General features: G+C 38.6%; 1 protein-coding gene across 3 annotated transcripts; it reads right to left on the bottom strand.

Annotated features, from left to right (window-relative positions):
* Nucleotides 1-27081: 27081 nt before the first annotated feature.
* cplx2 (complexin 2) lies at nucleotides 27082-116009 on the bottom strand. 3 transcript variants are annotated; one of them, XM_047354215.1, is made up of 4 exons: nucleotides 115737-116009; nucleotides 114828-114945; nucleotides 40963-41138; nucleotides 27082-31253 (listed from the first exon to the last, which is right to left on the bottom strand). In XM_047354215.1, the coding sequence occupies exons 2-4, from the start codon at nucleotides 114856-114858 to the stop codon at nucleotides 31059-31061; spliced, it is 402 nt and encodes a 133-aa protein (XP_047210171.1). In that variant the 5' UTR covers nucleotides 114859-114945; nucleotides 115737-116009; the 3' UTR covers nucleotides 27082-31058. The 3 variants fall into 3 exon arrangements, with proteins under 3 accessions (XP_047210171.1, XP_047210170.1, XP_047210172.1); XM_047354214.1 differs by having other exon boundaries at nucleotides 115696-116007; XM_047354216.1 differs by lacking the exon at nucleotides 115737-116009 and adding an exon at nucleotides 115263-115283.
* Nucleotides 116010-144179: the final 28170 nt, after the last annotated feature.

Genomic DNA, 144179 nt, shown 5'->3' with positions numbered 1-144179 from the left:
GCATAGACATGGCTGGCTGGGCATGGTTAAAAACGCACCGTAAAGAACAGGCGTGGCCAAGCTAATGGTCATGGACAGGCTTGGCATGACAAGTAGTACTTTCCAGCAAGGAGTAAACAGACAGAAGAGTAAATATAGGGCATGGCACAGGTGGAAACGTTGACACTGATGGCCATGGAGCAGGTGAAGCTGATTATGGTCTGACATTAGCAGGAAGTGGTACCTAAAATATGACTGGAATTAAACAGAAATCCAAGGACACAATCCAACCAAAGGAAACTCTTGCAAAAGAAACAGAACATAATCACACAGTATGAGTAAGAAACCTAAAGGAATAAACTAAAGCACCACCTGGAAAACATCATCAAGAGAAACCCTAAACACAACTCACCAAAAGCTCCTTATTTGTATTTCTTTATTGTCTGATCCCAATATAAATGAAGTCTTATTGTTTCCAGAGCTGGTATCTGTTTGAGATTTAACAGACCATCACATCCCAAACCAAAAGTGCAGAAAAAGTGCACATCCAAAATGTGTGTAATATATGTTTGAAGGCTGAGATACTTTATAAATGTCTTTATCAAAGCCTACCCCAGGTTTTCTCTAAGAACTTTAACTGAGATGTCCCCTAAAGGCCAGAGTTCACATTGTCTAAGTTCAGCATGACATCGGATCCAGTTGTCAGCAAAGAGACATTAACGTGCTGGGTCTCTCTGTCCAGGTCCCTGTGTGACCCACGTAGAAGAGGCAAGATGTAGCAAGAGCGATGCTTTTATTTGGACAGTGACGTCACAGGAAGTCCGAAGTTACCCTGTTTCCTGGCTGTGCCGGACGTAGGTCAATGCAATTTATTTTGAAAGTTCCAGAAAAGTTTGTACCGCATCTTTCATGTTGTTTCCATGGCTGTGGGTCCCAACACTTAGTAGTTTAGTTACATCTTGAACACTTTGATCAAGATTACCAATTTGTTAGTAATTCCTTTCAGAAATTATTAATAGTCATTCATAACCAACCCTATTATTGCACAATAGGAGGTTGTACTGAGTTAGCTATTTAGAGTACCACTAAAGCATTTACAATGAAATCAAAGAAAGCACAATGATCTAATCAACTATTTAAAAGGAATTTCATAAGAAATGTTGAGACATGTCTGCGGATCATTCAGGCTGTGAGAGTTTGAGTTAACAGAATGGCTGAGTGAAGTACAGCAGGGTTGCTAGGCTTTATTCTTTTGAGTTTTCAGCCTCTGTCTCTCATTGAACATGCTTGACTTATAAATGTCTGCAGTCAGAAAACTCAGAATTCAGGTGAAGGCCTGCCCTGTTTCACTCATAGTATCAATACTTATAGTTGTGTTTTAGGGACGACAGCCACAGCCTCACTGTTAGTAACATTTCATATCAGGATCAATTTATCTCTTCAATCTTGGCCATTGTAATGAAAACAATTTAAGGCCATCTTTGGTTTTCTCAGTTTGTACAGTCGACTTCCAAACATGAGTAATGCACTTTTAAGACTGGAATTTGCTTTGGCTTTCAACCAGAACCACAAAAGGCAATAATGTAACACCACACTGCAGGAGCATGGCAGCAGAAAATGCTCTTAAAGGCCATTCCATAATTAATAAAAATGAAACAAGAGCAGTGCAGGTTGGACTCTTTCAGGTGCTGCCCCATTGTCAACACTCTGTAGTGGTGTTCATGGACAAAATCACAACAAAAGCTCATGAGGGGATGAGGGTGAATGTTTTGGGAAGCTGAGGGTTTTATTTTTTCTTTATGAAGATGATGTGGTTCTGTTGATATCTACCAGGACTTTCAGTCACTGGAGCAGTTTGCAGCAGAATGTAAAACAGCTACGATGAGAGTCAGCTCCACTAGTCTGAGGCCATGGTTCTCAACCAGAAAAAGGTGGACTTCTCTCTCCGAGTTGGATGTCAACCTCTGCCTCAAGTGGAGCTGATCAAAGATAATGTTTTGTTAAAAGGTGACGGTACGATGGATTAGGAGATGGATAAGCAGAATGGGGCCTCATCTGCAGCAAGGTACGCGTTGTGGCATCTAAAAAGAATGCCTCCTGGGAGCTTACCTTTGGAGGACATGTCTCGTTGGGAGGCAACCTGGAAGCAGACCCAGATTTTGCTGAAGGAATATCCATTCTGGCCTAGAAACCCCTGGAGATCCCAATGAACGGACTGGAGAGGATTGCCAGATAGAGGAATGTATGGGTTGCAGTTACTCTTGTTAGCTGATCCCCTATATGTGGAAGACCTTGAATTGATGGATGGATGATACATTTTCTCTGTATTTCATTATGAGAACTACTGGCTGAATATCTTTATTTTTGAACAATGTGTATAGATTATGACATGTTTTAGGAGGATGTTCACAAATCTATTTCTTTAAATATAGTGTGAGTTTTTTTTAAATGAATGCTGTCTTCTGATCATGTCCTTTACATATGCAGGAGACTAGGGTCATCAAAGGAGAAGATCAGCCATAAATAAATTAGTCATCAAGACAACTCTGCACTTCCACATCAAATGTTGCACAGTTAATTGGGTACCTTAAAGCCAAGGAGCAGACACTGTTAGCTGAAAGCTGTCTCTCAGAAAAAACAGCATAATTGAAATGCAAAACAGTAACCCCATGAGGACAATCTCTGAACCTGAATATTTCCCTGATATATTTATTAACCTTTATCAACTCAACAGATGAGGAACATGAACTTTTTCTGTGACCTTTTGGTGTCATTTGTTAACAGTGGAGCAGGAAGTAGGGAGCGTGAGGGCTTGCAAACAGTTTTCAATTTGTCTTACTTTCTGAGAAGGTCAGGAGTTGAATGTCAGAAAGTTTAAAACTTTTATGGTTCTTGAGATTCAGCTTTGGTAAATGACACAAAAATTATTCCCTGCACTGTCACTGTGTTTCACTCTTTAAATAAAAGGATGTTAGTAAGGCTGCATTCATGGCCAAAATCTATTCTCTCACAAGTCATCTCACCTATTAAAAGCAGAACTGGACAACAAAGCAGCTGCCGCTGATTTTAGGATTACACCCAGACTTCTGTTGTTGAGATTATGATGCCAAAACAGCTTCTGTTAGTCTGATAAAATAAGTTATAGTCTAGTAGCACAGCAAAATAACTGTCTGTTTCTCATTTTAACAGAGATATGCTTCTAATGGCAATAAAATGCATCAGTGCACCTTTTGGAATAACTGAAAATAACCAAAAACAGTGTAGAGACATGACATCACTGCTATAAACGAATCACCACAAACTCACAAGATCTTTCACTAGAGCAGCTGCTGTCCATGCTTCATTAAACAAAGTTTGCAATTATTGAATTGGAAAAATTACTTGTGAAAGCACAGAGAAAGAACTATGATTTAAAGTCCTTTGTTTCAAAGTAAAAATAACTTAAACCAAGGGTAAGTGGTTCTGTACCTTAGTGGAGACAATTCCTTACTGCAACATCCTTGAATTTAAATTAACTGCTCATTACCAGACTCCTGCACAATTTGGTGACCAGATAATTTAACCATTTGATTCACGTGTTTTGGAGGAGAAACAAAACACCTTCTTGTTAGTTGTTCCTCTGTCACCACATGCTTGCTCAGTATGAGAGATTGCTGAGAGAGATTGCAAAGCCAACAACTCAATGCAACTGGCTTGTCTACAGTTAGCATTATATGATCAACTTTATTACATTGTATTACAACTTGGCCTGAAGTTGACTGCATGTAAGGAGATCTGACTAATGATTCTACAAAATTCAACTGAAATTGGAGCTACTTCTTTTGTAAAGTTCCTTGAGATATTTGTGGTGAACTGACACTATATAATATGTTGAAGATTTTAATCTGTTAAGGCCAATAAAATTTTCCATAATGTATTCTCTAATCTTTGAGTCTTTCTGGTTTGTTTGCTCATTCAGTACCTTGCAAGAGTATGCATACCCTTTGAACTTTGTGACATTTTGTTACAACAACAAACTTCAGTGTATTTAAATGTCAATTAATTTGATAGTTCAACATAAAAATAGTACATAATTGGTAAATGATAGAGAAAGGATACACAGTAGTCAACATTTTATTTACAAATAACATCTGAAAAGTGTGGAATACATTTGTAGTCATTCTCCATGAGTCAATATTTTGTAAATACTCTGTAGAACCAGAATATCAGCATCATGAAGACCAAGGAACACCCCACACCAATCAGGGATAAGGATGTAGCAAAGTTTAAAGCAGGGTTAGCTTATAAAGCTTATATATATATATATATATATATATATATATATATAGTCAGTCAGTCATTTTCTACCGCTTATTCCATAGTGGGTCGCGGGGGACCTGGTGCCTATCTCTAGCAGTCTATGGGCGAGAGGCGGGGTACACCCTGGACAGGTCGCCAGTTCATCGCAGGGCAACACACAAACAACCATGCACACACTCATTCATACACCTAAGGGCAATTTAGAGCTTCCAATTAACCTAACAGGCATGTCTTTGGACTGTGGGAGGAAGCCGGAGTACCCAGTGAGAACCCACGCATGCATGGGGAGAACATGCCAACTCCATGCAGAAAGACCCCAAGCATATATATATATATATATATATATATATATATATATATATGACAGGGTCAAAATAATAATAATCTATTTTTACCCTTCACTTTATTTTTTAAAGTGATTATAACTAAACGATCAATAACTTTTATTTTATTTCATTTTAATACATTTTTAGTCCAAACAAGCTGAACAGAGAATACACATCAACCAGATAAATACATTTCACTTTTTCTCCGCAGTGACAAAAAACACTGACTGTGGTCTCAGTAACACATGTGTACTGTCAAAGTCGTGCTGATTTCTCAAATATTTGTAATTTCTTAAAAGAAAAATAGCTGGTAAATCTAATTATATTTCTCTGTTATGGAATAAAATTATTATTTTGTTATTATTATGTTTTTTAATGAAAAAAAGTCATATTATATCATATATTCTATTTTCTTTTTTGTTAGAGGTACAAAACCTCATCCAGCACCCTGTGGGACACTACAGCAATGGAAGAGGTATTTTAAGCATTTTCCTCTCAATCACATCTCTGTCCGTATGTTTGGAGCAACTGTGCTTCACGGGGAATCGATTAAATTATGCATGGGAACAAATTGATACTCTGAGCTAAAGGTGGTCCTTGTCATTAATTCCTCTGCTCTTCATTAGCCTGTTATGATTCAAATGAATAATTGAAAGGTCTACATCGTAACTTGAACCAAAAATGGCTTCTGTGCGTACTCTGAGCCCTTCTATTTTAGCTCTTATACATTGCTCTGAGTATAGCAAGCTGAAAATAATAGAGGTTTTGATGGTGGATTTGCAAATTATCTCTTTCATATCTGTCACATGACCTGGGCTTGGATGCGTTTTCTTTTGTAATAACCATCACCGCCATCATCACAGGTTTTGCTTTAAAGAGAGAGAACCTGGATTTTATTTTTACCTTTCTTTCTTTAACAAATTTCTGAGAAGGTGAAGGTCAAATAATTAACATTTTCTCTAGCAACTGCACGACATGCATTACAGTCTCTAAGCTTGCACCTCAGAAATCATTTCTGTAGACATTTCCCTCTGTCTGTGCTTCAAAATGTCACAAAAGAATCCCAAAACATTGCTTTTGTATACATTTACAATTGTGTTGTTTAGGTGATACTACACACAACTTTGAGACTTTTCACACAGTGTATGTAATTCAAGTAAATTAATTTACATTGTCAATTCACAACACATATCGCCTCATGGCCCAAAAAAAAGTCAAACCAATTATACAGGCAGATTCCAAATCACGTACATACATTCCAAACTGATCCTAGTTATCAAACAATGCAGTCAAATTCAGTGTATTATTCAAGTAGGTTAAACCACTGTCGCTACATACTTGTTCAGGTGGAGTGAATGCTGCAAGTCAGTGAGTTGTTGCAACAGAATGGGTTTATTTAGATAGAAAATGTTCTAACTAATTTGAAATACAAACTGAACTTGACTGCAGAGTCTGAGAAGAACATTGGGGTGGTTAGGTTGGGGCAAGGAATATTGCTGAAGATTAATTTGAAGTGATAAGAGAATATTGTTCTTACTGCTAAGGAGTTGGTAGAAGTTATTGGGCAGTGGGTTGTGAAATGGGTACATGGAGAAGAGACTGAGGATTCTGGGAAAGTCTTTGTAGCTGTGGAAGATGCCAACAGAGTGTTGCAGAAAGAGGCTTGAGATGCGGAAGAATCCTGAACAAAGTGGGCAGGGAGGTGGCGACTGAGCACCAGGGAATTGTAGAGAACGACTGTGCAACAGGTTTTCCAGGGAGAATCTGTAACAGATGTTATGACTCGAGGAGTCTGGGGTTGGTGTGGAAGCCAACATGAACTTCAACCACAATGGCTAATCATCAGGCCAGGTCCGGTTATTCAACAGCTCCTTAAATCCCCAGCAGCTTGGTAATGGTGATTGCAAGTCAGGTGTGCGAACCGCAGGAACCCAGCTATGTCCTCCAGTAAAGATCCTATGTTCAAAAAAAGTCTCACACAAATACAAACTCATACCCTCAAAGCAGGATCATGACAGAACTTGTCTAGGAAAGAGACAATTTATTTGTCATTTTACATATAATAAAACATATAATGAAACATAATGTTTCTTTGGTCTGAAGGATTTTATAAATAGTATCTTCCTTTAGATGTTAGGAGATCAGACAGTTCTTGGGCTTGGAAAGCATGTATCATAAGCAGCATAAACAGTAGGGGTAGTTGCCTAAGAAATCAGTGCCACTCCTTGTTCAGCAATGTATTTTTGCTGGCATTAACATGGTAACCTAGTGTTGTATTGTCCAATTGATGAAGTTATTGGAACAACAGAATTCATTGACTTTGTGGTGTGACCCAATACGTTTGGCAATATAGAGTATTACCAAACAGGTAATCAAAAATAACAGCATCACAGTCTCTTACTTACAGAAATATAGGCTACATGAATGCTTACAGCTGTAAGTAATCAATCATGTATCTATGTGATGAACATTAGTAGAAAAGAGCAGTAATGTAATTGTTTCCTGAAGGTCAGATCTAACTTGTGGTGAGCTTTGTTTTCCAAGCCCTCCGGATTCTGTGCCTTCCCTTTCTGTCATCTTAGGCTATGTTCACAATGCAGGTCTTGATGCTTCATTCCGATTTCTTTCTGAAATCGGATTTATTTGAGTGGTCATTCAAACTGCTGAATAAATACGACTGCCATCAGACTTCAGTCTCACGACCCCAAAGGGACCCGCTTGCGCTGATGGAGAATGTAGACATCACACAGGTGGATGCAGGTGTCTGTGTGTTATTATTAAACTGTTGAGCAATGGGAGGCAGCAACATTATGACCACATCACGACAAGACAAAGAAAGGTAATAAAAAAGAGAGCACAACTCCTAACAATGGCCGTTTGTGGAGCAGTGACTGCTTCTTCTGTAGAGTAGTCTGTGTGAATGCGTAGTTGGAGTCAGGACAGTGATGCAAAACATGGATGAAATGCGACATGATCATTTTGACTGCGGAAGCTTTGAAAACTATCAGATACATATCCAGTTTAGTACCACATATAAAAATGGCATAATTCTTTTGGAGGTGAAAAGGATTGGAATTGGGCAGTTCCGACTGCCATGAAAAAGTCAGATATGTGTCACATATGGGCAAAAAAGTTGGATTTGGACCACATTTGCCTGCTTGGTGAACAAAGTCTCAGTCAGTTTGACTGCTGGCCAATCTAAATCTTCCTTCATAACAAGCCATCTACTATCCTCCATCTCCACAACATTACACCTAGAAAGCAATCTGAACAAAATCTGTATAATATAAGACAGGATAGATTATTTCCTTATTGTTGTCTGGGTCAAATTCTGACCCTGCTATAAGAAGGTCAAAGCTGAAATCCAAACTCATTGGACCAGGCAACATTCTTCCAATTTGGTATTGTCCAATTTTTGCCGCTCTGTGCAAGTTTTAGCCTTATTTTTCTGTTCCTAAATTACATGAATGGCTTTCAGTGCTATCGCATTTTAAAGAGCCTTCACAATTGCTTTATATTTAAAAGCTGGTTTTCTAAATTAATCATTGTCTTTGTACCAAGCACAATGACATTCCATCAAAGTTGCTTCTCTAATATATATTTAAAATCCATCTTATAGTATTCAGTCCCCTTTCAAATTTGAAAGGTGTGTACAAACAAATATCTTTATTGTTGTTCCACTTGTTTATATCAACATGATTTTGTGATGAGGATTAGGGTATCTGATAATAAAATTTAAAATGCAAACAACAAAATCTTGTTTTTATCTGTTCAGGATCTACAGGGGTTGGACAATGAAACTGAAACACCTGTCATTTTAGTGTGGGAGGTTTCATGGCTAAATTGGACCAGCCTGGTAGCCAGTCTTCATTGATTGCACATTGCACCAGTAAGAGCAGAGTGTGAAGGTTCAATTAGCGGGGTAAGAGCACAGTTTTGCTCAAAATATTGAAATGCACACAACATTATGGGTGACATACCAGAGTTCAAAAGAGAACAAATTGTTGGTGCACGTCTTGCTGGCGCATCTGTGACCAAGACAACAAGTCTTTGTGATGTATCAAGAGACACGGTATCCAGGGTAATGTCAGCATACCACCAAGAAGGACGAACCACATCCAACAGGATTAACGGTGGATGCAAGAGGAAGCTGTCTGAAAGGGATGTTCGGGTGCTAACCCAGATTGTATCCAAAAAACATAAAACCACGGCTGCCCAAATCACGGCAGAATTAAATGTGCACCTCAACTCTCCTGTTTCCACCAGAACTGTCCGTCGGGAGCTCCACAGGGTCAATATACACGGCCGGGCTGCTATAGCCAAACCTTTGGTCACTCATGCCAATGCCAAACGTCGGTTTCAATGGTGAAAGGAGCACAAATCTTGGGCTGTGGACAATGTGAAACATGTATTGTTTTCTGATGAGTCCACCTTTACTGTTTTCCCCACATCTGGGAGAGTTACGGTGTGGAGAAGCCCCAAAGAAGCGTACCACCCAGACTGTTGCATGCCCAGAGTGAAGCATGGGGGTGGATCCGTGATGGTTTGGGCTGCCATATCATGGGATTCCCCTGGCCCAATACTTGTGCTAGATGGGTGCGTCACTGCCAAGGACTACCGAACCAATCTTGAGGACCATGTGCATCCAATGGTTCAAACATTGTATCCGGAAGGTGGTGCCATGTATCAGGATGACAATGCACCAATACACACAGCAAGACTGGTGAAAGATTGGTTTGATGAACATGGAAGTGAAGTTGAACATCTCCCATGGCCTGCACAGTCACCAGATCTAAATATTATTGAGCCACTTTGGGGTGTTTTGGAGGAGCGAGTCAGGAAACGTTTTCCTCCACCAGTATCACGTAGTGACCTGGCCACTATCCTGCAAGAAGAATGGCTTAAAATCCCTCTGACCACTGTGCAGGACTTGTATATGTCATTCCCAAGACGAATTGATGCTGTATTGGCCACAAAAGGAGGCCCTACACCATACTAATAAATTATTGTGGTCTAAAACCAGGTGTTTCAGTTTCATTGTCCAACCCCTGTATATCTCAGCCATTTTCAAAAATGTGATGTCCAGCAGATCTGCCTCACAGATGTCAGACTGCAAAAAGGGGCCAATCAATGAGAGAGAAGCAGTGGGTGTTAGTAAGGAGGTAGCAAGCTTCACTGCGTCACCCCATCAATTTGGATTTCCAGTCTTTACCACACCCACTGCATATTGCCACAACAGCTGATTGCACGGTCACAAGGCTTTCTGGATGTTTAATTTCAGAGCAATGTGTATAGATTGTTACTTCACAGACAACAAGGTACATCTTTAGTCCCACTCCAGTGGTCTTGTAAATAATTTATTTACTATCTTCCCTGTGGGAGCTAAGCTATATGTAGGGCAACATGTCTACCTGCATCATGAAACCTTCCTTCTGTTTTACTGTGGTAATGAAGTGCATTCGGCTTCATAATGTTAGATACTAACCAGCTAGATTTCAGCTCCCGTAGTCATGACTTTTGTGTGAGTCCTTCTTATTTTTAAAGACACTTGTTCCCAAAAAAAAAAAAAAAAAACAACAACAAATGGTTAACCTGGTTTAAAAAAAATTATAGGAAGTTTTTTTTTAATGGTCTGTCACATTATCTATCTGCATATAAGGTTGTAAACATAAGAAACATGGATGTCCAACCCAAAACCAGATAATTTAGTATTTTATATTAGTTACTGAACAGTGAGAGAATATGATCTTCATGTCTTCATGATATGAAGACATGAAGGAAAGAAATAAAAGAAAATAGATTTTGTAGGCTGAAGCTGGGGACACCTACCCAAAAACCCCCATTATCAACCATTTTTTAATACCAACTTTGCAAATAGGACAGCCCTTAGTCTTCTCCTATAACATTTCACAAAGTTGGACCATACACTGAGAGGGATCTTTGACCTTTACTCTTTGCACAATCTTTCTTGATCGTAATAAGTCATCGGTCCTCTTTTGTTCTATTGCCTTCAGCTGACCCCTCAGATTAGATTTACCTCTAGGGACTGAAATGGCCTGTTAGAGGGTTAATCTTGTGTTTAGGAGCCATTTCTGTCTAGTTTTAGCCATTTGTTTAGGATCATTATCCTGACGAAAGACCCAGTGAAGACTCATTTTCAGTATTCTGGCAGATGCCATCAGATCTTGGTGAGACTTGATGACCTCAAGATGCCTATTTTTACTGCGGTTCTCCTACAGTTAGCTTTGGAGACTGTTTTACTTCCCATATCACCCTCCTCTAGCAGCAAGATAAGCTACTCTAAGAATTATTGCTCTGACTGTATGTGCAGGTTTAGATAGTAGCTGATGCACTGATTTGCTGGAAATCAACACACATCTACCTAATTTAAACGGCATGCTCTTTTGTCTTTGCCATTTGCAGAGTGGCTAGGAGAAATGAATCTTTGGATCACATATTTATATCTTATGGCAAAAATAATTCATAAATAACTATTTGACACTTCCTTAACATCCTGATTAATTTAAAAGTGAAATATTTGTAGCAACCAACAATTGTTTAAAATAAAAACAGTTATTTATTGTAGACTTAATTTTCTGACAGAATAAATGTAGCGAGAATTAAAGTTGGATTTTTTAATTTTTTTCAGTGTAAGATTGTTATGTTCATGTAAAAGGTGTATTAATAGCTACGTTTTTTTGAACAAATCTTTACCAGAGGGGGCAATAATTATGGAGGTTGCTGTATGTTGCGCTTAAGAGTGAATGAAGTGTGGGTTTGGGGAATTTGCTTAGAGCTAATAAGATGCTAGCGGGTAGCAGCTAATTAGCTGAATGCTAGCTGTTGTTTGCTGCACTGTGATATTTAAATGCTGATGTTTATTATATTGTGAAGTGTTCTAAGAGTAAACTCTGTGCTTTATAACCGGTTGGTTAAATAAAGCCTAGTTCTTAAACCTTTGTTTAAATTTGTGTTTATTTGAATATTGCAATACTAAGTTTTGACATTTTGCTTTTTACTTTATTTACAGTTTAACCGGCATGTCAGTGTGAAAGCACTCGGCAATAAATAACAACAACAACAACAACGGCTATCTTATGTTCTTTGTAACAATTTTATCTGAGGTGAAAATTGGGATTTTTAGTTAGCAATTACATATCGTTAATAATTCCTGTCACAGTTCAAGAAGCAATGTTAGGAGAGCCGTTAAATTACCTTTTGTTGCGTTGTCTTAAAAAAAAATACAAAGGCAACAAACAAAGGCAAATCTATTCAATGAGAAGCCTCTGATGATGTTCTGCAGAATCAAACCATAAAGTCCCTCGTGTATCATGAGCCATGGGTGTTTATATTTTCTTTTGTGTGTTTTCTGATTATTTATGTGTTTATTTACGCTAGTATTATTTTTAGGTTCATCTCCTGTTGTTCATTATTGTCATTAGAGTCTGTCTATGAGTTCATTCATTGTGTGGAGGTTAGATATTTCTTGTCTTCTTTTTTGGTTTGTTGTCTAATATTAGTGTTAGGTAAATCCTTCAATGTCTGGTTAAACTCCCTCCATGTTATCTGTGTTAATTAATTCCCCGGCTCAGTAGTCTCCCACACCTATTCAGCATTCTACTGATGACACTCACATGGTTCCTTTGTCATTGATCACTTCTCCTCTATATAAGCACCCTGGTGTCCATTGTTAAATGCTGGTTCCTTCTTTTACGCTACCTGTGCTTCATGCCCTGCTCTTCTTGTGGTTTTGTGAAGTCCTTCGCTGCAATGAAGCTTCCATTCTTCTTTTTCCAACCTCACACATGAGATAATGTGTAGGCCTCCTCTTTGTTATGGTTTGATAATTCCTTGATCTGTTTGTGACAGAAGCAAACATATTTGGCAGCTTTCACACATCAATGGGGACAGAGAATGAGAGATCGTGAGGGTCCATGTTAGAAAAATTAATGAGATCTCCCAAGTATACCGTCACAGCTGGACTCGGACTGCTTCAGTGCACTCACTGGGGATCTGGCACTATAAATCTTATTTGCGCATTTTTGGATAACTATGGCACACGATATGCTTTAATATAGAGGAATTCCACCAAAAGCCCTGCAAAACTGCAATCCAAATACTTCTCCTGTAATTGTCATTGTGTAAGGATTAATAGTAAATTATATTCTCTATATATATTAAGTTCTGTATTATTCAGCATGACGGATTCTACCTGCGGTGAACTCCACCATAAAAGTCATTGCTGGAGGTGACTGCAGTTCCAGCTAAAAGACAAGAACATGTATGCCTTCTACATCAATGTTTCAGGGTCTGTCCATTCAGCTGGTCCCCACAGAGCAAAATGCACTTCTGATTTTGCTTCAGGCAACCAGCACATGGATCACAAGATGTGAAGAAGTAACCATGTTTACTGCTCTCTACTGTCAATGATCATTTAACAAGATCTCATGAAGAAATAAATAAAAACAAAATACAAATATGGTTATTAAATATTTAAGATCTGGATTTCTGCAAAAAAAAAAAAAACAACAACAGAAAACCGTTAAAATATTTGGAGAGCTCTGTAAGGTTTTCAGGGACATTATGTTACTTCCCTGAATGCAGGATAAATTTGTCCCTCTGCAAACTTTAATGTATTTTATTGGAATGTTGTTTCAGAGCAGCTCAAAGAACCACCTTCTTGTGAAGAGGAAGGAAAATGGTACGTGGTTTTCCCAAAGTTTCAAAATCTGAAAAAATGTGCTGTAGATTTGTATAACCCTCTTTACTCTAACAACCCTAAATAACAATCGTGTGTAGAGTTTTTCTGTTTTTTAACCCTATTTAATCTCAGTAGAGGTTTGTTTGACACTTTTTAATTTTTTTCTGGTTCAGTTCAATGTGTCTGGTAATTTTTAAACATTTGTATGCCTATGTATATGTACAGAGGAAAATTTGCGGACATTTGTGTGGTAAACATGTTGGTCTCAAATGATAGATCAGTGCAAAACACATCCTTACATGAATAACTCATATGGGATGGATATACTTATGATGGGATTAAAAATAGTGTTCTGCATCAAGTAATTTGCTGCACACATGCACATCTGTCTTATTGTCTTCAAGTCGTAAGCAGGATCAACACCTTGTTTAAAGAAATGCAAATGTTATGTGGGGATGTCTGATAAGATCCAGTACTCTCTTGCATGCATGTCTCTTATTTTCTTTTAACAGCATATTAAGAATATAATCAGCGTAGACACAAAACTAGAACATTACCAGTATGTGTTCAGATACTCTACACTCATTAAACAACTGCATTTCTGGTTTGTAACATTTAAGTGTATAGATGCATTACTAAACTGTAATAAAACAGAATAAATTTAATTTCTCAAGTGTCATTAATTACACTCAATGTTTAAACTCTCAAGATTAATCAGGATAATCAAGAATAAACTGAATATTTCAGAGGCCCATGAAAAGGTAATAGGAAATTATGCACGCACCAAATAAAAGTTAAATGAGCATACTGATTAAATGTATGAGGACTTCCTTCATGAGGGCAAGAAGTGCTCCAAGAACTGGCAAACATTTTCTAAATGTATTTTACTTTGTGCTGAGATATCTGATCCACTGCTATTAATTCAATTCAGTTTATTTATTATAGCGCCAATTCACAACACATGTTGTCTCAAGGCACTTCACAAAAGTCAGGTACATACATTCCAATTAATCCTAACAATTGAACAGTGCAGTCAGATTCAGTTATTTATTCAAATTGGATAAAAAAGTTTTTCTATCTAAGGAAACCCAGCAGATTGCATCCAGTCAGTGACTTGCAGCATTCACTCCTCCTGAATGAGCATGTAGAGACAGTGGACAGTCACTGGCGATGACTTTGCAGCAATCCTTCATACTGAGCATGCATGTAGCGACAGTGGAGAGGAAAAACTCCCTTTTAACAGGGAGAAACCTCCAGCAAAACCAGGCTCAATGTGAGCGGCCATCTGCCACGACCGACTGGGGGTTTGAGAGAACTGAGCAGAGACACACAAAGAATACAGAAGCACTGATCCAGGAGTACTTTCTATGGGAAGGAAAAGTAAATGTTAGTGGATGTAGTCATTTCATCTAGAAAGAAAGAACAGATAAACTTTAAGCCAGTTTTCAAGGTTAGAGTCTGAAAGAGAGCACATATAATTAGTTACAGTAAAAGCTCAGTCAATTGCTATATATAGGAAAGAGAAAGGGTCAAACACTGAAAGACAGGGCCAAGTGTACCATCTGTAGAAGGTGAGCATTAAGTTGTTGCCAGCAGAAGCTTGGACAATACCCCTCTCCAGAAAGGTGTCACAGGTAAACACAGAGTCAGGCCAGGTGTAGCTTCTAGGAAGAGAAAAGAGAGAGAACATAAAGTTAAAAACTGAAATAACAGCAAATAATGCAGAATTGGAGAGTAGTGTGAGAATGTAGCAAAGAGGGTGAAAGTGGTCATTATGTCCTCCAGCAGCCTAAGCCTATAGAAGCATAACTACAGAGATAGTTTCAGTTTATTTATTTATATAGTGCTTATTTACAACAATGTCATCTCAAGGCACCCCACAAAGGGTTCGGAACGGCGCGGGGCCGCCTGGGAGGCCAGACCAAACCACCGAGTGCCAGAGCCCGGCCACCCCAGAGCGGGCCACGTGTAGGGGCACTAAGTAAAATAATATACTGATAAAGTTTGCCCATCTAGAGCCCACTGATGGCCATTGTTATACTAAAAACCACAAGGATCGGGATACCTCTCTCTGTCTGACTGATTATAACCACTGGAAAAGAGGTCATACAGGTAGCAGAAATGGAGGGTGTGTTTGCACCTCAACCATAACTGAGCCGGTTTAGGCTAAACCTCACTCCCCCTTACTCCATCCAACAGGGAGGGAGGAAGGCGGAGGTAAAAAATAAGGAAGATAGCTCAGGATAACCTAAGCCACTCTAACTATAAGCTTTATCAAAAAGGAAAGTTTAAGCCTAGCCTTAAAAGTAGACAGGGTGTCTTCCTCACGGACTAAAACTGGGAGCTGGTTCCACAGGAGAGGAGCCTGATAACTAAAGAATCTGCCTCCCATTCTACTTCTAGAGACTCTAGGAACCACCAGTAAACCTGCAGTCTGAGAACGAAGTGCCCTGTTAGGAACGTATGGAACAATCAGATCTCTGATGTATGATGGAGCTAGATCATTAAGGGCTTTATATGTGAGGAGGATAATTTTAAATTCTATTCTGGATTTAATAGGGAGCCAATGAAGGGAAGCTAAAATAGGAGAAATATGATCTCTCTTTTTAATTTTCATTAGAACTCTTGCTGCAGCATTTTGAATCAGCTGAAGGCTTTTTAACTGCATTTTGTGGACATCCTGATAGTAAAAAATTACAGTAGCCCAGCCTTGAAGTAACAAATGCATGGACTAGTTTTTCAGGGTCACTCCTGGACAGGATATTTCTAATTTTGACAATGATCTGGAGATGAAAGAAGGAAATCCTAGAAACCTGTTTAATATGGGATTTAAATGACATGTCCTGGTCAAAAATAACACCAAGGTTTTTTACTTTATTACCGGAGGTCAATTTAATGCCATCCAGGTTAAGTGATTTAAATACTCCAGTTCAAAGATGACAACGTCTGTCTTGTCTGAATTTAGAAGCAGAAAATTCAAAGTCATCCAAGTTTTTATGTCTTCAAGACATGCTTGTAGTCTATCTAACTGGTTAGGCTCACCAGGATTTATGGATAAGTAAAGCTGAGTATCATCAGCGTAACAGTGAAAATTTATCCTATGCTGCCTGATAATTTGACCTATTGGAAGCATATATATAGTAAAGAGAATTGGTCCAAGTACTGAACCCTGTGGTACTCCACAGTTAACTCTGGAGTTTAAAGATTATTTATCATTTACATGAACAAACTGGAATCTGTCAGACAAATAAGATTTAAACCAGCCTATCGCTGTTCCCCTGATCCCTACAGCATATTCCAGCCTTTCTAAGAGAATATTATGGTCGACTGTATCAAATGCAGCACTGAGATCTAACAGAACCAGTACAGACACAAGTCCATTATCTGAGGCCATAAGAATATCATTAGTGACATTCAGCAGAGCTGTTTCAGTGCTGTGATGAGCTCTGAAACCTGACAGAAACTCTTCAAACAGGTCATTGCTGTGTAAATGCTCACACATTGGATTAGCAACTATTTTCTCAAGAATTTTAGATAAGAATGGAAGATTGGATATAGGTCTGTAATTTAAGTCATCTTGATCAAGGGACGGCTTCTTAAGCAAAGGTTTAATTACAACTACCTTAAAAGCCTGTGGTACATATAAATTTACTAAGGATAGGTTAATCATACCTAATATGGGGCTGGTAATCAGAACACTTCCTTAAATAATTTGGTTGGGATTGGGTCTAACATACAAGTTGAAGGTTTAGTTGAAGGTTTAGATGAAGCTATTAAGCATACAGCTGTTTCTGTTACTCTTTTTTAGTTGTGAGTATTATGTAATTAAAGGGTTTAAAACTGACAATTGTCTGTGTTTTTTGGTCATTACAAATGTTTCTGTCTAATGCTGGACGGAAGCGTATTACCTTCCAGATCTTTGGGAAAATCCTCTGTGACTCCACAACACCTCTCATTTGCAAAACAAGACTCAAACAGCGCAGGTCTAGACATGATGACTAGCAGCTCCCAGAAACAAGATGCAATTTAATCAACTTCACAGAAACAGCGCGCTGGAAGCTGTGTGTCAGGTCACAATCAGAAGCTGAGACCTCAGGAGTTTAATCTGAACTTTCAAAGAAATCCAATTAAAAGCAGGGACTAAAGAGACTAACTGGACATGAAAATACCCTATGTAACACTTCTGTACAATAAAAACTATGGTGTTTTCTTAGTATGGCACTTGGGGAAATAAGGGCTATTTGCAGCTGCTATTATCAAAGCTTTTGTGTGGAGGAAATGTGGATTTCTCTCTTGGCACAAAGACTCTTTATGTGCTCAGTTTGTTTTTCTCAGGTCATATTTGGCTGCTTTTTCTCTGGAGGAACGGGAAAGGTAAGTGTAACAGATAGGTGCTATGGACTAAGAACATTTCTGTTTTATATTGTGTGTTGTTGTGAACAGAGAGCAAATTAAACCCTCACTACGGTTCACTTTATGACTTGAAATATGGATGTGCAGGCATTTTCGGCTCTGTGCTGGAGTAACACAAAAATAAAGCTTGGCCTAAGGAATTGTAGGGGAGAGAGAGACAGAGAGAGAGAGAGATTTAAATTGCAAGTCGCTGCCCATGGAAACTTGGAATTCACTAATTTGCTTGCAATTACCTTTTAACCAACAGAACATTATATAGAAGCATTAATACTCAAAGACTGTGCACATTTACATTCTAATTTCCTTACATTGCCATTTGTTTGATGTTGCACAAGGAAGCTGTGTGTTTAAAACTTTCAAAACTGTCTAAATGCATAGTCTGTGCAAATTTCTGAATACGATGAAACTTACACAATAGTCTAAAATAATTATTTTAAATTGTTCCTGACATTTACTAAATAGAAAAAAATGGTAATCCTTATTGACCTAAAACACAAAATGTTTAGTCAGATTTAATGTCACAGTGAGAAAAAAAGGTTGTGTATCTTTTTATAATGTGTATGTAAATATCTGATTTTAACTGTATGCATGCATTTTAAAAACTAATTATGCAGTATATCATAGATTTTTAGACACTGTATAGGTCTTACACGTCAAGAAAGGCCCATCAGTTCTCTTCAATTCAAATTATAATGTGAAAGAGTCTCATTTGCTTAAAAAGTACATTCCTCCTCTGCATATATTTTTGTCCATCTCTAGATATTGCAACACAGAGTGGCTGATCTTCAAAAGGTTTTCGTGTATAAAAACATGTGCAAACTGGATTATGTGCGCAAAGCTGATCCACAAACTAGGTGCAGATCGAACTGCGTGTGTAAAAGAAGAGCAGCAGCGTGCGCAAACGTTTTAGCGTGTTTGCCTTCATGAATATGCCAAATATATGCTAATATACATGAATATATGCAAACTGTTCATGATGACAGCCAGTAACACACACAAAATTCTCATTTGAATAGGGAAGTCTGCACCACTTTTGCATCTGTTTTCCTTTGCGCACGCAATCTTTCTAGATCATCTGCAACACGCCCACTTATTACAAGTGCAATTTTCTTTTTGCACAAGCAATTTAGAGCTCCTTATTTGTAATCTGTCAAGATCAGGCCCAGAATGTTTTAAATCAAATTTGAGGCAGTTAGACAGCCTGCGACCTTTGAATTTTTCTAAACTAGATCAAACAACCACAGCTCAGGCCACGATTAAAGGGCATGTGGGTGGATTAACAGCTGCAGCAGCAGAGATGGGCTAAGGAGTCCCATATGTTTCAGCTAACAGGGTCATAATAAAAGCCAGTGCTCTTATTAAATTTTTTGAGCTTTTGCTTCATGGTAAACCTCATTCTATCCATAGGTTGATTTAATTTATACCACTCACCGCCAAAGGCTGCTTCAGAATCAAAATTCAGACATCAGGCTCGGAGCATAATTGTCTGTTATATCAAATTTCCATACATGGGTGCCAGTTCAATTTTGCACCTCAGCAGTGCTTAATGCAAAAAGAGCACCTTCTAGGGACGCACAGCTTAGATTCAGCTGAATGAATTCCTTTTATATGTAATGCATAATGTTTGAAGAGGGAAAAACAGATCTGTAACATTAAGCCTGAAGTGTTTTTTAACATATGACACTGAGCAAAAGTGTTTGAAAGGGCAGTCAAAGAAATACTAAGGTAAATGTGTCATTAAGAAACCAGAAATACATTAGCAGTAGGGCATTTTTTCTCAGGTTGTAGTTAGACCACTTTTAAAATTAAAATAGCTTTGAATGACTTTTTATAACTGTCATGATATGACATCCTGGGACTTGGTTTGTGTTTTTGTGTTAACTGTGTTTAGGTTTATGTTTTCCTTTATTGTTTATTAGTTCCACCTGTCCCCTCTGCCTCCCTGCCAGCTTGTCACACCTGTTCTTAGTTTCTGTGATTACCTGCCTTTGTTTTCTCCCTGTATATTAGTTGGTCTGTGTTCTTTGTTCCCCGCTGGTTTCTCCATCACTGTTCCTCGTCACTACCCTTGTTGATGTTCAGTTTTGCTATCTTGGAGAACTGAGTACTCATGTAGGTTTTTGGCTCTGAACTCGGTCATGTACCTGCAGTGATTTTTGTGACGCTTTTGACGGTTTTGGAATAAAACCTCAAGATTAACTCATCATGCGGCTGCCAAGCTCTTTTCTGCACTTTGGTCCGATTCAAACACTTAACGTGATAATAACATGCCCTATAAATACTGAAAGACGTTGCAGAGTGGCTAAAGATGCTTACAGCTAAATAAAAATAGGAACAAAGCACAATATTTTACTTGTGTACTATTTAATCAAATGTACGCTAAAACCACTTTAATATATTTCATCAGGATGTGATAGACCAACCCTACATAATCATGTAGTGGAAGAAAATACATTTTCTGCAAATGAAAATCTGAAAAGTGTGACATGCAGTTTTATTCAGCCCCTTTACCCTGATATTCTTAACTAAAACATAATGCAACCAACTGCCTTAAGAAGACAACCTGTGTGTAATTTAATCTCATTATAAATGTAATTGTTCTGTGAAGGCCTCAGAGGTTTGTCGGAGAACATTAGACAACAAACCACATCACAAAGACTAAGAACCACAGCAGACAGGTCAGGGAGAAAGTAAAGCAGTTTAAAGCCAGCTTAGATTATAATACAACATGGAAATGTTTGAACATCTCACTGAGCACTGTTCAAAACGTTGTGCACAGTTGTGCACTCCACAAAACTGGTCTTTTTGGAAGAGTTTTAAGGAGAAATACATAGGAGTTCTGGCTTGAAGTCTGCATAAGTCTTGTTGGAAAAACGGAAAACAAGTGAAATAAGGAGATCTGCCACAATTAAAGTTAAGCCCAACACACAACACGCAATGTATGGCGGGAAAACTAACAACCTGAACAAACCACTATGAAGCATGCTGGTGTAAGCATCATTATGTAGAACTCTTTTCTTTTACAAGGGCAGAGAGGTTTGTCAGAGTTGATGGGAAGATGGAAGGAGCCAAAGACAAGGCACAGTTTATTTTTATAGCATATTTCAGCAACAAAACAATGCTGGACAAATACCTGTTAGAAGTTACAAAAAACTTAAGACTTCAAGTAATGTTTACCATCCAACAGGACAGCAACTCCAAACATACAGCCAAAACTACAATGGAATGGTTTAAATAAAAGCAAATTTATATGTTAGAATGGCATATCCAAGTCTGAACCTAAACCCAAAGGGGAATCGTTGGCAATACTTCAAGATGTTTCCAGATGCTCTCCATCCAATCTGACTGAGTTTGGACTATTTTGCAAAGATGAATGGGCAACAATTTCAGTCTCTCGATGAGCCAAAAGACTTGCAGCTGTAATATTAGTGAAAGGTGGTTGTATGTATTGATTAAAGGGAGCTGAATAAAAATGCAGGCCATACTTTTTGGATTTTTACTTGTATACATTGAAAACCATGTGCATTTTTCCTTTAACTTCACAGTTACATGCACTACATTGCCTAGTATATAAAATCCCAATAAAATACATTTAAGATAGTTGTTTTAACTTGACGTTATGTGAAAAAAGCCAACAAGTATAAAACTGTTTGCACTGTCAGAAAAATTCAGTTTTATAGTTGGGAGATGGATTTTCTCTGAACGCATTATTTAAGCATTTCTTATCTAAAACATGAGCTGCCATAGTATTGAGGTTCTTCCTATTATTTCTCTGCATGTGTGAAAAACAAGTCAAAGCAACAGTTTCAAAAATCTTAATGCTTTTTGCTCTCACCTACACTACACCTAGTTTCCAAGTGACAACCACAACAGTGGCTGGCTGACAGCTTCACACAATGAAGGGTGTTTAACGCATGGTTGTATTTATAGACTGAACAAACGTTTTGTTGACACCCTTAAAAACCTCACCGTGGTTCCTACAATATTCATACCTTCAGTCTATAATGGTTTATTTGCAAAGAGATGAAGCTGATAAGAGCCAAATTATAAAGTGTAGATGTGTGCCAAATTCTTGGCATCATCATGTACCGGCTAGCAGCTAAAACCCAAAGGAGAAATGCTCACTAATTGAGGTCAGGAGTTCTCCTTACTGGACATTTAAACTCTGTTTTTAGCCCATTTTGTCTGCATTTTCTAACATGGCGAAATGGAGGACCATCCCCTTGGAGTGCTGTGCTTAAATTAAATGCCTTATAATATGTCAGACCTCTTGTCACCAAGGTGGATGGAAAAACAGCTCCCATGCCTATTGGTGATGTGGGTGAGCAAAGTCTCAGTGCTGCTTTATTCATTAAATAGACCTATAATAGCTTCATCTGAGCAGCTGCAGCAGCTGCTGCTGAGATTTCAAGTCAATGGACTTGTCAATCAGAGTCTCTCTGGGATGCAGCGATACCTTTTCAGGTCCTGTAGATTCAGAGCTGGTGGGTGGAGAAAGAAGCATTTTAAGTGTCACAGCAGTCAAGCAGCTGTCTGATGGAGTTGACATGATTCAGATTACCTCACAAAACTTCATTTAAATAACAACAAATGCAAATAAGAGCAGAATGTGTTGATAGAGGCTTGGTGCACACAGTACAAACATACAAATAAGCATGTCTTTAACTGTTTGTCAGCCTCTGTGTATTGGTCTTCTAGCAAAGGTATACAGCACTGATGGTCTTCTTGTTCACCTTAATGTACAGTTCAGCCACACCATCAGTACTACCGTGGGGGAAAAATATGTATTCAGTTAATTATTTTTTGCAAGTTTTCCCACTTGTAAACAAATGACCAGTCCGGTATTTTAATCAAAAATGTATACAAAAATACATAAAAGTTAGAAAATAGATTGTTGGTCACAGTGTGACGTACACATTTGTTCACCAAACACATATTTCTGTGTTGCCACTTGGCAGCTCAAAGCTTCGGCTCCCTCCACTGATTTTCAGTACGATTCAGGTCTGCAGACTGGGAAGGTTACTCCTTGTGGTCCTGAGGCACTGTTATGCTCAAAGAGCCGTTCATGACCCATCTTCTATAGGAAGGAAAGTTCTTATGCAAGGTCTTTTAGTATAGGATTGTCCTTTGGCCCTTCAGTGTGGTGAAGTTGTCCTGCCCCCTTATCAGAAATACAGTCCCAAGCATAATGTTATATCGTCTATTCAACCCCTCAATGCTTGATTAATGGGATCGTTTTGCTTATCTTTATCTTCAAACATGGTGAGTTGAGTTTATGCCAAAGTGGTCAAACTTTCTGTGGTCTTATCAGGCCACACTACGTTTTAATGTTCCTTCTTTAACTCGTTTAGATGTTCAGTGGCAAACCTGAACTGAACATGTACCTTCTACAGGTTGTAAAGTTAATTTATTTCAGTAAATCAATTCAGAAAGTGAAACTCATACTTTAAATAGATTCAGTATACATTGAGTGATATATTTCAATTGTTTGTTTCTGGTAATTTTGATGATTATGACATACAGCTAAGGAAATTACTGTTGTTTCGCAGCAGAAGATCTTGGGTTTGATTCCTGCTCAGGGTCTTCCTACGTGGAGTTTGCATTTTCTTATTAGTTTCTTTTTCTGTTACTTTTCAGTTATACTGTATTCGGTCTTTGTTTCCTAGTCCTCCCAGTCTGGTTCTCTTTATCTTAATTTTCCAGCCCCTCTTTATAGGTTAGCTTTTGTTATTGTTTACTTTTATTCTTGTCCTCGCTTCCTCTGCCTCATTCACAGTTTGTTCTTTCAGTATTGGTTTTTAGTTTCTTTTAGGGTCGGCTCACTATCTTGTCTTTAGTCCTTTTCCTCATTTAGTTCTATTAGGTTCACCTGCTCCCTCTGCCTTCCTGCCTCCTTGTCTCACCTGTTCTTAGTTCCTTTGATTACCTGCCTTTGTTCTCCCTCAGTATATTAGTTGGTTCTGTTTCTTTGTCCTTTGCTGGTTCCTCCGATCACATTACCTGATTTGCTCAGTGTTTGCTACGTTCCTACAGTACAACGCAGAAGTTTCGATTGTACTCATGCCTTAGCATCTGCGGTAAGTTCTGCTATGTTTTGCTTGTTCATGACTTGTGAATAAAACGTAAGATCACAATGAAGATGCTGCTGCCAAGCTCTTGCCTGCGCTTCAGTCCACCCCAAAACCACAACGTGACAGCATCTTTGATGGATGGAAAGATTATATTCATTCATTCATTCATTCATCTTCTATACCACTTATTCCATAGCGGGTCACGGGGGAGCTGGTGCCTATCTCCAGCAGTTTACGGGCGAGAGGCAGGTCAAGAATCCATCGCAGGGCAACACAGAGACATACAGGACAAACAACCATGCACACACCCATTCACACCTAAGGGCAATTTAGAGAGACCAGTTAACGTAACAGTCATGTTTTTGGACTGTGGGAAAAGCCGGAGTACCTGGTGAGAACCCACGCATGCACAGGGAGAACATGCAAACTCAATGCAGAAAGACCCCCGGCCGGGAGTCAAACCCAGGACCTTCTTGCTGCAAAGCAACAGTGCTACCAACTGCACCACCTAGAATCTGGAATCCATCAGAAGGATGGATAATACTTTTACTAAATTACTGTGTCTATAATATAAAGGTGTGGATGTGTAAAAATTTCATAATTTAGTTTTGAAAAGCCAAAAGACATTGTTTTTCGTTCCCAACAATGTGGCTGCAGCTCATCCCTAATGCTGCCTGAAAATGGTTAATATTGCCCCAATAGTTAAATCACTGACACCATTTTTGTAAAATAATTATAGATTATAATAGATTATAAAGTAATAGATTTTATCTTTATCCTTTTCTCCTAAAAAAAATGCCATTAGGATGATTGTAGATTATTTCACTAACAAACTATTTAAAACTGAAGATCAAAAGTGAAGCTTCAAAATATTTAAAATCTAATTTATTCAGTTTGTCTTCACTGCCAAAATCTGATCAATAAATTATGTTATCTAAACACAAGATTTTAACACAAAAAGAGAAATTACATTTTTTTACATAAAAAAGAAAATTAAAACTAACAATTGCGGTGATTGTAATCAGCTTTATTAATTATTAAAATAATGAAAAACGATAAATTGAACTCTGGTTGGTGCATACCAGCTGTGGTATATAACTGAGAGCCAGTGCCCAGCGGAGAGCGATTAATTGACAGTGACTGTTTCATGTCTACAGGACAGCAATAGAGCTATGACTCCTGCAGCCAGAGTGCTCTTAAGAGAACACAAAGGCAGCTTGGTCTGAAAAGGCTACCTCAAAGCATGAATACTAATGGAATTGATTTATACCTCCATTTCCTGCTGGTGTACTTAAGGAGGCAGTGCTCTTGTATGTTCAACAGCCTGAAGTGAAGAAAAAGGCAGCGACGCAGGCAAACCATCAAACATATGGTAGTCCTACTGCAAAAAGAACAGCCGGGTCTGTAGCCTTTAACATTGTCCAGTAGAGGTGGATTAGGTGAATATCAGAGCAACTCAATGGTGAAAAAGTAGCCACAGAAAACCTTGCTGTTGTCAATTAGTGTCAAAATGTAAGATGTATGATTGAAGGCTGGTTGCAAAGCCAACACAAATCTACATCTGGAGTATATTGCTTTTAGGAGGTCATGAAAATTCTGAAGTCAGTCATAACTCAGATGAAAATCAATATCAAGCTAGTGGTATTGAGTCATGATGTATCATGATCTATATTTTTGTTCCTGTTGCCTGTTTTAGTGCTACTGAACTAGAATCTGTAACATTTTTAGAAGCATTGGACTGTTTCCAAATGTCTGGATTATGGAGTAGTTGACACTTTCGCTTTATTGCAAGAAAGCAGCTAGTGATGCCGCTAAGGAGTTATCATTGGGAGCAAAGCCTAACCTTATAAACTCCCTGGCCCTGCCCACCATCCAGTCGCACAGTCAGGACCAAACGTGTTCATACCCCTGGCAGATTTAGGTTTAAAGCAATATAATATTTTGGAGTGGCCCAGCCAGAGTGCTGACTTCATTCTTATATATAATATATGGAGGGAGTTCAATGGCAAAGAGACCTTTGTGCCTCAAAGACTCGGAACTCCTCACTAAAGAAACCTTGTCCAAATAGTTGAACATCCATACTATACCTCCAACTGTATTAACTGTGAGAATTATAAAATAAAATGATCCCTCCCCACAATTTGTAATACAAAGAAGTCTAATCTTTTAATCTGACATTTAAAAACAAGAACAGTAAATCAATTTAGCTTGAATCCCTTGATAAATCTTATTTATAGTGAGTATTGAATGTATATTATTTATAAAGTGCTGTCCTTGACTTTTAATAAGCTGATATTGAATCAAAATGGGTCAAGATTTCCTTGCAAAAATTTAGTTTGGTCCAAGACAGAGAACAACACAAAGCCTACATTTTAATGCGCAGAGAAATAATTTTACTATATATGTATATGATTGACTGGGTTGTCATGTTTGAAACACAATATTAACAAGGAATTTTCACTGTAGAAATAAACCACATGGAAGATAAACTCCAATTTGCATTAATATGAACATTTCTATGACAGTTTAAAAATAGCACAAAGCTAACAGTCTTTGAAAAAGCCTAATTTATAATTAAAGCTTTATTAGGCATCAATTGAAAAATGTCAAAGCATGCCAGTTGATTGATTCTACTTTAATTAGCTTCTTTCAGTGTAGCAATAAAACATTTTTAAAAGTCGTGATTCCTAGTTCTTTTATGGATAGATTTGCATAATGTAGAATTTTGGGATATTCTCATATCACTGATGCACTAACAACAAACAAGCCTATATGGCAGAGCTGACAATGGCATCATTTTGATAAAATCACAAGTCAGGTCTCTCTTCAGTCATAATTTCAACAACACAGCATATTCCGTTTACAGCCCTTTTCACTTTTATTGATGTTAAAATTGCCCTGCGATGGACTGGCGACGTGTCCAGGGTGTACCCAGCCTCTCGCCCATAGACTGCGGGAGATAGGCACCAGCTTCCCCGTGACCCACTATGGAATAAGCGGTAGAAAATGACTGACTGACTGACTGATGTTAAAATCCCAGTTAAAAGAAAAAAATAAAGCCATTTTTAAATGAAAGACATGATTGACCGACAGAAACATTAGCATGTGATTTACACTAAAGGTCTTTGCATACTGATCGTCATGCAATGGGATGGTCCAAAACTGTAAGGTTAAGTCTTAGTCTCACAAATTAAGTGTGATCTTTCACCAGAATCCAGAAATACAGGCCTCTACCTGTCAGAACCCTGCAGTATATTGCAGTTTGAATGCAGAAACACAAGACTATGAAAAATTATATGAAATCACTTTATTTTCAGTGTGCGGTGATTCCATCTTTGCAGGAAAGTTACATATTGAAATATTTCTCTAAAATAGCATGCAGTGAGATTAACAGGTGGAGCTTTGAAACAGAGAGGACACAACGTTTATATCCACAACCTTGCCTAAATCGCACACCGAAAGCATGCATACATTTTTGTCAACACATAAGGAGGATACAGAGAGGAAGGGGGCGGAAGAAGGATTAGGAGATGTTGCAGTACAATGTAATGCACCAAATAAACATTTTTTTCTTTTTTCTTAAAACACCAGCCACCAGAGAACAGACACAGGACTGACAACAGACAAGAAAAAAACTGCACCAGAAATAGCATCTCCTCAACACATACAGAACAGAGAAGAGACAGATCCAAGAAGAGAGAAACAGCAGACAGTTACATTCAAGTCACATCAAAGGATTATTCTTCTAGAAGCCATGTTATTTATATTCAGGCAGTTTTTAAAACCTATTAATGGGTGTATGATTGACACAAATAAGTGACTTCCAATTGTTGTCCATTTTTGATACAACATGCACTACATAGCAAAATATTTCCCAATGACTTGGGCAGTTTGTTTGGGCAGTAGAAGAGCAATACATTTTCTATTTATAGGATGATAATGATAAATGTATTTATGATTGTATTTGATGGTATATTAGTTACAAATAGTGACTGAATTTCATAGCATGAGTCTGATAATTAATTTTGAATGCAAATCATGAATGCATCATTTACAAGGGCAGTATTTGTAGCTTTCTGAAATGTTCTAAGACCAAACATGTTCAGAAGTTAAAGGTCACTGCAGCCTAAGTTGCTAGAAGCAAGGAAACAAGGTTGCTAGCCAAGAAACTGTTCATTTAAAGGCAGTGGTTGCAGTTTCTAACATAATCTGGGACTGAAGATATTCTAAATTAAAGGTCGCTGTGATGCAAATTACCTTATTAGCAATGAAACTACCATCTTAAAGGCAGTAATTGTAGCTTTCTAAAACATTTTGAACAAAACAATAAAAGGTTCTCACCTGTGATTAAAGTAGCTTGCTTGCAAATAGAGTAACCATTTAGGGTGTTCTCACGTTGCTTCTTGGCAGCTACCTAAAGTATTATTGGGCAAAACGTTAAAAAATCAAGGTTAACTGAATGATTATTTGCTTGACGGCAATGACACTATGTTGCAAGCTATAAGGCTGCTTAATTCAGGGAAGTAAATTAAGTTTCTAAAATATTCTTGAGTTAAACATTTAAAAATCAAATGTAACTGTACAGTAACTCTAGTAATAAACTAGACTGCCAGCTATGAAACTGGTCAATGTATAGTCCTAGATACTAAAATATTATCAGGTTTAAACACAAAAAATAAATGTAACTAATTTACCTTAGATGTTGCTGCTCGACAGTTTTGCAGGAAACCATAATATTATTTAGCTGAACATTTTCAAAAATAATAATAGCTGTTGACTAGTTAAGTTGATAGCAGTGAAACTACTAATGTTTTTTAATAGTGATGCTAATTTAACAACAGCTGTAGTTAACTTCTACTAATCAAACATCAAGCTATAATACCTGAGAATATACTAAAACAAAAATGAAAACTCTTGTACTAAATCTGCTATCAACATCAATATTCTTTGGTATAATTAAATAACTGCTCTTATAGCTGAGATATGAAGCATGGAAACAACTATGAGATGGTTGACTGCAAACATACTCTTTCAACAGCGGCTGGCAATTTACAAATGCATTGAATTCACAAGATGTTAAATAAATGTGCTCATTACAGCAATGTTGTGTGGTATACTGTATTTTACATAACAACTGAATCACATTTAGAAGGAACAGGAATACACACATTGTGGCAAAATGTGTAGTTTTGAAAACCTCAGTTACGACTACACCTACTGTGTGCAAGTGGACCACAAAATATTTATTAAAAAATGTACCACAACATTTAAATTACTGTTCTCAGAAGCACATTGATGATTACGTAGATTTGATTTTGGACTTTCCTGTACATGGCAGCTGAAATTACCCTTTAATTAGCATTGGCACTCATGTCATCACTTTCACTGTAGATTAGATTGAATCTTTTATTTTTGATTGTTATAAAAGCACAGATAGATTTAAGGTGTACATTGTGATGTAAAAGTCTGAAAGGCAAAGAAGGCATTGACTGTGGCCTACTAGAATTTTATCTGTAATTAAGTGGATTACCAGCATAAATCTGGTGGAATGTCGGAAATATCTGGAATGTTTAACAAGACACTCTGGAATGAAGAGAAATTAAAAACAAATGCAAACAAAAATAAATCACTTTTAATCTTCAAGTCTACATTTGTGCAGCTTTTTACCAGAACAGAATATATGATGCAATGTTAAAAAAATGTATGATCATGAAGCTTTTAGGCAAAGTTTTGTGAATAATTTCCCATTGTGCTAGCGTACCCCATTAGATTACACTGTTTGTGTATGCCAGTTTATGTGTGATTAAAATACTTTAATGACATGAAGCAAATTGTCCCACCTTCCCTCTTTTTGCTGTTTTAATTGAACATATGGGACCTACAAAAGTTTCACTGTTACTACATCATGTCGACACACGTGTGCCTTTAACATCGACTAACACATTTAGGGGTAACTTTAAAACACAAAACAATGAAGATTGTCTGTTATTGCTGATTTTGGAACTATATTCCCACTTGTTAAACCAACAGACACAGGACAACTTCATTTTGAACAATATATTGCACTATTGTCACTGTCTGTTCACATATAGTGTGTACACAACGTAGTTGTGTTTGTAAAATTTTTTTTTTTTTTTCTTTTACAATGAAAAACACAGATATAGAACACTCAGCTTCAAATTAACCAGCCAGGTTAAACTTAAACACATACTGATTCAAAAGAAGATTAAATAACACTCGCAAACACAGATTTTCCTAAGTGACAATAATAACCAGTGAATTTCTTGAATTTATAGAATTTTACTCTCCTGCTTTAAGACAAGTTTTACATATGGAGAAAAACTGTCTCCCTGGAAGAACATTTTGTACTATAAGTCAGTAATCTCTTAATGTACAATGAAGTTGAATGAAATGTTTTACTTAAATAAGTCTTGAAGGACCATTTATTGCCTGAAATACCAGCATCTTCTCTTTCATCAGTACACATGAAATGGAATCCATTTATGCACCATATATACATCACCTCATAGGTATCCCCTGCATGCATACGAAATAAACAAATCGAAATATGTCATTACAAATAAATTCCTTCACTTCCTGGTTTACACGTTTCCAATATAGTGCTTATATTACACATTCACTGTGCACCAACGAGAACATGATGATCAAATTAAAGGTGAACGCCCACAATGGAGAACCAATAAAAATGCATGTATCTATATACACTGTATGTATCAAAGATCAGCAGGAATGTAAAAGGATAAAGGACATTTTAATTAAATTTAAAATGATTTGGATAATTCCCAAAAGTTAAAAATATGGCTTATACTCTTAGTTATCTTGTTAAATGTCGTATTTCACTCATATATAGTATTCTTTTATATCAATGAGGCTATTTACAAACAGAAAAGCGGTTGTTGGCGATGTTTGGACTTTTTCTGAGCAATGGGTTGAAAAGATGTTGTCAGATTACCTGAAAATAAAGAGATCTGTGTAGGTGTTTTTGTCATTTGTAAGACAGGATAATAGATTATCATGTCAGAAACTCTGTTCATGATATTTAAAGTATGAATCACTGTCTAAGATTGGCTAGATTAGCTCAAAGACAGAATCATGGCACGCTGCGTAATTCCAGGACACTTGGTATTTGGTTTAATGGGATGGGATGTGTGTGGACAAGAGTGTGACGGCAGGTGGGAGTAGGACATGCTGGTACAGCATTAATTAGGATGTTATAAGAGGTTAGCCGTATTTCTAAACAAAACCCTGTTACTTTTTATTGAACATATCCATCAGAGGGGCTGGGATGAATTTCATGACCGTATCCACGATGCTCTCCTCTTCCTCCTCATCACCACAGCCAGTGGGGACGGCCTTTTTAGGACGGGTAAGGCTGCCCTCTGAGGCTTGCTCCATAGCAGCTGCTGCCTCGGCTTCCTTCTCCTCCTTCTTCTTGATGCCATACTGCAGGAACAAGTGTGGAAACAAACAGTAGGTCAGATTTGAAAAGTATGTTTACATTTTGATTTAGAGAACTGCTTTCTGTTCACATTTGTTGCTTTACAAAAATAAAACAATGTAAAAAAAAAAAGAAACAAAACAGAAGATTAATGTAGACCCTGGGTCCTTTATCCTTTTGCCAATTTGTTCTCCCATTTCATGCCTGCACATTGTCCTTTCCTCTATTCCGACTTCTATTTTGTGGGGGGTTAATAAAGAGTTTCGTACCAATGTACTTAACTGTGTATCAGTTTAAGTATTTTAAAGAATACTTACTAAAGAATACCTATTTCTATATAATTGGTGTTGATGTTTATGTCATGGTTGGACTACTTTGCCCTTTAATGCAGTAAATACAATGTTTACAGTTCACCATGCACTAAAATGTATCAACAGCATTTGGGAGTAGCAGTTTTTATTGTTGGTGTATCTCTCCTGAAATTTGCTGTGCTTATGGGAGTGACTGTTGATGTTATAGATGATATAAGACTTTTTTAATTTGTGTTCGTGATGTCTGCTGCAAATCTAATTTCCTTCAGGTCATCAAAAAAAAAGGTGGTTATGAAAAATGACCAAAACTGTAAAGGTACAAAATGGCAAAAGGGCCAAATGAAAAAAAAAAGTTTTATGGAGCTGTTCCAATGTAATTTCCTAGATGGATGACTTTTCGTTGCTTTATTGTCTGCAAGTGAAATAAAAATCCATCCATCCATCCATCCATGTTTTGCTTATGTGGAAATAACAGGTCCAGGGGTGAAAACATAGACATCCCTCTCTCCAGTGATTCTCGCCTGCTCAATCTGGGGAACCCCTGGCCAGAAGGGTCATAAACGCTTCCAGTGGGTTCTTAGTCTGCTCATGGAGCCTCCTCTCAGCAGAATGTGCCTGGAAAACCTCCAAAGGAAGGCACATACAGGTCCTTCTCAAACAATTAGCATATTGTGATAAAGTTCATTATTTTCTATAATGTAATGATGAAAATTTAACATTCATATATTTTAGATTCGTTGCACACTAACTGAAATATTTCAGGTCTTTTATTGTCTTAATACGGATGATTTTGGCATACAGCTCATGAAAACCCAAAATTCCTATCTCACAAAATTAGCATATTTCATCCGACCAATATAAGAAAAGTGTTTTTAATACAAAAAACGTCAACCTTCAAATAATCATGTACAGTTATGCACTCAATACTTGGTCGGGAATCCTTTTGCAGAAATGACTGCTTCAATGCGGCGTGGCATGGAGGCAATCAGCCTGTGGCACTGCTGAGGTCTTATGGAGGCCCAGGATGCTTCGATAGCGGCCTTTAGCTCATCCAGAGTGTTGGGTCTTGAGTCTCTCAACGTTCTCTTCACAATATCCCACAGATTCTCTATGGGGTTCAGGTCAGGAGAGTTGGCAGGCCAATTAAGCACAGTGATACCATGGTCAGTAAACCATTTACCAGTGGTTTTGGCACTGTGAGCAGGTGCCAGGTCGTGCTGAAAAATGAAATCTTCATCTCCATAAAGCTTTTCAGCAGATGGAAGCATGAAGTGCTCCAAAATCTCCTGATAGCTAGCTGCATTGACCCTGCCCTTGATAAAACACAGTGGACCAACACCAGCAGCTGACACGGCAACCCAGACCATCACTGACTGTGGGTACTTGACACTGGACTTCTGGCATTTTGGCATTTCCTTCTCCCCAGTCTTCCTCCAGACTCTGGCACCTTGATTTCCGAATGACATGCAGAATTTGCTTTCATCCGAAAAAAGTACTTTGGACCACTGACCAACAGTCCAGTGCTGCTTTTCTGTAGCCCAGGTCTGGGGAATGCGGCACCTGTAGCCCATTTCCTGCACACGCCTGTGCACGGTGGCTCTGGATGTTTCTACTCCAGACTCAGTCCACTGCTTCCGCAGGTCCCCCAAGGTCTGGAATTGGCCCTTCTCCACAATCTTCCTCAGGGTCCGGTCACCTCTTCTCGTTGTGCAGCGTTTTCTGCCACACTTTTTCCTTCCCACAGACTTCCCACTGAGGTGCCTTGATACAGCACTCTGGGAACAGCCTATTCGTTCAGAAATTTCTTTCTGTGTCTTACCCTCTTGCTTGAGCGTGTCAATAGTGGCCTTCTGGACAGCAGTCAGGTCGGCAGTCTTACCCATGATTGGGGTTTTGAGTGATGAACCAGGCTGGGAGTTTTAAAGGCCTCAGGAATCTTTTGCAGGTGTTTAGAGTTAACTCGTTGATTCAGATGATTAGGTTCATAGCTCGTTTAGAGACCCTTTTAATGATATGCTAATTTTGTGAGATAGGAATTTTGGGTTTTCATGAGCTGTATGCCAAAATCATCCGTATTAAGACAATAAAAGACCTGAAATATTTCAGTTAGTGTGCAATGAATCTAAAATATATGAATGTTAAATTTTCATCATTACATTATGGAAAATAATGAACTTTATCACAATATGCTAATATTTTGAGAAGGACCTGTAGAAGACAAATTTTTCAGAGGGAAAAGACTCTCTTCTTTTGATTTACCATAGGTGAAAGCCAGAACGTAGATGAACCGACACATCAAGAGTACTGCTTTCTGGGTCAGCCTCTTCTACACCCCAACAGACTAGAGAACTGCTTGTATTACAACAAATGAGAACCCAATATGTCTATTCATTTCCCACTTCATCTGAAAGTTAAAAACACTGCCTTCAAATTCATATATATGAGGAAATCACGAAAAGGCAACCACACTGCTGACCCGGCAGTTTAAAGAACCAACTTTAATCAGCCATGACTGCCTCACTTTATTGATATGCCTTAATCTTCAGTGGTTTGAGATCTCCAGTTGATCATAACATTAAAATAAACCAGAGGTGTTAAGAAAATCAATACAGCCGAACAAGAGAGAAAAGGTTGAAGGGCACAGGAAGGTCAGCAAGAGGAGTAATGCTTAATGTAGAGGCAGAATAAAGAAACAACATCCAGCCTTCTCCATGATCTCTTTGCTTCTTTGCCCCCCCAGACATTTATAGGATTCTGGAGCCATAAATATTTTAGAGGAATGATATTACTAAATTATCAGCATTTAGACTGAACAGAGGCAGTCAAAATGTTTGTTTGCATTTTTGATTTAGGTTACAAGGATGTCTAAATGAGAGGATATGAAGATGCTAAATGATCTTCCTGCCAAGCTAAAGACTTGTCAGAGGAGGAGTCTCTGCCTAGAATCTACAGTATGATTTGCTTGGTCCATCTACCCTCACTGGCCACTTGTTAGGCACACCTATTGAGTTGCTTTTTGCAAATGCATATATGCATCTATAGGCGATGCCTAAAATGCTGACCTTTGACTAGGGCATGGTTGTGGGTGCCAGGTAGGCTGGTCTGGCAGTGCTGATCTGCTGGGATTTTCATGCTTAACCATCTTTCAGGTTTACACAGAATAGTAAAAACATACAGCAGATCTAGTCAGTGGAAATTGGGCCTTGTTGATGTCAGAGATCAGAAGGGTGGGCTGGCTGGTTTGATATGATAAAAAGGCAAGACAACCTCAAATAACCAATCTTTACAATCAAGTCATGAGGAATACCATCTCTGAAGGCAATATACATAGAACTTTGAAGCACGTGCTACAGCAACAGCAGACGACACTAGGTTCCCCCACAAGCAACTAATGAGATGGTATATTCTGATTGTAGGGTCAAAATCAGGTATAAACATGAAAGCATGAATGCATCCTGCCATGCATTGCAACCGTCCATGATACTGTTGGTGGTGTGATGGTGTGTGGGATATCCTTTGGCATGCTTTGGGCCTCTTGGAACCAACTGATCATCATTTAAATGCCTCAGTCTACCTAAGCATTGTTGCTGACCATGCCCATCATTTATGACCACAGTTTACCCATTTTCTGATGGCTACTTCCAGCAGGATAATGCACCATGAGTTTACTGTATTACAATGGCCTCCAAATTCACCAGATCTCTATCCAATAAAGCACTGTTGGGATGTGATGAATTGAAAGATTTGCATCATAGAAGTGCATCTGACAAATTTGGATTAACTGCATGATGTGTTCATGTTAATATGAATATAAATCTCTGTGGACTGCCCCATTCTAATGCCCGAAATGAGCTTCCTTGGTTATAATCAGCTTCATCCTCTAGGGAAAGCACAGAGTTAAGTCATTGTTTTTCTGTATTAGGGAGTCAATTGAGGGGGTTAGGGCTCATTTTGCAGGCTTTCAGGGCATGCCGCACTGACAGGAGTATGCCCCTGCAACAGATGCAGAATTTGCTGAAGGTATCAGCAAATTCAGTAAGTTAGGGAATGCCTTGGGATCCACCAGGAAGAGTGTAAGATTGTTGCTGTGAAGAGAAAGTCCTTCATTTTCATCATGGCCCTCTTTTCTCCTTGAGCAGATGTTGGTTAAGTCAGGTGATTGGATGCATAATTTATCATATACAATGAAATATTGTACAAACAAGATGCCTAAACACACAAAAAGGCAGTTGACCGAGGAGTAATAGAGGGAAACATGTTCAGGAACCAGTTATGGTTTTTATAGCTACAAGAGGGAACCAGCATCTTTCTGGGTCTCTCTGCCAAGGCATGGTAGTTCAATTAAGGTACATCTAAGTTGGACTAAACTTGTTCTTTAAGTCAACACAATTTCTCTCATGTGATCTTTAGCAAATATTGGTTTTCTTGTAAGAAAATATTAAATAATAGAAGTCTTTGCCATATGGCCAATGGCAAGTTCAGAAAATATTAATGAAATATTACTTACTTTTAAAAGAACAGTTTTCATTTTATATTCTTCATGAAAGAGCTAACTAATGCCTGCAGATATAAGGATTTATGTAAAAGAATTATTATAATAAAAAGCTAAAAACCTGAGAGAAGCTTCTTACATCCCCACAAAGGCCAGTCTGCTCTGATTGACATCAGGTACTAGCAATGCAAATTAACTTATAATAAACAAATACAATTAAATGAAATAATACACCTATCAAGAACACTAGACCGTATAATAATGCAACAGTTTAATCAACTAACATGGATCATGTCTGAGCTTTTAAATATAGCATTTGTTTTTCATTGTCTTTTTTAATATGCCTAATTAATGATTGGATCTTAGAGATGAATTAAATGACAAAGTCATAAGTTTTAAATATAGAATTTGATTGTCTTATAGCAAGTTTGAGAAAACATTCATCCAAAACTGTACTCAACAGTAGCGGTCACATTTGAAGTTAACAGATGGAGATGATAAGAGCAGAAATTCAACAAAACAGTTTAAAAAAATAGCAATAAAATCAAATCATCCCTTTAGGCCAAATGCTTTGACCAAAAGTTGTAAGAATAAGAATCAACATATAACTTGGGAACTGTTTCCAACAATTGAAAGACCACTGATGCGATTGTGTATTAAAATATCTCTGCTGGAGGTCTTGTCTGTGCTTTTCCCTCATGCTGCTTCAACTCGGCCTTCTCCAATCTGTCTTCTTCAGACTCTCTCTTGCTCTCAGGCTTATTCCAAAGCAACAAAAGTTTTGCATTAGTTGAAGTGAAGAACGTCATGCTTAGTCAGCCCCACTCCACTCACTAAAATCAAACACTTCCCAAAGATATGCTGTCGAATCACACTTTCACTCCCATCTTTTTTCCCCTTCCACTGTTTACGCATTGCAGTTCCGAGCAGATTTCCAAACTCTTTAAAGAGTGTTCCTGTCAAACATTTAATGCATTATTAGCAGCTTCAAGAGTAATATTTTACTAGAAGCTGGATCAGGGTAATTAAATATTAATCATGAATGTATCAAAGACAAGAACATCTTAGCAGTATGAAATATCATCAGTAAAATACAGAAAAATCAATCCATTTAAATCTTAAAGGGGCTAATTTTGGTTTTATGCATAGATTACCTAATTTGAGCTAATAATCTTAGTTAGACTGCAGAGGAATGCATAAAGCTTAGGAGATGGACTGTTCTTTATTTGCCAAAGAGCTCCACTGGATTTTGTTTTGGCATCTTTCGGCTACCAATATAAATCCCCATAATCATGCTTTCATTCACAGCTCTAAGTAAGAATATGAAAGTACAAGTCGTCTATTGCTGTGTTCAATAGAAATGGTTTCATCTGAATGCTAATATTTTCTATGATGGACCAGATTTAAGCAGATCATAATTGTAAAGTGAAAGGAAGAGGGTACATGGTTTTCAGATTCCCTTTTTCACAAATGTAAATGTGAAATGTATGCTGTGCATCTGCTTTCAACCCTACAACAAAACAATTTTTCAGTGTTTACCCAGAAACATACACAAATGAAAATATTTGCAAAATAGCTCAAGCTTAGTCAGATTGGATGGAAAAATACTACACATCAGTTTTCATGTCTTCCTACCAACTCTAAGACAGATTTAGGTCTGGACTTTGACTGGGCCACTCTTACATCTGATTATGCTTTGATTTAAACCATTCCATTGTAGCTCTGGATGATAATTTTAGTTTGTTATGCTCGAAGGTGAACCTCTGCCAGAATCAGACAGTATGTCCTGTCCCAGCTAAGGGAATGCATGCTGCTGGCACCACCTTGTTTCACCCTGGGGATGGTGCAGTTATGTTGATATGCATTGTTACTTTTCTGCCAAATCAAGTGTTTGCATAAAGTCAGAAAAGATTAACTTTAGTCTCATCTGACCCGACCTTATTCTTCTATATGTTTGCCATGTCCACTACATGGCTTGTAGACAACAAGACAGTGTTTTTACTTTCCTATAATGATGAAATTCTTTGTGTCAATGAAGGTCAATGAAGGTTATTTTAATGAAGTGGAAACTAATAGCTGTATTGTTAACAGGTTTTCCTACCTGAGATATGGATTCGTTGCAGCTGCTCCAGTGTTACCATGGGTAAAGTTCTCCTTCCCTGGCCAGACATTTTAGGCAGATTTCCATATTTTGGTAGATTTGGTTGAAGCTGTGCCATACCTTTTTCTTTTTCGGAAAAATGGTGGAACATCCAGCAGATGTTCATTGCTTAGGATATTTTACAACCTAACCCTCCTTTAAATTTTCAAAGACTTGATCCCTGACCTGTGTTCTGTTTTTCTTGGTTTCTAAAGTGAAGCCTTCACAGAACAACTGAATTTATACTGAGATCATATTACACACAGGAGGACTATTTATTATTTAAGTGACTGTTATAGGCAGTTGGTTGAAATAGATTTTATATAGGTGTATCATAAGCTTAAAATTAAATGCAGGCACTATTTTCAGATTATTATTTGTGACAAATTTTGAAAACATGCATCCTTTTTCTTCAATTTCACTGTACTTTGTATTCATCTGTCATATAAACATAAATAAAATACACTGATGTTTGTGGATGTAATGTGAAAAAAATGTTAAATGTAAAAGGACTATGAATACACTTTCTAAAAGACACTGTAGCTCATATGGTGAATAATTTTATTTAATATTTACATCCAAACAAATGTGTTTTATGATATATTTTAAGAGTAAGGCAGATAAATGATTTCTCTCACCCAGCTGTTGCATTTTTACATTTATTCCACCAAGGGTGGTGTCTTTCTAATGGACTGAAAGATCCAGCATAGCTCCCAGGAAACAATCTTGTAAGCCGCAACAACCTGAACGAATTGTATTTATTATTTTTGACTGGACATCAGGTCTACACAGCGTAACTGTGAGGGAACTGCCAAATGTACTGCAGACAGGTAAAATCAACTAATATTGTTACTTTGTCTCAGTGGGAGATGGAATGGCAAACATATTTTTCTTTTCTGCCAAGAAAAAGTAATCTACAGGTCCTTCTCAAAAAATTAGCATATTGTGATAAAGTTCATTATTTTCCATAATGTCATGATGAAAATTTAACATTCATATATTTTAGAATCATTGCACACTAACTGAAATATTTCAGGTCTTTGATTGTCTTAATACAGATGATTTTGGCATACAGCTCATGAAAACCTAAAATTCCTATCTCACAAAATTAGCATATCATTAAAAGGGTCTCTAAACGAGCTATGAACCTAATCATCTGAATCAACGAGTTAACTCTAAACACCTGCAAAAGATTCCTGAGGCCTTTAAAACTCCCAGCCTGGATCATCACTCAAAACCCCAATCATGGGTAAGACTGCCGACCTGACTGCTGTCCAGAAGGCCACTATTGACACCCTCAAGCAAGAGGGTAAGACACAGAAAGAAATTTCTGAACGAATAGGCTGTTCCCAGAGTGCTGTATCAAGGCACCTCAGTTGGAAGTCTGTGGGAAGGAAAAAGTGTGGCAGAAAACGCTGCACAACGAGAAGAGGTGACCGGACCCTGAGGAAGATTGTGGAGAAGGGCCGATTCCAGACCTTGGGGGACCTGCGGAACCAGTGGACTGAGTCTGGAGTAGAAACATCCAGAGCCACCGTGCACAGGCGTGTGCAGGAAATGAGCTACAGGTGCCGCATTCCCCAGACCTGGGCTACAGAGAAGCAGCACTGGACTGTTGCTCAGTGGTCCAAAGTACTTTTTTCGGATGAAAGCAAATTCTGCATGTCATTCGGAAATCAAGGTGTCAGAGTCTGGAGGAAGACTGGGGAGAAGGAAATGCCAAAATGCCAGAAGTCCAGTGTCAAGTACCCACAGTCAGTGATGGTCTGGGGTGCCGTGTCAGCTGCTGGTGTTGGTCCACTGTGTTTTATCAAGAGCAGGGTCAATGCAGCTAGCTATCAGGAGATTTTGGAGCACTTCATGCTTCCATCTGCTGAAAAGCTTTATGGAGATGAAGATTTCATTTTTCAGCACGACCTGGCACCTGCTCACAGTGCCAAAACCACTGGTAAATGGTTTACTGACCATGGTATCACTGTGCTCAATTGGCCTGCCAACTCTCCTGACCTGAACCCCATAGAGAATCTGTGGGATATTGTGAAGAGAACGTTGAGAGACTCAAGACCCAACACTCTGGATGAGCTAAAGGCCGCTATCGAAGCATCCTGGGCCTCCATAAGACCTCAGCAGTGCCACAGGCTGATTGCCTCCATGCCACGCCGCATTGAAGCAGTCATTTCTGCAAAAGGATTCCCGACCAAGTATTGAGTGCATAACTGTACATGATTATTTGAAGGTTGATGTTTTTTGTATTAAAAACACTTTTCTTTTGAAATATGCTAATTTTGTGAGATAGGAATTTTGGGTTTTCATGAGCTGTATGCCAAAATCATCCGTATTAAGACAATAAAAGACCTGAAATATTTCAGTTAGTGTGCAATGAATCTAAAATATATGACTGTTAAATTTTCATCATGATATTATAGAAAATAATGAACTTTATCACAATATGCTAATGTTTTGAGAAGGACCTGTATATCTATGTTTGCTGCCTCAAGTGCAGACTCAGGGTTACAAAAGTCTGTATCTGTTAATTTTGACCAGAACCTGAGCGAATAATTTGAATTAATTTAACATGGGGTTTAATGACAAACTGCATGGAAAGGACAAAGGCAGAAAGTGTTAGCAGATTTTTTTTTATAAAAGAAAGGGTGCTTCCAGGGCTTCTGTTTAATTACTTACTTATTTTGTTTTAGGTTGTGATTTCAAACTTATTATGTGGCCAAGAATATATGTAAAACAGACTTGCATTACTGGAAGTATTTTCTTACCTTGTCCCTGATGCCCTGTCGGAGGTTTTCTCTCTCTGCTTCCATTTTTGCATATTTTGCCTTCCTTTCCTCTTCTTGTTGCCTCAATGCTTCTTGCCTCTCCTCCTCTTTTTTCTGAGCATCAGGGTCTTTCTCCTCCTCTCCACCAAGCATTTTGCCCATGTCTTTAGTGGCCCCTGATGATTGAGGTAACAGAAAAGAGATGGTCATTTCAATAAAAGAAATAGAGATAAATTATTTAATGAATGACACTGAGATTCACAAATAAGTGCACAAAATTGCTTTTACCTCTTTCTGTTGCTATACAATTTATAAGAACATTAGCACATCCAAGAATTGGATAACTGAATAGAAATTGTTTTGTATTTCAAATTTCAAACTGGTCAGAGAGCAGCACTGTCTCCCCTTGACAGAACGAAAGACAAAAGGCAGCAATAGATGGAACAAGTGTCATGATCACGACCCGGAGATAAGACGTTGTAATTTATTATTAACAGTTTTCGTGATTGCATTGTTGTCCTTCATCATCTCAGAAATTCATCAAAACGGTAATTTACATTCTCATGCAAAGCATACACTTTGACCACGGATCAAGGTTTCAGAACAACAAAATTCAAGTGCTGTTCAAAGGACAATAAAAAAGAGCCACTGCAGCTCAGTTTGTTGCCAATCTATGAATATAATACATATAAAAGTACTTGTTAATTTTTTCACATTTTTAAATGATGTGTATTTTATTGGGATTTTATGTGACTGACCAACACAAAGTAGTGAATAACTGTAAAGTGGCAAGTAAAGGACACATGGTTTTTGGACTTTTACAAATAAAAATCTGAAAAATATGAAATGCTCTTTTGTAATCCGTTTGCATATTGCTCTCTTTACTCTGATACCTTTTAAGTAAAATGTGCAGAGTTTACGTTGTTCAATAATGTCAGAGCTCGTCTCACACCTTTCTATTTTATCCTAATACCATCGCCTTACTGGGCTGGTATTCACAGGACAACCCTTAACAGACCGAAATATTATTTGATAAAATATTAACATTAAATATTAAATAATATTTTCAGATTCATAGTCACAACAACACTAACACCAAACATATGGCTAGAGCTACAAATGAATGGTTTCGTTTAAAGCACAGTTGTGTTCAAATGGCCCAGTCAAGATCCAGACCTAAATCTAATTAAGAATCTGTGGCAACTTGAAAATTGGTGTTCACAGATGCTATTTCTGCAATCTTAGTGAGCTTTAGCTATTTTGCAAAGATGAATTGGAAAAAAAGTCCAGATGTTCAAAGTTGGTAAACGTAGATTCCAAAAAAGGTGGCACAACAATGTGTTGACTCACAGGTTCAATACAAGTACATGCCACACTTTTTAAATTAGTTTTTTTAATGTGTCATGTATGCTTTACTTTCACTTCGCTATGATGTGCCACTTTATGTTGATCCCTAAAATAAACTGAAGTTTGTTGTCGTAACATGATAAAATGTAAAAAGCTTCAAGGGGAATGAATACTTTTGCAAGGCAGTGTTTCAGCTGTCTCGTATTCCTTAGGATCTTTTAAATGAAATTATTTTTTATCACATAAATCCAAAACTTAAATTTAAATGTGAAGTTCTTTGTTGATGATGCAATCACATCATTAGAGAGAACTCAGATAAAAGAGATGCCAGAAAGCATGGCAATGAAGTCATTACTCAATGAGTTTAGGCTTATTAAAACATCTGCAGGCAGTTTTAAAGCTGTGTCATGCACTGATCTATCTTCACTACCACTGGTGTGTTTCTGACAAATATCTTCTATTTGCTACAGGCACCAGTATTGTTTTTTTTTTTTTTGCCTGAGCTCCCCTTGAAATTATTTTCATGCTCGATGACCATTATAACGAATGACTGAGGTTGCATGTCTTTTATGTAAAGATGAGGATAGTTAGGGTATGAAGTATAGTAGAACAATCATGCTCATTGAAACATTCATCTGTCTAATTCCCACACTCTTACACCTTTATTCTACTTGAATTTTGTAGAAATTAAGTGCCAAGAAATGTTCCTTCTTCTGTCTGTAATGGGAAAGATACATATCTTTTCTCCTACATTTAACAACAATGTCTTGGTAGAAGTGGACAGCAGGCAGTGGTTAAGTTCAGATAATCAGATTCATTTTTGCTAGCCAACAAAGCTTACAGGCAGTTTAAAAATGTTCCCACTTAAAATAACTCAAACTTCTAAAGTTTTACAACAATTTGAGCTAATGTGGAGCTCAACACCATCTCACTTTATATCAGGCACTACATGGAGGCAGCGAGCTGTCTAATCCCAAAATATTAAAATCAGTCATACCAGAAGCAACAATGAAATAAACTTTTAAATACAGAATGAGCCACAGTATAAAGAGGAAAAGGTATTGTTGTGAAAGTTTGGGGAAAGAGAGACATGAAGGCTCTCTTGAGAAAATCCAAACAACCAAACGGGGCAGATCGTCTAATTACACTGCGCTGCCTTTGAATTAAAGAAGCTATTACTGGTTTTAGTGGAAGCTGATTAGAACAGTGGTGTTTCCGTCACTTAATACAGCCTCTAAAAAACTAGCCCTAACCCTAATGTTTTTTTCAAAGATTAACCAAATACATTTTTGCTACCAGACTTAATTTTTAAAAGACAGTATGAGGATCACTCAGCTTATACAAGTCCCTTGGGCCTAGGATATTCCCAATGCTGCTTCAAACTTTAAATCCCCAAATTAGCTTTATAATATTTTTCAATGTTCTACACTAAAATAAATGATTCCTGTAAAAGGAGAGTTTCTGCATGTGAAATAAACAGATCTTAATTGAGTGGAATCAGCCACACACTTCAGGTGAATGTCGAACAAAATATAATAAATCTGTATCATGACCATATGATCTTGCTTTATTAGAACACCTTAAATATATCTTTCATTTAATCATTTCAAAAGTAACCCTGACAAAACCACTTAAAAACTGGTAAACTGCTGCCAGGATAAGTTGAGCAATAATCAAGTTCGCAAGTTCACAAAAACAAAAATGTTCCAGCAAAATTGAAGCATTGAGAAATTAAGTTTAAATGATCTGTTATTAAATTCTGTAGGTTTTTAATTGCTTTTATTTTAGATTATACACATTCTGGGGTCTCATTGGGTGAACAGGCAAAGTTTTAAACTGGAAATATCAAGTGAGAAGGCTACAAAGACTCATCTGAAGAGTCAGCCTGCATGCTGAGCTCATTGCCTTTACTTGAGACTCTGCCCATGTGCTCTTACTCTTGAGATATTGGCTATTCTTTCCAGCTCAATGACTGGAAACAAGGCAGTTCTATAAGAGTGGTCAGATGAATCCTGAACCCTTGTCTCTGCGCTCAATTCCAACCCACAGAAAAAAAGAGATTATAATGAGAACTGGGCCTTTCTAAGTACACTGGGCAAATTTGAAATCCATCCTACTCTCATATTGACCTCAGTCCAGCTCTCTTCTTGTCTTTATTAGGGCCTTTGTCTCCACCCCAGTCTCTGCATGTCTCAGATGTAGAGACTTGCAAGCTCTCTGGAGGAAGAACTCAAAGACAGAGACATCTGGCGTTGCATGGAAATTGATGAGACAGTTATAACCTTGAGGTTCCCTGCTGACATCTTGAGCTTGCCACATTGTACCAGGACAAGCTCCGGTCATTCATGAGTGGACTACTAATTAATTTTTCTTAAAAAACATTTCTTTAGTCGGTCTGATCCAGCATATCTTAGTCTGTTAATAATGTATTATTCGAAAACTTTAAACCAGTGAAAATGTGATTTTAAATGCAGGTGTACCGTGTTCAGTCCCACAGATATTGGCTTATATTAACAGCACATCCATACAGCAAATCATATGCACCATTCACAGAGAGATCATTCATTTCCTTTTAATATTATATTCATTCATTTATTTGTGTCAATCTTACAATAAGCAAAAGTTCCTAATTAATATTGATTACAAGGATCTGCAGGATCTACAAATGTTGTGAAGTAATTTTGTTCGACAATAAATTCTTACTGAAAAACAAAATTAGGTGCAGGCCCTTTGTATGGAAATTCTGAAATTTGCAAAAAGCCAACACATTTAAAATGTACAGCATAGGTCATATGTGTTGCCATTACAAGTGTAGCTGTGATGCTACAGGCAGTTGGTGAAGCAGTTAAATCAGTTAGTAAAGAACAAACTATGCCTTGTACAGACATTAGAAAACCCTACAAGCATCTAAAAGGGATCCCATTGTGGGTTTGCATGAGGCTGGGTGGTTTTATTGTACAGTGGCCTGGGATATGGAGCAAAATGATGGCCAATTTTTAGACCTGAATACTTCTGGTGGCACAAAACAGTTGATCACCATGTTGCGCACCAAAACATATTGGACCTTTCATAGAACAGCGCATAATTATGTACAGTGGGGAAAATAAATATGAAATACAACAATGTTTTTCTAAGTAAATGTATTTCTAATGAGGGTATTGAAATGAAATTTCCCATGCATGTCGGTATGACCCCAATATTCAAAATGTACAGAGTGGTCACAACAAATTAGTCTGTAAATGACGTTTTGTGCAATAAAGTGGAATGCCACAGGGAATAAGTATTTAACAATCTCACTAAAGGTGATCACTAAATAGAAATGCCTTTTTGGTAATGACAGCTTTGGAATGTGTCTGGATATATGCATTGTTCAGGTTTGGTTTTGATCCTTTCTTTTACACAGGTTATCTTCAAATCTTGAAGGTTCTGAGGGCCTGTTCTCTGCAGTCTGTTATTCATTTTGTTTCCCATTGAAGGTTAATTAGATTCAAGTCGGGTGATTGACTGGACCATTCTAGACACTTCTTTTTATTTCGCTAAAAAGCAATTAAAAGTTTCCTTCTTTCATCTTCAAAATCAAGAATGACCTGGTACATTTTTCTTTCATCCTTCATCCAATTAAATGAAGTCTACATATACTATATCCTATAAAAACAGACCAACACTATGGTGTTCTCACCACCAAAGTTAACTATTGGATTTGGGTGATGTAGAGTCTCTTGTCGCCTCCAAACATGGTGTGGGCAAATCAAAAGAGTTACATTCAGACCCCTCTAACAAAACTATATGCTTCCAGTAGTTCAAACATTAAACTATTTTTAAAATGCTTTGTTTTCATCGGTGGAGCCTTGGTTTGTGAGTGTTGATGTTGTTATTTATTGTTTTCATGGAAAACCCTACCTATTCATTGCAGTTTTTTAAAGATTTCTGAGAGTGGTCCTTTCATCAATCATTTGTAGTGAAATTATGTTCTTTCTAAATCTGGATTACGGCCTCAAATGTGCTCTATGAAACATTCAGGAGTTAAGACATACTTCTCAAATGCTTCCATTAGTATGCTTTGAAACAATGGGGTTGCAAAGGTCTTGTGAGACCTTTGTCTATTTATTGCTCATCATGAGATGCTTCTTGTGTGATACCTTAATAATGAGACAACTTTCAACAGGGTATCAATTAGGACTACAGTAGCCGATATTAATATTTATAATAATATTAATTAGCACTGACTAGGGGCAGGTTTGTTTTCTAAATACTGGCAGAATTCAGGTATTTTCTGTTTGCTGTCTTTTTGTACCTACCTTTCTTGATGTGCTTACTATTTATTCCTTCTGTCACTCTACTTAGTTACATACCTGTATAATAATCAATGAATCAGTTTCAATTTCTTTGCATTTATTGCATTACTTTAGTTGTTGCCAGCATCTGGTGTAAATGTAATGTTAATATCCCTATTAGAAAAATATTGATGTATTCATTATTTCTTTTACTTCATGTAAAAATGTGGAAAAGTTGCTTATGTATTGTTTAGTTAAAATCACACTAGCATTTCTCAGCGCATTTGATTATGTCAGTTTTCTGCTGCTGTCATTATCTTGTTATTCTCTAGTTAATCACACACTTTTTATGCAAACAAAAAGTTACATTATTAAAATGTTTCTGACCAATCAGACACAGCCAAAGCCATCCCCGCTTCTGGTTAACACCCAAAGGACTTAATTCTTAAACATTATGTTTCTCTGTGTGTTGTTGGAAGACAAAGGGGATCAAATGAAAAGGAATAAAACTTTGTCCCAGACAGCTTGAGAAGATTTACCAAATCTTGCATGAGCAGCAAACTTCACAAAGACTCTGCGGGAGATTTTTTTGTGTAACCTAGGGTATCGGAGATGGTTTTGAAATGAAATCGAGTCTTCTCTGCACCTGCATATTGAAATATGACAGGGCACATGAAGTTACAGTTATTCACGCCTGTATCTTTTCTGCCCTTTCAATATGCATGCAACAGATGCTAAATTTATAATACACACTGGGATATAGAATTGCATTACACTGTAGATATTATGCAGCATTTTCACTCCCTAATATAGACAAGGACATGAAGGCTAAATTAAACCATAGCCAATTTAAGGATAGCCTTTTTTATTAAAAAATAATCACAGTAATGCTTGCATTAAAGTTTTAATTGAACTCTTTGTTTTGCCCACAATTAGGTGAGTTGCAATTTATTAACATGTATCTTAGATGTATGCCTTCTATATGTTGCTCCTATTTAAAAATGTTCTTGTTGGTTATTGTTCCTTTTCATGTTTTCTGTCTTTACCATATGTTGCTGTTTTTTTTTTTTTCAGATTTGTCTCTCTCAAACCTCCACAAGACTGATCTTAATGCTCAAGGCTAATTAGCTCGTCTGATTGTGACAAACTTGCTGTGCAGAAGTCTGTGACAGTCGTCATTCCCAAAAGCCTTGGAGTCATCAGAAGCTGCCTGCTGTGGAGTCTGTGAATTGGGAAAGCTCCAGAGCAAGAGATGAGAGCCTCAGCTTCAGTAAGTAAAAAACACAGAAACAAGATTTAAAGCACTTAATTAGAGGACATAATGAGGAACAAACTCATGTATAGGCTTATTTGCTTTAAATGGCAGTAGATGGTTGCCTAAAAATAAATGGTCAGATATAATTGGATACAGGTAATATGAACACAGTCAAATACAGAAATATTTCATCTAATCTATCATGTTAAAGCTGGTAATTATTCCTAAATGTTGATTTTTTAGCTTAAAGAACAGCAAAAACCAAATATTTATCTCCAAGGCCACAAAACTTTATTCTCTTCATCCACCTTAGAAGTGATGTGCCAGAAATTCAGGTAACGTTGAATTGAGTTATCAGATAATCAGATGAAAATACATAAAATAATGAGTGTAAAAATAACAAATGACTTCCTGTTTTGCTTATGTTCATAACTGTGAACAAATTCAAATATTCTTGTTCTACATATTTTATTACAATCTATCATGTTTTTACCAAATGAAAGATGATGGATGGATCTCAATTCTCAACCAGAACTCACATACAACTGTTAATGGACTCAGCTGAAATAACAGCTGATATTGTCTTTCTTTGCAGCTGGTTAGATTGTTCAGTACTGCTTGTATAGAAAGAGGATTGTGATGCAAGCTCAATCAATCAGGATGTCATCCAAGAGTTTATTTTTTTGTAATGTAGTTGTAGATGTGAAACTCAAGTAATAAATAGATTTCAAGTGTTTATTTTTTGTTAATTTGGGGGAGGGGGGCAGCACTGACTCACTCAACTTTCCATAAGCTTGGATACAGCACAGCCTTTTTAGCAATTACCTTATTTGTGACTTACCTTTATTGAGGATGGTGTCAGTGGCTACCTGCTTAACAGGTTGGGTCAGCAGTCTTAACTAACCTTGTTTCAGCCATACCTCAACATTTCTGTATTGAAATTTAGTTTTCCAAGAAACAAAAGTTTGGGTTTGCATTAGCTATGAGCCAAAACAACAACAACAAAAAATACAAACTAAAGCTGTATTTTTAATAGATGAGTTTCAATTTCTGAATTGAGTTAATGAAAAACTAACCTTTTAGACCATATTCAAAAATATTAAGATGCATGTTGCCAATCTCATCTACATGGTGTTTGACGTCTTAAACAAGACTCAGATTTTTACTACACTTCACTTTTAGACCACATATAGCCCAGTCATTGCCTAGACATTTATAGACAGCTTAAATATGTTGATGGATTTGCAACACCAACACAAAATGCCCATTAGGTTGTCATGTGAAGCACTGAAAAAAGCTTCTGATTCACAATCATTTTGGATCACAATATAAAGTGTTTAAAAACAGGTTTGCATGTTTCAAAGCTAAATGCTTTCCAGAAATCTAAGTTCATTCTAAGGTAGTTCTTAAATAAATACCAAACACACCAGCAGGGATTACTGTATCAAACATGTTTCAATGTCAGAGCAGCAAACACACAGAGCAGTGTGTGCTAACTCACTTCAGCTTTGAAGCAGCTTTCTAGGTCAGCTTAGGCCTCGGGACTAATTTTGAAATTGGAAGAGGGTTAGCTGGAAGAAGTATGGAAACTAAAAGACCCCCCCCCCCCCCCCCCCCCAATAAATGTTTTTATGTAGTTCCCACTTAGAAGTTATGGATCAAGAAGTGGATTAAAGTGAGCATTTACATAAAGACCACATTTTAAGTTAGAGAGCATGTGAAAACATGAGAAGATAGCATTACATGTGTGTGAATGAGCCTCAGCAGAATGAGAACAAAATGTGCAGCTCCTGAATCCCTGCATGGCTCTGTGCATGGATGGCTTTGCTACTATCTTGTTCCTCTGCTATTACAGCATGATCAAGTGCATGTCCTCCAGGTGCACCTGGGCTCTGAGACCATTTCTGCTGTGTGTGACTATCTGTGTGTGTGAATATATGTGTGAGTTATAGTTGCATGCTTTGAGCTGAAACTGCACAAAGAGTCCTCTGTGGAGGAGTAAGCATCTGGGAACAGACAGAGAGGAAAGAAAGAGCAGGCTAAGTAAGAGAGTGGTGACAAGTTTTTTTTTTTTTTTTCCCAGAGTGAAAACTGTTTAAAAAAATACAACTGCAATGTGATAGAAAAAAATAAACATGAACAAAAATGTTTTCGATTAAAACTGTAAAATTGTAAATTAACAAAAAATAGGAAAAATCATTCCTGAGAAAGATAAGAAGGAATGTATGGATTTAAATTAGAAGATGAAACAACAAAGGAGAATAAAAAAAAGAACGATTTAGGCAGAGGAAAAGAAAGACACAAGATAAAAAGACAACCATTAAAGTAAAAGAGAGGTAACTAAAGACCAAGCTGAAAAACAAGTGATAGTAAGAGAGGGGAAACAGCAGGACCAGCTCAAGGACTCTGTGTTCCTGCTCTCCCATCTGTCACCAGTCCTCAGTAGGCACATGGCTGCAGAGCGGCAGGTCCCTATTTCAGCCCCCCAGGCCCACACTGACATGCAAGCCATCATCATTGACCTCCTGCCCCAAGCCATGCAGAAAGGTGGTCTCAAACGGAGAGACCACCAAGCGAACCATACAGGAAGTATTGCTCTACTAAGCGGGAGTACCCTCAGTCATCTCCTCTTCTTTTACTTTTTCTGGCATGAACGTTCTTTAAAACAGCTAACATATGCACAGAAAAGGTCCAAGGATTGCTATTTTATATAAACCTTTAGCAAGTTTACAATGCCCCATTGGCATATCTGGTACAGATGTTTAAAACATCCTTAAATAAACTCGTTTTTATTGCTGTAGCATAAGCTTGCACTGAAAATTTTGAGAAAATCCAGCTTTTAATTTGATGACATTTTTTAGTTGGGACAAAATGACAAAAATGGATAGAAATAACTATTTTTCACAAAATCATCAGTGCCCCACCTATTGGAAGCCATGCACAGCACTTTCTTCCTGGAACATTTCACATGGGTGCAGCATACAGAGGGATCTTTGATCATTCACCCTTGTACAACCTCTCTAGATTGTTTAGAATCATTGGTCTCCTCTTATGCTCTCTTCAGATCAGCTCGCAGCCCTACAGCATCATGGATCCTCTGCCGTACTTAAAAGTGAGCATTATGTGCTTGTCCACAGTTGCCTGGTGAAAGTCATTGCCACATGTGCACTTTTCAGTGTTTAGATCACCTCAGGTGCTGAGGTTTGCTCAAGTGTAGGTGTTGTTAAAGTGAAAAACAAAACCAAAACACAGAAACATTGACAACGTATTAAAGTTGGAAAAGAAGTCAGGGATGCATCGTGATCTCTTCAAAGATCAGTGGTTGTTTTTAACTCCTACACAAGGTTTCCTTTGTGGCACACCTTAAAAAGATCTTTTGTTAAAGCAGCACTGACTCACTCTTCACACTGAGCTGTTCATGCTCACCCTGACTGTTTACTGGTTGGGCTTTTTGGAACACAGCTGTCCTTGGAAAATCCAACAAAGGATTGGGTGAGAAAGAGAATAAATTCAAATATTTTTAGAGTAGAATATTGCCTCACTTTTCTGATGGACAGAGTTTGATCATGAAAGGATTATTTCATTATCATTGCTTACTCAGGTTAATCTCCTGTGTGCCCTTATGCAGGATTTTTTATATATTTAATAACCTATGGACAAGACATTACAACAAAGAAAACGTATTCAATATGCATACATCTGAACAGCGAAAATCTAGAGGGACAAAAATAAATGCTAAGATAATGTTCAGTGTTTCATTGAGAGTAAGCTCAATAAACGTATATTAAAAGGGAATATTAAAAAAGCAATTTACTTTGATCAGTTTTTGCACATTTTGAATAGTCTATTTCCTTTTTTCTGAAACAAATTTGTTGTAAATATGAATCTGAGAATATTATTTAATATTTAATATTAATATTTTATCAAATAATATTTCGGTCTGTTAAGGATTGTCCTGTGAATACCAGCCCCATTAAGGCGATGGTATTAGGACAAAATAGAAAGGTGTGAGACGAGCTCTGACATTATTGAACAGCATAAACTCTGCACATACAGGTCCTTCTCAAAATATTAGCATATTGTGATAAAGTTCATTATTTTCCATAATGTCATGATGAAAATTTAACATTCATATAATTTAGATTCATTGCACACTAACTGAAATATTTCAGGTCTTTTATTGTCTTAATACGGATGATTTTGGCATACAGCTCATGAAAACCCAAAATTCCTATCTCACAAAATTAGCATATCATTAAAAGGGTCTCTAAACGAGCTATGAACCTAATCATCTGAATCAACGAGTTAACTCTAAACACCTGCAAAAGATTCCTGAGGCCTTTAAAACTCCCAGCCTGGTTTATCACTCAAAACCCCAATCATGGGTAAGACTGCCGACCTGACTGCTGTCCAGAAGGCCACTATTGACACCCTCAAGCAAGAGGGTAAGACACAGAAAGAAATTTCTGAACGAATAGGCTGTTCCCAGAGTGCTGTATCAAGGCACCTCAGTGGGAAGTCTGTGGGAAGGAAAAAGTGTGGCAGAAAACGCTGCACAACGAGAAGAGGTGACCGGACCCTGAGGACGATTGTGGAGAAGGGCCGATTCCAGACCTTGGGGGACCTGCGGAAGCAGTGGACTGAGTCTGGAGTAGAAACATCCAGAGCCACCGTGCACAGGCGTGTGCAGGAAATAGGCTACAGGTGCCGCATTCCCCAGGTCAAGCCACTTTTGAACCAGAAACAGCGGCAGAAGCGCCTGACCTGGGCTACAGAGAAGCAGCACTGGACTGTTGCTCAGTGGTCTAAAGTACTTTTTTCAGATGAAAGCAAATTCTGCATGTCATTCGGAAATCAAGGTGCCAGAGTCTGGAGGAAGACTGGGGAGAAGGAAATGCCAAAATGCCAGAAGTTCAGTGTCAAGTACAGTCAGTGATGGTCTGGGGTGCCGTGTCAGCTGCTGGTGTTTGTCCACTGTGTTTTATCAAGGGCAGGGTCAATGCAGCTAGCTATCAGGAGATTTTGGAGCACTTCATGCTTCCATCTGCTGAAAAGCTCTATGGAGATGAAGATTTCATTTTTCAGCACGACCTGGCACCTGCTCACAGTGCCAAAACCACTGGTAAATGGTTAACTGACCATGGTATCACTGTGCTCAATTGGCCTGCTAACTCTCCTGACCTGAAACCCATAGAGAATCTGTGGGATATTGTGAAGAGAACGTTGAGAGACTCAAGACCCAACACTCTGGATGAGCTAAAAGCCGCTATCGAAGCATCCTGGGCCTCCATAAGACCTCAGCAGTGCCACAGGCTGATTGCCTCCATGCCACGCCGCATTGAAGCAGTCATTTCTGCAAAAGGATTCCCGACCAAGTATTGAGTGCATAACTGTACATGATTATTTGAAGGTTGACGTTTTTTGTATTAAAAACACTTCTTTTATTGGTCGGATGAAATATGCTAATTTTGTGAGATAGGAATTTTGGGTTTTCATGAGCTGTATGCCAAAATCATCCGTATTAAGACAATAAAAGACCTGAAATATTTCAGTTAGTGTGCAATGAATCTAAAATATATGAATGTTAAATTTTCATCATGACATTATGGAAAATAATGAACTTTATCACAATATGCTAATATTTTGAGAAGGACCTGTATATGGAATGAATTCACACAATTTCTTAAAATACAAGAATTTATTAACAAAAATAAGTAAACTCAAAGTCAAACATATTTCAATCAACAAACTCTTTACTAAGCTAAAACAATCCAACTAAACTACCAAGCAGAATGAAAGAATAATGAAGACTAATGGACTATGTACAATATCAACAAGTTGATTAAAGATGATTGGAAATCATGACCAAAAAGAGTGATGCAAAATTACCATGCAATGTTTATGTTTGAGAACCAAGGATTATCTTGAAGAATCTGGAAGTGAAGTTAAGTTAGTCTTGTAACCAACTTAGGCAATAATCAGCAAACGTTTAGACAACCACTCACAATGCAAGATCAGATAAAATATTATTTTAATAAAATAATGTTTTAAATAATGATCTACTGAATAAAATCAACCTTCTGGATGACCATTTCATATCGGTGTCTAATTAGCTGCCTTTAGTTATTGAAATAATATTCGAAGAAAGATTATAAAAGGGGTATTTTGGAAAAGAGCCAAATCTTTCTGGAGAAATGGGGCTTAATGGTGTTTACTTAGTAATCAAATCTAGTAAATGATGTTCAGGGACGATTATTCACTAGCTTGAAAACCAACCACCTTTCTGTTTAATAGTCTTAGTGCTACCATGTGTCCTTACCGGCTAGCCGTTGAGCTAACAAAGAAGCGGATAGCTTAGCACCAGAATCAACACATACCTTTAAAATACCAGGGTTAATAAAAGGGTTAAAATGCATAAGCGCGGACGGTGCGGTATGAGCAATGTTCTGGTTAAAACCACCCTTTATATAAAGTTTATCTTAACTTTAAAACATACAAAGAACACAGAACCGGCGCGTGCCGTTGCTAGCCTACTAGCACTAAAGATAGCCAGGTTCCACAAAACAAAACTTCATAACATGAAAACGTTTAGATCATTTCATCCTAAACCTATCTGTTAATCTGCCCAAACCTAACCTCTGACCTATGGCGAGGGAATGTTGTCCAAGGGCGATGAAGTTCGAAGAAAGTATCCAGTCAACAAGCGGTTGGCTTGGTAGCTAACCTCTGCGTTCGCCGGGGCTTTTCTCGAACACCGTTTGCGTCTGCGGGGCTTCGGAGAGACAGTCAGCAATGCTTGTACCTTAATTATCCCCGTTCATGAATGAAAATACCGGATACACAGACAGTATTTCATTCTACTTAACTTTGCATATGATCGATGATTGTATGGCTTTGGATCCAGTTGAATTTATGTCTTTTGCCAGCAAAAGACATCAGCGCGCTTTGTTCCCTCCTATCCCGATGGTCATCGGTGTGGAGGAGAGCGATATGTGGGAAGGGTGGGGGTCTTATATGGGCAGTGGCATCACTGGGAAGTCCTCTGCTACCCCCCTTCCCCTTCGGAGTTGTGCTTTATTTTGGGTAATGGCGCCACAGGAAGTCCGCAGTTATCCCCTTTCCTGGCTGTGCTGGAAGAAGGTTAATGTACTTTATTTTGAAAAGTTCCAGAAAAGTATGTACCGGAGTTTTAATGTGGAAATCCATGGCTGTAGGTCCCAACAGATTCATAGAACAGATTGCACCAATACATGGAGATCCAAACACGCCCTTGAAGTCCATCAGATCCGACTAATCTTCATGTGAAGTCTGATTTGCACATGGAAGTAGCTTGAGGAATTTGAGTGTTTTTGCAAGCGTATTTCCATTTATTTGCATATTTGTGTACATATCAAAAATTGTATTATACATCACTTTATTTAATTTAAACACGTAAATAAAACAGCGGGTTGAAATCTTTACTAAAGAAATTTGTCTTAAAACTGTTGCCATACATAATTTCCATGATAACAGAAAATAACAGCAACACTTATTATGAAAAATGAGAAAAACATTGATACAGTAATATAAAAACATCCTTTTGTGTAGACTTCTCTGTAGAGTTAATTTCAAATAGAATATATATATAGAATATATATATATATATAGAATATATATATATATATATATATATATATACAGAATATATATATATAAATATATAGAATGTATATAATGTTTTCCTGGGCATCATGATAATTTATGGTATAGACTTAAGTTTTTTAGCCTCAACTGACTACCTTACACATTGAATTAGTTAGAATTTGTAATAAAGTATGGGGTCAAAAATGGCAAACACTATTAACATGAACAGTATTAAGGTCGTCATGTTTTTTTGTCATCTTTTTTCTTCATTTATCTCACATGTGCAAAAAAATGTTATTCCAACAACATTGTTAGGAGGATCTTAGACTGTGCTTAAACACTGAATCTGTCTTAGGATATCAGTCGATTTGAATGCGGTTTACCAATTCTGCTAAGCAGAGGGGTCAGATATCTAGCTAGAACTATGCCAAAAGCTTTTTGATGGCTAATGAAAGCATGTGGGCAAGGGGAATATCAGTGGAGGTGTATTTAGTAGAGGCAAGAATTTTAAACTTGTGCGAAATAGAGAAACTTCTTGTGTTAAAAATTCATAATTTTTTATGTAGTTTCCACAATGATGTGTGTATATAAACCTGCAATTATTTCCTGTTTAAACTCATCCTAATTCTTAATTTAGGATGATAATTCAGAATTTGTATTTGCAAATTGTTTGAAAAAAAAAAAAATGAAATTAAGTAAATAAATCTAATCTGTTGTGAAGGGTCAAGTAATACTAATATAAACACTTATGCTGAAAAGAGAACAAATCAAAATCAGTGGTTCCATCTGGAAAACTAGACAACATTGGGTTTCTTTTCTGCAAGCTCACTGGAAACTATTGCGAATACACTGATGATATGTGAGGAGTTTTTTTCCTTCCTCCCCTCCCTGTTGTAAAGCTCAACATATCTCTGTGACATGGGGGAAAAGGTGGCTCAAGGTGCATCTTTTGTTTAGATAATCACCAGTGGACCACCATTGTCAAAGGAGGACAGCCTCACAGAGACTGACTTCATTGAAGAATGAGCGGGACAGACGACATTTATCAGGTCTGAGGTCGGCACCAAGGACAAGCTTAACCATCTATCCACGTAAACACACAGACACACACATTCCGAGTCAATGCAATGAAGACTGTAATGTTCCTCGGGTATTTGTTTCAATTTGCAGGAAACGTCAACAAGCATGATAAGCAGATACTGTTAGGAAAGTCTTTGCAGGTAGGTTAAGCAGTATAAACATTTCTGAAACCCTTTTCATTTTGATACTTAATGTTCAACATCATAGGAGCGTAAAGAAAAATGTAAGTTTTTTTAGCTTCTTCTACTTCATCATTACAAAAGACAAAACATTGACATCTATGTTACCTGTCCAAAATATAAAATAAAACCAAAGATCATTCTGTCAGAAAAAAAATTTGGATCCCCATACACTCATTTGAAAACGTTTCTTCACCATTGATGTGACATTACCCCTATAAACCTGAACTCATAAGAAATAGAAGAAATACATCTGTGCTAAAAAAGGTACCAACACTTTGGTGCATAAAGCTACATTTATTCTTGACAAATTGAACAGGATATTACCTATTTTATTTTTATTTTTAATGATTATATTTAATATCCATATGTCTAAATATGTAAAAACAACACACACAGGCTGTTGTAGGGTCATTTTCACATATGGGTATGCATATAATTGTATTAAGGATAAATTACACACAAAGGTTTTATTTCTAATTTCTTGTTTTCCGATTTACACATTTATTCAACCACTTTCAATAAGCATTAGTACTTTTTCTCTGCTGCCATAAACCAAGTAGTCCACTATGGTTGGTGTGAGGAATTAGCATTACACCAAAGGATGCTTTAACGTTTTGCAAATCTTCAGATCATCTTCAAAAATATAAGATGATCAGTTAGCACTATGTCCCAATTTGAATTCCGTACTCGTCGTCTTCCGCTTATCCGGGACCAGGTCGCGGGGGCAGCAGACTCAGCAGAGACGCCCAGACGTCCCTCTCCCAAGACACCTCCTCCAGCTCCTCCGGGAGGAGCCCAAGGCGTTCCCAGGCCAGCCGAGAGAAATAGTCCCTCCAGCGTGTCCTGGGCCGTCCCCTGGGCCTCCTCCCGGTGGGACGTGCCACCTCAACTGGCTCCTCTCGATGTGGAGGGGCAGCGGCTCTACTCCGAGCCCCTCCCGGATGGTCGAGCTCCTCACCCTATCTCCAAGGGAGTGCCCGGCCACCCTACGGAGGAAGCTCATTTCAGCCGCTTGCATCCGGGATCTCGTTCTTTCGGTCATGACCCAAAGTTCATGGCTTTTCGGCTCAGCTGTCTCTTCAACACAACGGACTGGCACAGTGCCCCCATTACTGCGGCGCAGCCGCACCGATCCGTCTGTCGATCTCCCGCTCCATTTTTCTCCCACTTGTGAACAAGACCCTGAGATACTTAAACTCCTCCACTTGAGGCAGGAACTCCCCTCCAACCTGAAGAGGACAGGCCAACCTTTTCCGGTCGAGTACCATGGCCTTGGAGGAGCTGATCTTCATCCCAGCCAATTCACACTCGGCTGCGAACCGCCCCAGCGCATGCAGTAGGTCTTGGCTAGAGGGGGCCAGCAGGACCACGTCATCTGCAAAAAGAAGAGACGAAATCCACTGGTCCCCAAACCAGACCCCCTCCGGCCCTTGGCTGCGTCTAGAAATCCTGTCCATAAAAGTTATGAACAGAACCGGTGACAAAGGGCTGCCCTGCCGGAGTCCAACATGCACCGGGAACAGGTCCGACTTAGTGCCGGCAATGCGGACCAAACTCCTGCTCTGCTCGTACAGGGACCAGATGGCCCCTAATGAAGGGCCCCCGATTCCATACTCCTGGAGCACCGCCCACAGGGCATCACGAGGGACACAGTCGAATGCCTTCTCCAGGTCCACAAAACACACGTGAACCGGTTGGGCAAACTCCCATGAACCCTTGAGCACCCTGCAGAGGGTATAGAGCTGGTCCAGTGTTCCACGGCCAGGACGAAAACCACGCTGCTCCTCCTGAAGCCGAGGTTCGACTATCGGCCGGACTCTCCTCTCCAATACCCTGGCGTAGGCCTTTCCAGGGAGGCTGAGGAGTGTGATACCCCTGTAGTTGGAACACACCCTCCGGTCCCCCTTCTTATGAAAGGGGACCACCACCCAAGTCTGCCAGTCCAGAGGCACTGTCCCCGACCGCCACGCAATGTTGAAGAGGCGTGTCAACCATGACAGCCCAATAACATCCAGAGATTTGAGGTACTCAGGGCGGATCTCATCCACCCCCGAAGCCTTGCCACCGCGGAGATTTTTAACCACCTCGGTGACTTCAGCCTGGGTGATGAAAGAGTCCAACCCCGAGTCCCCAGCCTCTGTTTCCGTGATGGCAGGATTGAGGAGATCCTCGAAGTACTCCTTCCACCGCCCGATAATGTCCTCAGTCGAGGTCAGCAGCCTCCCACCCCCACTATAAACAGTGTTGGCAAAGCACTGCTTCCCCCTCCTGAGGTGCCGGACGGTTTGCCACAATTGCTTCGAGGCCAACCAGTAGTCCTTCTCCATGGCCTCACCGAACTCCTCCCAGGCCCGGGTTTTTGCCTCTGCCACAGCCCGGGCCGCAGCACGCTTGACCTCACGGTACCCGTCAGCCACCTCAGGAGTCCCACAAGCCAACCACAGCCGATAGGACTCCTTCTTCAGCTTGACAGCATCCCTTACTGCCGGTGTCCACCACCGGGTTCTGGGATTCCCGCCGCGACAGGCACCGCAGACCTTACGGCCGCAGCTACAGGCAGCAGCATCGACAATAGATGCGGAGAACATGGTCCACTCGGACTCTATGTCTCCAACATCCCCCGGGATCTGGTCAAAGCTCTCCCGGAGGTGGGAGTTGAATACATCCCTGGCCGAGGGCTCCGCCAGGCGTTCCCAGCAGACCCTCACTATGCACTTGGGCCTGCCAAGTCTGTCCGGCTTTCTCCTCCTCCAGCAGATCCAACTCACCACCAGGTGGTGATCAGTGGACAGCTCAGCTCCTCTCTTCACCCGAGTGTCCATAACATGCGGCCAAAGGTCTGATGATACGACAACAAAGTCGATCATCGACCTCCTGCCTAGGGTGTCCTGGTGCCAAGTGCACTGATGGACACCCTTATGTTTGAACATGGTGTTCATTATGGACAATCCGTGACTAGCACAGAAGTCCAATAACCAAACACCGATTTTGAATTCCAATTTGAATTCCAACAAAGTATAATGTTTCTCTTCCAGGCAACTGTTTATGCATCACTGATTGTAATTAATTCAGGCATAGTGAATCAGACGACCTTTTATATTTAGATGTTAAATATTATTCACATACTTGTGAAGACTTTTATTTCTTCTCCAGCTTCTTTGTTCCCATACAGTGACCATTACAGGGTCATCAGTGTTTGAGTTACATATTTGGTCTAATTAAAAAGCTCAACTCATTAGGCAATACAAGGAAAGACTACATTAGCTACCAATAAAAGAAAATAATAGAATAAATAGAACTGCAAGTTTCAATAATCAATATTATGGGTTATGTGATGGTATTTCATTAGTTCAAAGTTTCTAGTTCTGATTAAAATGCTGTTGCTGGTTACAAATCTAGCTAATATATCTGATTTATGATTCTTCTTTAACAGAAAGTTTAAAATTCTCGACGTAGATGACTATCACAAAACATGAGATCCTAGACTTCTATTGTTTCCGTAAGGAGGAATAAGGAATCGGAGCAATTAATTTGTATAGCGAGGTGTCCCTAGATCATGACATAAACTTACATTACGGGAGTTTTTTGACATTCAGCCATCCAGATGGTTTATTAACTGGAAAGGTGACAGACGACAGCATTGATGTAAGGATTCTTATTACACAGATTAGTTCTGACACTTTTGTGTCTAGAGAAATAGATTGGCAAAATCTATTGTTTTATTAATTAATATAACAATATTCAAGAGTTGTCTTCAGACATTTGAATTGAATGCTTAAAACCAGCCATCACAGAAGGTGAATAATCTCTGAGGCAATTAATCTGGCATCAGTCTAAAGAAACATAACTTAACCAATCCTGTATGTTTAACCTGGTAATAAGTATTTTACTACAAGATTTACTGACATTTATATGTGATCATTTGCGTGTTTTAATCTTAATATTACATTGTGCTGGTTCATTGAGACTTTTGTATTAACTGGATATTTTAGTGCAATAAATACTTGTTATTTGTAGCCTGAAATAGCATCTGTTCAATTTGCAACACAAACAGCTGCTGTCGACCAACTACCTGGATGAGCATTAATGCTGTGACAAGACACTTCAGTCTTTAAGCCTTCGCTATTTAATAGAATGCCACAATAATTTAAATCAAAACGGGTTCAACAAAGATCATGAAACTGAAACACCTGTCATTTTAGTGTGGGAGGTTTCATGGCTAAATTGGACCAGCCTGGTAGCCAGTCTTCATTGATTGCACATTGCACCAGTAAGAGCAGAGTGTGAAGGTTCAATTAGCAGGGTAAGAGCACAGTTTTGCTCAAAATATTGAAATGCACACATTATGGGTGACATACCAGAGTTCAAAAGAGGACAAATTGTTGGTGCACGTCTTGCTGGCGCATCTTTGACCAAGACAGCAAGTCTTTGTGATGTATCAAGAGCCACGGTATCCAGGGTAATGTCAGCATACCACCAAGAAGGACGAACCACATCCAACAGGATTAACTGTGGACGCAAGAGGAAGCTGTCTGAAAGGGATGTTCGGGTGCTAACCCGGATTGTATCCAAAAAACATAAAACCACGGCTGCCCAAATCACGGCAGAATTAAATGTGCACCTAAACTCTCCTGTTTCCACCAGAACTGTCCGTCGGGAGCTCCACAGGGTCAATATACACGGCTGGGCTGCTATAGCCAAACCTTTGGTCACTCATTCCAATGCCGAACGTCGGTTTCAATGGTGCAAGGAGCGCAAATCTTGGGCTGTGGATAATGTGAAACATGTATTGTTCTCTGATGAGTCCACCTTTACTGCATCAGGATGACAATACACCAATACACACAGCAAGACTGGTGAAAGATTGGTTTGATGAACATGAAAGTGAATTTGAACATCTCCCATGGCCTGCACAGTAACCAGATCTAAATATTATCGAGCCACTTTGGGGTGTTTTGGAGGAGCGAGTCAGGAAACGTTTTCCTCCTAGTGACCTGGCCACTATCCTGCAAGAAGAATGGCTTAAAATCCCTCTGACCACTGTGCAGGACTTGTATATGTCATTCCCAAGACGGATTGATGCTGTATTGGCCTCAAAAGGAGGCCCTACACCATACTAATAAAATATTGTGGTCTAAAAACAGGTGTTTCAGTTTCATTGTCCAACCCCTGTATATTTTCCTTTTATTATCATTGTTAGGTAGTCATTTTTATTCCCTTTGTGTAGAATGGTGCTTGTTAGTTAGATGAAGGTTTTTGGACCAGAATAATGGTATATCTGGATTATTTGGCTTCAATAAATCTTCATATATATAATTAAGCGAAGCGTTTGTGTTTATTTCGTGCAAGAGTGATTTATCTGTCAAAACAAGGTCGAAGTTCCCCCACCTTTGGTGAAGCGGTTGAATAAACAGTGACAGTTTGTGGTTTGGTTAATAATTTGTAATTATTATGTCATGATGTAGGGTTGTTTGGTTTTTGGTTTCTTCTTATGTTTTTCACAGTTAAGGTTTTGACTCGTTCTTTTGTTATTATTCTTCTTAGATTTTGAATCATGCTTCTGTTATTTTCCTGGTCATGCTTTAGTTTTGTCATCTTGTTTATGTTTTGTCAAGTTTGGTTTTCGGATCTGGTTATGCTTTAGCTTCATGTTTTTCTAGTTTGTTTATTAGAGTCTCTGTTTTTGCCGCAGCCACGTTTTGTTCTGTCTGTCAATTAAGTTTATTCGGTTCACCTGTCCAAGTTAATCTGTCCCCTTGCTCCACCTGGTTTTCACTCGATATATTCACACGTGCTCTGTTTGTCTTCGGGGAAACATCTCTCATGCTCATGTCTAGTTCTCTAACCAAGTCTTGTCTTTTTGATCATGCCATGCCTGTCTTGCCTGCCCATTTGTTTTGTTCCTTCCTCCTTCTGTGAGTGAGTTTTTGTAATTAAACCTTTTTTTTAACTTACCATATCGCTGCCTGCTCGTCTGCATTCTGAGGTCCAATATCAAGTAAACCGTGACATATTAAAGAGCTTTGAGCCCATAATCACAACACCAGAGGACATCTCTGATTTCTATTCATAAGTAATGATTTTTGTTTAAGAAATGAATTTTTTCAAATTATGATTTTAAATTAGAATTCTTGATGAATATTAATTAATCAATAATCATAATCTTTAATGTTGGCTTAAGGGTTCAAAAAAGTCTATAATGTGGTATAAGGGTTCAAAAAAGTCTATAATGTTTCTAACAGAAAAGCAGCAGTTCAGAAATTGCAAAAAAAAGGTGATGGTCTGCATTCACTGCAAAACAAAACAAAAAAGATGAAAAATAATGTTCCATCAGTTTGAGATTAAAAAATGTCATTGTTGTGTCTGGAATTAAAAGGCTAAAAACCTACAAACCCTGTTCCCCAGCTCCTGACAGAAACAGCTCTTTGCTTTAAATAACACCGCACCAACTCTTAAACATGGTGGTGGCGGTATCATGCTGTGAGGCTGTTGGTGCAGGTAGTACTGGTTCATTTCACATTTCATGCCCAGCCTATATCTTATTGTTAAATCATGAACATTTATCTTAATTGAGGAAAGAGAGGCCTGCAGAGGTTTATACGTTTTTCTGGATTTATTGTGACCTCCTGGATGAGTGGCTGATGCATTCTTGAATTACACTGCCTGAATAATGGCTCTCACTTTCCAGTCTGTTAGATGTTAATAAATTTGCTTGTCATCTGTTTCTGAATTTCCTTAGATTGGAACATGATATGCAGCTTCTTGAGATCTTTTAGCCTACTTTATGTTGTCAGGCAGGTTCTGTTTAAGTCTGGCAGGCCTGAATTTGAACTAAGCTTTCCATAAAATGTGGTTAACTAAAGTTAACTCAAGATTTAAAAAGTGGAGGAATTATATTTTACCATGGAGTCAGGTTGGTTTAGATTTTTTCCAGTTATTAAGTAAATTTTTTATTTGAAAAGTGCTCTTTAAAGTTACTCAGGTTATCTTTGTCTGATATCTAAATTTGGTTGATCATATAACTATACATATTGAAGGAAAGAAATTCTAGCTTTTCTGTAAAATCTAACAAGCAGAAGTTATGCTATATAACAGAGGAAAGGTAAGCCTCTTTAAAGTGTTATGCTACCTTTAATCCATAAAATAATCTGTGGGTGAGAAACGATTTGTAAAGAGACCTTTTTTAAGGTTATTCAATTGAAGCTTTATTGTAATTTTGACTGTCAGTTAGTATAATCAGTGGAGGTCATGGTTTCTCATTCTCTCAGTAATTAGGCCTATTCAAAGCCTAATTATTTCTGGTTTGTTGTGCACTGCTGCTGTTTGCTTTGTTCTGTCAGGTAGGAGACCTGAAAGCAATTATGTTTGTGTCAAATGTGACAAAAAATTGTTTAACTATTTATGGAGCTGAATAATTGATTGGGATAAATCTTTCAGAGACAATATCAAATTATCTGTCAAAATGATACATGCGTCAGAGTAATATATTTTAACGATGGCCTCATCACAAATCCAGATGCCATTAAATGCAGCTTCAGGGAGAGATTCAGGGAGCCCCTGCAAGTTATTTTCTGGTGTGTTATTTTTACATCTTGTTCACACTTCTAACATACCTAAGATGTGACTTCTGACACATCTGAATTCATATCAGAACTAATTACCAGGTTCCTCTGCCTTCTTTGTATGCAGATGAGCACAAAACTAAATAAGTTCTTCAAATAAAGCAGTGAATAACAATTCAACCTGGAAATACTCACAAAGGAGGGAAACGAGATTATGATTAGCAGATTTATTTATAAAAATATCTGTTTGGCGCTCGGACCCTGGAGGAAGACGAATGCTCTGAGGATGAAGAGAGCTAGTAAGAGCATTTTAGAATTAGGATTAGGTATGTCTTCCCCCCCGGGGAACCCAATCCTGGTGGTGGAGTGGCCTAAAGAAGTTTGGAGGAATTGGAGGAGGAGGGTCGAAGCTTAACAACAAGCGATTTCCGAGTTGAAGGTATTTAAATATAATGTCATGGGAGTTGATTGGACGAGGAGAAGAGCGGACCCGTCTCTGATTGGAGCGCCATGGCGGAGTCATCAGTTGGAGCGGAGGCGATGAAGGTGCGTCTTCCATGTTGAATTTTCATTAAAACTCCATATCAGTATTTTGTTTTTACAGCCAAATGGTAAACTAAAGTTCAACTAAAGTTCAACTAAGGTTCATTATGTATATGAATATTCTTTATTATACACTGATGATACTCAGCTTTACTTATCCATAAATCCTGATTAGCCCAACCAGTTAGATAGACTACAAGCATGTTTTGAAGACATAAAAACTTGGATAACTTTAAATTTTCTGCTTCTAAATTCAGACAAGACAGAAGTTGTCGTCTTTGGACCGGAGTCTTTAAAAAAGAAACTGCTTAGTCAATCACTTAACCTGAATGGCATTAAATTGACCTCCAGTAATAAAGTAAAAAATCTTGGTGTTATTTTTGACCAGGACATGTCATTTACATCCCATATTAAACAGGTTTCTAGGATTTCCTTGTTTCACCTCCGGAACATTGCCAAAATTAGAAATATCCTGTCCAGGAGTGACGCTGAAAAACTAGTCCATGCATTTGTTACTTCAAGGCTGGACTATTTTAATTCTTTACAATCAGGATGCCCACAAAATGCAGTTAAAAGCCTTCAGCTGATTCAAAATGTTGCAGCAAGAGTTCTGATGAAACTTAAAAAGATAGATCATATTTCTCCTATTTTAGCTTCCCTTCATTGGCTCCCTGTTAAATCCAAAATGGAATTTAAAATTCTCCTCCTCACATATAAAGCCCTTAATGATTTAGCTCCATCATACATCAGAGATCTGATTGTTCCATATGTTCCTAACAGAGCACTTCGTTCTCAGACTGCAGGTTTACTGGTGGTTCCTAGAGTCTCTAGAAGTAGAATGGGAGGCAGATCCTTTAGTTATCAGGCTCCTCTCCTTTGGAACCAGCTCCCAGTTTTAGACCGTGAGGCAGACACCCTGTCTACTTTTAAGGCTAGGCTTAAAACTTTCCTTTTTGATAAAGCTTATAGTTAGAGTGGCTTAGGTTATCCTGAGCTATCTCTGTAGTTATGCTGCTATAGGCTTAGGCTGCTGGAGGACATAATGACCGCTTTCAACCTCTTCACTACATTCTCACACTACTCTCCAATTTTGCATTATTTGCTGTTATTTCAGCTTTTAACTTTATGTTCTCTCTCTTTTCTCTTCCTAGAAGCTACACCTGGTCTGACTCTGTGTCTACCTGTGACACCTTTCTGGAGAGGGGAATTGTCCGAGCTTCTGCTGTCAACAACTTAATGCTCACCTTCTACAGATGATCCATATAGCCCTGTCTTTCAGTGTTTAACCCTTTCTCTCTCCTAGATATATCAATTGACTGAGCTTTTACTGTGACTAACTATGTGCTCTCTTTCAGACTCTAACCTTGAAAACTGGCTCAGAGTTTATCTGTTCTTTCTTTCTAGATGAAATGACTAAAGGAGCTACATCCATTAACATTTACTTTTCCTTCCCATAGAAAGTACTCCTAGATCAGTGCTTCTTTGTTCTCTTTGTGTCTCTGCTCTGTTCTCTCAAACCCCCAGTCGGTCGTGGCAGATGGCCGCTCACACTGAGCCTGGTTCTGCTGGAGGTTTCTTCCTGTTAGAAGGGAGTTTTTCCTCTCCACCGTCGCTACATGCATGCTCAGTATGAGGGATTGCTGCAAAGTCAACACCAGTGACTGTCCACTGTCTCTACATGCTCATCCGGGAGGAGGGAATGCTGCAAGTCACTGACTGGATGCAATCTGCTGGGTTTGCTTAGACAGAAAAACTTTTTATCCAATTTGAATAAATAACAATCTGACTGCACTGTTCAATGGTTAGGATTAATTGGAATGTATGTACCTGACTTTTGTGAAGTGCCTTGAGACGAAATGTTTTGGGAATTGGCACTATATAAATAAACTGAACTGAATTGACTATATAGAACTAGCTGTTTCAAATAATATGCAAAGCATTTTGTTTGCATATATGTATGCAGTCACAATCTATTGGAATTTCATTTGATAAACAAATAACAACGTAGTGCTTACTTGAACTTGGGATATATTCGCCATCATGTGAACATTTTTTCCTTAAAGTTAATGTGTCAAAAGCAGGGGTGAAAGTGAGCCGGTACGGTGGTACTGCATACCACTAAAACATTCAGCGCCGGTACGCAGTACTGGGAGGAGGGAAGAACGGCTGTCTGATATGAAGCCGCTACCAATAGGCAGTCTAAAATACGACTTAATCAGTTATCAAATATAGCTATTTTCTCCTCATTCCAAATAGTTTCTGAACTGTTCTGCTATGCTGGAGCCTCAATGCTCTTGCTTTGCTTCTCTCCCCTCGGAGCTCAAGGCTTTTGTGAACGGCCAGCCTTTAAAACGAGCACCGCTACGTTTAATGTCTGCCTGCTCGCTGCTAAATACCTGCGTTAAAAGCAAAGGGAGAGTAACTAATTATGTGTCATGTTATTTTTCTGAATTACAAGAACACAGAACAGCTCGAAAACACCGCTTACAACCAGAGATTTCACATACACAACACGAGAGTGCATGCGCACTTACCACCAACACAGATCGGTTGCCAAGATCGGTGCTTTCGATTTAATGGACTGGGAGATTTTACACAGGTGGTGCACAGACATAAAAAAACGCTGCTTGCATTAGGATAGGACGAACAATAAATCACTTAGCATCTACAGACTTTTAACTAAAAACCGCAAAAACAACCGAACTCAAATTTTTTATTTAAATGAAATCAAAACTTGACCACAATGCAGAGAACAGTAACTTCTTAGTTAAAAAAAAAACTGAAGATGAGAAGGTATGCATCAGAAAATGGTTTATCATTGTTTCATACATGGCAATTCTTTAACAATTGATATATATATATATATCTGCCAAGAACTTAAAACTACTTTCACCCCTGGTTAAACGCCAGAAAAATGGGGGAAGCATAAGGCTTTGAGGTTGTTTGACAAGAACCAAAAATGTGAGAGCTAGACTGGTTCAGAGCTTCTTCAAAACTGTAGGTCTTGTAGCATTTTCCTGGTTTGCAGAGGTCAGTGTTAGAAACCATAATGTGCTAAAAGAAGGCAACACCTGATGAGCTGTAGCAGTGTTTAAGGTTTTATGCTCGCCAGATAAAGAGCTTCAGAAGGACCTCTCTCCTGTATTCCTCTCCTGAGCTTAGGGAGAGAATCATGCAGATGGAGGAGGATTATGAGACGGCAGTAAGGCGGTTTTACTGCCGTCCACCTTCACCCACGCCAAGCCACCAGAGCGCTGAAGCTGATCCATCTAAGCCAGGTCTCCAGAATGGGGCTCCAGCTCAGTCCACGTCAGGTCTCCAGGGAGCTGGTACTGAGCAGCCCGCGTCAGGTCTTCAGAGCGCTGCTGCAGTCCAGCCCGCATCATGTCTCCAGAGCGCCACTATTATGCCGCCCAAATCTGCCTCAACCTCCTCCGCATGCCGCAGAGGACGTCGGAAGAGGGACGCCTCGGCTCAACTCATCGGGGGTCCCGGCGACGCCTCGGCTCAAGTCACTGAGGGTCTCGGTGACACCTCAGCTCCTGCGCACGCCTCTGAGGGTCTCGGCAATGCCTCAGCTCATGCCACTGAGGCTCTCGGTGATGCCTCAGCCTCTGCTCACAACATTGAGGGTCTTGGCCACGCCTCAGCCTCTGCGTATGCCACTCAGGATCTCGCCGATGCCTCAGCTTCTGCGCACACCACTGAGGGTCTCAGCGATGCCTCTGCTCACGTCACTGAAGGACTCGGCTTCTGCTCACGCCACTGAGGGTCTCGGCGACACCTCTGCTCACGCCACTGAGGGTCTCGGCGACGCCTCAACTTCTGCTCACGCCACTGAGGGTCTCGGCGACGCCTCAGCTGCTGCACCTAGTCTGCAGGCCTTCCAGGGGTTCAGTGGGGAACTGGTCCCCATCCTGGTTCCTGAACCCTGTGACGAAGGGTTCGAGGAGGAAGTGGCGCCAGATCCTGTCTCTGAGGGGTTCAAGGAGCAGCTTGTCCTCGTTCTGGCCTCTGAACCCAGAGACAAGGGGTTCGAGGAGGAAGCGCCGCCGGATCCTGTCTCTGAGGGGTTAAAGGTGCAGCTTGTCCTCGTTCCAGCCTCTGAGGGTTCACCAGGCTCTGCTTCAGCCTCTGAGGGTTCGCCAGGCTCTGCTTCAGCCTCTGAGGGTTCGCCAGGCTCTGCTTCAGCTTCTGAGGGTTCGCCAGGTCATGTTCCAGAGGAGCCCGTGGGCAGACTGCCTTCACGTCCTGGTCCTGAGCACCTCCTAGGTTTCCTCTGGGGGGTGTTCATGGAACTGAAGCCTGACTTCTGGGCGCCGCCTGGCTCCAAGCCTCCAGAGTTTTGAGAGGGGTTCGAGGATGGACTGCCTGCCATCCAAGTTCCAGAGTTTCGAGAGGGGTTCGAGGACGAACCACCTCCTCTGCCTGTGCCAGAGGGGTCCGTGGGTGGACTACCTATGACCATAGCTCCAGGGCCCACTGACTGTGCTCCTGAACCGACTGACTGTGTTGCAGGCCTGACTGATGTTTTGCCTGACTATGAGGCGCCAAACTCCACGCCTGACTATGGGGCGCCAAACTCCACGCCTGATTATGGGGCGCCAGACTCCACGCCTGACTCTAAACTCCGAGGTTCCTCTACTCAGCGTGGCCGACCTCCTGATCAACCTGCAGGTTCTCGCTGCCGTCACCGGTCACCCGGGTCTCTGCCGGTCTCCAGGTCTTCATCGCCGTCGCCGGCTGATCAGGCCTCTGAGTAGGAGGTCCTGGACTCCTCCTGAACTTTGTGACTGCTCGGGATGACCTCCTGGTCGCCCGCCTGAACTCTGTGGGACAACATCTTGGTCGCCCGCCTGAACTCTGTGCCTGCTCAGGACGACCTCTTGGTCGCCTGCCTGACCTCTGTGTTTTTGTTTTTGTTTCAAAAAACGTATTAACCAATTCATACAATGAACTGAATTTGACTGCATTGTTTGATAACTTGGACCAATTAGAATGTACAGGTCCTTCTCAAAATATTAGCATATTGTGATACAGTTCATTATTTTCCATAATGTCATGATGAAAATTTAACATTCCTATATTTTAGATTCATTGCACACTAACTGAAATATTTCAGGTCTTTTATTGTCTTAATACGGATGATTTTGGCATACAGCTCATGAAAACCCAAAATTCCTATCTCACAAAATTAGCATATTTCATCCGACCAATAAAAGAAAAGTGTTTTTAATACAAAAAACATCAACCTTCAAATAATCATGTACAGTTATGCACTCAATACTTGGTCGGGAATCCTTTTGCATAAATGACTGCTTCAATGCGGCGTGGCATGGAGGAAATCAGCCTGTGGCACTGCTGAGGTCTTATGGAGGCCCAGGATGCTTCGATAGCGGCCTTTAGCTCATCCAGAGTGTTGGGTCTTGAGTCTCTCAACGTTCTCTTCACAATATCCCAAAGATTCTCTATGGGGTTCAGGTCAGGAGAGTTGGCAGGCCAATTGAGCGCAGTGATACCATGTTCAGTAAACCATTTACCAGTGGTTTTGGCACTGTGAGCAGGTGGCAGGTCTTGCTGAAAAATGAAATCTTCCTCTCTATAAAGCTTTTCAGCAGATGGAAGCATGAAGTGCTCCAAAATCTCCTGATAGCTAGCTGCATTGACCCTGCCCTTGATAAAACACAGTGGACCAACACCAGCAGCTGACATGGCACCCCAGACCATCACTGACTGTGGGTACTTAACACTGGACTTCTGGCATTTTGGCATTTCCTTCTCCCCAGTCTTCCTCCAGACTCTGGCACCTTGATTTCCGAATGACATGCAGAATTTGCTTTCATCCGAAAAAAGTACTTTGGACCACTGAGCAACAGTCCAGTGCTGCTTCTCTGTAGCCCAGGTCAGGCGCTTCTGTTGCTGTTTCTGGTTCAAAAGTGGCTTGACCTGGGGAATGCGGCACCTATAGCCCATTTCCTGCACACGCCTGTGCACGGTGGCTCTGGATGTTTCTACTCCAGACTCAGTCCACTGCTTCCGCAGGTCCCCCAAGGTCTGGAATCGGCCCTTCTCCACAATCTTCCTCAGGGTCCGGTCACCTCTTCTCGTTGTGCAGCGTTTTCTGCCACACTTTTTCCTTCCCACAGACTTCCCACTGAGGTGCCTTGATACAGCACTCTGGGAACAGCCTATTTGTTCAGAAATTTCTTTCTGTGTCTTACCCTCTTGCTTGAGGGTGTCAATAGTGGCCTTCTGGACAGCAGTCAGGTCGGCAGTCTTACCTATGAACCAGGCTGGGAGTTTTAAAGGCCTCAGGAATTTTTTGCAGGTGTTTAGAGTTAACTCGTTGATTCAGATGATTAGGTCCATAGCTCGTTTAGAGACCCTTTTAATGATATGCTAATTTTGTGAGATAGGAATTTTGGGTTTTCATGAGCTGTATGCCAAAATCATCCATATTAAGACAATAAAAGACCTGGAATATTTCAGTTAGTGTGCAATGAATCTAAAATATATGAATGTAAAATTTTCATCATGACATTATGGAAAATGATGAACTTTATCACAATATGCTAATATTTTGAGAAGGACCTGTATGTACTTGACTTGGAATCTGCATGATTCGATTGAATTGACTTTGTGAAGTGCCTTTAGATGACATGTGTTGTGAAGTTGTTCTAAATAAATAAATTGAATTCAATTAAATTGAATACATTTAAAAGGTACTGTGAGATAGATACATACTAGGAGTATCTATTTGTCCTATATTTGCATTTTCTATAACATGCTCGTGCACAGGTCTAGCGACGCTAATGCAGCTCCTTTATCAGCTCTGCAAAAAATTCACCACCAGCTATTCAGCTGACAGGCTCCTTGATTCTATAGGCAACAACAACTTATAACATGATTTTCGTTTTATGTATTTTCAGTTTGAGCCTCCTGAAAAGCAATGTTCCAAACACAGGATGATTAAATTAACAGAGAGCTGTATGTGAAGGCTAAGCGGAATGTATTGGATTATGGATTCCTTAAAAAATACAGCCATATACAGCACAGAAATTAGGAAAGAGAGCTGAGCATTTAAGAACATAAGCCACAAGCAATCTAATGTCACCAAGCTATGGAAAGAGGGGACATTAAGCCTAAAGATGATGTTATTTAATTGCAAAGTTCTTGAAGTGAGTCAACAACTTTATTTGGTTGCAGGCTTGTTTATTTTTTTAGATGAAGAACTGGGACACCACGAAAATCCAATTCTCTGTTGCAAGTCTGACAGGCTACAGATAAATTATATAAAATTCAATCTGAAATGCAAATAGAGTCTAAACCTTATCCCCAATGGCACTGTGACCTTCAACAAAAGTTAACTTTTTAAAGGCTTGAACTCAGAATGAACTGTGATGCTTTTGCCGCTCCATGAAACAAAACTTAAAAGTGATTTTTATGGTCAGCATTTTGCACCCAAATCAAACCCTAAGACCCATGGTCCAGGTCCCCTCTCAAAGTTATGCTTTTTAGCTCTAATTTCACCTTCTGGTTCTGTGTTAATACCAGGAGACATGATTCAGTCCTCTCTGCCTCCTGATGACTTTGGAGAGACTCAACGTGCAAATTAGCCTGACAGATTTGTGGCTTCCCACAATGCATAATCACCCTCGCCTCATCCCCTGCCACTCTCAGAGTCTATTTATTGATAACATGGGGGAGATCTGATACCAATGATAACTAACACCATTATTGAAACAGGAGATCATGCTGACTGCCATGCTGTCACTCTTGGTCTGCAGCTATGGTACTGTTGAAGCATGTGAAATATGAAAATGCAATTTATACCAGTCCCTTCTGCCCATGCAGAAGAAAGATGACATGCAGCATAAAACTGTGGTCCTCTGTATGGCCCAGATTGCTGTGATCTGAATGTTTGGAAAAACCCAAATAACAAAGCTTCTTTCATTAAATTAATTTCTAGCAAATTCTGTTAGAATAAAATCTGAGGAGATAGGGACAGTGTATAAAAGTGACTGAAACTTTAAAGCTTAAAATCACAGGTGCAAAATGAGTTTCAGCTATTATTACAGAACAGGCAGCAAACTTTCATGTGCCGTTCTGTTATTGATTCGCTCACCATTATCTCATCATGAAATAAGATAATGGCTGGTAATAAAATACAACTCAGATGTATCACAGAGAAAGTCTCTGAATAATTGCAGTCTCACTCAGAATCTTCAGCTTCATAAAAAAATGCGATACCTGGTTATGAAACAATCTCTGTTCTTTTGTAAATAGGAGACATATTTATTCACAGATAATAATTTTACCTATTTAGCTGCATTGTTGGCAGCTTGCTAACCACAGATTGTTTATTTTGAAAACATGAAAAAGAACAAACATTTTGATAGGACTTCATTAAAAATATGATTAGACATTAGTTATCTTTATCTTGTGTACACAGCAGTAAAGCTAGCCGGTATGCAATCTACAGTCACCAGCTCTGACAGGTGATGCAATACAATACATTCATGCACATGTTTTTACTGTGAAACCACTATGTATACGTACAAGATTCAAGATGTATAATAAAGTGGCCATTAGGTGTTAGTCAGTACAAATCATAATGTCAAATCAAAACTGAACCACAACATTGTGAGTAGACTGTTTCAGTTTGGCCACAGACACTGGTACCATTTATCTATTCATAGCAGTCTCTGGTAAATAAGGTCAGTGAGTCAGTCATTTTCTACCGCTTCTTCCATAGTGGGTCATGGGGAAGCTGGTGCCTATCTCCAGCAGTGTAAGGGCAGGAGGCAGGGTACACCCTGGACAGGTTGCCAGTCCACCGCAGGGCAACACAGAGACACACAGGACAAACAACCATGCACACACTCATTCACACCTAAGGGCAATTGAGGGAGACCAATTAACCAATTTATTTTGGATTTTGGAAAAAACTCCCATTTTTTGATAAAAAGTTTTTGCGCTACAATGAGGTGTTTTATTGACTGTATCCAAATCACTGTATTTCACAAAACTGCAATGGAAACACTTTTTTTGCATGAGTCACGTGATCAACAACCGGATGTTACTACTGGCGAAAAAGACAAAGAAGACGACAGGAAGTAGTGGGAGGATGATGTTATCGAGAGAACAAACTTATTCATGTGTGTGTGATTTTACTTGCATTTCTTGTTTAATGGAAACACCACAATTACAAAATTGTGTTTTTTCAACATTAGCAGAACATCGACAACGTTTGCCGCACATTTGTAATGGAAACGCATCTACTGGTAAAAGTCCTTAGGTATTTTTAAACACTCTGCTCTTTTTATGTAAATAGCACAAAATCAGATGAAATTAAATCTTATTTAGTGACATTTATCACATTCAGCAGAGGCAGACTTTCTGTTTTTAGTCAGTAAAGTATGCTTAACTTAGCAGCTGTTTGAGTGTTTTCGGTTTGTCTCAGAGCCATCTGGAAACTTCTCACTAGAAAATAGTAAAGAAAAGTAAACACACATTGACAAAATCTCTTTAGAATTGATTGATTCAAGTTCTTTGAATGAAGCACCTCAATCAATTTCAGCTTTTAAATTATGAAATAGGCTTTTAAAAAGGACTTTGCATAAATGAAAGAGGTCTGACCTTGACAAGATGGACTGTTTTATGCTGGCCTAATCTTGTGATTCTTACAATTAATTCAGAGAGTAACAGACAACCAATGCACAGTGCCTATGTAACAGGAATTGCTGAAATTTTTAATGTGATATAAGTAGTGGAAAGAAAATAGAGCATCATACTTTCCATACTTAAACTACATTTTTAACTCCAACCTCTCTCCATAAAGGCAACTCCCACTTCTCTCACCATGTCAGTGATAAGTGGGTGTAGTTGAGAGGAACCCAGATGAAAAGAAGCAGAATCAGGAGCTTTTCTCACCAAGTCTTTGATTTCACTTCTCAGACGTCACTGCATTATTTATACCCAGAAAGGCACAAAGCTGCAAATATCAGAAATCAAAGGTATGTTAGCTTTTTCACATAAAACAAAATTTTTTCCCTGAACCACCTCATGACCTAAACTTTCATAAGCTTCAATGCTGTTTAACAGTTATGTATGAAAACTGACTGCAGAAGAAAATTAAACTCTAATTCTCAGTTATGGAGCATACTCTGGCATATTTTCAGGTTGGGCTGAACATTCCTGCGTGTCCTCTGATGTTCACCGGGAGACCAGTTGCCTGACTTTCTAACAGCTCTTTGAAGTTCTTGTGCAAAAAGAGAAAACGAAATAGTAATAAGCAATTGAAGAATTTAGGTCAGCTTCAGATTCTCTGCAAGTCCTTTTTGTGGTGAGGCACTTCCTGACCTGCTTCTGCAACTTCCTTCTGAATTTTAGGAATTTTAACAACCATGTGAGAAGAAAGAGCATGAAACATGAGTAGAAGGAAAATACAGTGAAAGTCAAAGACAGTGATTGGAGAGTGATTGGAGCATTGTGTGGAGGGAAAGGGATTGGGAAAATTGGGAGAAAGAGAGGCTGGGAGTTAATTGTGATGGAGGAAGACAAGGAAGTAGAGTGTGACGGCAGGCTTTGTGCTGCTGACTCATGCGTGTCACTGACCTTGCCTGGCAGAGGAAGGAGAACGTAATGGAATATCCATGTTATCTCCATACATGAAGAGCTGAGAGAACTGGGTTAAATTTTACAAGTTCTTAACAGTGTTTGACAAGTCTGGCTGCAGCTCACAAGGCCTTTGGTAAATTAGCTAAACAAAGCAGTTAGTGAAAGCCCTTAAGGAGCCACTAATGAATCTAAGGTAATTTGTGCAAATTGTAAATTAACAGCTAATGTTAACTAAAATTTTTATTTTCTGATATGCAGCCCTGTGGTGCTCTGTAATATACAAATAACATGCTAAGACCAAAACAATGGAATTAAGTTGGTCAAAGCTGTTCTTTGCAACTCCAACACAATAAAATCATTCAGACATAAAAATTTTGGAAACCCAGCATCACTCTCTAGCTCAACCAGGGGAATCCCAAAATGTTCATAGATGAGAAGGGAAATATTGTCACAGCAAATTCTGAGTCTGGCCTGGGGTCTCCTGCCAGAAAAACCCCAAAGGGAAGCCCCCTCATCAGATTCCTGAAGCAGACTCCTTTTGATTATGAAAAGTAACAGATCTATTCCAAAATCTGCACGGATGTTGTAGCTCCTCACTTTATATCCATGACTAAATCTGGCCAGGGGAGACTATTTTTAGATGCTTGTATTTTGTTCACAGAGCTCTCTTCAAACTTTGTTGTCGCCTGGACAACTCCTCAGCACAGTTCATAAGGTTAAGTGTTTGGGCAAAATAATATAGAAGTGATTTGGATTGAAATTATCTAAACGTTTTCCATTTTATGAAGTTTGGTTTTGTGTTCTTTGTATGTTTTTAAAGTTAAGACAAACTTTAGTTGAAGGGTGATTTTAAACAGAAGACAGATCATAACGCGCCCTCCGCACTTATGCATTTTAACCCTTTTATTGACAGTATTTTTAAAGGTGTGTGTTTGATTCTGTTGCTAAGCTATCAGCCTCCTTTGTTAGCTTAACTGCTAACAGCTAAGGACACGTGCTTGCTGCCAAATAATATTTACCCAGAAAGGTTTAGTTTTCAATCCAGTAAATAATGTGTCCCTAACATCATTTTACTAAATTTGATAACTAAGTAAACACCATTAAGCCCCATTTCTCCAGAAAGATTTGGCTCTTTTCCGAAATATTCCCTTAGTATTTCTTTAAATATTATGTTAATAAATAAAGGCAGCTAATGAGACCCCGTTGAGAATTAGTCATCCAGAAGGTTGGTTTTATTCAGCAGATCATTCTTTAAAATATTACTTCATTAAAATAATATTTTATCTGATCTTGCAGTGTGAAGGGTTGTCTAAACGTTGCTGATTATTGCCTAAGTTGGTTCCAAGACTAACTTAATTTAATTTCTAGATTCTTCAAGATAATCCTTGGTCCTCAAACATAAACATTGCATGGTAATGTTGCATCACTCTTTTGGTCATGATTTTCGTTCGTTCGTTCGTCGTCTTCCGCTTATCCAGGACCGGGTCGCGGGGGCAGCAGACTCAGCAGAGACGCCCAGACGTCCCTCTCCCCAGACACCTCCTCCAGTTCCTCCAGGGGGAGCCCAAGGCGTTCCCAGGCCAGCCGAGAGACATAGTCCCTCCAGCGTGTCCTGGGCCGTCCCCTGGGCCTCCTCCCGGTGGGACGTGCCTGGAACACCTCCCGAGGAAGGCGTCCAGGAGGCATCCGGTATAGATGCCCGAGCCACCTCAACTGGCTCCTCTCGATGTGGAGGAGCAGCGGCTCTACTCCGAGCCCCTCCCGGATGGCCGAGCTCCTCACCCTATCTCTAAGGGAGTGCCCGGCCACCCTACGGAGGAAGCTCATTTCAGCCGCTTGTATCCGTGATCTCGTTCTTTCGGTCATGACCCAAAGTTCATGGCCATAGGTGAGGGTAGGAACGTAGACCGACCAGTAAATTGAGAGCTTTGCTTTTCGGCTCAGCTCTCTCTTCACCACAATGGACCGGCACAGCGCCCCCATTACTGTGGCAGCTGCACCGATCCGTCTGTCGATCTCCCGCTCCATTCTTCCCTCACTCATGAACAAGACCCCGAGATACTTAAACTCCTCCACTTGAGGCAGGAACTCCCCTCCAACCTGAAGAGGACAAGCCACCCTTTTCCGGTCGAGTACCATGGCCTCGGACTTGGAGGAGCTGATCCTCATCCCAGCCGCTTCACACTCGGCTGCGAACCGCCACAGCGCATGCTGTAGGTCTTGGCTAGAGGGGGCCAGCAGGACCACGTCATCCGCAAAAAGAAGAGACGAAATCCACTGGTCCCCAAACCAGACCCCCTCCGGCCCTTGGCTGCGTCTAGAAATCCTGTCCATAAAAGTTATGAACAGGACCGGCGACAAAGGGCAGCCCTGCCGGAGTCCAACATGCACTGGGAACAGGTCCGACTTAGTGCCGGCAATGCGGACCAAACTCCTGCTCCGCTCGTACAGGGACCGGATGGCCCCTAATAAAGGGCCCCCGATTCCATACTCCTGGAGCACCCCCCACAGGGCATCACGAGGGACACAGTCGAATGCCTTCTCCAGGTCCACAAAACACATGTGAACCGGTTGGGCAAACTCCCATGAACCCTCGAGCACCCTGTAGAGGGTATAGAGCTGGTCCAGTGTTCCACGGCTGGGACGAAAACCACACTGTTCCTCCTGAAGCCGAGGTTCGACTATCGGTCGGACTCTCCTCTCCAATACCCTGGCGTAGGCCTTACCAGGGAGGCTGAGGAGTGTGATCCCCCTGTAGTTGGAACACACCCTCCGGTCCCCCTTCTTATATAGGGGGACCACCACCCCAGTCTGCCAGTCCAGAGGCACTGTCCCCGACCGCCACGCAATGTTGAAGAGGCGTGTCAACCATGACAGCCCTACAACATCCAGAGACTTGAGGTACTCAGGGCGGATCTCATCCACCCCCGAAGCCTTGCCACCGCGGAGCTTTTTAACCACCTCGGTGACTTCAGCCTGGGTGATGAAAGAGTCCAACCCCGAGTCCCCAGCCTCTGTTTCCACCACGGAATGCGTGATGGCAGGATTGAGGAGATCCTCGAAGTACTCCTTCCACCGCCCGATAATGTCCTCAGTCGAGGTCAGCAGTCTCCCGCCCCCACTATAAACAGTGTTGGCAGAGCACTGCTTCCCCCTCCTGAGGCGTCGGACGGTTTGCCAGAATCGCTTCGAGGCCAACCGGTAGTCCTTCTCCATGGCCTCACCGAACTCTTCCCAGGCCCGAGTTTTTGCCTCTGCCACAGCCCGGGCCGCAGCACGCTTGGCCTCACGGTACCCGTGATGATTTTCAATCATCTTTAATCAACTTGTTTATATTGTACATAAGCCATTAGTCTTCCCTATTCTTTAATTCTGCTTGGTAGTTTAGTTGGATTGTTTTAGCATAGTAAAGAGTCCTAATACCATCGCCTTACTGGGCTGGTATTCACAGGATAACCCTTAACAGACCGAAATATTATTTGATAAAATATTAATATTAAATAATATTCTCGGATTCATAATCCTAACATAGACTTCAAAATGTGAGAGTGGAGTCCTGACCTCAACCCCATTTAACACTTGTGGGATCAGCTTGGGCATGCTGTTTGTGCCAGAGTGACCAACAGTATCTCCCATTTACTACTGAGGCCCATGTTTCTTAAATTATTAGCTTTGCATTGTAGCATTGCCGTTATGCCTTGTTTATTAGAACTTCAATTATCCACTTCAATAAACAACATGAAAAAGTCAGAATAACATGCTTGGTATTGGGAAAGAGGATTTATCAAGTGTGTCATGGGTGAAACCCGCATATTCAAGTCTCCTGCACAATCAAAAAAAGCATTTACCTTAAAAAAAAGTTATCATTACTATTCATAGGAAAATAAATAGATTTCCCTCGAGAATAATATTTTCAGTAATGTCAAGAAGCTCTGTAACAACAACCTTGTCCCCACTAATGGCATAAAATGGGCATTTTATTCCCATCTTTGTCGCGTTCTGAAGTTTAGTTTGACCAAAGTTCAGACAAGAGCTAGGCAGCAGCATGTTTAAAGGAGTCTTATTCTTTATTATACTATCATAAGTAATAGAAAAGAAACCACCAAAGGAACTAGGAGCGAGGGGAGAGAAAACAACAAACACTAGGTGGCAGGAAATAAACAAACAACCATGACTACAAAACCAAACTAAAGTCAAAACATAAAACCACAGCAAAGTCCAAAATGTCACACAACGACAATCTTGGCTTTGACCTGGGCTTGTAAAGTATTTTTGTTCAGTTCTGTGAGCAGCTGGTGGATACTACCCTTTGAAATAAAACACACTTTAGGCTTATTATGTGAAGAGAGGGGCCTAAAATTGTCCTCCACTTTTAGCCTGAAGCAAATTGGTGAGTTCCTGATTTTCTTCAAGCCATGCTAATATTTTCTGATGGCTGATATTAAGAAAGGCTAGTTTTTGCTGCTTTCTTGAGTTTATTAGATTTAACTAAAGCACCCAGTTTGGTCATAGCAGTGAATCTACTCTTAATTTTCTAAAACCTAAGAATTCACCTGAGGAGCAGCTTCTTACAATGCTGGTAATCTGTAATGTGGTTGGATGTTTCATTGGGAGCTATCAAGCTGAGGCCCATTAGGATGCTAATGAGAAAAGTTACACATAAAAGACATGTTGAAGTTTGGAACTTAAATCCTCCTAGGGTGCATCATTAGCATAAAATATACAATTGTTAACATAAGAGTGGTGATTGTTTGCTGTTGTTCTAAACAAGATTTCCCCAGTGGAACCTAAAGCCAAATCTTATGATGAAAAATCCAACCTTTTATTTGAATACATTTATTCTGTGGTAAAAATCCTACATAAACAAAATCACTAGTGCCACATTTATTGGCACTCCTGCTGTGACTACTTTATACAACAGCCCATTTGCTAGCAGAACACCATTTTATTTGCACAATGTCTTTAGACCTTCCAGAGTCCTGGGTCATCTCTAATGCTCTCTTTTCTTCAGCTCATCCCCCAGGCTCTAGTTCTGGGGACTGAGATGGACCATGAAAGAATGTTGATTTCTGCGTTGATTGGGCCAATTTGGATCGTATTCCTGTCGAAAGATCCAGTGATGGCAACCGAAGTCTGGTTAACCGGATAACTTCTGGTTGAGCAGACGCCCTGACCATCAAGCGAGGCCTAAAGGTAAAACTGATGGAAAAGGGTGGAACCAACACGCAGAAGGGATTATGGGGAAAGAGATGGAGGATGCCTTACGCAAGATGGTGACAGAAGCGGTGCGCCAGGCCACCACACCACCGCAACCCTTGAAACAGGAAGCCGACATTCCAGTTAAACCAAACCCAAAATCCCCGTCAGCATGACTAGGCGTGGACTCCGTCTCCACGGCCACCAGAGTCTACCTGGTCGGGTGGGGAGACAAACCTGAGAAACGTCAAGAACCCCTTGGGACCTCTCCAGGAGAAACACCACAAACCATTTTTCCAAGGTTCTTAGATAAACTGAACCAAATTGAACATACATGTTACCTATACTATCTCACCAGTGTAGGAGGACGTGTCAAACTGAGGATCAGAGATCAACCTGATGTGCTCAACCTTGTTTGAGGAGGTGAGTAGAGCCATGCTCTCCCTCATTAAACTATTTCAGGCTGAAGTTTGTGATGTAAGCATCACCAGCCACACTCAAGACCGATCGTGCATCACTAGTTGGGTGGAGCTGGACATCACGCTCAAAGACATGCCTCTGGTGCACCCCATCTATATGTGCACATTAGACACAGAGCCTTTCCCTGGTGGCCAGGACCTGCTGGACAGGCTGGCCGCGCTCATTGACTGCCACCAGGACCAACTCTGGGTCCAGGTGGCCCAGATGCCAAAACCACTGGGTGCAAGCAGCAAACGATTCGTTGTGACCAACCAGGTCACCAGCTTAGAGGAGCCCAATGAACCTCATGCCCTTGTCAGATCCGGTCATGGGCACCTCTGGGACACAGCTGCACCCAGCCACCCAGAAAACGCCTCCCAGATGCAGTCTTGCATAATTTCTATGCTCTTTAAAGAACCCAGGTGTGAAAATTTACAACCCCAAAGTGATGGAAGGTGTACACCTGGAAACCATGTTCATACCAGAAGTGCTTCTAGCATTCTGGCTGGGAAAAACAGTAACCAGTACAGAGCTGTATGACCGCTTGTGCCAAGAAGATCCCCTTTTAACTGAGGCACAACACAGGCTAACTCCTGTTAGCAGACGGGCTCCGCCCTCTCCTTAAGACAGCCAGAGTGTGCACCTCCAGTGTGCAGATTGGCGTAAAACAGCTCTCCCATGGTTTCAACATTGTTCCAACAGACCAAAGGGGGGTCACATTATCTTACGCCCATTACTCTCCAGATGGCGTACTGGCCTCCAACGTCTCACGACACTCAGGTCTACATCCAAGGATGCTTAAGCTGCTGCCAGTTTCAACCATCCCAGCCACTCAGTCAACGTCCGCTTCAGTGAAGGGAGGTTACATTACTTTGGTTACACCTTCAGACCAACTGGGTCGAACCAGCTCCAAAATTAGCAGGAGGTAACAAATTCCTCCTAACTGTGACATGCAGCTTCATTAAGTCAGTACCAAATGACACCGTCATCCCAGCTGCTGCTCTTTTGCTGAACGAGATGAAGTTCTACATCAAATTCTCCTCCCCAAGAACAGAGCTTGTCTCCATGTCCGGGAAAGGAGAGACCAGTGCGTAGGACTAGTTTAAATAGGTGCATGTTTCATAAACCACACTAACATGCACTAATCACTAACAACTCCACCCATAAAACTCCTTTTTAAACTTAGGATTTCTCTGTTGCAGGATGGAGATCATCTGGATGATTGGCATTCTTGTTGGCTCATCACTCGCTCTGCCAACCAGTGTAATAGAGATAGGGCCCCCTTGCTCCACTGATGGCTGAAGGAAGACCGCAGGGGACTCAAACCCACGACACCATAGACAATGCCAAACAAACTACAATCTACATCCTCAAACAACTGCAGAAATTCATGGTCACCGAAGAGGACCTCAGTGGCAGTAAACGCCCAAAGAGATTCCTAGGTGGACTGATATTTGTTTTCCATTGGCCTTTCAGCAGCAAATTCGGTTAGCCTGTACAAGAGTTAGATGAAGAAATGCCAGAAATCCAACCGAGACTCCTCCTCCAACAGAGACTATTGGAAGTACAAACTAAGCCCCTCCCGGGCACAGTTGTCACTGTAAATTTACACCCCACACTCATTAACAATGCCCTGCATGCACTGCAAACCCTCACAGAAGTGGTCATGAATGATTTGATGTACACACAGGTTGTAAGAGACTTGATGCAAGACCTGATTAGAGAGGCTGGTTCATTGGTAGACAGCCTCACCGAAGGACAGATACCTACTTACCTAGTTCCGCTGGATTTAGTAGAGAAAATCCTAAAGTCCACCACAACGGACACCTTGCAACCTCCACAAAGACACCTAGCTTATAGCTTAGGCAGCACAATTCCAATTTTTGTCAATCCAGATAACCTAGAGATAGGATTTATGCTCAATCTCCCTATCATCGAAAGGACAAATGTGTACAGGCTTAAAACAGTGTTAAAGGTTGGGTTTTGGAAGGACAATACACACGTACACCTGAAAACCCCCTCACTATTAGCCTACCACGATGCCGACCCAAAACTTTATCTAATTCCCAATTTAGACCTGTGCACCAAAACCAAAGACCTGGGTGTGCCCAAGTAATCCTTTTATTAGAGATGTCACCGATTACTTGTGTGGCTTAAGGGAGGATCTCCTGAACAAAATTGTCAGGCTAAAGTTACTCTAAAGGACGTAGGAATAGAAACCAAGGTCGAACGTGCGGGTAATCGATGGCTTGTAAGCACACTAGTGACAGAAGCCTTGCTATCTTACGATTAGCACAACACAGTTACCAGAATACAATTACCCAACCAAACGAGGTTCATCTCTCTTACCCCAGGGTGCACTTCTCCACCTCGGAGACATAATCCTTCATCACCTTATCTCGACAGATATGATACAGAAATTGAAATTATGGATGCCTTCAAAGGATATAATTTCAGCATTGTTGCTAGTATTGAAGAACAACTGTTAATGGAAGTTACCAAACTAATAAGGTTCGGCCTTACCCCTGCAGCGTTAAGTTCAACACCTCTCCCTCAATTCCCCAGGAGAACAGAATGGACAGAAACCCACACTATGACCGTTACTGTAGTTCTCCTTGTAATCGGGTGGGTCGTGACGGCAGTAATGGCACACACCGCATACAGGCAGGTCAAGCATTTACAAGTCAGGATTGATTCCCTCACATTCATTTCCCCACGGTTCATAGCACCACCTATGCCAATGACACAGGCTGATTCCCGTGCCTGACTGGAATCGGATGACTAAGCTATGACCCCATCATTTGGTTATGCTGTTTTTGGGTTTTTTTGGGTTTCCTTTTCCTGTTGTTTCACTTTGTCTCAGGGTTACCAAAGCTAATGACCAAAAGAATGTGATGATGATGTGAACGTATTGTTTTTGTATTTTCTCATTGAATGACATAAACAGGTATGAGTTAGTCAGAGTTTAGTCCTGCCCAGGCTAACCTCTATCCTGCCCAATCATAGGCTTTTGAAGAACAAACCTCCATTCCAGTTTTGAACCTCCATTCCTGCCAACAGGAACACAGAGACAGTTTTGTGTAGAATTTGCTTGATTAGGTGAAGATTATTGAATCAGAATAGCAAGGTGTATCAGGGCTGTTGATTTAATAAACGTAGATAAAGAGAAAGCGTTTGTGTTTATTTTGAGCAAGAGTGATTTGTCTGTCAAAATAAGGTCAAAGTTCCCCCACCTTCGGTGAAGCGGTTGATTAAACAGTGACATCTAGTAATAGTTATCAATTATTACTGAGAATTTAATAATTGTAATTATCAAGGACTTTGAGCCATAATTACAACACCAGAGGACATCTCTGATTTCGATTTGTAAGTAATGATTTTTGGTTAAGAAATTTTTTTTTTTTTAACTATGATTTTAAATTAGGATTCTTGATAAATATTAATTAATCAATAATCATACTTCTTACAGCATGTTTGCAGTTTACTGGTTGTCACAGAGATTTCTATTCAAAATGTCCTGGTATTTCAAAAAGCCGCTGATGCCATGCACTCTAAAAAGGTTCATATGATGGAGAAACAGACCAACAGCTTCACAAGTCCTCTACTGCACTTAGCAGTGGGCATGAGACACTTTTTATTATTTACCAAATTGTTTACACCAAACCTAGCTAGGGTTTTTGTTGCTGAAAAGCTAAATTTAAGTGCTGAATTCCATGTAAAATGAAAGCATAATTAGCATACATTTAAATGTTTGATGGCATGAGACAATAAAGCTTTTTTCCTACCATGCTTCTAATACTACCACTTGTCATGCACATAACATGTCATGGAGACTTGGTTACGCCAAGCCCCCAAAAGGAGCCAGTTATTTACCTACCTTATGATATTTCCAAATTCCTAACTGTAGAAAGATGAAGGTGGGTCCTCCTCCAGCCTTTTTTGTCACAGGTTATGTCAGTTTACGTTTTTTTGTTGCTGTTGCTCTGACTGTACAGATATGGTCAAGTTTAGGTGATCAGGTATTTTCTTTTAGCCATTTCCTGAGTTGTAAAGATCAATCCACTTCTTTACTTACTTGAATAGTAAGTTCTCTTGCCTTTCCGATTGTAAAGAAAGGCTAGGAGACATTGGCCTCTGTGCCACATCATATATATTCTCCAGGTAACCTGGAGTTTTTGTTACTAATAAAACGTTTCTGAACAATTTCACCTGCTCAGAAAATTGAAACTATGAGTTAAAAAATGCTTCAGTTATATTCATTCTATAAGACTTGTTAGAGCAGTCAGTGTGGTAATGATGTTTTTGTACTTTAAATGTAGTCTAACTATAGGTTGGATTTAAAAAAAAACTGTAAGACAATACTACTCCAATAAAAGAAGCATTTATTTGAAGACAATTTACAGCTTTTTAACAAAAGTGCCACTAAAAATTTTGTTCAGGAGCACAATCTGGCAAAAACAGGCTGGATTACAGAGAAAATTTTACACTTTCTTCACTCTGCCCCACTGAGGCAGAGTCAAATAAACCTGTAGGAAATCCACCTTCCTCGTATTTCTTCTTGTCTGTGCAATCTCCCTGCTCCCTTTATTCACAGCTAGTTAGTAGCAGCAGTTAAAAACAGAGCTCAGTGAACTCTTCTGCCAGGCTCGATGTCTGAGAGTAACCCTGAATCATGCACGAGTCATGAACACATAAACTCTCCGCCTGGAGTCAGGTAAATTCCCACACACAGCTGTAATGCTGTTTATGAATCATCACGTTTAGGCATGAGACAGGAGCAGCTCACTTGGAAAATTAACCTTTATTCCTCAGGGCCGAATGCTAAGGGCTGGTCACTGGAAGATTATGTTAAAGCCCTGTAGGAGAAGCTCATGTGTGCTGGGTTTAGGAGGCTAACTAGACTCAGAAGGTGCATGTCTAGAAGATGGAGAATAAACAGATGTCAGAACAGCTTAGATTACTCATATGGCTCACTATTAAACCCTGTGACATAATGTCAAAATAAAAGCAGGTCTGCCTACTGTAAATCAGCTCCAATAGAACTATTTTTAATGCAAGGTATGACTTACAAACATTGTTATTCCTACCACACTTTAAGTTGGCAACAATTGTTTTGTCACAGAATTTATAGCCTTTTTTTTTAAGATACAAAAATCCTAATCAACTTCATGATATATTTATTAGCCACCAAAATGCAAATACAGTGCTAGTTAGAGGTGTATATACACTCACTGAAACTGGAAATAAAACCAAGTGTGGTCAAATAATTAACCAGAATTATGCTAGAAGAATTTTGATCGCTACAAAGGTTTGTGGTCAAGTTGTTAAGGCACATTTAACCAAATATTAGAGGGGGTGTATGTATTTATTTGAGCATTAATGTACAAATTTGAATTCATGTGGATTAAAGAGTTCAAAGTAAATTCAAATTTTTGCACTCAACTGGGTTATTTTTTAATTGTATTTAATATTTTCTTCGATGTATGATTAATCCAGTCTGAAAAAAGGATGGTTCAAATGTATCATTAAAAGCCCAACATTATTATAACATCCATGCCAATGATGCTAAAAAGTAACTTTTCTCCATGATAATAATCCAGAAAAAATGTACTTTTAACTTTGTTTTAAATTCAAGGTAATCACAAAATTTTTAGCCGAACCATTACTGAAGACCATATTGTCTTTTGTAAAAACATAACAAACATGGCCTTATATCGTCTGACTCAAACTGAAGCCTTTTTCATGTGAAGCCATATTACAACTTTGCAGTCTCCCTCAGAGGAAGAAAAAGAAGCCAATCAAGACTTCTTATGTTGAATGACTTGATATCATCTTCATTTTCCCTTCAACTAGAATCCCCAATAATTAGCAGCCTCACCATTTGCATACCATCAGCAGAGCGTTGAAAATTGGTCTCTCTCATTTGCATCCTGCTCATCACGTCTTCACACTCTCCTTTTTTTTTTTTCCTTTCTCAGCCTTGAGCCGAGCTGTACAGGCACAAAGGCACAAGCACCAGCCACACACTTTAAACCCAACCTGTTCTAACAGAAATGCGTGAAAGGATGACTTATTTTGTAATGTGTTAATGTCAAAACCAAAATCCCAAAAACAATGTCAATCAATGAACAAAAATGCTCTTAGTATTTAAAAATCAGTTTCCTCATCTAGTGGTACCATAGTAGAAATACAGAAATAAAAGGAAAAATTAGTATTGGTAAATTTCCCGCTGTTCCTAGACCTAAAACAAGTTATGTGGATCTACATTTGCATGTTAAATCATTACAATTTTCTCTTAAAAATCTCAGTTTTTAGGCAGTTGTTTTTGTTTCTTACTTTTCCATTAAAAGCCTTTCGCTGAACATGATAGATCGACTTAGGAGGTCATTAAAACTATTTGTATCAGGTGTGCTGATGCAGGGAGACATTGCAAATAATCTTTTAAGACATAAATGCAGATTCAAGATCTGTAGGCAGGAAGTTTCAAAAAAGCAAATATTTTTTTTAAACAAAAGCTGTTGCAGTGGCAGTGTGTCTAGAAAACAAATGTCCATAAGTGCAGCGCAGTGGCATTAGCCCTGAAGGTACATAACAAAAACAAAAGTAAAATTCTGACAAAAGCAATGGAAACGAGTTAGTATTGTAAAACAGAGGGAAATAATGACAAAAACAGGCAGGTGTTGATTTATAATCACAATCCTACTGTGCAGGAAGCAAATCACTGGATCAGCTAGGACAAACAAGAGCTAACCATGAAATCAATCTAGACCACAACATGTTAACAAGTCAAAACAAAATATTAACAAAATCCCAAATAATAAACTCAAAGTCCTTGAACCAATACAAGCTTCTCAATTCATACTCAAGGAAAACATTTCTACACAATGCCGCCTCTATTTTTCACAGTAGGTGAGTTCCCTGTTTTCCTCCGCACATCGCATTTCTTTTATGTAAAACATTTTCAGATTGGTCTCATCTGACCTAGTGTCAAGCGTATTAAAAATGTAAAACTCATACTGTCAACAAAATGCACAACTCTTAAATGAACTGTAGTAATATCCAAAAGGTTTTGCCTTTTCTACTCTTGTTGTTGCTGTGCAGAAAGATGCAGGTGTCTCAGGATCTGACTTACACTATAGTGCAAGAATAATAGCCTTCATTTAAATTCTAAATACATTTTTCAGGAACAGTTAAGAAAAAAAATATTTAACTTAGTCTAATAGCTGTTTTTCAAACTGATATGCTACATTTGCTAAATGGGAGGTTTAAAATACTTAAAGTGGCAAAGTCAAATATTCCTTTGATCTACTGGATGATGAAACTAATATGTTCTCAGCTGCCATGATCTCTTCCAATGAATGATCTTTTCCATCTGCAAGCTTCATTCTGTGCTTTCATGTTGCTCTTTTGGCCTTTGGGACAAACCTTTCTTTATAGCTGCAGTAGATATGGATTGAACAGATATCTCTTGTATTGTCTTGGAAGGGCTAAAATTGGCATTGATGTCTGGACTGTGTGTTGCCCTGATAACAAAGCTGCCAATTCAATGACATAATGACTGTGGCAATAGAAAGAGCAATTCTCCCCTAACCGCATGACACTCAGGTCATATTGTCTTTTTTTATCTTCATAGAGTCAGCAGGGTGACAGGATTTTAGCAACAATGCAGCAACCGTCACCTAGCCACTGCTTATCTATAGCAGGAATGACTGTTACAGTGGAGTTTTATCTACATGCTTTTTAAGACAATGAATTTAATGTCGAATGAAGGCCAATGTGTGTTTACTTGAACCTGTTGCATCCGGGAACTCAAGTCGCTTGGACCGTGCCAACAAGCATTCAGTAGTTTTTTCATCATGTGTGTTACAATGACAGAAAAGATCCATGTCTTTACATTTTGGCAACAATTTAATGTGTCAGTGACAGACGGGAGGAGTCTGCTTATCTGTGTGAACTTATTTAATAAATCAGAGGAGCATGTGTGTTCATGATCGTGTTTTTCTGTTCACGATTGTGTTTTACTATAAATAAAAGGTTGTTTTATTGAAGAAATTGCAAATCGTTACACAAGGAAAGGCATGTAAAATGTATGCCACAACACTGTGACCAAGATAAAGAAATGGTCGTGCTCAACAGTTTTATCGACGAATGTGCAACTCAGTTGGTTATATTCTGAAAACCTGAGTGTTTTGTAAAAACTGCATCTGATTCCCTGTGAGAAATAACTTAGTTGTTCATCTTCTGTTTCCAGTCTGCCCTGGTGTTTCCTCAAGTTTGACAGAGCTGGAATTTTTCCAAAGGATAGCATCTAAATCAGACACCTGATCCACCTCAAAGTATTCCCTTTAATTTAGAGGAGCAGCAGCTCAACTTTAAGCATATCCTGGAAGACCATCTCTAAGGCTAAGCCAAGGCCACCAATGGTGGAAGCTTATTTCTCCCATTCGTATTTGGACCTCGTTTTTTCTGTTCTGTTCTATATCTCAGTGAGGACTGGAATATACACTACCAGTCAAAAGTTTGGACACACCTTTGTCATTTAATGGCTTTGTTCTTATTTTATTTTTTTCAACATGGTAGATACATATAGAATACATAAAAAATATGAAGCAAAAGTATATAGAATTATGTATCAAACAAAAAAATTTGAAATAACATCTTTAATATTTTAGATTCAAAATAGCCCCACTTTGCTTTGATTACTGTTTTCCTCACTCATGGCATTCTCTTGCTGAGCTTCACCTGAAATGGTTTTCCAACAGTTTCCAAGGAGATCCCAGAGGTAGGAATAAAAAGAAAAACAAATCATTGAATGAGAAGGTGTATCCAAACTTTTGACTGGTAGTGTAGATGAACAGAGCTATGTTTTTTGGCACAGTTCTTCCTTCACCAACACAATGGAAAAATTACTGCAGATAAAGCCACGAGATCTATTTAGCTCGTACTCCATCATGCCATTATACATAAACAGGTGGCTAAGATACTCTGATAATGATCTTTTGTGTGAGGGACTGGCCTGTGTGGAGTAATTCACCATTAACCGTCTCTCTAAATCCAGTCAATGAATAAAAAAATAATCATGCCCTACATAGTTAGATCAGGACAGATGCTAGCAAAGCTGACATCAATCATTAGAAACGTTGTCTTGACTATTGTCCTTAGTCACTGATTTATTCAGATTTTTTACATATAAAACAATCCAACAGTGTCTTCTTCTCGCAGCAACACTATCATGAACACAGATGTTCTACTGATTTATTAAATAAGCTCAGAGGGAAGTCAGATAAGCAGACTAATATCACAAATTTCTTCCTTCCTGCAAGTGACACATTTTGTCTCCAAAATTGAGGTCTGCGAACTAATTAGAGCTCCGTGTTGCCAGATTGTTTTAATTTTATTATTTTCTTCGTTGTTTCTTTTTACTGGCTTGTGATCTTAGAGATGACAAATTTCCTCAGTTCTGTAAACAGGCCTTCATTGAATCAGCATTCCCTTTTGTTCATAGCCTTTCAGACAGTCATGATGTTTACTGAGAAAATTATATAAGCAGGCAAAGAAATGCTTCAAACTGACTATATTATTGCTGTTAGCTAACATTCTTCCTTTACCATTACTAGAGCATTTTCTTGTAGTTTGTGTATAGTGGTATGAAAAGAAGAGAAGAAAAATATCTGAAGCACTGCTGAGAGAGCATAGAATCAAAGTCAGTTTAACCTGTGACCAAACTCTGCATGTAATGAGTTGACTTGGTTTCAGCAATAAATGCTGCTACTCTTTAGGTGTAACTCTTTATGAAGATTAATACAATCTTTTAGCAATCAGGAAAAGTTAACACTCCAACTCACAGAAGCCCAGCAGCCTTTTCTGAACACCCACACCCTATGTACCTTCACAAAGATTCATAATTATGAAGCCTACAATTTTCATGACCTATAGAGAAACACTAAAGATTTATGAGCTATTGGAAAGTTTGTTTCTTCACTGCTTGTTGTGCAATAAACACTTTATGCAGTCACACGATTTACCTAATTTTCACACAGCCCCAGTGTCATCACCTGAGCTCAGGAATTTGGTAGAAGACACAGTGATCATGCAATGACTCAGTGCTGTAGGCATACTGCATGTGTTAAAGTCTCCCACAATTAAAGGAAAACTTGCAGAACAGTCGCATCTCATTCTAGTGCTGTAGTTTGCAAAGAACTTTATTCAGATAAGTGTGTTACAGCAGCCTAATATCCAGCCCTTGCCCGAGGGTAAATAATCTAAACCTACTCTAAATACATTTTTCCTAAGTTGTCTTTTATTTCCTTTTTACCAAAATCCTACTAAACAATAATTTCTTTTAATCATTTTTATACTTGTTAATTCAAATTATAAACAGCAACAAAAGCCTACCCCAGAAGAGACATTTATAAATTAAAAAGCTTAAATGTCTTTTACAACAAACACAGTTAAGCTGGATGTCACACCATTATGGAAACATCAACTTAAAAGAAAACCTGCAAATTTGGTTGGACTAATATATTTAAAATATGATGTTAAAGTCAAGTTTGTAATTAAGTTTAAGCAAATTAAAACTACAAAATCACATCAGAATATTCGCTGTGAGAAATTTGGTATCCTGTCTGTGTGTATGAGTTTACTTGAGGACACATCTGGCACTGCATTTTGTCACTTTATATTCGGTTTCTATTGTGAGGAGGAATTTCCCAGCAACAGATGGTGGATGACATGTCGTTCATCTTATCAGCAGAGCTGTGGCAGTGTTGTGTGATCACCATCCCTGCCTCGACCATGTCGTCCTCATCCTCATGTCCCACTCATTATAGCCACAGGGCCAGCCAGCACCAGCTATTATGCCACAGCACCATAAAAAAATCCGCGAGCACATACATTTTCTGCATGGCTTGGCCCAATGGGAGCAAACCACAGGAATATTGGCAGTATTTTGAGCGTGAGGGTTTTTAAGGCTACTTGACATATGACTACCAGCAGGATAAAAAGCTTGTCCTGTACAGACTGAACCATGTGGTGATTGGTGCCAGCTAACTTTAAAAAGTAGCGGGATTTGGAAGATAAACCAAAAGAAGCAATTAATTAGTATATTAATTATATAAAAATTAGCTTTTTTATTTTATGTGAGCTGTAAATTAAAACTATATAACAACAATTGTTCTTCTCACTGCTTAGGATGTTGTTGGCTCTTACTGCTGCCAGCTCATCAGTAACTGAAGTACCCTTGGGAGGCCTTATTAAAGCTGTTAACACCTGTTAGTTCAGATAGAACAATCACACCAACAGATGCGTGCAATGCAATGGAGAAGAGGAAATAAAGGAGCAAAGAAGTTTAATGTTGATATATGTCTGCTTAATGAGAGCGAATAATTCATAAGGTGCATTACCCTGAACATTTATCCCCTGGAACTTGATTACCTTGAACCCCTCATCTCCTCCGAGATCTTTGTTCTGTGCATTTCTGCTGCCATACAGAACCATGATGCTTGTGTAAATTAACCTGCCAACTTCAAGAGTCCAGCTCGATTAATTTCCAGTTGTACGGGTAAAAAAGCATACTTGTTAATGAACTTTTTGGCTTTATCCTGCAATCCTGCTTCTTTCAGCTGAGGAGATGACCCTGCCTCATGTAACTGCAGCTCCAGAACAGACAATGAAACAGAGAAATCAGACCAATAAAGCATTAATCTAAGATTGTGTCAGACTGGTTACAGTGTAAAGCATGAGTAAAACCACTCAAAATTTGTGAAAATTTGTAACTAAGATATGTCAGATAGGTTCTGCAACATGCTGGGTGAGGGAGAGGAAGAAAAGTCTTCTGCTGCCAAAATGGCACCATTTTCAGCATTACAACTAACAATTAACTGTGTCTCTACATTCTGTAACCCTGTACCAAGGTTACTATAAACTCCTTGTAAACTCTTTTCAACGGGTTTAAATGTATTTCAGGTTTCTTTCTTTACTGCATTGTGTCAAAGAAGATCAGTGTACTTTCTGATTCAAATCACTTTAAACGTGTTTTAGACTTTTGCCTTAACTGTATTGTGGCAGATATGGGATAACTGAAATCCCTGATTGGCATTACAACCTGGTTTTTACGTATAAACATAAGACATGTTCAATCAATGTGGATTTATTTTGCCTCTATTATATGTTATAACTGGAAGTTAAAAGTTTGCAAATGATCAAAATATTTTTCCTCATATTTTCACTTGTAGACCTGAAGTACTTTTGTGTTTTCCTTTAAATAGTACTTTATATCGCATGATTTCTAAGGTCCACAAATCTGTTTCTCCATACATTCTTCTCTTGAGATCCTGTGAATGCAGTGACTTTGAAATATGGTAATTATTTTCCAATTCATGATTTTCTTTTTCTTGACAATAATATTTTGTTCCACCAGGAGAGTTGAGAGAAGCAGCATCATAACAGCTCCACTTTCAGGTTGAGAATCTGACCACGGCTTCTAACGACAGTGAGGATAAAAGCATCGGCCTTGATGCAACCTTGACTGAGACCTCTGTAGGTGTTCTTTTGATTTGCTGGCTCTTAACTCAACCTTGTGCTGAATATCAAACAGATTCACTGCTCTGAAACGTTCAGATCCACATCAGCACCACTAAACACCTAAATTCATAAAAAAACATAAAACATAAATTTGCATGTGCTGGGTGAAGATACCCAAATCTGCATGGACTGTTTTTTTTTTTGCAGATTTAAGAAGCCCTTTGATTTACGAGGCTTGAGAACAAATGGAGTGATAAAGTTTAATGGACCTACAGCAGCTCAGTTTGCAGCATAGATAAATGATGGGCTTGTTTGTTTATCATGGGTTTCTCTGTGTGTGTATGTGCATAAATACACAGCAGAACTCAAAGGAAATCACTACTAGTCTTCCAAGAGTTTGTTGATGATTGCGTAGTTACAGCCTGTGACAGTGATGTTATGCCAAGATAACATACGGAAGAGGGCGGCCATTTTGGAGTCTCTTCAAGAGGGTGCGGTGAAGGTCAGCTGCTACTGTTCGTTGTCGCCAGAGAGCGACACATTGTTCTCACTGGGCAGAGAAAACACAGCATGCTGCACTAGTTAGCCAAATGGGAAATAATCAGTGATTATCTAAGATCAGAACACGTCATAATGGTTATTTTTGGAAAAAGAAGTTCCTTTACATAATCAGCAACAATGTTTGCATGAAATTAGCATCATAAAGCAGCTAAAATACAAACATTGTCTTAGATTTGTAAAATTGTTATTTAATAAAATGTATGGTATTTAAAAAAAAAAAACATTTTTACTTGGCAGAGATGGAAATACATTTCATTTATGCTTATGTTCAGATTAAATCTAGAGTGTCCAGTGAAGTGTGCCTTTTTTCTTCTGCTGCTAAGAAACAGTTTTTTGTGTCTGCTCTGCATTTGGTGCCCTCTGTTAAATGGTAATTTTATAGTTGATGTCAGTGCTGTCACAAAAACAGGGCTGCACAGGGATGTTTGCTGAGAATGTTGGCGGACCCTAGTAGGCAGATTTAGATAATCAGATGGACAGTGAACTGGGAGTTGTGATTTCTTTTCTTATTTTTACATGTGGTGTTGAAGTAGTGGGTCGTGATCAAGAGCTTACTCACCCAGCTTTATCCACAGTTGATACTTTAAGTTAAATTACTTCAAGCTCCAAGTATTTCTTAGATTGAAATGTCTGCCTAAAAAATGAAACCAAACTAAAATCTAACCATAACTCTCCGCACTTCTATTATGAACAATCTTCAGAAAACAGAAGCCCTTTGGAAACAGCTTGATTGATCACCACTCCAATGTGTTTTTTGGATCTTTGTGTACTTTTTGAGCTCCGATTTCATGGCAGAAGTGCTTTCATATTTTAATTCTCAATTCTTCTGACCCAAACTAAACAGTGCTGTTTGATGTTAAATCGGTAATAAGTGGAAGTCGGCACAGAGATATTGCATAATGTAGGTGCAAACATCCAGGCCAAACAGATGACTCATTTCCTCTCATCACCGTAACTGCAGAGGTGGAAAGGGAGCCTATCGGGGTTGTGCATTTGTGTCACTAATGTGCTGCTCTGTGAGTCTCTGTACACATACATGTTTTAGACTAATTTGTGTTTTCAGTTCTAGTTTGTTATATATGAATCAGTGCTCACATACAGTGCAGGTCAGAGGTTTACATACACTTCTCATGGTTCTAAATTGTTTTGTAATTTTAAATGATGCATTTAATGTGCATTCATTTTTCGAGGTGGTATGATTTTTAGAGCACAACTTAATTGAATTTGGTACGCAAGTTTATAAAAAAAAATTATTTTGCTTTTTCTAGAATTCAAACAGGGTCAAAGTTTCACATACAGGCTTAAATATATACATAAACCTCTACTTATATTTGGGAGAATGTCCCATAGCAAAGTGCAGAGAAATTGCACACATTTTGCTATGATAGACAAGCTCCTGGTATAATTCTGGCTGTATATTTGACCACTGTTGTTGTTAGAAATAATAGAGCCTATTTAAACTGGTCAGTTTCCTGCCACAAGTTCAACGTTTAGGCCGAGTACATGAATTCTAAGTAGGTTTGAGGTTGGTTGCATCATGGTCCTTCGGGAGGTTGATCAGGACACATCACTGATTCCTCTCATTCCTTCTGCCCTCTGTTCACACAACAGTGCCTCTGCCAGTTTATGTGTTTGCCAAGTAAACAGCTGCTGACCTCTGCATAAAGTTTTGCATACTGCTGGGCTGATGACAGAGCATCCTGGTCAAAATGTCTCTCTGCTTTACAAGGCCTTTGCTTAAAATGCAAACCAAATGTTGTGTTAATTTATACAATGGCAGTAGCAGGCTGACTACATTGCCATGTTCCCACTACATTTAAACAAATAAAAATAAACAAAAGTGTTTTCTGTGGACCAGGTTTAGGAAACGGAGTCCATGTGAGAAAAGAAACTCAAAAGTTGAATATATTCATTTCATTCGATTTTTTTTCTATAACCTCCCTGAAATAATTTTTTGGAGGGATCGTGATCTACTGTGGCCGCTTGCCAAACAAGGTTGCAGCATTATATCCAGCATCTTCCATTATTTGACTGGTATGGTGACTCATGTCACCTGAAAGCAAACAGTGGCACAGCCATGTTATCCATTAACCTCTCTTGAGTCACTAATAATGGAGAATGAATGCTTGCTTTTTGATCTCATCAAATATCCAAGGTTTCATAAGCAGCCCGGATGGGATGTGAGGGCCTCTTCAGCATTGATTCAAAGACATTTACTTCTGAACCTAATACTAAATAATAAATAACTTTTTTACAATACAAGTGCAAACATTTCCATGTAGAATGACATAATAGAAAAAGCAGCCACACACTGAATTAAAGTAACAGCTGTGGACTGATAAAGTGTTTATAAGCAGAACTGTGACTGTTACTGTGTAATATTGTAGCCAACATTCTAGCTACACTATGTTCTTTGTCCTTTTGTGCTCAAATCCTAGCTATTTAGTAAAAGGTGAGATTGCCTAAAAATATTCAATACGGACAGTACTCTCTTTAATCCCACCCACCCAGCTGCCTGGAGGAGCTTGGCAGAATACCATCTGCTGTTGTTAGATTCCTGATATTGATCTCATAAATGCAGAGCATATCAGTTTACTGCCAACAAACCAGAAGAGTACAATGCCAGAAAAATCTGTCATAAATTAAATAAAAAAAGAAAAAAGGAAAAACATCTTCTAAATTAATGCACAAAAAGATCCAATTCTAGCTTTAAAATTTTACTTCCTATTTGATAAGTCTGATAAAGGTCTGCCAGGCAGAGCATTGACTCAATGTAAAACAACTGAATAATGATTCTGCATATGCAGCACACTTTCAAAATGAAGCTCCATGACTCTAATGCGCTATCCGGCCATCCTCCTCTCAACAGCGTGTAGTTAAGGCATCATGCTGCCACAGTGTAAACGATTAACCGCTTTGTAGGTCAAAGGCTGAATCATAGTAGTGACTGTTAGGCAGAACAGAGTCTCTGAGCATCATGACAATGCAGGTGTTTCGATATCCCAAACTCCTCACTGAGAACAGATTAAAAAGATAATCCGTTTAGAGAAGTAATTAGCACAATGAAGCAAAAAAATTGAGGTGCTTGCAGGTTTAGCTTCAGTGAGACTTATTTGTTTGCAGGGATGAGAGAGTGGGATGTGCACTTGGTGCTTGTAGATTTATATAAATATATGTGTTTATTTATCATGTTGAGCGCAATCTTAGAGGGAAAAAGCATTTTATTGTTGGGCAAATATTAATTTATTTTGCTTCCCAGGTAAACAAGTTGTGACTTAAAATAAAGGGAGCTATTAATAAACCACAAATAATAAAAAATTTAAAGCAACATTAGAGGATTTCAGCACTTTTTCAAACATTGTACAGCTAAGTAGTGTTGATTGCACATTTATTTAGAACATTGTGTACACTGCAAAATTTGTTACGTTTTGCTGTACAATATCATGCCAAAGGAGAGCAGAACAAATTTAAAATTGGCCCATCAGTCACTAATACACTGATGATGTGATGTTGTAACCCACACATATTATCCAATAAATCAACAAAATTGTGTCAAACCCACCACTGCTCTCTATATAATGCCATACAATTATTTTGCTTGGTGTTGCCCACTATACAGCCCACTATACATCCACTATCTCCAGACGATATACATTTGTGTTCATGCACAACAACGGTTCTGTCTTTTATTAGTCATCAGTCTCAGAAAAAGAATCAGGAAGACCTGTAAGTGCTTGGCAGTTGTTACAGTCATTGTGTAGCACACATTCAAAGAATTGTGACTTCAGGAAATATCTTTATTGGCACAAATGTTGCATTCATCACTGATGCAAACCATAAATGCATCCAGGAGCGTAATCATTAATGCATGTAGCCTGTTGAAGTCAAAATCTTTCTTATAACAGCCAACAAGCACCAGGGCAGGCAGAGTAGCCAGTGTTGGTTGGAATAAAGGATGGGAGTGTAGCTCTAATTAGATGGTGGATCTAAGGAGCTACATGCACAGGATCACCCGGACACATGCAGGTAGACTGGACTGATGCAGTAGGAGAAGATGTGGAAATTTGCTGCTGCTGCTGTGGTCCATCAAACCATCTTTCTCGCTCATAATTTTTGTTTTATTGCATCTTGTGTTTTTGTTTTAAAACACCTTCACTGGACTTACCCATCAATCACCTGAGTCAACCTGGCTGATGGTAAAAGGCACCATAAAGCTGCAGAACATTTAGCATTTTATGAAATCTGTCTGCCCACTGAAGGAAACCGCTGAACTACAGAAGCAAGCTGTCATTCACAGAGTGAGTGTTTGGGCTTTTGCTGTGTGCACAGCAGGTGTGTGTCCTGCCTTATTTTGCACATTCATTTAATGTCAGTTCAAAAATGTTCCTGCACAGTGGATACCTCAGAGACATTTTGTGTTATAAAATGAAAAGATTTGATCGACGGGCACCTTGGCCACATGGGGATTACCTTGGCATTGGTTGGACTATTTGCCTTCGGCATGCTGTTGAAGGGCAGAAAACCCCTACAGACAGAAAAATGTCAATTTATTGTCATTATAAGATTTACTTTTACAGCACACAAAGAGTGTATAGGCTGATGCAGAAATTGGTGTCTAAAATAATCTGACGTGAATGTTGTGAATTTTAACAAGAGATCAACTCCTGAAATATAGTTTTTATTTTGTACTTTATTTTTTCCTCAATGTTTAAACCAACATATTTAAAATATACAAGAATATGTTTTAAAAGGGCATTTATCATAATTTTTACACTTCCTTTTCTACTACAGCCAAGCTTATAGCTTGGTTATAATAAATATATTCCGTCTGATGTCTAAAATTCAGAATCACCTTAAAAAGCATGAGCAAAAGGTTGAAGACAAGGCAGTTGAGAATGCAACCAAAGTTTTAGGTCAGAGAGCAATGCAGTAATGTCTGGAGCACCAAACTCAAACATCCACTTAAAACACAATTAGTGATGTCTAAGTTCATAGGTCCAATTTCAGTTTATAAAGATCTATAAGTTGGATTATTCAGTGAGGAAGAGGAAGTAATAAAAACTGTTGTCTGAAAGTAGTATCTTGGAGACCTAACAAACCAGCCAGTCTACTTGCAATTCCACACAGTGGCAAATGGAAACTTTAAATTGTAAATATACTGTCCTGTCTATATTAGGGAGCCTTACTTTTCTTCACATAATTAATGTCCACTGCAGAGATTTAACTATGTAAATGTTTTATAAATTCTGTGAAAACACAAAAAGGGCAGTTTCATTGCCCTTTTTCAGTCCAAAACTGCAGTCGCTGTCAAACCTAGACTGAAATATTGCACACTGATTACAAATTCTTTAAAACTCCGATTTGATTAGGGAAACCTTTAGTCTATTTGTAAAAGGAAGATTTGAAGTTTTCTGAATATGCCATTACAGTTTTGCCTTGTTCTTGTGAAGTCAGTATCATGCTTCGTCTCGTAAGCTCAGTGTGTTGCTACATGTCCTCAGAAAAATGTATTGATTGTTGAGGCCTCTGGGTTCTTTCATCATAAAGGCTGTGTCTGTGGACTGTAACTGAAGTTTTAAAAACTTCCCCCAGGTCGTTCCCTGTCATTTGTTGCCTGATCCCCACAATGACGACACTATAAGTGTGACATGAAGACCTCCAGGGCTGAGTTGCTGGACTGTGGTGACAAGTAAAAAAATCCCAATACGAGTTGTCTTCGAACTGTCATTTTGTCCTTTGAACTGTCCCATTTGGTAGAGTCTGGTAAAGCAAAACTTATTAATGAAGGTGTAAAGCTTTTTTTTAAATTCTAAAATCAGCCATATACAAGTACACATGAGGAATATCTGCTATAAAATTATGACCACTGACAGATAAAATATAAGAACTGCATTCATTGTGCAGTCATTATGATGCATCACTCTGCCAGAAGTAAACTGCAATTTGGCATTCACATAGATGTTACTTCCACACTCAACAACTACTTTAGCATTTTTGCTGACCAATTAGAAACATTTACCAGTTCCTCTAACAAACAGGAAAGCAAAAATTGCTTTGGAATAGCCTTAATATCACAATAGAGTCTGGTGTGCTTGCACAACCTCAGAGATCCTGAAATAGCAACTAAGATATTGTAGCATCCATGGAAACCAACTCAAATACACAGACCATCACACCAATATTACATTAGAATCAGTTTTTACTGTGTGCTCAGAGTCCTGAACATTCTGGGTCTGTAATGTTCTTAATGTGACTGAGGCTTCTGACCATAATGTTAAAGTTGACCGGTGGTATTTAACAGCTGGAGTTCATCTACTAAAAAATGTCTCTTTTCCTAATCTTTTCTCAGATCCTTGTTTCCTTCAAAAAATACTGTGGAGGCGATATTTCTTGTACATGTTAGACTTTTCAGTTCTGATTCTGATACAGTCACCAATTTAAAACAATGTTGTTTTCCTCTTTTCACCAAGGAGGATCTTCTGCAACAATTAGCATGAAAGAATTCAGAACAAAACATTTAAGAATCAGGTATAGATGGACGAAATGTTCTGTTTATTAGCCAATGAAAGTGCAACAAAATTTGCCCATTAATGGCTTTATTTTTGCAAACTATTACTGTCTACAACTTACAGTCTTGGTTCCAATAGAAAAATATGCATTAGTGACTCTAGTTTTAGGGTACCAAAACTGGTTACAGTGCCTTTGAACCTTTTTTGTCATATGATTACCAAAGATTTTAATATATGTTTGATTTATATGGCAACAGCATAAAGTATAACTGCAAAAAAAAGGAAAAATTATACATAGGTTTAATTTCCTTAGAAATAAAAATCTACAAAGTGTTATGCGAACATGTATTTAACCCCCTCTGAGTCAATATATTGTACAACCGCCTTTCATAGCAGTTGCTGTTGCCAGTCTTTTGGGATGTGTCTCCACCAGCTTTGCTTTGATAGCAACAGACTGAAATTGTTGCTCATTCTTCTTTGCAAAATAGCTCAAGCTCAGTCAGACTCCATGGAGAACAAGTGTGAAGAGCAGTTTTCAAGTCTTGCCACAGTTTGTCATTTAGATTTGTCATTTGAACTTTAACATTCTAACGAAATAACATATTGTGAACTAAACTAGCTCTGGCTATATGTTTAGGATTGTTGTCCTGACCTCCATCCCAGTCTCGTCTTTTGTAGCCTCTAACTGTTAGAGGCTTCCAGGAAAGCCCTGTATTTGGCTACATTCAGCTTCCAATGAACTTTGTCTTTGCTGAAAAAAAATATCCCCACAGCATGATGCTGCCAGCACCATGTTTCAAAGCAGAGGTGACGTGTTTAGGCTTATGTGCAGTGTGTTATACGTTTACATCCTAAAGCTACATTTGTATATTAGTTTATTTAAAATAAAATCAATTTATATTAATGAAAAATGTATACTATATTGTAACCTTACCTTATAGCTTCTGCCATTTAACAAATTTTAGATGCCTTTTTCTCATATTCTGGGTCCTTCAAAATGTGATTAAATAGAAAATGTTGAATCACTTTAAATGAGAGAGAGCCAGCCCTGCATACTCTGTAAGTCATTAGTGTTTTAATACTGAGATTTGTCCTTTTTCAAGTCCAATTCCTGCATGATGGAAACAAACTTTGAGAGCAAACTTATGATGCAGTTCATCCGATTTACAAGCATCCAAATGTATTACAACGCTTAGCCTGTAGTAACAGTGCTCCCCAAGGAATGAGGACTTCAAAAAAGTTGTCTCTTTTGCATCCATTCCTCATTTTAAGTAATAACTTTATGAAAGGTTGAATTACAATCATTTCTTTTGTTTTAGTAGATAATTAAATGGCTTTTAATGTTTAAATCAAGCTTTGCACACCAACAACTCATCTTCCAAGTAGAGTAGCTTCCAAGTAAAGTTATACATGTTAATCTCAGATGAAGATGAGTCTTGTCTTGTCTCTGATTCATAGATTATGCTTAAATCTTATTAGAATATCATTAAGCTTCTAGCTACATCAGAACTGATTGGCTTATTATAAAATGGGAAATATGGAGCTTATGAAAGTTGGCTCAATCAGAAAGTAGCTTTAAAAAATGTGAATAATTTATTTCCTTTATCAACACATTCTGCTTTCCTTTCAAGAGACAGCAACTGAAGGAGTATTGAGCTTTTCTGTCTGAGACCCCTGGTGCTTGGAAACTAAAGAGTTTGGATATTTTGATGAATTTATCTATTAGAAAATATAACTTTAGGAAAGAATTGTATTCACTTAAAAGGAAAGAAAGAAATGCACAGAATTTGTTTAATAATTTGAATACTTGTTCAGAATAATCAAAAGTAGTCAGAAATCAGCGGCAACATCATTTAAAGTTTTCTATTCTGTTTTTTCCTGCAATAATTAGCAGGAGCATATTTCTCAGATTTATACAATCTAAGCTAAGAGAGGAAACTGTCTATAAAGCAAGAGGAGCAGCTGAAGCTTGAAGCTTTTTATTTGGCTTTTATTTTTCGGCTTCTGCTGTTCTGTACCGCTTCTGCTAACTAATACAGCGTGCTTCTTGAGTTTCTAAGAACCTTTTATGATAAAGTGACAGCTTTATTATTAGCTTTACTCGTACTCATACTCCACATCGAACTTCTTTTTTGTTCAGCCATGAGTTTTGTTTTTCTGATGCTCATTTATCCAGGTTTCTGTTTATGTAATATTATGTTCTACCATTAGAGGCGCTGCAGTGAACCATGGAGCCTCGTCAAAAAGCTGACGCACTTAATTTGATTTCCCATGTTCTAAATACAATCGGTAAGGTTGTTTTAAGAAAATTCAGATACATTTAGAACACATGGCCTGACTTGAAGATGTATAATCCCCACTTAAAAATATTATAATTGACAGACTTAAAGAAAGTCACAAAGACCTAAATACAAGAGAAAAGGTAAAATTTGATCAGATTTCTTAAATTACTCAGATAAAAGAAATTGCTTGCCATTTAGAAAAAAAAAACAAAAAAAAACTAGTACAAACAAATAGGCATTCTAACAAAGATAACTTTTAGGGACATGAGAAAAAGAAACATTTGTTCAGACATAGAAAATAGATTCTTCACAAAAGCTTTTTCTTTTCTCTTTCATCATGTATGGCTTCTGTAAAAGCGATTGCAGCAGTTCACCTAAACTCTCAATAGGTGATCCTGTCGGACAAAGATAGTTAAGATGTAAAAACATCACTCAAAACATGGTAATGTGCCCCGTGTAGAAGCACACAGCGGTTTAATTTGTTCCTCCAGAATGAATGATAAGAAATCACAGCCCTTGGCATTACTGCACCTTAGTTTATCAGACTTACATTGCTTTATTTCTTGGCTCATTTATTCGAAAGGGGTAAAAGTAGGATGATATCCAGAATGAAGCATTATGACTTTCTTTCAACTCAGCTGCAAGCCAGTTAAGTGTGAAGAAACCAATCAGGATTGCTCACTGACTACCTGGTCATGCACGAAGGTTTATTATGAAATCCAGCAGGAATCGTCTGTTAGGCTGAAATTACAATTCATGTTTTGTAAACCTCTGATTAAAATGTCAAATCTCGTAAGGTTCACCACATGTTATTAGTGTGCTTGAAGATAGCAGCAGACTGACTTTTGCATAAAACCTCTGCAATAGAATATTAACTGAAAACAGAACTGATTAGGATTTGAGAAGGGTTGCGTTTTTACATTTATTTGTAAGAGTGTAGGTGAGCCAAAGTACAATGGACCGAAGCAAAACCACTTCATAAGCTTATAGTCGTTTCCTCGCAAAACAGTGCAAAGAGCTGAGGCTATGTTCCAATAAGGTCTGAACTCGATTCATTAGCAGCAACATTGTGAGAGAATAAAATAATGCTGATAAAAAGGAACACCTTACAGGTAAAAACAACGGAAAAAGCATTAATATACAGATTGTTTGTTTGCATTTGGTAAAAAGAGAAAAAAATTTTGAACAGTAGCTCAAGTTTTTGATGGAGAAAAAACATTTAATGAGACAAACATTCTCTCGATGAAGACGTAAACAACCCATTCACTCTGGGGATTTGAAAGGTCACAACAAGAGTTGTGTATCTCCATATCACTACATATCCTCCAGGGTTCTTCAGCTAATTTTAATTAATCCTTTAGGATAATAATGTGCTATCTCTTATGTGACCACACAACCACAGCGCAGGGAATTCTGCTCTGCTTTTTCACAGTTACACTATCAATATTAGTCATGGCACTTCACAATTAATGCATGGATCCAACATCACACTGTCTATTGTTATTACACACAAACATGACCCATTACACCCACATTGCTTTAACAAATGTGTATTTGTGTGACTAATTGTTCCAGCAGCTACTGTAACTGCAACTAGGCCTTTTATGTTCGACAGACTCCACATTGTCACCAAATGAGCCCATGTATCCCTTCACAGAAGCCACCCAGCATGTTGATGTGTTTACTAGTTAAAAGAGACATTACTACAAATTTAAGTACACAATTTTTTTCAACAAAGAGATGATTTTGCTGATAAGGAGCAAATTTTGTTGTAATATCCAGTCTGATTATTTTTGTGCTGTATGTTGCAGCCTGAACAAATTTATAATTAGAACAAATTTTTTTAATGAAATGAGCCATTTTGCCAGAGGCAATTAGTTGCAAATATGCTAAAGATGTTGAAATAAAAGGTTTTGAGTCTGTTTGTGTAAGTTAAACATGTGTCTGTCTTTGTTTCAAAATGAAATTGACCAAAGTCAGTTTATGGCCAATGCCTGAAAAGTCATTAGTGTAATCCAATATCATCCAATTCAATGAAAAATAGCTTTTCTCAAGCTAAACCTGAAGATACAACAAGCTCTCAGCTGCAGAGCAAACAGGAGATAGATAAGATTGATTTTGAGACCTTTTAATGCACCCACACTATAAAGTTTAATCTCTGTTTTTGTTTATTGCATAGTTAAATACCAAATACTGTACATGATGTGCCAACAAGATGGATGGTCTATATGTTTTCCATTTACTGGAAATCCATCATAGGAAATGAAGGCTTCCAGATACAGACAATCTTTGTGGTTTTTAAAGGCACATGAGATCTAAGTTCAGGTCAAACATTCATTACCACAGTTGAGATACACTTCAAACAAATGTTTGTCTTAAGTGAATCACATGTGTGGTTTGTAAGCAGTGTTGGCTCAGGGTTGTATGAGGTCCTTAGCAAACATTTCATGCCAGCATTATGATGTCCCACTTATGTTTTCCATGTTTTAAACAACTCCATTCAGTTAGGCAGTAAGTCAAAATGTATTTATTGACACTAATGCAAAGTGTTCTACTTGATAATAAAATTGTACATTATTATTATTGAGATGATAATGTACAATAAAATTGTACATTATCATCTCAATATTTAATTTTCTATAGAAATTCTACAAAGCTTTTCTGACTTCAGAATATAATTCAACGTGAAAATGATCACATAAGATGTTGCATTACTTCTTACTTGTTCTTTAGGTGAATAGTGAACGTATGCAATATTTTGGTCTTTTACTTTTTGGCACACTAGTAGAAATTAAGGTTGTGTTTGGGCCCCAAGATCAGCAGGGGGCCGTAAGTAGCCGCAAATTTCACTTCTTTCCCGGGTTAATCCTGTTTGTAAGTTTTTCCACATATCTTTGTCCAGAGGAAGAAGCTATTTTAATTTGCATGTACAAAATTAGGATTTAAATTTTATTCAATCAATCAAAATCAGTCAAAAAGAAACAAATAAACCAAATTAAATTGAAATACTGTGGAGCTGACTGAGGTAATAATGACTGTTTATGTTATATTATATCTTAAGTTATTATAACTATATCTCTCAAAATGTCCTGCCTTTTGTTTCAATGTTTAGAAATGTTTAGGCACTTAGCCAAGATAAATAATCATACAAAATTATATATATATATATTAGGATTACTGCTTCGTATTCAGAAACTGAGGACATTTATCATGACAAACTAGAAATACATACAATTTAAAATTCTCAAAAGTTCTAAACTAAATTTTAAAACCACTGGAAACCAGGTATGTTAAAAGAAAGGCTCTCTTTCAGATAAATGCCTTGATATTAACTGCAGGATTTATGGACGAAAAACATTAGTTTTAATTTCAATAAGTATTAACTTTCAGGCATACAATGATACCTGCAGCAGGTTAAAGACAGTTTGAATCCTGCCAACAGCCAGTTGAGTAAAGTGTACTGTCATCTGCATGAAGGTACACATAAACCGTAAACATACTTTCCCAATGTACAGGGGTTGGACAATGAAACTGAAACACCTGTCATTTTAGTGTGGGAGGTTTCATGGCTAAATTGGACCAGCCTGGTAGCCAGTCTTCATTGATTGCACATTGCACCAGTAAGAGCAGAGTGTGAAGGTTCAATTAGCAGGGTAAGAGCACAGTTTTGCTCAAAATATTGAAATGCACACAACATTATGGGTGACATACCAGAGTTCAAAAGAGGACAAATTGTTGGTGCACGTCTTGCTGGCGCATCTGTGACCAAGACAGCGAGTCTTTGTGAATTATCAAGAGCCACGGTATCCAGAGTAATGTCAGCATACCACCAAGAAGGACGAACCATATCAGACAGGATTAGCTGTGGATGCAAGAGGAAGCTGTCTGAAAGGGATGTTCGGGTTCTAACCCGGATTGTATCCAAAAAACATAAAACCACGGCTGCCCAAATCATAGCAGAATTAAATGTGCACCTCAACTCTCCTGTTTCCACCAGAACTGTCCGTCGGGAGCTCCACAGGGTCAATATGCACGGCCGGGCTGCTATAGCCAAACCTTTGGTCACTCATGCCAATGCCAATCGTCAGTTTCAATGGTGCAAGGAGCGCAAATCTTGGGCTGTGGACAATGTGAAACATGTATTGTTCTCTGATGAGTCCACCTTTACTGTTTTCCCCACATCCGAGAGAGTTACAGTGTGGAGAAGCCCCAAAGAAGCGTACCACCCAGACTGTTGCATGCCCAGAGTGAAGCATGGGGGTGGATCAGTGATGGTTTGGGCTGCCATATCATGGCATTCCCTTGGCCCAATACTTGTGCTAGATGGGTGCGTCACTGCCAAGGACTACCGAACCATTCTTGAGGACCATGTGCATCCAATGGTTCAAACATTGTATCCTGAAGGTGGTGCCGTGTATCAGGATGACAATGCACCAATACACACAGCAAGACTGGTGAAAGATTGGTTTGATGAACATAAAGGGAAGTTGAACATCTCCCATGGCCTGCACAGTCACCAGATCTAAATATTATTGAGCCACTTTGGGGTGTTTTGGAGGAGCGAGTCAGGAAACGTTTTCCTCCACCAGTATCACGTAGTGACCTGGCCACTATCCTGCAAGAAGAATGGCTTAAAATCCCTCTGACCACTGTGCAGGACTTGTATATGTCATTCCCAAGATGAATTAACGTTGTATTGGCTGTAAAAGGAGGCCCTACACCATACTAATAAATTATTGTGGTCTAAAACCAGGTGTTTCAGTTTCATTGTCCAACCCCTGCATCTTTTAAAAATAAAATGATAAAATAAGGATATTTTCAGAAAATTAGACTTAAAAATCTTCCAAAATGTAATTCGTTCTGTTTGAAAAGTAAGTACATATAGGGAATACAATCAGGAATAAAAAAAAAAACACACATAAAAAACAATTCTTTGGAAGACAGAAAGATTTGTTGAGTTTTCAAATATCACAATATGATGATCCTGGGGGTATTTTAAAGCCGAAGCTTTTATCACTTCTCAGATTCACATAAAAGTTGACATAGTAAAGTCCAAAATCTGAAATCGGTTGACAAAGGTATCAGCATCCTTCAAATAATAATAAACTTAAAGTGTGAATTTCCATATTTCCTAAGTTTATAATTATCAGCACTATATTCAGCATTTTCTACAGTAAGAAGTATTTTTTATTTCACAGAGTGAAGTTTTTTTTTCTTCAGGGATTGCTTATTTGTTTGCCCAGTGGTTGTGTGTAAATGGCTCAGCTGCAGGCTGCTATATGTGCACTGTTGTGGTGCTTTTTTTCCCTCCTGTGGTTTTCAGCAGGGCGGGAGGTCTGTCGCTTCCCACTGATTGTGATTCCCAGCGTGTGTCTGTGTGTTTGGGTTTGTTTATCAGTATGTCAGGAAGTTTGAAATTTGATGCCTTTGTGCTGTTTGTGTGTGTGTGTGTAGCCTGCCAGAGATGTGTGCTTCTCTGTATTTGTGTTTGCATCTCCTCAAACAACACACACACCCTTACACTTTATCAACTAATGCCAGGTAAACTCAACTACTAAGATTCATCCAGTCCCTTATCCTGTCATACACAGCTCTCCTCCCAACTCTCCATCCATCTCTCGTCACACACAAGCACACACAAAATCATGCCTGCACACACAACTGAAGCCTCCCTTGTGGCTGCCTGATTGAGAGTTTTCTCATCTCAACCTTTAGATTTACTGTAATAGTAGAACGAGCAAGGCAGGAAAGAAAGTGAATGAAAGTTAAACCAAAGGATCGAAAAACAAAAGGGGAAGAGAGAGTGAGTGATGAAGTGAAATAAGACAGAGTTAAGGAAGTGTGGTAAGAGGGAAGGACAAAGAGTGACAGAGGTGGCAACCCAAGGGAGAATAAGGGAAAAAAACAGGAGAGAGTTAGGTGGAAGGGGTGTTAGAGAAGGAGAAAGGAAGGAGAAACTCAAAGCAGTCGAGCACTCCCATTAAAGTGTGATTACAGCCTCGGCTGGTCCAGACTTTACAACCTCTGCCTTCAGCAACTGATGATATAACAACCCATTTTAAAGATCAATTTGTCACTTTTCATATCCTCCTACACCTTATTTTCCTCCTCCCTCCACTCCAGGCAAGGCAGGACCAGAAGATGTAGGAGGATGGAGGAGCTGTTACAGACAGCGATGGGCGAGGCTGAGATGGTGTCTCACTATTTACGATTGGTTATAAATCTGATTCTTGACTATGCATTTCTTTCCCAGTCTCTGAAACCCTCAAACAAACACAGATATACTTTGCATTCATAAATATTACATTCTTTGTTTGCAGAAAGGGAAGAATTTATCCCGAATGTCACACATGATCCATTGTCAAGGTCTGGGAAGTCCTAAACCAATTTATGAAAGGCTCTACATCAGTTTGATTCTGCCCTCAAGACATACAAGAACTAAAAGGAACATTTATTCCCACAAATGTAGTTATACCAGTGGAACTTTTTTCTTACAAAACCCCCAAACTTTAACGTCTTTTATTGGATATTATGTGATAGAGTAACACGTAGCATGTATAATTGTGATGGGAAAGCAAAATGATGAATGGTTTTCAAAGATTTTTATGATTAGCAATCAGCAAAACATGGTGCAAATTTGTTTTCATTCCCTCCAAGTCAATTATTTGTACAATCAGCCTTCACTGCAATTGTAGCTGGAAGTCTTTGACAGTATGTCTCTACATCTAGTCTTAAAGTTTTACTTTTCTTCTTTGCAAAATAGTTCAGGCTCAGTCAGACTGGATGAAGAGATTTTATGCAGCTTAGTTTTCAAGTACAAGATATTCAGAATCAGAATCAGAATCAGAATCAGAAAAGCTTTATTGCCAAGTACGTTTTTGGACATACAAGGAATTTGTTTTGGCGTAGTCGGTGCAATACAGTACAAATTAAACAGTACAAACATATCTACAATATAATATAAATATAAGTGCACAGTTTTAAGTGTGCACTTAAAACTGTGTGCACTTAAAATTGTGTTCTCAATTGACCATCCGAACACAAGGTTATTCTTTGGTGTACACCATCCCTTTGTAGGTCTGACTGTAGGTTTCGGGTTGATGTCCTGCTGGGAGGTTAACCCTCACCCTCTGATTAGTGTTCTTCTTACCTGACCTGTGAGTTTAGGTGGAAGGCCATATTTGGGCTGGTTAGCAGTTGTGCCATACTTTATAAATTTTCAGATGATGGACTTAACAAAAATATGTGAGATGTTAAAATTTGTTTGGGATATTGTTTTTTACCCTAACCCTGCTTTAAACTTCTCATTATTTTCTCTCTGATCTATCTGCCTTGTTTCTTTTCACTGATCATGTCTAAGTAACCTCTGAGGCCTTCACAAAACAGCTGGATTTAGACTGAAAATAAATTACACAATTTACCAATTTGGTGACTTCTGAGGACAGTTGTTCGCAATGGGGTAAAAGAGAAAAGGAAGCTAAATACAATTACATTTCAAGTACATTTCACTTCCACTTCCACAAACTATCCCAGCAAAATATCCTGATGTTTCTGTTTGTTTTGTGACAAAATTTGAAAAAAAGCACTAAGGGTATTAATCCTTTGGCAAGGCACTATAGATGTTGGTTACACTAAGTTTGGATTCTCTGATTTGTTATATATGGTTTAGTTTTGATGCAACTGTTCAACATAAAATGCAGTCTGTTCTGAAAGCATTATAGTTGTCATTTTAAAAGGAAAGTCTTCATTTCGAAAACTGAATGGTTAGACCTTTATATTAGTTTTAAGACAAATTTTAGAACATTTTAGAGCATGTTAATCCTAAGGAAAGAGTTTCACAGACATGCTAGGGATGAATAAACAGTTTTTAGAGCCCCAGTGAAACCGGGTTTGTTAACTATTCATGTTAACAAACTATTCATCGGTTTCTTTCTGTGCCATATTTCCTATTCAAAGGTTTTTAAATGGGCGTGCTTTTTAAAAATCCTTTCATGTATAAGAAAGGTTTTCAACCCAAACTTCAGCAAATCAAAATGAGAAGGGAAACATAGCTAAAATAGAAACAATGCTTGGACTGGGTCAGGATTATATAGTGAAGAAGTGTTTTTGAGATACTTTGAGCCTCAGCAAAGTAATTCTCATGCTAACACTTCTACACTCTGAGGTCCAATTGCCTGGACCAGAGATGGGTTATCTGGCTCTTTGGACCAATTTTATGTAGATAACTCATTTATCAAGGATATATTCACTGTACAGGATGATGTGGTAGGATTTGGACAGAACCAGTGTTTTTAAGTGGCGATGCAAATTATTTATTGACCTAGACCTGAACGAGATATTTTTCTGTCCCATAACATTGCAGGGCAGACCATGTTGTTGTCATAGAGTAGGTGCCCCCTTCAGCTAAAGCTTTTGCTACAAGACACACATTCACACACTCGCAAATAACACCATGTTTTATTGTAGCAAGTTTCATTTTATATATCTTGTTTTTGCACATCACAAACAAGGGTTTGTCAAGGCAGTGCAAAAATTAATTTCACCTTGCAACTAAACCTTTTATCGACTGGTTTTGTAACATTAACAGTCCAAAAACCTCTGATCAACAAAGGTGAAGGGGTCATGGCTACAGATGAATGCTTCTTCAATGCATGGTGAGATGACCTTTCACATCACTGAATAAAAAGGCAGGAAAAAAATATACAGGTCTAAATTGGAGCAGATGGAGTTTGAGTTTCTCCTCGCCATGCACAGAGAGAAAGACTTTAAATGATAGCCCACAGCTAATCCACTGCACACTGAAAACTCATTACTCCTTAAGAAGGAAGTATAAATCTTGCTCCCTAGGATGGAAAGAAAACCCTTTCTGAAGGTGAAGACCTTGGCACGAGCTGCCTGATTTTCCCCATGTGTGAAATTTATTTTGTGCACACTTCAGCGGCTTTGACTCGTCTTTACTTGTGCGAAGCTGTGGAGCACGCTGGCGGTGGGCACCTGCTGCTCCTTGGACACCCAATAACAAACCAACAAGCACTTAAACAACATGATGCACAGAGAGAACAGCAACTTTAACTTAACCGAGTTGAGCTTTAGCTCCTTTAACTGTAGTACACAGCTGCTGACAAACAACGATATCTGTGTATCAGTAACAGAAACTCACCAACAACAGCTGTGTAAAGCCTTCCAGATAAGCAGAAGAATATTTTGCCATTCACCAATGGAAAACAGGAAGGCAAATCTTCACATTCAAGAGCATTTTAGCAAAAGGGGTTTTTTGCACATTTTGGGTCAAGTATATTTGTGATTTCTTGAAAGCATACAATAAGATAAAACTGATGTTATGTCCCAGGAAAACTACGTTTATGTCACCTGGACTGTGCAATATACTGTAAGTACAAACTGATATAAATGTTATACTTCTATATTATAGTAATGGTGTTTTTCTGTCTAATATATCCATGTACATTACACATAGTACATGCAGTTTGTTTCTAATGTGGTGTGATACACCACCTGTAATACACTCTTATCCAGTGTTTAAGCTATAAAGGAAGTGCAACTTACAAATGTGATTTAATACATAGCAGAGAAGATGTCTGGGCCAGCTGTGGAGCCTCTTTGCTGTTCAAGAGCCCAGTGGGATACCCCCACAGTTTTTCTAAAAGTCATATCAAACTGTGGCTCCAAAAACAGCTGCTTTACCCGTTAGGATTTGTTATGAAACAATAGGAAGTCAAGGCCTTTGAGACATTTTGGAGGTCAACTGGGAAATCCTGTTACAATGCCTGGCAAAAGTATTCAAGCACCTTTAATGTTTCACACTTTGTCACATTATGACCACACATTTAAATATATATCATTAGAATTTTATGTGATAGAGTAACCCAATGTAAAGGAAGGAAAATCCCCGAATGTGAAGTGTTTAAAAAATGGAATATAGAAAAGTATGCTGTACATTTGTGTGCAGTGTGACAAACTGCCTTTATCACCATAGAGACCACCTGTGTGTCATTTTCTTTCAGCCTGGGAAGTCCTCAGAGATTTGTTAGAGAACCTCAACGAACAAACAGCATCATGAAGACCAAGGAACACAGCAGACAGGTCAGGGAGAACATTGTGGAGAAATCTGAAGCAGGGTTAGGTTATAATACAAAATCCCAAGCTTTGAGCAGCTCACAGAGCTCTGTTCAATCCACCATCTGGAAATGGAAAAGTATGGCACAATTGCAAACCTACTAAGACATAGCTGTTCACCTAAACTGACAGGCTGGGCAAGAAAACACTAAACAGAGAAGCACCCACAATGGCCAATAATTACTCTGGAGGAATTGTAGAGATCTAGAACTCAGGTAGAAGAATCTTTTAATATAACAACTATTAGCTGGACTCCCCATAAATCTGGCTTTTATGGAAAAGTGGCAAAAAGAAAGTCATTGTTAAAAGAAAGCTATAAAAAGTCCTGATTGTAGTTTACTATAAAGCATGTAGAAAATACAGTAAACATATGGAAGAAGGTGTTTTGGTCAGGTAAATTCATAATGGTGGGCAAAAGTTTTTTGCCTACATAAAATGCTATGTGTTGTGGAAAACTAACATTGAAAACCTCTGTGCTTCATTGTGGTGGGAGCATTATATTGCAAGGATGCTTTTCTCAAACAAGAACAGGGATGCTGGACAGAGCTGATGGAAATAATGAATCGAGCCAAATACACAGCAATCCTGGAAGAGATGTTGAACTTTCAGGAGGTTAGCAACCCTAACACCAAGTACTACCATGTAATGTTTTATAGCAAAGCATACTGATGTGTTAGAATGACCCAGTCAATGTCTAGAGCTAAATCCAACTAAGACTCTTGTGGCAAGACTTGGAAACTGATGTTCACAGACACTCTTCATCCAACCTGACTGAACTCATGTGTTAGTTTGCAAAGAAGAATGAGCAAACATTGTAGTGTCTAAATGTGTAAAGCTGGTAGACACAAATGACTTGCAGCTGTAATTATTATTATACAAAATATGAACTCAGTGAGGTTATTTAGTAAACAATTTAAAACCATAAAACCTTTTCCTTCCTGTTGGTTTGTTACATAAAATCTCAAAACACATTAAAGTTTTTATTTGTAATGACACAAAATGTGATAAGGTTTGAACTTGCAGTTTGTGACATCACTCTCACAAAAACGTCTGTAAAAATGATTATGTGTACTGATGCAATAAAAGCAGTTTCTCTGGGACCTCTTTGCCTAAATGCACAGTGAACATCAAAGAAGATTTGCTTTTCAGTGTATAAGTGAGCTGATTCTCTCCAAACAAACAGTCACCCTGCGAGGACTCTAGCTCCTTTGTGAAACCCACTTAAAGTCCTTTCATTTTCCACTGCGCCATCTGCATGTTCACATAGGACAAGCAGCTCATATTCCTTCAAAATCCATTAATCTGTTATGATAATCTCGCGTCCGGGGAGTCACTGCAGCACAAGCAATTAGGAACTATTTTACGTGCCTGAATGCTGGAATGAAATTATTGAAGATTAGATTCTGTCTCGATTAACGCCCCCATCAGCATATCCTCCTCCTCCTTCAGAAGGAAAATGTTCACTCAGTCAAGACGCACCAACGTCTGATTAGTGGTAAGACTGTATAGACCTGCTTTAACGCATCTCGCTTTGCACTGACTGAGATATGGAATGGCCACAATGGTTCAACAAATTATAATCCAAAGGCGAGCTCGGGGCCCCGGGAGCCAACCGCGTCTTGTGCGTCAAGATTTGACAGATTGGCAGATAATATCTAAAAGCACTACATATGTATGAAAAACACTCGGATTAAGTGTGTATAGGTTGGAACCTACCCCCCAGCGCTTGCTTCATAACGAAATTCATGATGATGGCTTTGGATTCCTTGCCTTCCTTATCCGATCGATGTCACATTCAATCGTTGCAGAAAAGTAGAATCCTGTGTTTTCAGATCTAGAGAGAAAAAAAAAAAAAACAACAATAATTCGGTCAATTTATTGCCATTTACTGGAAACTTTTTTTTCAAAAACACAATAAATAGCTTTTTATCTATTTACTGTTTCTGACCTCAATTAATTTGGAGAATAACTAATGTATGTTATTGGGCTGTAAAGCGCGTTCTTTCGTTGCGCAAATGAAGGACACAAAGGTCAGTGACTTAAGCATAACTAACCTACATTCTGTATTAGCAGCCACTTCTCACTATTTAATTGTAAATATGATAAAAAAAAAAAAAAACATATTTAGTGGTGTTTAGTTTAAGCTTTGACCTGCACACGTATCAGGTAATAACCCCCACTCAGACGAGTTTTAATGAGTCCTCTCGGCTTCACAGGACAGTCCGTTGTCACGCAAGTGAACTAAACCACTCCTGTATATTTATCAAGATCATGTGGTAAAACTTTCCATCTTCGATTGGAGGGACCCTGGACATAGCCATCCCACTCCGGGAAGAAAAGCTGCTCTTAAAGCACGTTAGTTAGGCAAAAATCCTGCCTGATGCATGCATTTATACAACTCCATATGCAATAAATTTCCTGCACATTTGTTCTCAGAATCGACATTTTTGCATGCACATTGAAAGGCACGCACACATGCACTTCCTTGTATGATCATGGAGTGGTTTCAGAACCGGCGCTACCGGATAGCTCCACATGTAACCGCCTAACTGCGCTGAAGCATTTGCATCAAACATCGCTTTACCTCCGTCCGGCAACTGGTTACAGTCCTCCTCAAACACTCACACAACGAGCGGGGATCAGAGAGCAGGGCTCAGGCTGCAACACCCGCGAAGTTCTCCTGCAGCAGGCGGCAACGGTGTGGGCTAATGAATGTTCGTCCCTCGCATCTCTGGCTCCAGGGGCTCGAAAAAGGACGTCCTTGGAGCTTCCTCCTGCTCTGCGATTCGTCTGCACACACACTCACAAAAACACACGTAGGAAGAGAGAGAGGAGAGAAGAAGGAGGAGGAAGTGGAGTGTAGTGGAGGGGATGGTGGTTTGCTGGGTAGCCGTTTACACCGTGATGGGACTGAATCACATGCAGAGAGAAGCGTCCCACCATCGTCCTCCTGACCGATACAGAGAGATCAATTATTCAGCCCGGAGGCAGGCTGCCTGTTTCATGTCTGCAGATGCAATCGGTTTATAGGCCAGTTTTAAAATGCAGAATGTAGACTGTGGGAGTACGATGGCAGAACATGTTGGCTTTCTTGCTTTTTAGCGTGTCTTGTTTATTGAGCCACATATTCGTTTCGCTCCCAGCTGGTGCTGTTTAAGAAAAATACACAATGTTCCAGTTGGGTGCCTTTAATGTTGCAATAGAGAGATCTGCTGGATTGGTGCTGTTTTACAGCTACCCATACCACCATTCTGTGTTAAATTTAAATTATATCCCGTTGTGTCATATTTGGGCTGAAAATGAGGAACCTTTTTCTGTCAGATATACCTTAAGAGAGATTCAAGATTCCCAACCATCTATCACAAAATAGAACAAGGAGGAGTTGCATTTAAAAAAATGCTTGGTGGAGCTTTATACTAACTGAGAAAGACTGATAGCATTTTACTGTTTATTCTGACTGTAGCCATCATTTAGACCTAAATATCCACCCACTGGCATGCTTAGTTAAGCCCTTACACCTTTGTTCTTAGTACATTGTTACTACTACTCTACTCAGCAGAGCTTTAAATTGATTAGTATCTTGACATGAACTTTGCTTTGAAGCAAAGTTATTATTTTTTTTCCTTTTTGTCTCCCCCAAACATACTTTATACCACTTCCTGTCATTGTGGCCAAACTCTGTGTTTCTCTTGTCTGACCATAAAACCTTGTTACAGCTACAATTTTCAGTCAAGCTTGAAGGTGTTTCTTGTGAAGCAGGAGCTTCTTTCCTGATGGGTTCCCTCTTAGTCTGTGTTGATGTTAAACTTGCCTACTTGTGGACAGTGACAGTGGTGTTCATGGTAGGTCAGCTTTGATAGATATGAGCCTCAGTGGTTCTTGGGTTGTACTTGAACCTCCCAACTGATTTTCTTTCATTTGAGGATGACCTTAAACCGCAGTCTAATGAAATGTAAAAGTAGGAATAAACTGTATTTTTTTTCGTTGTTCTTGTTGTTTCGTATAGGGAAGTACTGACACTTCTAGTAGAGGTTTAATTAAAGTTGGACCTTAATGGTACGGAAAATAGAACTGAAATTTCAAGCATATATTTATTTTTTGGGATGAAACAAATATTTTATTTCAAAAACAAATTTGAGATTACCTCTAAAAACTGCTTGGAAGTGATCAGAACTTATCTGAGTTTGAGACGTTAAAGTGACATCATCCGGTTTATTGAAGTGGATCCACACCAGCCCAGTAGAATAGAATAGAATAGAATAGAATAGAATAGAATAGAATAGAATAGAATAGTCATGTTTTGTAGTTTGGAACAAAATGCAGACAGGAACACAGAATGAGCATTGTGAAGGATATTTAATAAATAAACAGAGAACTCGCATGTCTTGAAAAGGATGCACAGGACATGGAGCACACACAGAGAAACGGGTGGTGTAACAGACAGGGGGACGGGTGGTGTAACAGAATAATGGAAGAATCTAGCAACAAACAGTAAAAACAAGCAGATGTGAAATAGCTGTGGCAAAATGAAAGCAGGGAAGCTAAGGGAGGGAGACTAATTAAAACAGAGGGAGCAGAAGTAAGATACAAAGAAACTACTAACCAATGGGAAAAAAACTACCACTGATCTAAGGACACAAAACTAGTATACACTGATACCAGAACACAAGACATAAACTATTAAACTAAACACAACAGAACAAACTAATATGGAAAAACAACACTAGCAATAATGAACACAGAAAATGAACTGACTATGGCAAGGCCTATAGAACATAGATAAACAAGGAAATGATCAAAACACAAACAAATGAAAACCAAAACACATACACATGTGGACATGAGAAGAGGTTCAAAGTAAGACAAATATGGAAAACAGAATATGAAAACAGTAGTAACACATGCTGAGCAAGGAGGGCAGATTATCATTTATCTTTACACAGTATAGTATATATCATATATGGGAATAATGATTATTGTAAAAAATTATTGTAAGAAAACTCAACCATCAGTACTCAATGACTATAGACCTGTTGCCCTGACATCTCACATCATGAAGGTCCTAGAGAGACTCCTGTTGGCCCACCTGAGTAAGCAAACAGTAAACCATCAGGACCTCCTTCAGTTTGCTTATCGCTGTGGAGTTGGAGTTGAAGATGCCATCATACACCTGCTTCAACAAACCCACTGTCATCTGGACAAAGCCAGCAACACTGAGAGGATCATGTTCTTTGATTTCTTCAGCGCATTTAATACAATCCAACCTGATGTGCTTTGTCAGAAACTCCAGAAGACTCAGGTGGAGGCCTCAACAATCTCCTGGATCAATGACTACCTGACAAACAGACCACAGTTTGTGAGACTGAAGGGTTGTGAGTCTAACCAGGTAGTCAGCAGCACAGGAGCACCACAGGGGACTGTACTCTCACCATTCCTTTTCACTCTGTACACCTCAGACTTCCAGTACAAGACAGACTCCTGTCATCTGCAGAAATACTCAGATGATTCTGCAGTCGTGGGGTGGATCAGAGATGAACAAGAAGCTGAGTACAGGAAGGTGGTGGACCGCTTTGTGGCATGGTGTGGAAACAATCATCTCATTTTGAACATGACTAAAACAAAGGAGATGATTGTAGATTTTAAGAGAAACAGGAATAAGTCAAAAACTATTTCTATCATGGGAGAAGAAGTGGAGGTGGTGGAGGAGTATAAATACCTCGGTGTTCACCTGGACAACAGACTAGAGTGGAGATGCAACTGTGAAGCCATCTACAAGAAGGGACAGAGCAGACTGTACTTCTTGAGGAAACTTATGTCCTTTGGTGTTAGCAGCAAGATGCTGCATATCTTCTATAAGTCTGTTGTGGAAAGTGTGATCTCTTCTGCCATCATCTGCTGGGGAAGCAGCATCAGAGCCAGGGACTTAAAAAAGCTCAACAAGCTGATAAAAAAGGCTGGCTCTGTTCTGGGGACTCCTCTGGAACCTCTGGAGATCATTGTGGAAAGAAGGATTCTTCATAAAATGAGGAACATTATGGAGAACCCTGAGCATCCTCTTCATGAGACCGTCCTACAACAACAGAGTCTTCAGTCAGAGGCTTCTTCAAATCTGCTGTAAGACGGAGCGCTACAGGAGATCCTTCCTGCCCACAGCCATCAGCATCTACAACGGCTCTTTGAGGAAACCGTCATAATATGAGCTATAACAACATTTAATTTCCCTTTGGGATTAATAAAGTATTTTTGAATTGAATTGAATTGAATTGTAACATTAAAACCAGTTGCTACCTGTCTGAGATATATATTTAGTTTAAATTGAGGTATTTTGTCAATAGAGTGATAATGGGCTATGATAAACTTGTTCACGATCCAGCCCTACCTATTGCCTAAACACAGGTGGGGTCACAATGAATGAATTTGGGCTCCTGTTAAATTCAGAATAAAATGCTGAAAAGCAAGCAATGCAGGTTTTTAGCTTTTCTTTTAAATCTATTAAATCAACCAATTAACTGTTTAACCACAAACTTTCCTTGTCTCACGAATCATTGCAAACACCCACATATAAAACTTATTTTTTGCACATCTAGGGACTGAAATGTATGTTCATATCTCTTAGATATGTAGCGCAAGGCCAATCAGATTGGATGAAGATAATTTCTGAATATCCATCTTCAAGTGTTGCACCAGATTTTCAATTGGATTCAGGTTGGTTCAATTGGACTTTCACTGTACCAGTCTAAAAAAAAGTACACAGTTTGATCTAAAACATTTCACTCTACCAGAAAGACCAGATTTGTGGACTTCAAAACTAATAGTTGTTCTGTTCACAGGTTTTCCCACCTAAGCGTTGTATCTCTGCAGCTCCTCCAGAGTTAACATGGGCCTCATGGCATTTTCTTTGATAAATGTTGTCCTTGTATAGGTGATCACATTGTGTCCTGGTAGGTACTCTTTCCATTTTGAATCTGTTGCTTAAAATCCATGTAAAATCCTATGGAAGTATCCTAAGTATGTTGTTGAAATGGGCCAAATCAGTCAAAGTTCAGAGGGGAGGAAAACCTTTGCAAGCAACTGTACACAATGACATTTATTCAGTCCAAGAACAATCACATAGCAATAAAGGAAATTATTCACCCTTACACAGTGTGTAATAACCATCCTTTATCAGATGTACCATGAGGAAAGACAAGGAGTTATGAGGGTCTAGTTGAAGAATTTCTAATTCAAGCACTTGGGTTGAGCCCAGCATCAACTTTGACCTGTTCACCTTCCTTGTTTCTATATACTGGTATACCTTTGAATACTTCTACTGTTTGCTCTATAAGCCTTGATTTATTTATAGTTATGCTTGTTTGCTGAGGTTCTTCATATATTTTTGCCACAGTTGTTGGTGTTACATGAATCTTGCCATGTTTGCTGGTAGATTGACAGAAGACTGAGGAAAACTTTCATACTAAAACTTCCATGCATCCATAATGATTGCCATTTCAGTGTCAGAAAAACCTCTGGTCAAATATGCATGGTGGAATTTTTATATTAATTCCTAATGTTTCATGTTCACATCTGCAAACACAGTCTTAATCCTGAGGAAATTAATTATTTGTAATAATGTCTTGTGAAAGGGAATAAACTAGAGAACCGAAATTTTGCTCCGGTTGTTGAACATTTGTCAAATTTTTGTTTTTATCCACAAAAGATATGTTGTCCCACGGTTGAGGGTTATCTGGCGGTCATGGTTGTCAGCTAAATTCAAATAACTGAACACAGTCTGTTCTTATATAAAGCTTTGTTTAAAGATGTTTTAAGTACAACCAACTAATTTGCAAGGGATTAATATCATGGCCAGGCTTGAAAATAGCCAGTTGCTCAAAGTTCTGGATGTAATGTTCAAAGTGCCTCAAAGTAGATGGCATGAAGTGTTCTTATCTTTATTCAAATCAATGAGATAAGGAGTATAATGCTTTAAAAGAAGTTTTGCGACATTCGTACAACATTTGACATAAAGAGTCCAGACTTCAGTTTTTGATTTAATATACACAAAAGTACAAATTATCATTACAGACAATTAGGAAATAAATTATTTAACAATCTCTCACAAACAATGAAGTTGGTTTTCACCCCTGATAAAGATGCATAAAAACCTTTCAAATAAATAATATTTTATTGCAATAGCATAATCTACACTAAAAATGTTTGAAAAATGTAATCATTAATTTAAGTACTTTTATTCAACAGAAAATAAATGCGCATTTCAAAGTAATACTTTTCAACAGAATCACCAGTGGACACACTTTTTTGGTATCCTAAGTAAACCCTTTAAGACAAATGTAACTGAAGCTGTCTATTTGATACTTTATTTTTTTTAGTTTGATAAGTTTTCTAGGAATCTTCATTAATCAACAACTAAATTGTGGATTTTAGTTGACTAAACTTGCTGTATATTTTAGTTGACTAAAAGATGACATCATAGAACAATGCATTAGGGCCTCTTACTGTCAGGGTGTGCGGGTTAGGAGTGGGACCAAAGTGCAGACTTGTACGTGGGATGAGCATAGTGATATTTCTACTAGTAAAATAGAAAACTTACAAAAGTTGCAAAAAATAAAATAAAATCCGGACTTAGAGAAAGATGCAATATAACGGGCAGTGTAACAGGAGAATTCAGCAATGAGCAACGAGAACCACAGAGCTTATATACTGAGGGAAGAGTGGAGAATGACAATGAATGCAGGTGAGTTAATCAGTGGATTATGTGGAACAGCTGAGGCAGAAGGAAAGCAGAGAGACTGAGGGAGAGAGGCTAATTAACCTGTTAAGCCCTGAGGGGTTTTAGAGCAATTTCTGCCTGAAATTACATAACTTAAATAAATCAAGTGTAGCTTCACAGTTATAAGGTCTACATGCAAACCTTTGGTATCTAAAATAATATGTTTCAAGTGAAAGCACTATTGCAACTGTTGATATGTCTGATTTATTTGGTGGTTACTTTGTCAGGTTTAGCAGGTTAACACAGAGGTAGCAGAACTAAGACACAAAGGAATGAACTAGTATGTCACAACCCTAGTAGCAAAGATAACAACTGATAATTGCAAGATGTAAGGAACATAAATAAACAACAACAGGATGATAAAAACACAAAAACAAATGAAAATCCAAACACCCAAGTTAGTAGAAAATCACCTCTACACCTGATGAAATAGAGGGATGGAATGGAAGAGAACTTATATTTTGTAATAGACAAAAATGCTGATTTTTTTTTTCAGTATAAACAACGTTATTTGCATTTGGTTTTGGAATGAAGTGGGATAAAGTAAGAAACAAGTCTATCAAATAGAATGTGTATTTTTTACAAAATCCACACAAAAGAGAACTGAGAGCTTCTCTTTTGTTAGTGCATACTATTGTCTCTTGAAGTGTAAACCGTACAAATATGTAGTACAAATTAATTAATATAACCTAAAATTCAGCTGCATGTATCTGGTTTCCTTGAAAACACATGTGGATTCTGCAGATACATTTGGTGGCACAGCATGAATGTGTAATTATATATCTGTATCAGTGTTAAAAAGGTCACTTAGAGACTTGGGGGCTATCTGGGGCCAGTCAAATCCCCTCTTAAACATTCTGATTGCATTCTGCTGCGAAAATGTTTTTATTTGTTTTCCACAATGTTTTTAATCTGCTTTTAACTTTTTAATAACAGTAAAAGTAATTTTTTTTCAATCAGTTCTGCCACAAAGATTGTGTTGTTGTAAGGGCTTGTAGAGCACTTAAAGCTTGATAATACTATTCTTGCAATAAGAATGATCATAAATATCTCAATATCTGCCTAGATTACTGATAGAAACTGCCTCTGTTCAATTAACATAATATTATCATGCTTTGGAACAGCTTTGTTCAGTGTTTGGTATGCAATGGGATGATTATCATTGAAAGAAAAAAGTCATTTTTACTTGTTTGAATCAGGAAGATTTACTATGGGCTGCAGGGAGCCTCCAGCAAGTCCACTTGAAGGATGAGCAGAGATGATATACTTTCTCAAATTCAATTCAAATTCAAAAATACTTTATTAATCCCAAAGGGAAATTAAATGTTGTTATAGCTCATATTATGTAGGTTTCTTCAAAGAGCCGTTGTAGATGCTGATGGCTGTGGGCAGGAAGGATCTCCTGTAGCGCTCCGTCTTACAGCAGATATGAAGAAGCCTCTGACTGAAGACACTCTGTTGCTGTAGGACAGTCTCATGAAGAGGATGCTCAGGGTTCTCCATAATGTTCTTCATTTTATGAAGAATCTGTCTTTCCACAATGATCTCCAGAGGTTCCAGAGGAGTTCCCAGAACAGAGCCAGCCTTTTTTATCAGCTTGTTGAGCTTTTTTAAGTCCCTGGTTCTGATGCTGCTTCCCCAGGAGATGATGGCAGAAGAGATCACACTTTCCACAACAGACTTATAGAAGATATGCAGCATCTTGCTGCTAACACCAAAGGACCTAAGCTTCCTCAAGAAGTACAGTCTGCTCTGTCCCTTCTTGTAGATGGCTTCACAGTTGCATCTCCACTCTAGTCTGTTGTCCAGGTGAACACCGAGGTATTTATACTCCTCCACCACCTCCACTTCTTCTCCCATGATGGAAATAGTGTTTGACTTATTCCTGTTTTTCTTAAAATCTACAATCATCTCCTTTGTTTTATTCACGTTCAACATGAGCTGATTGTTTCCACACCATGCCACATGTGTCACTGGTGTCAGTTCCTATTGCCAATAACCTTTGCTCCAGTCAGGTCAGGTGGAAGGAGGCTACTTTGAAAAGAAAAACAATTTTCCCCTAAGCTCACTTTTAAGCTTTTAAGCAGAGTTGATAAAAATGAAAACATTTTTAAACTATACAATTTTTAATATCTAAATTATTCACATTATTTATAGTCTGGAATGTAACAGATTTACTACTTCTCATCAAGAAGAACATGCAAATATGGCTTATATATCTGCATAAATGCATATAATTATCAGCAAAACATTTCTCATGCTTTTTAAAAGCATGTAAAGTTTTAAAGTATGTAAAGTTTGGCTGCTTGTCATTTATTTTCTGCGAAGTACCTTTTTTGTTAAGACACTGAACTGGTAAAAGGTTATTTAGCAAAAAACAAGTTACATAATTTGTTTCAGTAAAATTTTTATAAGTAGATTTATCAGATTTTGACATTGATAGGATTTTAGTTTTTAACAGTGATTCCTAAAGAGCCATTAGATGAGAACACCGCATGCAATAGATGAACAGATGAAGGAAAAAGCAGTTTTCAAATTTAGTGGGAGGTCCATAAAGACAAGACTTTCCGTTACTGTTTGCCTGCTGAAGCAAGTTTTCCTGGGCCTTTCTTTTTTTTCTGGGATATTATCTTTATTCCTTAAACATATTTACTTTCCTCTCTATTGAAACACATAAATACCTTATGCTTTGATGGTCCAGTACAACATCTGAATTAAAGATGAATGAAAAAGAACGGTCAAAGTCCATTGAAAAACCGAAACAACAAAGTAATCAATTGAAAGATTTTATAAATTGCCTTTGGCGGCATCCTCTTCAAGGTTTCTTTGGCTGTGTTTCACTGTACTGTTATTTTTTTTACAGCAAAACTAAGTAGATTTAAAATCAGTTTACAGACTGTGCTGCAAGCCAAACATGTTGAATGTATATATTTACACTCCCCAAAACACACCAAACATAACAGAAAGGAAGGGTAATAAAAACGAAAAAAGTTCTAAAGCATGACACCATGAAAGGCACTAACAATAGAAAACATACTCTAGATGTAAAAGAACACTAGAATAAAACACGAAGGAATCAACCAATAAAACCTAACAATATTAAGTATACGGAAATGAACTAAGGGCAAGACTTTAAGAACATGATAAAAAGCAAGGAAATGCTCAAAACACACACACAAAAGAAAAGTAAAACCTAAACACCTCAGGATCGTGACACAAACTGGCTCCTCCATGTCTTTATGGAACCTCTTTTGTGCAATGATGCCCAGTAATGTTGGAACAAGCTGTCCCCACAATAATAGGAGTAAATGTTAAAAATGTCTTGAAATGTTGAAACGCTAAAATTACCTTTTACTGGAGCTAAACATTATAACCCCCTCTCCACTAAAAACACAAACTGAACTTTCTTATTTGTAATAAAAATGCTCTTATCTAACAAGAGTATGATATAAAACCCATATCTGGTGTGATAGAAACACGTTTTTCTTATTTTTACAATTGTATTATTACTCTAGAGAAAACAATTAGAAAAAAAATGTTGGATGTTTTATTTCATCATGTTTCATGGGTTATGAAAACAAAGCCGGGTTCCTAAACACACAGTTCTCGAACAGAACGGCTGGAAAAGAAAACAAGAAGATATAGAAATGTATCTGTGGTAACCTTGTTTCTTTTTTGCTACAAGTCCAGATTTATATTTCAGCAGATTTTATTTGTTTTAATCATCTTCGCTGCCCCAAAATCAACTTCTCGTTTAATTTAGCTTTTAATGCTTCCAATGACATCTTATCATTATATAGTGTAAAAAATGAACTTTTTAGTTCGTTTTCTCCTACAACTTGAGCTGAAAGAGCGTTAATACTGCACACTGTCATGATTCAGGTTCATTCCAAGTTCACTAAGATATGTTCTGACATGCTTGTTGATGTTTCAGATGTCTCGTCTTCTGATGGAAATACTTGAGGGACTGAGTTAAGCTCAAACTTAAAGAACAGAAAGAATAAAAAATTAAATATTGAAGATAAGTTTAAAAAATTTACTAAAATTATTATTTACAAATGCGGGGAAAAACATGACCAGATTCTTATTATTTACAAACATTTAATATTTTTGGTCCAGTTTTGTGGTAATTGCATTTCTAACTTGGGGAGTTTGTGCATTAGGTTGGCTTTCACAAATCCTGACAGACAAAGGTTAGTTTTCTCACATGTACAGTTTCATATCACTTTAATTATACCTTATTTCTCTCAGATAGAAAGCTATGTCTTAGAACATGCTACAGGGGGAAATCTGCTACTAAGGGTGATTATAAACATTTCCAGCTAATTAAGTTCATATAAAATTTTTATCTGTAACTAGTGCTCTCCTGGTGGCATTCCTAAAGCAGGCCTGTGATTGCCAAAAGGCAATCAGCCCTGGGGTTAGAGCTCTGAGGAGGTTTCATGTTTTATTTTTTTGACTTCTTGATTGCTGGAATCCCTACAAAAAGGTCTAAAATATACCAGTGTGATCGCTGCGCTGCAGTCTGTCTCAGTGGGATGTGGGGCCACAGATGGTAAAAATAAATCGTTCTAACAGAGCTGACGCATTTTGGCTGATTCCCAGAAGACGGAGGGAATAGTCTTGGCATGTATGAAAAAGGGGACAAACAAACAAAGACTGGGTTTCTTTGGTATTATTAAGAACTGTAGATATCAAAACGGACTTAATATGTACAGAACCATCAACAGTTTAATCCTGATAAAGGTTTGTAAAAAGAGGGGTAAAATTCAGCTTTTATTACAGCAAATATTTAATTTAATACATTAATTATTAAAAAAATTGTTAGTGTCACAATCATTGACACCTTTTTGTATTACTTTGAACAACACAGGGCAGCACTGACTCCTTTGTGGTAACATTTCAAGGTGTAGGAATCTTTGACAGTTCCTCATTTCCACTGTTCTTCAGCTGGTTGCTCCACAGGATTTTAATGGGGTTTAGTTCTGAGTGTTGAGATGGCCCTGAAAAATGTTTGGAAAAAGATTGTTTTTGTGTTTGGTGAATCATTTCTGGCCATATGTTTTGGAGTTCCTCTGGTCATCCAAAAATACTTCTTTACTGTTTCTTCTTTTGAATGTGGGGTTCCTCAAGGCTCTGTCTTTTGTGGAATCCTCTTATCTGCTCTGTATCTGCTTCCATTTTGGTCCATTTTTAGGGAATACAGCTTTCTCTTCCACAATTCTTCAGGCAGCCTACAACTATATAGTATACAATTGTTCCAGCAAACAGCAATGCAGCAGTTTAAGCTTTACTGGACTCCTTGCAAGCATCATTGTATGTTGTAATGTGTCTGGATCCTAACAAAAACTAAATATTTCTGTTTTAGGAATTAAATTGTCATATCAAGAGCTGTATGCAGGTTGTTTGGTGTTTTTTCTCCTACTTCTTCCTTTCCAGGGGATGATCGGCAGTTGCAGGCTCCGCAGCTGCGGCTCATAAAGGCCAATCGAGGGGAACTTACAAAGAGGAGCTGGTTTTCTGAGACAGATCCAGATTGTTCTGCACACATGACTGGCAATCAGATTCTCCTCTCTTTGGATTTCTTGGATCCTCACAGCTCTCACTCTAACCTCCCCAGACAGAAACCGGATTCCTCTGTTGATATCTGAGTTCTGGAATCGAGTGATCCACTTCCTGGTCTCTAGCATCTGTGTGGAGAAAATCGTCTTGGATCCTCCCAGTAGCTGCTATCAGAATCTCTCCACTTACCTGCCTGTCCACCCTCAGATGCTTCACTCACCAGCTCCCATCTGAAAGGAAATGAGAATAAAACATCACTTGACCACCATACATCGAACTCCTGTTAACCTCAGCTTTGTGGATAGAGTCACCCTCTCCAGGAACTCCAACTATCTTCAAATCAGTAAGCCCCTCTTACTTAATATCTTGCCATTACTCATCATCTTCATTACTATATCTCATCATGTACTGTACCTCTTATCCTAGTGCCATACTGGAACCTGGCCCTGAAACCTGCACAACATCATTTCTATACATATGCAAGTCTTACCATTTTGTCAGTAATTACCACATGCACCAGAGGCTTATACTATACCATGCCACTAATCTTCTTAACAGCTATATTAGTGATGAGTATATTGTAGACAGAGTAGTTGTATTGCGATCCACAAGTTGTGGGTTTTATTCCAAGTTCTTCTTGCCACATGTTGATGTGCTGCTGGGCAAGGCACTTAACCTCAAGTTGCCTGCCAATCTACGTAATGGTGTATGAATGCATGCATTTGTGAGTGCAATTGGGTGAAAGTGGCTATAGTGTAAAGTGCTTTGAGTGGTTGGTGGGACTAGAAGAGTGTTATATAAATTCAATCCTTTTACATATTGAGGTTTGTGTTTGTGAGAAATCCTGGTTGGATTTTTAACACAGTTAATAACATCTCAGAAAGGACTAAACTCAGTTGTCAAAAACAAATTCTCAGTAAGAACGGGTCATACTGTCTACTTAAGAATTTAAGACAGTAATTAATGCCATAATCACATCCTGTTCAGATTACAGCAATTATTTCTGTACACTTTTTAATCAGTCTTTAATATGGAATCTAAAAAATGTCCAAAAGTGAGAAAAGATGTAAGAAATGGCCAGATTGCATCACTCCTGTTTTTGTCTCAGTAAGCTAGCTTCCTGTCCCTTTCAGGTTCCTTTTTAAATTTGTATTGGTGGTTTTTAACAATCTAAATGATATGACCCTACTCATTTGCCTGTACGTTTACACCATCACATTCCAGTTAAACTGTTAATCATTCACAGATCCAAACTCAAAGCCAGAGGTGGCAGAGTTTTTTTGAGATGGTGCCACCTTATTAACTGAGAGAATGATTGGATTTTCCACATATTCATCCTTCGTTTCACATTACACCCATCTGGATGTTGTTTTGAAGGTTGTTTTGCTCAATCTGAATCCCACCCGATCAAAGCACATGGTTCCAGCCCTAGTGTGTAATAAAATTAAAATGTTGGTTTATCATGGTAGATCCAAAAAACTTTTTTCCTGGTAAGCCTCACAAACCAGTTAGCGTCTAGATAGTGTAACAGTTGCTATAGAGATTTGGCGCGGCCCAAACGTCTCACCTTTTGGTACAGTTCTTCAAGATCAAACTCATGTACGTCCTTGATACTGTGCACGGTGGCAAGATAATTTTCCCCGTTCAGCCTTATTTGCCACATTTCCAGTTTATTTTTAACTTTATAATTTTTTTCTCTGATGTTAGATATTAACAGGTTAAGGCAGCTCTCTATTTGTCTTGTAGCTTTTTCATATTGTATAAAAATCAACACATATTTGCCTCCCTTGAATGGCATTTTCTTTTGTGTTTCCCATTTTGAAGAGTGGCTAAAATAATTGGCCCTCTGTGTCAGATCATACTTATACATCAGTGAAACATAAAAACATGGATAATTAAAAGTTCTGACAAACCTAAAAACTACAACATTTATCAAAAATGTTTTAATCATATACAGGTCCTTCTCAAAATATTACCATATTGTGATAAAGTTCATTATTTTCCATAATGTCATGATGAAAATTTAACATTCATATATTTTAGATTCATTGCACACTAACTGAAATATTTCAGGTCTTTTATTGTCTTAATACGGATGATTTTGGCATACAGCTCATGAAAACCCAAAATTCCTATCTCACAAAATTAGCATATCATTAAAAGGGTCTCTAAACGAGCAATGAACCTAATCATCTGAATCCTGAGGCCTTTAAAACTCCCAGCCTGGTTCATCACTCAAAACCCCAATCATGGGTAAGACTGCCGACCTGACTGCTGTCCAGAAGGCCACTATTGACACCCTCAAGCAAGAGGGTAAGACACAGAAAGAAATTTCTGAACGAATAGGCTGTTCCCAGAGTGCTGTATCAAGGCACCTCAGTGGGAAGTCTGTGGGAAGGAAAAAGTGTGGCAGAAAACGCTGCACAACGAGAAGAGGTGACCCAAGTCCTTGATATTACCAGATATTCCGTATAATAGCAGGCGAAAATGTGTTTCTAACCTTGACCGGAAAGATTTTTGTTTTAATTAAAACATGAAGTGGTCAAACATCAAGACAATAATTATTCCAAGAAGAATTCAGATGATGGGGAAGAGCAGAAGAATACTTTCTGACAGAGAGGGGCTCAGCAGGAAAAAAAAAAAAAGAAGGCATTGTCCGGAGGTTACTCAAATATCATACAGTCCTTATCTGATTTTGGAGTTTAGATCTATTATACTTTCTAATGAAGGAACAGTAACTAGAACACATGGTGACGGCGGAGGCCTGTCTGGCACCTTGATTTGCTGACATTTCTGTCCAAGCTCAGGCTTCACAGATAGGGACAAGGACTGTAGAGGAGGGGAGTGGAAAGATAAAACGTGCTGAGACAATCTCACCTGATCCACCTTCCTGCGCTGCTTGTTGTTCGACTGTGAAAAAGTCAACTGAGAGTACAGGCAGGCTGCTAATGAGGGCAAAGCTGGTCTGCTGTGACTCTTATTAATTCTAGACGCTGCTGTCATTACCTGAGAGGACACCAAAATATGTGAGACGAATATGTTGTAAATGAAAGAAATTTATCATCACATTGGAAAATCGTTTCTCCACATATTTCCAGGTCATGGAGCCCTCTAATTTACTTGGAATAATGCTTTTTACTAGAATCCAGATCCTTACATGGTTTCATGACTCAGCCTTCTCTATTTATAAGGTATTTACACTGTAGTGGTTGAAGAGTTTTCCATTATCTGTAAGAGATAAAAGATAACAAGCTTCCACCAGCAGTGAGTAAGCACTTTTCCGGACCCTTTCTATGTGCTTAGTGTATGAAAGAGTTGAAAGGCTTGCTTTGTCCTTCTGGCTAATGTATGCCATTAGAGTCCAGTTGAAGACTCAAAGAGACTAGACTGAAAAATACATTAAAAAGGAAGAAAGATTTTATGTCTTGTACCATACAGATGTGTCATTTAATGTAGATAATGAAAATAACTGAAACATTAAGAAATATTTTAATACACAATAGGTGTTACAAACTTCACCTTAGGATACCACAAGTCTCCAAAATCAATTGAAACTGGGATTGACATTCCAATTCTCCAAGTCTGCCGACCAGAAGAACATGCCACCAAACACCAGCGAAGAAGAATCCGCATGAAGTGTGTATGCAACCATGAACAGTATGTGACATAGATTGAAAGTGTGGCTTAACTTTAATAAAAGAAATGACAAGTCGGCTTAGTGCAACACTTGCAATAAGATTATATCATGCAGAGGGTGTGCGACCAACATGATTGAAAACCTTTAGATTCATGGAGCAGAAGTAACAAAGTTTCCTGTCTTTGACGCGTTGCACTGGTTTTCTTTCCTCTAGCTCTGACATTCAGTCTAGCACAGCCCTACAATCAGAATCAGGTAAGTAAAACAAGAAAACACATCTTATACCAACACTGAGGCAGCTAACAAGTTATACTGATTCCTAAAACAGTGGGTCATCTCAAATGTAAATACCCTGCTAATGTTAGCCTATGTATTTATTCATGTGCTACTCCGTTCACTACAGCGTGTAGGGAAAGATGACGGTGCAACAAACTGAGAGTGCCTCAGAAAAGTTACAGAATATCCTGAGAAAACGTTTCCAAATATTTGTTGTAACCTTTCTATGGCACTCTGTTTCATCCAGAAATAAATCTGCTTAGATAGCTCATTTAAACCAAGTAAACATTTTTGACCCTGCCTCTTAAAATAATTGAAACTGGAATTCAAACGATGGATAGATAGATAGATAGATAGATAGATAGATAGATAGATAGATAGATAGATAGATAGATAGATAGATAGATAGATAGATAGATAGATAGATAGATAGATAGATAGATAGATAGATAGATAGATAGATAGATAGATAGATAGATAGATAGATAGATAGATAGATAGATAGATAGATAGATAGATAGATAGATAGATAGATAGATAGATAGATAGATAGATAGATAGATAGTTGGGTCATCTTCCCAATTGACATGAGGTACATCTCTCTGTTCCTCAATGTTCAGCTTGTTCATTAAAGGAAATGCAATATTTTGTGTTTGGTGTCATCTCAAAATCCAATCAAGTCAAAAATGGGGAATTATACTTCTTACATTATTAAAATGGTTCTCCAGTGTCTCAGTATTTGACAATCTTTGTTAATCTAATTAACCTAACCTTAATCTAATCTAATTTGACAATCTTTGTTAGACTGACTAGCTTAAATAAGGGAAAAATTAAATTTAATAAAGAAATTCAGAACTTCCCCCAAAATGTTCACAATGAGCTCTTTTTGTGAATATAATTCTAAAACACAGAAGGTTTGTGGGGCTATGCAAAATTTTTATTTTATGCAATATTCTAATATACATGATGTTTTTTCAAGTACAGAAAAGCACATCTATATGTTGAAAAACATTGAAATAGAGTCCAGTTAAACTAAACCAAAGAAAACTGAATGTAAATTCATCACAGGGGGAGTGACATATATTTTGAAAGCATTTCTGTACTCTCCCCATTGCCTCTTCTAGAAATCATACTTTATAAGCAGTTCCCCACAGTGGAGAAAATAACTACATCTTCTAAGCATGATAAATATTTATAGGCTGTGTTATTTTCTTTGGAGGCTGTGCTCTGATGTCATATTTTAGTGCATCCTTGCTGTGTTTAAGCTTTATTTTCGAAGGAATTGTGTGCATTGCGTGTAAAGCAATGTTACAGAGTTGCAATAAAAACCAATACTTTAAAATCCTCACCAACACAACTATTATTAAAAAAGAGTATTTGAGAAAAAGGAATTTCTTCACAGGCCTTCATCGAACCTAAGCTAGTTTATTACATTTCAATTCCAATTTTCATTTTATAATTTATTGGACAATTCGAAACAAAATGCATTATGAGACACCTAATGAATAAATGGTGGTAGAAGGTCAATCACAACTTATCTAACCATAGGAAACCTACGTTAGGATTACAGAAGAGGAAATAATGAAGTCTGGAGAAAAACTGTACTTGAGCACTTTTTTGGCTTCTAGTAAGACAAGTATTAAAAACATACACACCAAGTGGTCACTTTGAAGTGGTCACAGCTGCTGTTATCCTCAATCTGTAGGAGAACAATAAAGACCACAGAAGGGCAGAAAGACGAATCTTTTCAGGGCAGATGCATTGATCAGAATTAAGTGTTTGTTTTTGTAAAGCTTTGACCTGCTGGGCCCATTTTAGCTTATTCTGCTTTCTCCTTAGGAACTATAACACAATAGCATTAAAGATCATTTTCTAGACTTCTGTGAGCGATCATTATTATTTTAATATTAATAGCAGAAATGACATCTTGCTTCATTTGTAAGAGAGCATTCGCCTTGATATAAAGTTGTACAATTTTATGACAAAAACAAAATAATTACAGAGTTCATATTTTAAACTGACTTTATATCTTATATCTTAGCGATAAGCAAAGCTACCACCCTGCTTTTTAATTCAGAGATTTCCAAAAGGCTGCAACCTTTTAAATCCAGTGTTTCATGACAGACAGCGGTGAAAAAACTGAAAAGAATGAAATAAAGGAACTTCATTTTATTCAGCCTTATTGTTATCTACTGAAAGTCTGCCTCTTTCTCTGCCGGAGCCTGAGTGGACCCCATACATGCCGCCACATATTATAGAAAATATATTTTTCTTTTAAATAGCTTCATGCACATCTGTGTTTCCAATGAATTCATTTAAAACACATTACTGATACTGAAAACAACTAACATTGATTCGGTTCCTTTTATAATAACTAAGGTTTTTGTGTGCACAACCTGGCAGCACTTGCATGTAATGTGTTCACCGAAACATATTGTGTTTTTTTTTTTTGTTGCCGACCATCCTATACCCTTGTAGCGATGACCAAGCTGAAAATCTGTGTGTTCTAGCCAACAGCCGATTTCTCTGTGCATCTCTACATTTGATCTTCAAAAATATACCTGAAAAAAACAGTGGACATATTCAAAAAGCAAAAGGTCTTTCTGCATGGAGTTTGCATGTTTTCCCCATGCATGCATGGGTTCTCTCCTGGTACTCCGGCTTCCTACCACAGTCCAAGAACATGACTGTTAGGTTAATTGGTTTCTCTAAATTGCCCTTAGGTGTGAATGAGTTTGAGCATGGTTGTTTGTCCTGTGTGTGTCTGTGTTGCCCTGCGATGGGCTGGCAACCTGTCCAGGGTGTACCCCGCCTCCAGACCATAGAATGCTGGTGATAGGCACCAGCTTTCCCGCGACCCACTATGGAAGAAGCAGTTTAAAATGATTGATGATTAATGACAATTTCTCTCCTTTCTAATGCTGATTAGGATCGCCTTTCTGAAGTTTATTGCTAAAGTGCTGGAGACAGTTGGAAACACAAGTGACAGTTTGCAAAGCATCTATGAATTCGCTAATGTGGTAGATTCCAACACATTTATTCCTCAGTGCAGGTCAACAAAAGCTAAGCATTATTATTATTATTATGCAAATACTAATTCACTCTCTGTCTGAGACATGGGCAGCAGTGGCAGTTCTCCCAGCACTCTCAGGCTAATGTAATATCAGAGACATCTAAAGGCATCGCTATTACATCTGAGCTCCCAAAAAGCTACAAATGGACTGAATTATGCTTTTATCACAATGTATTTTCCCTCATCTCCTTTTTCCCCCTGAGGTTTTTTTTCTTTCCAAGCAACAAACATGAAAGTCTTCAGCTGCAGCTCTCAAAGGGATTAGATAATTTTAAGCCAGGTGTACAACCGAGGCTGAGGATGGAAAAATATTTCAAGCCAAATCAAACTAAGAGAATATATGACAATAAATTCTAGTTGTGTGATTCTAAGCTATTATGGCTAGTTCCAGGTAGGTCACTAAAATAAAATTTTTAATTCTGCTATGCTGCTATATTATGAATTAAAAGAGGCACATGAATGATTGGAGTGTTGTTATTGTTGCATGTAAAATCATGGTTTGTTTGTGCTTGAACCCCATGTGGAGCCAGTCACTTTTGGCTGAATGCATTTTATTTTACCTGACATAGAAATATGAGAAAACCCATTTAGTAAGGTCTTGTCATAAGAAAAGATAGAGGCTGCAAAGAAAAACAAAATATACAATCCCTATTCAATGTGTCTGTCTCACTCTGTTATGTACTTATTTTCCTTTTAGTTGGCAAGGCTTACATAGAGCATAAGATGAAAGACCACCAGCTTTATCAATGCCCTTTTCTCTCCTCCTGTCGCTACATTTTGAAGAGTGTAGGGTTGGTAGATCTGGACAGTAAATAGTGTTATTGCACTCTTATGCAACAAAAGCAACAGTCCCAGTCTCATTGAAATATATGTTGCAAGCAGCAACTTTTGTTCAAAACACAAACAATGATGCCATGTTGTAAGGAGCAGTTTTCATATGATGCAATCTCCCCATAAAGGCCTTTTACCATTTATCTGACAATATCTTACAATAATTAAAGCATACAGTAACTATATTTTTAATATACTGGAACTGTTTGGATGTGATTGTGCCGTAGACCACGGCTGTAATGTGCAAACATCTTTTCCCCTTTAAGTGATTTTGAACACATTTTAAATAATAAATTTACATTATTCATTCATTGTAAAAGGTTTGAAAATCATGTATCATGTTTTTCTCCCACTTTTCAATTATGCACCAATTTGTGTTGCTCTATCATATAATGGAAAAAATACATTAAAATTTGAAGTTCTAACCTAAAAAAACGTACCTCCAAGTCAACACTTTACCAAGTAGTCTCTTTATCTGAAGAATAACAAGATAATTGAATCAAAAATTTTATTATTCAGCTAACTGTGAGTAAGGCATATGACATCACTTCTGTTTGGCTGGGCTACACGGTGGGATTGTTTGCTCTCATTGATTCTCTCATGATACATGATTTACACTGACAGCAAATTTCTGTTAGACCATCAAAGTTTAATACTCTGAAAGGAGAGTACATCATGTTCCTAGATACACTGTGGACACATATGTGTAGGAAGAAAATGCATACAAAATTAAATGCTGAACTTACAGTCATATACAATAAATTACAATATGCATTGCTTGGGCGCTGTGTAGTGCAGCAGTGGAGCAGGTGCCCCATATAGAGAGGATATGGTCCTTGACACAGCTGTCCTTGAGACCTTTGTTGCATTAAAAATGTTTTATAATATATTCTAATCCCAAATGTTGTGTTTTCATGCATGAAGCTGTTGCAGAACTGGAGAGCTACTTCAGTCACAGACTGCTGCATCTTAGGTGAACAAAGGACTGTTATTGGAGATCCTTCCTCCCAGCAGTGTCAGGTGCGGTGTAGCAGAGGACCCCAGAATGCAGACGAGCAGGAAGCATCATAATGTAAAAGAATATTTAATAAATGAAACTCACTTAAGTAGGTGGTGGCAAAAACAGGCATGGGCAGGCAGGCAAGACAGGCTTGGCATGAACACAATAAACTGAAGCTGAAAAGGTTCCACAAGGATTAAACAGAACGAAGGTGTATATATGGAGCGTGGTAAAGGTGAACCGAGAAGACTGATTACATGATGCAGGTGGACCGAATGAAGCTGATTGCTATGGTTGATAGAGGCAGGGAGAAACAAAGCGTAACCGGGCAAAACAGAAATCCAAAGATACAAAACTAATCGGGAAAACATAACGTACAGAACATGAACAATACTAGGAAACTAAAGCACAGCCAGAAAAACAGAAGCAAGATGCAAAAAGGTATACTGGAAATAAGAATAACTAAAACCCAAAACAAAAACACCCATAAATCAGGACAAGCAGCTGTTAGACTTTATAATTATCAGTGCTCCCAAACAGTTCAATAAATGTTCACCTCTCTGCTTTTATTTGCAGTTTTCCATTTCTTCAATTCAATTCAATTCAATTCAGTTTTATTTATATAGCACCAATTCACAAAACATGTCGTCTCAAGGCACTTCACGAAGTCAGGTACATACATTCCAATTAATCCTAACCATTGAACAGTGCAGTCAGAGTTAGTTATTTATTCAAATTAGATAAAAAGTTTTTTTATCTAAGGAAACCCAGCAGATTGCATCGAGTCAGAGACTTGCAGCATTCACTCCTCCTGGATGATCATGTAGAGACAGTGGACAGTCACTGGCGTTGACTGAAGCAATCCCTCATACTGAGCATGCATGTAGCGACAGTGGAGAGGAAAAACTCCCTTTTAACAGGAAGAAACCTCCAACAGAACCAGGCTCAGTGTGAGTGACCATCTGCCACGACCAACTGGGGGTTTGAGAGAACAGAGCAGAGACACAAAAGAACACAGAAGCACTGATCCAGGAGTACTTTCTAGGGGAAGGAAAAGTAAATGTTAATGGATGTAGCTCCTTTAGTCGTTTCATCTAGAAAGAAAGGACAGATAAACTCTGAGCCAGTTTTCAAGGTTAGTGTCTGAAAGAGAGGACATATAATTAGTTAATGTAAAAGCTCAGTCAACTACTATGTCTAGGAGAGAGAAAGGGTTAAACACTGAAAGACAGGGCCATGTGGATCATCGGTAGAGGGTGAGCATTAAGTTGTTGCCAGCAGAAGCTTGGATGATGCCCCCCTCCAGAAAGGTGTCACAGGTGTCTGCCTCACGGACTAAAACTGGGAGCTGGTTCCACAGGAAAGGAGCCTGATAACTAAAGGATCTGCCTCCCATTCTACTTCTAGAGACTCTAGGAACCACCAGTAAACCTGCAGTCTGAGAACGAGGTGCTCTGTTAGGAACATATGGAACAATCATATCTCTGATGTATGATGGAGCTAGATCATTAAGAGCTTTATATGTGAGGAGGAGAATTTTAAATTCTATTCTGGATTTAACAGGGAGCAAATGGAGGGAAGCTAAAATAGGAGAAATATGATCTATCTTTTTAATTTTCATCAGAACTCTTGCTTGTTTAATATGGGAAGTAAATGACATGTCCTGATCAAAAATAACACTAAGGTTTTTTACTTTATCACCGGAGGTCAATTTAATGCCATCCAGGTTAAGTGAAAGGTTTTAAACACTCCGGTCCAAAGACGACAACTTCTGTCTTGTCTGAATTTAGAAGTAGAAAATTTACAGTCATCACCGTTTTTATGTCTTCAAGACATGCTTGTAGTCTATCTAACTGGTTGGGCTCATCAGGATTTATGGATAAGTAAAGCTGAGTATCATCAGTGTAACAGTGAAAGTTTATCCTATGCTGCCTGATAATTTTACCTATTGGAAGCATATATATATAGTAAAGAGAATTGCCCCAAGTACTGAACCCTGTGGTCTTCCACAATTAACCCTGGAGTTTAATGATTTATCATTTACATGAACAAACCGGAATCTGTCAAACAAATAAGATTTAAACCAGCCTATCGCTGTTCCCCTGATCCCTACAGAATATTCCAGTCTTTCTAAGAGAATATTGTGATCGACTGTATCAAATGCAGCACTGAGATCTAACAAGACAAGTACAGACACAAGTCCATTATCTGAGGCCATAAGAATATCATTAGTGACTTTCAGCAGAGCTGTTTCAGTGCTATGATGAGCTCTGAAGCCTGACTGAAACTCTTCAAACAGATCATTGCTGTGTAAATGCTCACACATTTGATTAGCAACTATTTTCTCAAGAATTTTAGATAAGAATGGAAGATTGGATATAGGTCTGTAATTTTTCAAGTAATCTCAATCAAGCGAAGGTTTCTTAAGTAAAGGTTTAATTACAGCTGACTTAAAAGCCTGTGGTACATATCAATTTACTAAGGAAAGGTTAATCATACCTAAAATGGGGCTGGTAATCAGAGGGAACATTTCCTTAAATAATTTGGTTGGGATTGGGTCTAACATACAAGTTGAAGGTTTAGATGAAGCTAATATTTCTGATAATTCAGGAAGCTCCACAGGTTTAAAACAGTCCAAACACAAATCAGGTTCTGCAGTTATTTCCAATGTTGTCTCACTTGCTGAGGATGAAGTAATCATCTTCGGGAGTATGTCAAAGATTTTATTTTTAATAGAATAAATTTTATTTAAGAAGAATCCCATAAAGTCATGACTGCTAAGAGCTAAGGGAATGGATGGCTCAACAGAGCTATGACTCTGTGTAAGTTTAGCAACTGTACTAAAGAGAAACCTAGGATTATTCTTGTTCTCTTCTATTAATGATGAGAAATAAGCTGTTCTGGCTTGGTGAAGTGTCTTTTTATACAATAGTAGGCTATTTTTCCAGATTAAGTAGGAATCCTCTAGGTGTGTAGAGCGCCATTTTCTCTCCAATTTTCTAACATTGTGCTTTAAAGTATGCAGCTCTGAATTAAACCAAGGATCCTGCCTTCTATGAATGATTACCTTCTTTTTCAACGGGGCTGCATTGTCTAATGCATCACGCAACGATGAAGAAACACTATGAACAAAAGAATCAATTTGTGAAGGGGCAGAAACAGAATTATTGCCCTCCACTGTGCTTTTCAGTGATAATGAGGAAATTAAAAGTGGAACAGATTCTATAAAGGTTGTTACAGCATCGTCTGATAACGATCTATTATGATGAAATTTTCTTTCAGGTGTGGCGTACTCGGTTAAATTAAACTCAAAGGTTATGAAGAAATGGTCAGACACGACAGGGTTATGAGAAAATATTGTTATGTCTTTACACTCAATGCCATATGTCAGCACAAGGTCCAGAGAATGAAGACAAAGGTGGGTAGGTTTGTTAATGTTTTGGGCAAAGCCAATGGAGTCTAAGATAGCATAAAACGCTATATTTAGGCTATCACTTTCAGTGTCAACATGAATGTTAAAATCCCCCACTATAATAACTTTATCTGTATTTAACACCAAATCAGATAAAAGGTCTGAAAACTGATCTAAAAATTGAGAGTAAGGGCCTGGTGGACGGTACAAAACAACAAACAGAAGTGGTTTTAGTGCTTTGCAATTTGGATGAGGAAAACTAAGTATTAAATATTCAAAAGAGTTGTAGCTATTGATTGATCTGGGACTAATCAATAAATCAGACTGAAAGATGGTTGCTACTCCTCGCCCAGTACTTCAAGGAATGTGAAAATTGAAATAATTAGTAGTAGTTGACTCATTTATAGTAACATAATCCACTTGCTGCAGCCAGGTTTCTGTGAGGCAAAATAAATCAATTGCCTCAAATCAGATCACTAACTAGCAATGTCTTTGAAGAGAGACATCTTATGTTCAGTAAGCCACATTTAATTGTTTTATTTTTCTTTTTGGTCTGAGTTGTGTTCATTTTTATGAGATTTTCCTGATTTCCTCCTTTTAGATAATTTTTTTATCTATTCAATTTTGGCCGTGGGCGAGACACTGTCTTAATAGGGTAATGGGTGGGTAGCAGTACAAAAGCTGCAGAGAGGAGTGTGTATTCACACAAGGATAGTCCTTTGGTCCGTTTGTTTGGTCCAGAGCAAAAATGGACGTAATTTTTTTTTTTCAGTGTGGTTTGCTTTCGCATTGTACTTTTTGCAAGTGAACTATTACTTGTAAACAAAGCCACGCAGGTGACGATCATTGCTCCCGTTGGACAGAAATGACAGGGGCGGGACAGAGCACAGACCCGGAAATTTAGGAAGACAACTGTAGATGTGCTTCGTGCAGCAACTCTGTTCTGCCTATTTGTGCCGTTATTACAGCTGCAATATTATTGTGAGAGTCAAGAGCAGCACGTTCAACACAGATTTTGCGAAGTTCTATTTATAATTTTGGAACGGCATTGGAGAATGCATGTGCCATGCCCCACAACATGACAGTAGCGTTGGTAAGCAACATACAGCTTATCAGGTATGATTTCAGTACAATGTACACCTTTGCTACCGGCTACGGTGGCTTGTTGAGTCCCAAGAGACGTACGTTTTCTGTAGTTCGGTAAGCGGACCGAGATCACCTCAAAAAGTGGGTCCCAGTCTGGTTTTTGGTCCGAACCAGGGTTCCGACCAACGGGGGAAACAAACTCTGGTCCGTTTAAAGCAGACCAAAAGTGGCAGGTGTGAATACACGCAAACTACGACCCTGCTTCCTGGTCTGAACCCTGGGTTGTCAGAGTTTTGGAGAACTACTAAATTCGGCCAGATTCTTAGAAAGAAGAGCTGCTCCATCCAAAGTGGGATGGATGCTGTCTCTCCGGATCAGACCAGGTTTTCCCCAAAATGTTCACCAATCATCAATGTAACCCACGTCGTTTTCTGGACACCACGTAGACAGCCAGCGGTTGAATGACTGCATGCGGCTAAACATGTCGTCACTGGTCAGATCAGGGAGGGGACCAGAGAAAATTATGGAGTCCGACATTGTTTTGGCAAACTTACACACCGAAGCAACAATAACTTTGGTGACCTCCGATTGACGTAGCCGGGTGTCATTACCGCCAACGTGAATAACAATCTTACTGTATTTACACTTATCCTTAGCCAGCAGTTTCAGGTAGGATTTGATGTTCTGGCCCCTGGCAGACATTTGACTATGGTCGCTGGTTTCCCCAATGCCACATTTCTGACTATGGAGCTGCCAATTACCAGAGTTGGCTTCTCAGCGGGTGTGTCGCTGAGTGGGGAAAATTTGTTAGAAACGCAGACGGGTTGGTGGTGACCTGTGGGCTGGGATCTAGGACAATGCTTTCTATGTACCATCACCCAGCCGGCCTGAGGCCCCGGCTGCGCGGGCTCTGCTGAAGGACTGCTACGGAGAGCTACCCTCGGTGGCTCCGCGCTGGCTAAGGGGCCTTGGCTATCTGCTGGTTTTTCAACAGCGTGGAGCCGGGCCTCCAATTCCGACACCCTCGCCTCCAAAGCTACAAAAATGCTACATTTATTACATGTACCATTATCACTAAAGGAGGAGTAACTGAACATCTGACACAGAGAGCAGGAGAGAGGAGAAGACTCAGAGAGAAAAACAGCAGAACGGGTAGCCATGGTGGTGTTAAAGCTAACACTAAGCTAGCGACCCCTTACCACTACAAGAAAAACCATGTAAGACACGGAAAGTCCCTAAACATTAAATGCAGCAACAGGAAGTATGTGTTTTAATGTGCTTATGTATTAGAACAAGTGAGAGATATCACAGTACAGAGAAATCAGATTTCTTGAAAATAGTCTCTGGCTGCTGTTTATGCACAGATATAAAGGCACATTTTGTACATTTCCAAAATCCCTCTATTGCATACTTTATTTAATCTGAGTATGCTATTTCTAATAACTGTACAGTGCTTTTTCTTTTGCTGTAAATTTGTCCTTTGCTGTACAGTCTCTTATTTTTATTTTTTGAGTTTTATGTGTTTTCTCTTTGTGTCTATTTGCATGCTTCCTTTACATGTAACTTTGTTGCTGATGCACCTGAATTTTCCCACTGTGGGACAATAAAGGGTTTTTCTATTCTATTCTGTTCTAAATGCTGAACAATGCTGTTCAGAAGCACAAGGTAGCAGTGTTTCCTCTTAGCTGGGTTGACTAAAATAATCTAGAAATCAACATATTTTACAGCAAGATTCTGTTTTAAAACCAACACACATTTATGCCGTCTTATCTATAAATGTGCCCAGCTGATTTCAAGTTAAATTGTAATTTATCACCAGTGTAATATGCTACTTTTAAGTTTGTACTACCTGTTGTTATTGCCAGAATGAATGTTTCTTTTGCAAACTAGTCAAGGAACATATTTTATGTAAATATTTTTAGTCATTCTACATTTCAGTAGTTTTAAGCTCAGTGGCTTTGACACAAAAGTTTTGATTTTGCTTGCTTTAACATCTTCAGTGTTTTGTTGCATGTGGAAAACTGACATTCCTTTAATGTCAGCAGGCAGCAAACTGTAGTCACTCGCTGTGTGCTGTCAGTTCGAGGATACAAAGATCCTTGAGTTGTGTGATGCAGCCTGAGCTGACTTCCAGAGGCAAAACCAGCACGCTTTAGGTCCTGGCAATTTGTGTAATTTTGCATTTAATCATGACACTGAAGCAGAGTAATGAAGTTGCTAGTTAAAATATCACTCTTTTTCTTTGTTTTTTAATTTGCTTATTGCCAATTTTCATAATATATTACAACACACAAGATACATGTAACAAAAATAAAGTACAAATAAAAAAGCACAAGAGATCCATATTCTGAAACAATTGATAACACAAATTCATTATACAACTGTGCTTGTTTAAGTTTAAACAAGTTGTAATGCTGCAGATGTGGATGAACAGTGACAGTCAAGCTGGACATTATTTGCCAAAACAAAAAGCAAAAATATTTCTTGAAATAACCCTGTATATATTCACATATTTATGTTTTGTATTTTATATATTATGCAGTTATATTCAAACATACACATTTTCTAAATGTAAACATTTAAAAAACAATATTTAAGTGTTTCAAAAACGACGAAGTGGAAAACAAGATTTCTCAACAACTAAAAACCTCATAAAGACCATTGTTGAATACTGGTCTTACAAATAATAAGAAAATACCACAGCCACTGTGCGTTCTGTCCTTTTAAATAGTTTTCAGTTTACACTGGATATCACAAATGTACACATCCTTGTTGAAATGTAGGGTCTTATGGGATTCTCACCTTTCTTGCATTGCTCATTAATTCACCTTCACAAAAACCCTTGTTTCATTTGAGGAAGAGTAGAGAACAGGCCACAGCCACCAGCAACTTTTACTGGGGGTTAAAAGAGTGGCAATTATTTTGGTGATGTGCAATGTTGTTTTTGAATCAAACTTGTTTTTTTTTTCACATAAAATGCTCCGTTTATATGTCACATTAATGCAGGAAAAGAACTTAAATGATTACTCTAAATGTCACATAAAAAGGTGCACTGTAACAGGGGTGCACACACTTTTTTAGTTAAGTGTTTGCATGCTGCTGTAAGAAATCAGTACAAGATTAAGCAGAGCTGGTCTGCCCCTTGCCTGGTTTGGCCACAGCTACACTAGCTTCCCATCACACCTCATACGTCCGGTCTTAAATGCCCCTGGGAATGAATGTGTTTGCAGCCTTTTCCATCCAGGCGGTAATGGTGGTCATAAACTTTTCACCCCCATGTGGGATTGAATTCCTTAATGGACTGGGAAATAAAATATGAGTTGAAAGGGGGGGGAAGGCTGTAAACTCATCTGATGCTGTCCTAATAGAGTTACACTTTCTACTGATTCTGTTTATCTTTTTCCATTTTTTCTAAGCAAGTTAA

Source organism: Girardinichthys multiradiatus, chromosome 23 (genome assembly GCF_021462225.1).
Source record: "Girardinichthys multiradiatus isolate DD_20200921_A chromosome 23, DD_fGirMul_XY1, whole genome shotgun sequence".
NCBI lineage: Eukaryota > Metazoa > Chordata > Actinopteri > Cyprinodontiformes > Goodeidae > Girardinichthys > Girardinichthys multiradiatus.
The sequence above is the reverse complement of the archived record's forward strand: the minus strand, read 5'-3'. Positions and strand labels throughout refer to the sequence as shown.

Bases quoted from the DNA above. Each gene is read 5' to 3' on its own strand.
- cplx2 (XM_047354215.1), bottom strand. From the start codon at position 114,858: ATGAATTTCGTTATGAAGCAAGCGCTGGGGG. The intron at 41,139-114,827 runs GTAGGTTCCAAC...CTCAATCATCAG, and splicing joins TATGAAGCAAGCGCTGGGGG to GGGCCACTAAAGACATGGGC. The intron at 31,254-40,962 runs GTAAGAAAATAC...TTGTTCCTGCAG, and splicing joins GACAGGGCATCAGGGACAAG to TATGGCATCAAGAAGAAGGA.